This window comes from Lissotriton helveticus, chromosome 1_1 (assembly GCF_964261635.1).
Source record: "Lissotriton helveticus chromosome 1_1, aLisHel1.1, whole genome shotgun sequence".
Taxonomy (NCBI): Eukaryota; Metazoa; Chordata; class Amphibia; order Caudata; family Salamandridae; genus Lissotriton; species Lissotriton helveticus.
Genome location: NC_136057.1, coordinates 1,272,641,534 through 1,272,785,712, shown reverse-complemented (window position 1 = coordinate 1,272,785,712; position 144,179 = coordinate 1,272,641,534). Strand labels below are relative to the sequence as shown.

Here is a 144,179-nt window from a genome sequence, read left to right as displayed (position 1 = left end):
TCAGTGTGATCAGTGTCCTGCCCTCCTCTCTGTGGTGTCAGACCTCCCTCGTGTATGAAAGTGTCCTGTAGGAGTGTGTCAGGTCTCCCAGCTGTGTGTGGGGCACACCCACACACTTACACGAGACAACAATCAGTTTAACTCGGACACCTGGTGCCCGAGGAGGTGAAGCAAACTCATACATTGTGCATGGAGCTCTCTCAGCACATATTAACCGCATGCGCGCTAGCGGGTTTTCCCGCTGTGCGCTGATTTTTGAAAAACACGCGGTTTGTGACAAAGCCAGCTCGTCATGCGCCTAGAGCAGGTAACGCCCATGATGAGCTGGCTTTGTCATCCGCGTCGAAGGGGTTAATACTATCAGCAACGTGCTTTCTTATAGCGCTTCATACCGTGTTTCTGCAGATTCTAGGTGCTTTAACTAACAAGTGGTGGTACCTTTATTCCCTCACGGTACCACCTTGGTGAATTGTGCACAAATCTCAGCTATACAAATGATAACAGGAAGAAACGCTGTTAATATTGAAAGTCTCTTTATTGAGGTCTGTCATTGAACAAGTCAAATTTCCACAGATTGCAACAAGTCACTTAATAAAGAATAACAGTGAACAATGACAAGACACAATGTCACATCAAGGTGACAGCAGAGACAGAGAATAGCAAGCATTTGCAGTGCAATAGGTCTCGCATTTAAGCTAATTTAAGCTATTGGCATTGTAATGACAATACCTTTTATTTAGGTTTATAAAACGAAAACAAAAATAAAAGGCATTGTTGTTTGCAATGTCAATAGCTCAAACTTGCGTAAATGCGAGACCTATTGCATTGCAAATGCTTGTTTTAATATATTTTGGAAAACGAAGAGCTTAGTTCAAAAGTAAGTACAGTTTTTGTTCTCAATTTTTACAGGTTAGGAAACGTTTTTAAGTTGTGCGCCTTTACGCACAATGCAATCCTATGAAGAGAAAATACATATATTCATAACGGTAAGTACAGTTGGTTTCAGGGGTTCACCTTCTGGATTTCGGATTGTAGTCAGCCAAAGTCCAAAATACTATTGACAGTCCTGGACCCAAGCCTCAACATGAGTTCCCACATCAAATCCACTGCAAAAGGCGCCCTCTACAACCTAAAACTCCTCAACAAAATCAAACCCTTCATACCCCCCATTGACCTAAAAACTGCAACCCAATCTCTAGTTCTTTCCAGACTTGACTATGGTAATGTCACTCTAACCGGGACAGCAAGAACACAGCCCCCTTGAGAGCCACCCTAAACTCTGAAGCAAGAATGGTCTCAGGGACCAGGAAATTTGACCACATCACCCCTACTCTACAGGCCCCAAAATGGCTACCCATCGAAGCACGCTGCGCCTACAAAATGGCCTGCCTCACTCATAAAGCCTTGCACACAGGCAAACCGGATTACCTCGCTGCCAAACTCACAAAAACTGGCCAAACAAGAAACCTAAGAAGCTCCAACTCACCCCTCTTAATCCCTCCAAAAAGACATAAACAAAAAGCTCTCTCCTGCTCAAGAGACAACTAAAAGAATTTCTCCTCAACCGCCACCTGTATGCTTCCGGACAATGACTTTGTTACTCTTGGTACCCAATATCCTCGTGATTCTCACTGTACTTTATTGCTTATGTATGCTGTTAAGTGCTCTGATACCCCCGGGCCTTGTAAGCGCTATATGAAACTCCAAATAAATAAATAAATACATTTAGCCAGGAGCATGGTGCTGGTGAGGTTGGTAGTTACGTGTGCTACGGAGAAGTGGGCCCACCTGGAAACAGGCTGCAAAGGGGGTTTTTGACAGGTTCGAGAGCTCCCAAATGGGAGCTTAGGGTGCAAGGGTCCTTGGAGCAAGGGTGCCCAGCCAGTTTGTCGGTACCCACGCCGGGTGGCTTGGGTGCAGAGTGGTTAGGTCATCTGGGCTGGGTGCGCAAAGGTGCTCCTCGCAGTTAGGGGAAAACAGATAGCAGGGACAAAATCAGGACAGCTGGGCCACTCATGAAGTGGGTCTCAGTGATGCGGATATCCCTTGATGGCCGCCCGGTTGTGTTGGAGTGTGAATCCGGAATGGCCTCTCACTGTTGATGTTGTGTGCAGTGCGTCCGGTACCCCGGGTATTGGGGCTGCACTGTCCTGATTCGTCCTGGTGACTTCACAATGGGTGGGGAAGCAGATCTGACCCTCCAGAACACAGGTATCTTTTCCAGGTTACCTGCAGTGTCAGTCAGTCTGGGAAGCTGCAAGGCTGTGGACTGGACTCTGAAGATCAGTGCCTGTGGACTCCAAGGGAGACTGTAGGCGATTTTAGAAGTGCTTGCATACTACCCAAGGCTTTTGGTAGATATCCAGCTTGCCAGACCAGTGGCTTTGTCGTTATTGTCGGGAGACTTGTGAGCAGGTATGGTTTTGCGGTAAATGTTCACAGTTCTTCTGCAGTTCTCGCCAAACAGTGATTCTTTTCATTCTTTTTCTCTTGATCTGTCAAATCTAAGTTTATTGGTTCAGAGGTGCCTCCTAAATACTCAATTTAGGGGCATTAAGGGGTATGAGACGTAATTGAAAATGGGTTGTCTACCTTTATGGTGACTACACCACCCTCTATATGACCACATTCTGTGGGAAGTGGTCATAACCCTGACCCTACAATGCTAATTCCATCCAAAACAAGATGGAGGAATCTGAAAAGGTGGCATCCACATCAGCTAGTCCACCTCAGGGGTGGTGCTGGCTTGGTGTTGTACACACCTCCTATCTTACTAGTGTTACCGCCTCCGCCTGTCTTGCTGCCAAAAAGTGGGGTCAGAAGAGTGGTGCGGGTATCTCCGCTATCTGGAGATAATGGGTTTCCATAGCAAATGTGGTAGAGCCTTTGAAGCTTCCTGCCCTGGAATGCAGATCCTATGTGGTGGAGGTGTAACCACCCCTGCCCAGAGCAGGCTTTGTTCCTGACCTCTGAGAGCGAAAACTCTCATCTCATGTGGTCAGCAACTTGTCTGTGGTGGCTAGTTGGTGAAGACCAGTTATCCAACACACTAGTAGTCTGTAGGTTTTCAGCGGGCACCTCAAAGTTGCCCTCTGGGTGCATTTATTAATTAATCCATCACTGGCATCAATGTGGACTTATGAATATGAGAATTTTGGTACCAGACATCTGTGGGCACAGTGAAGCAAACACGTAGCTTGGGAACCCGTGATCACGAGTGTCCCGCCCATGTACTCATTATGGCTTTCCTGTGCACTTGGGATATCTAAAGATTGACTTGGATAGCACAGGGACACATCCACTCACGCAGATATGCCCACACACAGAGTACAGTGACTCTACCTTAGGGCTGTAATGCCTGCTGTGGGGTTGACTTACCTGTACCACATGCAGTGTTTTGCAGGCATGGCACACAGGAATGCGTGCCATGTTGACTCTTCACTTTTCTCGGCACTAAGACTCGCAGGCTACAATGGCAGTTTGCATGAGTTTGGCGAGGGTCCCTTAGAGTGAAACAATTCATGCTGCAGCCATTGGGGACCCTCTTTTCTTCCAATGACCTAGGTACCAGGAGTACCATTTACTAGGGAATTACATGGAGCCTAAAGAGGTGCCAATTGTGGAACAATTATACATTTTAGGGAAAGAACACTAATACTTGGGACCTGGTTAGCAGAAACCCTGTATGCTTTCAGTAAAAGTTGCATCAGATACTAGGCAAAAAGCATTCGGGAGGGGGTAACCATGTCATAAAGGGCACTTTACTACAGCCAGTATCACTGACCAGTAGGGTTTAATGATAGGACAACTCAATCAGATATTTTTTAAATCTCCAAGTAGCCCACAAAACCTCCAGCATAGCTCAAGTGTAGCTGTGTAAATCTTTTAAAGTTTTGTCTGCTATAAATACCAATCATAAACAACCTTCTCTCAGTCTTAGTGAGTGATTGGATCTAGAAATATCCCTCCAGATCTTATACAGCTGCTCTATAGTGATCATCATTCCAAGAGTTTGCTCCCTTAGAGCAATATAACGATGAATGGGTGTGCGAGCAGTGGCAATCAAGAGCGAGTACTGATAGGATATACAGTCCTGTGCCCCCTGTACAAATTTCTCTATTGGGTAGAGTTCCCTAGTGATTCTAGGTGGAGGACCCTGTGTTTTAGTTGGATGTAGTGGTATAGTTCCGAGATTGTTATATTAAAGTCGCCTTGACAGTTATCAAAAGTGAGAATGTTCTATCCGTGAAATAAACCAGATATATTAAGCCCCCCTCTCGCCATACATCAAAAGGACCTGGCAGTAGAGCCGGTGGGAAAGTCGCGTTGAAGTATATTGGAGTGTAGGGAGAAGGGAATGTCACCCAACCGGCAGATAGATTCACCTCATCCAAGACCTTAACTGTGGATTTGGCCAGGTGCTTAGATAAGCGGTGAGTGGCCTGTCTTACTTCAGTTTCCACAGCACATCCCAGGTGGATCTGCCAAATACTGCTCTAGCCATGTGTAGCTATTGTTCGCCCAATTCACTCACCGACCACTCTAACATTACTCTCACCAGGGCCGCTTTGTAGTATAGTGTTTTTAATGATATTAGTGTAAAATGATCATTTGCTTTTCAAACGTTTTGTACTTACCTTTATAAGTATGGGATAACAATATTATTGTAATCGATATTTTTGACACAATATTTTTGATCATGATATTGTTGGGTCTGATATTATGTCAGTGAACCAGTAGCCTCACCACTTAAAGGGTTAAATTGACTGTTTTTCACAATATTTACAAAATGGGGTGCTTGGCAAAGTCCCCTTTATAACAGTTATGACACATACTACTGTACACATGAACATTAAAGTGTCTCATTTCTCACATTTCCTCTTAATGCCACTGTAATATATAATTAAATAAAAAACCTTCCAGCCAATGTTATTGCCCAATGAGCTTTAAAATACATAATTTTCATTAAATTAAAAAAATCCTTGGGAGCATAGGGTGGAGGGGAGTCCATTCCTAATCTCCTATATCTCTACAACCTGCCTATTGTGTTTGCAGCAATGTACAGATAACATCTTCTCTTTGCTCTTTGAAAGTTGACAAGTATGGAGCCATCCCTGATGGTTGGCATGGCATCGAAAGCAGAGCAACCAAACAGCACAAGCACTTGGTTGTTCTGGTGCAAAAACTCCACCACGTGGCAGCAAACCACAAACTATCAGAATTAAGCTTGCAATTATGGACTGTGGGATATCAGCAGATACTAATTACAGGAAAAGGCATGTCCTCAAATAAACAGATGGTTGAAGTTTGATCAGTTGCTCGCAGCAATCACTCTGACTATTCCAGTAAGTTCTACTGTCCACTTAGCTATACCTGTGGTGATGGTGCACAAAACACTGCGTGAAGTTCGTGTTATGCGTTTCTTCACTGTCTCTTACTAACAATTGCGACTTTGTGCAAAAAATGAATTTGTTTTCACTTTCTATTACATTTCTTTATTGTTTCAGATAACCCCTGACAAAGGGACGAAGGTCCCGAAAAGCATTGGGTTGGATTATTTTAAAATTTGAAACATTTTTGTGAAATAATTACAATGTACAATGAAGTTTTTCAATGTCGCAATCAGATGTATGATTTAAAACATGTTCTTTGATTAGAAAACGTATGGTTTAATTACAAGTGTATGGAGTCTGTGATTTTGAATATAATTTTTGAAAATCAGTTCTGTCGTTGCGTGTTTGAGTCCTAGCCGCCTGGTTTGGGGCTAGGCCACTTACATTCATGTCATATACAGATGTCTGGTAGACATACTTCTAACACAGCACACATATCGACATAAAAGCAGCAATTAAGTTTTGATAGAGTGCGCTTCTCACCCACTTCAATCATTTGTTTCACTACCACAAACGTGGGAAGCAGCACCACGGATTAAAATGTCGTTTGACACAATGGCAAGCATTACAGAAAATAGAGCGTCCACCAAAGCATATACAGCTGATGAAGTTGATGAAATATACAAGCTCATTAAAGAGACAAAATCATTTGACGCACAAAGTGGTACAGTTACCCAAAAACTGAGACAACTAGAATATCTAACTCGCAGGGAGCTGAACTAACGGTTGCATGCTTTAACCTTAATACAATACCATTGGGTCAAAAGGATACGAGAGGATTACGACTGTCAATTCGTCCTATGCTCTTCAGATTACAGAGTAACCAAGACAGACACCAAGAACACAATTACTGGAAAAGAGGAAAAGAAAACCCAACACACGGGTCGTGTTTGTCTCTAAGTATTCTACCGCATCAAGAGATATGAAGCAAATCATTATGAAACGCTGGGACTTACTGGAAACTGAAGAAGATTTCCAGATTATTGAACAAGTGACCAAATCACCAGGGGCTGACAACTCGAAGAAACTTCTCCAGAGAGAAATCTTTTGGATTAAAAAATTACAAACCTTAAATCCATCCGGATTAAATGACAAATTGGAAATGTCGTGCTTTTTATAAACCACTCTCTGATATCCTATGACCACATTCAACAATGCAGTCCACCATCAACTGACGTATAACGGATCACGCAACACATTACACACTAGGCATCACTTCTTCTTCCACACAGTTTTCATATATCATAATTATTAAATGTTAGTATGATTCAGATAATTCACAAATGTCATTTAAAATGCATAGGTAGTCAATGTTTGTTCAAAATTGAATTTACTAACATTGGTTTACACTCATATGCACTATGCACAACCAGAATAGCCTAATTCTGTTCGGGCACCATCACAATGGTTCTATCTTTGGGCGCCATCTTTAATTTTCCACATTAGTATTTCTACTTGACATAGATTTGTTCTATTATGCTTGCACGCTGGTTATTGCTTTTAATTGTTCCGTGTATGCGGTACTTGAGGACAGCTTATCGTGGATCAGTTTTTTGTGTCCACCATTGATACCACTTTCGTCTGCTTGGGTCTCTGATCGGCAGCACTTTAGTCCGTCCTCGATTTCCATACTCTCTAATGACGCAAAACGGGTTTTCAGTATTTGTACCAGTCTCGGTTTCCGTAGACAACATGGCAACCGTCGAGTTTTGAAACTACTTGTTGGATTCTGTGGCGTTCTTGGTAAGTCCAGCTCGGTCATTAGTTTTCCCGAATTCCTTTCACGATTAGCTGGCTTCTGTCTACTTAGCCTTGTCTCCCTCTTATTTCATAGCTTCTCATTCGTGTTGAGCTCGGACATTGATCAATCACCCCTGTCAGCCTCGCAGTTGCCTACGCTGAGGTAAGCCTATACCCACGCTACTGTGTTCCAGTACAGATTAATTTCCTCTAGTCACCGCATTCTTATGCTATCGTTTGTTGTTGCAGCAGGGACACTGAATATCATCGTTTTTATACAACATAGAAGCAAGAATTATCATCTCCAAGGTGAGCACTCTACTTGAGTACTTGCAGTCTATCGTAAAACAGGGAGGGACTCTCGAAGCTCACATACTCGCTATTTTATCTCCTCAGAATTCTCCACGAGAGCGACCCCTAAAGGACAAAAAGTCTATTGTGATCATCCTGACTGGTATGTCACGTTTTACCGTATCGTTGCATCTTATGTACACACATATGGACGTACATTTTTGATGTTGTGTCTCTTATGCTTTACAGTTCTGTTTTTTCGTTTGATCAGTTGCTCGCAGCAATCACTCTGACCATTCCAGTAGGTTCTAGTGTCCACTTAGCTACACCTGTGGAGAAGGTGCACAAAACACTGCGTGAAGTTCGTGTTATGCGTTTCTTGACTGTCTCTTACTAACAATTGTGACTTTGTGCGAAAAATGAATTTGTTTTCACTTTCTATTACATTTCTTTATTGTTTCAGATAACCCCTGACGAAGGGACGAAGGTCCCGAAATGCATTGGCTTGGATTATTTTAAAATGTGAAACATTTTTGTGAAATAATTACAATGTACAAAGAAGGTTTTCAATGTAGCAATCAGATGTATGATTTGAAACCTGTTCTTTGATTAGAAAACGTATGGTTTATTTACAAGTGTATGGAGTCTGTGATTTTAAATATAATTTTTGAAAATCAGTTCTGTTGTTGCGTGTTAGAGTCCTAGCCACCTGGTTTGGGGCTAGGCCACTCACATTCATCTCAAATAAAGAGAGCCACATCAGAGTCGCACTAGGGTTTCAGCATGGTCTAACATAAATAATTTTCAAGTAAGTCTCGGAAAAGATGACTTTTAAAACTTTATAATTGTACTGCTATTTATCAAAATTAATAACTTTTAAACATAACTTATATTTAAGAAGAACTCTACTTAGGAATGCCTTAATTCAACTCTATTGTCATCACCATATTCAGTCTGTGATTTACAAAACAGAAAAACAACTGTCTTACCTTCGTTAACTCCTTTTCTGGGAGATACTCTAACCACAGATTCCTCACCTTCTGTCAATCAATCAATCAAGACATTTGTATAGCGCACTACTCACCCGGAGGGTCTCAAGGCGCTTGGGGGGGGGGGGTGCTGCTACTGCTCGAACAGCCAGGTCTTGAGCTTCTTCCTGAAGGAGAGGTGGTCTTGGGTCAGTCGCAGGTCGGTCGGGAGGGAGTTCCAGGTCTTGGCGGCCAGGTAGGAGAAGGACCTTCCTCCTGTTGTCGTTCTTCGGATGCGGGGGACGGCGGCGAGGGCGTGATTAACTGATCGGAGATGGCGTTTGGGAGCGTAGAAGTTGATGCGGTTGTTGAGGTAGCTCGGGCCTTGATCGTGTAGGGCTTTGTGTGCGTGGGTGAGGAGACGGAAGGTGATTCTTTTGTTGACGGGGAGCCAATGCAGGTTTCTTAGATGTCCGGAGATGTGGCTGTGTCGTGGGATGTCGAGGATGAGTCTGGCCGAGGTGTTCTGGATCCGCTGGAGTCTTTTCTGTAGCTTGGCGGTGGTTCCGGCGTAGAGGGAGTTGCCGTAGTCCAGTCGGCTGGTGACGAGGGCCTGGGTGACCGTCTTCCGGGTCTCGGTTGGGATCCACCGGAAGATCTTCCGTAGCATGCGCAGGATGTTGAAGCACACCTTCTGATTTTCCCCAGTCGCAAAACTGGATCAGGAGAGATTTGACAACAAATACCTTGTGTATTGAATGATGCTGTTGTACAGCTTTGCTTAGGATCAGTCCCGCAACGGATGTGATGTTAAAGCTGCTACATCTGAAACAACTCCATGCGCTGATGTCAGTTTCTTTCTAATCTCTGCCCATGCCGTCGGTTGCGGAGCCTGTAGATATCAGAATATAAGACAAAAGGTGGTGGCTGGGAGGATCGGCACACACACAATACTGGCACAAAGTAGTTTTCTGAAAAGAGTGAATATGTTATTGTCCATATATATTGATCGGTGCTCAGAAGGAGGGAGATCCACCCAATGTTCCTCGATTGGAATGAAAACCTTCTCCTCAATGTTAAATTGGAATCTCCAAGCACTCAATGAGTCAAATGATGCATTGTAATTAGAATATTCACTGTTCTTTATTCGAACATCCAAAAACTTCACATTGCTGTTAAGCTCCTTGCCAACTCATGTTTTGAATGATATTTGAATTTTAACAAGACTTCATCAGGGCTGAAACATAAAGATAACATCATCGTATGGAATGGGAAAAGATCAAGTAAATTGGAGGAAGGAGGGATATGATAATCTATCCAGTCCCACGACTGGGTCCATCACCCAGTTGTGCCATGAGCGTCCCTCACAAAATTTCAAGTACCAAAGTTGACTTGTGAGTTAAGAAACAAGTTAAAGAAGGTAATATAAACAAAAATAGATCAATGAGATGAGAGAATAGGAAAGTATATAGTGCCTGAATTTTCTCGATTTGCGTTAAATCAAGCATAAAGTCACCACTTGTGCCAAATCCCAAGATATGTCGTAAATACCTAGGTACTGAATGCTGCTAAGCCATGCATGGCTGCCTCATATTTATAAGAAAAGGAGGGAGCTTACCCTCAAAAGTAATCTCAGAGTGCCCATAAATTATTTTAGGTACTGTAACCAGTTAGTGAATAAGTAATCTGAAAGTTCAAAGAATTCTCTAATTATATACCTCTAATTTCATAGCTTCTCATTCGTGTTGAGCTCGGACATTGATCGATCACCCCTGTCAGCCTCGCAGTTGCCTACGCTGAGGTAAGCCTATACCCACGCTACTGTGTTCCAGTACAGATTAATTTCCTCTAGTCACCGGATTCTTATGCTATCGTTTGTTGTTGCAGCAGGGACACTGAATATCATCGTTTTTATACAACATAGAAGCAAGAATTATCATCTCCAAGGTGAGCACTCTACTTGAGTACTTGCAGTCTATCGTAAAACAGGGAGGGACTCTCGAAGCTCACATACTCGCTATTTTATTTCCTCAGAATTCTCCACGAGAGCGACCCCTAAAGGACAAAAAGTCTATTGTGATCATCCTGACTGGTATGTCACGTTTTACCATATCGTTGCATCTTATGTGCACACATATGGACGTACATTTTTGATGTTGTGTCTCTTATGTTTTACAGTTCTGTTTTTTCGTTTGATCAGTTGCTCGCAGCAATCACTCTGACCATTCCAGTAAGTTCTAGTGTCCACTTAGCTACACCTGTGGAGAAGGTGCACAAAACACTGCGTGAAGTTCGTGTTATGCGTTCTTGACTGTCTCTTACTAACAATTGTGACTTTGTGCGAAAAATGAATTTGTTTTCACTTTCTATTACATTTCTTTATTGTTTCAGATAACCCCTGACGAAGGGACGAAGGTCCCGAAATGCATTGGCTTGGATTATTTTAAAATGTGAAACATTTTAGTGAAATAATTACAATGTACAAAGAAGGTCTTCAATGTAGCAATCAGATGTATGATTTGAAACCTGTTCTTTGATTAGAAAACGTATGGTTTAATTACAAGTGTATGGAGTCTGTGATTTTAAATATAATTTTTGAAAATCAGTTCCTTTGTTGCGTGTTAGAGTCCTAGCCACCTGGTTTGGGGCTAGGCCACTTACATTCATGTCATATACAGATGTCTGGTAGACATACTTCTAACACACCACACATATCGACATAAAAGCAGCAATTAAGTTTTGATAGAGTGCGCTTCTCACCCACTTCAATCATTTGTTTCACTACCACAAACGTGGGAAGCAGCACCACGGATTAAAATGTCGTTTGACACAATCGCAAGCATTACAGAAAATAGAGCGTCCACCAAAGCATAGACAGCTGATGAAGCTGATGAAATATACAAGCTCATTAAAGAGACAAAATCATTTGACGCACAAAGTGGTACATTTTTGTTTATATTACCTTCTTTAACTCGTTTCTTAACTTACAAGTCAACTTCGGTACTTGAAATTTTGTGAGGGACGCTCATGGAAAAACTTGGGTGATGGATCCCGATGATGGGACTGGATATATTATCATATCCTTCCTTCCTCCAATTTACTTGATCTTTCCCCATTCCTTACGATGCTGTTTTTTTATTTATTTTTTATTTAAGAAGTTTTGTATAGCGCTAGCCAGACCGCAAGGTATCGGAGCGCTTCACATAATTACAAGGTGGTGCAAAAAGAAAGCAAACAGAGCATATCAAAGTACAATACAGTGCACAGAGACCATCAAGGTGCGAGTCACAGTAGGAGGAAGAGGGAGTCCCCGTTCGGGCGGGGAGCAGAATCTCTTATGACATTCCAGGGTGATCCTATCTGATAGTTGAGGAGCGATCAAGGAACAGGATTTTGAGCTGACTTTTAAATTTAGGGAAAGAAGGAATAGTTCTGATGTCAGGGGGATAGAGTTCCAAATTTTGGGTGCATTCCCGGCGAAGGACCGATCCTTGGTTTTTTGTTTTCAAGTTTTTAGTGGGATCAGGAGTAGGGTGTTAGAGCTTCTGAGGTTCCTGTTCTGACCCGCTTTTTTAAGTTTGGCCGCCAGATATTCAGGTTTGCCAGTGTGAAGGGCTTTGTGGGTGAGGCATGCTGTTTTAAAGTTCGCCCGCAATTCTATTGGTAACCATTTGAGTTCTGTTAGTGCCGGAGAGATGTGGTCAAATTTATTTATTCCAGTGACCATTCTGGCAGCCGCGTTGAGGGTTGTTTTCAGTGGAGCAAGATGAATTTTGGGTATTCCAGAGAGGATTGCATTCCCATAGTCAAGTCTTGATAACACCAATGCTTGGGTGGCTTGTTTGAGATCATTGGGTGGAATGAAAGGTTTTATTTTGCTTAGTAGCTCCAGATTAAGGAAGGCGCTCTTAGCCAAGATCTTGATGTGTTTGGTCAGATCTAGTTTAGAGTCAAGTGTGATGCCTAGTGATTTGACGGAGTCCGCTAGTGAGAAATTCTTATTGAGCGCGTCTATATCTTTTAGCCATTCGATCATTTGTGGGTTTTCTTCTTTGTTTGAGATGAGGAGTAATTCCGTTTTGTCAGGGTTCAGCTTTAGATGGTTGCTTGACAGCCAGTATTGGACTTCCTTTAGTGTTTCGTTGAGTCTGTGAATGTCATTAGCAGACGGGATTTCCAGATAGATTTGAGTATCGTCTGCGTAGAGGTGGAAGGGGATGTTAGCTTTCCTGAGTAGGGTGGAGAGGGGTTCCATGTAGATGTTGAAGAGTTGAGGGGAGAGCACTGAACCTTGTGGAACTCTTCTATTGACTGGATGAAGGTCGGATTCAAAGCTTCTCATTTTGATTCTTTGAGAGCGATTATGCAGGAAAGAAGAAAACCACTTGAGGACCACATCGTCTAGTCAGGCCCTTTCTTCGAGGGCTTTGAGGAGAAGAAAGTGGTCAACTGTGTCGAATGCTGCAGATAGGTCGAGGAGGATGAGGAGGCAGCATTGGTCTTGGTCCAGTGATTTGTGTATGTCATCAATTATGTTAAGGATTGCAGTTTCCGTGCTACACCCTTTCCTAAATTCTGACTGATGTGAGTCAAGGAGGTTGGTATTGTTCAAGTGCTGTGTTAGTTGTTGGAGAACACACCTTTCTAGTATTTTGGAAAGGAGAGGAAGATTGGAGACGGGTCTGAAGTTATTTAAGTCATTTGTATCAAGGCCTGGTTTCTTTAGCAATGGGGTGACTTGTTCCACTTTCAGGCAATCTGGGACGGTTCCGGTTTTTAAGGAGCTGTTAATGATCCTGCACCAAAGTGGGGCTAGGGAGAGTTTCAGTTTTTTGGCTAGACGAGCAGGAAGGGGGTCAAGGGTATGAGATGAAGGTTTCGCGGTGGAGATAAGTTTGACTATTTCCTCTTCTAGAATGGGCTGGAAGAGTGACCATGGTTTAGTATTTGGTGGTGGAGCGCAACCAAGCATCCCCCCCATGCTGCTATGGGGTCGGGGAGAGCAGTTGATGACCATTGAGCGCTCAATCTTGGAGACCTTGTCATTGAAGAAGTTAGCGAAGTTGTTGCAACGTTCTTTGGAGGCCTGTCCAAGCGAGGAATCCGGTTTGGAAGTTTGTTGTTTAATAATAATGAAGAGCTCCTTGGGTCTGTTTTTTGCGTTGTCGAGAGCAGATCTGAAATACATGGATTTCTTGTTCTTAATATGGTTGTTGTACTTCTTTCGGATGGATATCAGTTTGTCTCGGTGGGAGATAGTAGGCACACTTCTCCATTGTCTTTCTGCAGCTCTTAATTGTCTCCTTTCTTCATTAGTGTCTGAGTCGAACCAAGATCTGGACAGAATGGTTCGGTTCTTTCTTTGTTTCAATGGTGCTAGATGGTCGAGGAGGTTTAGCATATTGATGTTATAGAGTGAAGTAAGATCGGTTGTGGATAGATTTTTGTCGTTTGGGAGGAGCGACTTTAGCCTATCTTCCATGACTTCCAGGGGAATCTGGGAGAAATTTCTCGACCATTTGGGGGGATCCTGCACAGGAGGCAGGGATAGGACTCTTTGGTTAATGTGGAATAAGCTCATGTGGTGATCTGACCAGTCCACTGGGAGGATGTTGTCGATTGTAATTGTGTCTTGTTGAGCAATGATGGCATCCAAGGTCGCTCCTTTGTTATGAGTTTCTTCAGAGCAATGTTGGAAAAGGTTATTGTCACAAAGGAGAGTATTAAGCGATTGGATTAGGGCGTTATTGGATTCATTCCAACGTAGGTTGAGATCCCCCAAAATTATGTGGTTAATGTCTTTGAGTGCGCAATGGGCAATCAGGTCAGAAAGGTGTTTCCCAAAAGTAGTGTTGTTGCCGGGTGGGTGGTAGAGAAGGTGACCTACTAAAGGGCTGTTGTCCTTAAGCTTAACAGAGACCGATAAACATTCAAAGGAGCTATATTCGCAAGGGTCCATTACAGTGATGTCAATATCCTCTTTATGGATGATGGCTATCCCTCCACCGCGTTGGTCTATTCTGTCTTTATTGATGAGTTTGAAACCCGGGGGCACTAACATGTCAAAGCAAGGTGGAGAGCATTCCTTTAGCTAAGTCTCCGTGATGAACGCAATGTCTAAGTCCTGAGAGAGGATGGCTTCGGCAAGTTCCATTGCATGCTTGTGGGCAGATCTACAGTTAATGAGCATGCAGTTGGTAGGAATATTGTGTTTGGTCGGCTGCTTTTCTAAAGGGGCCCTCGGTATGAAGGTCTGGAGGTCTGGTAAGCGTCACAGGTGTGATATCTCTTCCGAAGCCTGTGATCACTTGAATCTTGGCGTTGGTGGCAATTGGGGGATGAGAACCATAGGTGGAGGCTAGTTCCATAGCTTCTTCATCTGACATTGCTGCAGTAGATCTGAGAGGTCTATTTGATTGGGTCTCCACATCTTTACTAGTGTATGTCTGAGCTTCAGATGCGGGGGCTAAGGTTCTTGAGGGAGAAAGAAGTGGGATCCCCGCGTCAGTTCTAGGGGGCCTATGTGGTCATTTCTCGGGTGAAGGTAAGTTTCCAGAACAGACATTGAGAGTAAAAGAGTCATTCGAATCAGCGGCCCTGTGTTGGACATGTCGGGGCTTACGAGTCTTAATAAGATTGGAAAGGATGTCTTCCAGACCACTGCATATCATTTCAAGCTGACTCTCTAGTAGGGACAATCGGTGCGCCATATTTTTCAGGGCTGGTGATGAGCAGTTATGGGTAGGGGCATCTCGAGGGAAGGGGGGCCAGATCCCCATTGGGGATTTAATGCTGGGAAGGTCAGCTGGGCTGTTGGTATTAGAAGCCCTTGGTCGGGGGTTAGGTCTTGAGCTCTTCCTCCGTGCGTGTCATGACTCTCCTAACTGTTTGTATGCCAATCTTGTGCCTAACTGACGGCATTCCAATCTTGTGGTAATGTCAGTTTTGTTTATTAAAATCCCGCCCCAATCCTGTGCACCTGCACGACCTGTGTTTATTAAGTGTTTTACTGTATACTGTTTAAATGCGCAGTATTCCAATTCGTGCATGAGGCAGTTTGAGCATGATTGTCAGAGTGAATTATGTCTTCGAATTCTGTGGTATTGGTAACTAGGGAAGTTGTTTTTGAGAGCTCCGAGCTGGTGCAGAGTCATCGGAAAAGCTCTTTGTGCAGACTGAAGTCTTTCACGCTAAGGCCGCTTAGAGCTTATCTGCTCGCAGCGGCTTAGCGTGATCGTGCGCACGTTCATTCCTGGGTGCGGTCCTCTATTTAAACCGCACCCAGGCTTCTGGAACATGCTTTGCCTACTGTGATCTTCCGGGGAGCATCGTGTCAGGAGTCTCCGTCTGAAAAACATACCGGTGAGAAGAGTTCCAGCTGGCTGAATTCTTCTTCAAGCGTTTCTTCAATCCTGAATCCTGCAAAAGACTAAGAATAGCAAAGTTAAGTATTTATTTTTTATTTTTTCCTGAACTGGCGCCCATCGCAAGAAAGACAAAGACAATCACAGAACTTAATTAGTTTTCCTGAAGGAAAGGAAAACTTCTGGGCAAAAGCACTTGACACTAAACAACCATTGGTTAATACAACTGTTTAAGAGCGAGGATTGAATTGTTAATATTGCAAGAGATTATTGTGATATTAGTTTTGATGAATCCAGCTGAATCTATAATAGCATTTGAGAATAATGCAAGATTGTTGGTTGTGAATTCTCTATGGCAAACAAGATATAAGGTTGGAAGTTAGTCATTAAACATTCCTAGAGTTTGCATAGGTAGTGTTTTCCTCTTTTAGCGTTTTTCAACAGGTTTGGACACTAAAGAATTCAGAATCCAGAAAGACAATTCTTGAAAGCATTTGCAAGTAAGTCAAAGATCTGAGTGGAGAGTCAGAGAAGGAATGTTTGGAAAGAATATAAAATAAGATATTTTATTCATTTTGATAATTAAAGGTAAATTTCCACAAAAGACTACAAGGACATCAGACAAGGATTCTAGACGACAACAATTCCATAACAAGACAAAGAAATACTGGACGAAGGACAACACTACACTGAACGCAGGTAGGAATCAGTTAGATCATTCTTGCTCCCGAAAGTATTAGAAAGTTGTAGGAAAGTTAAAGAATAAGGTTAGGTATTTTTAGTAAATCCTTGTTACTTGGTTGATTGCAGGTCGTCAGCAAGAACCCTCCCCTAATACAACGTCCAGTACCGGCCCTCCTCCTTAAAGTCTAGTTTTTACTTAGCTGTTAATTGAGGTCAGCTAGTTAATAGTTAGCCGTTTGGGAAGTTGGTCCCTTGCGTCTCTGCGAAATCTTCTACGTCTTCCAAGAGCTTCCACTTCTGACCCAGGTAAGGGACGACGTAGTTTGGTTTTGACAGAAGGCAAAGCCCACGATTATAATTTCGCCCAGACGCAATGGACCAAGTTACTCTACAGGACATAGCTTCAGTTCTAAAGGATTTAAGAGATGAAAACGCTTCTTTACGTAGAGACATGTCAGCTTTACAGATAGCAATTCAACAGAAACCACTTTTAAAACCGGCAACTTTCCTTGGATCATCCTCTGAGTCAGAATCCCAGACTCAAATTCAAGTGATCACTCCAGTACCTACTCCTTTAGCTCAACCGGAAAGGTTTTACGGAGATTGTAACAAGTTTTCTATATTTATGCAACAGTGTCATTTACATTTTCTAGCTAAAATATCAGCCTTTCCAGATGATTCTTCCAAAGTAGCTTTTATGTTATCTTACTTTGGCGGTGATGCAGCTCTCTGGTCAGTTCCGTTAGTGGAAAAAGATGATCCTATTTTATATAACTTCAAGAATTTTGAGCGAGCTTTAAAAAAAATCTTTGCTAAACATCTTTTTGTGCAGTCCGCAGATAATGACTTGCTTAATTTAAAGCAGGGATCTTCTGACCTGCTTCATTACATTTCTCAATTTAATCGTTTGGTTCTCGAAGCCAAGTGGCCATATGACAAAAGAGTCTCAATTTTCTATAGAGGGTTAAGAGAGGACTTAAAAGATATGGTAACTCAAATCCTGGAACCTCTAGATGACATTAATGAATTCATTGATTTGGTAGTAAAATTAAATCATCGCTTAAATGAGAGAAAATGAGAGAAAGGAAAAGGTGATCACAAATTTTTGTTTTTAAAAGAACAAAATGTACATCTTCGAGAGACAGGTCCTAAACTAGATCCAGTAGAACCCATGCAGATCGGTTCTATTAGGGGTCCTTTATCTAAGGATGAGAAGGACAAAAGACGAAAATTGAATCAATGCCTTTATTGTGGCAAGACGGGTCATTTTGTTAAAGATTGCCCTACACGACCTAATAAGGGCAAATCTAAAACCTCAGAAATAGCCTTAACTCAGGAACAATCGGAAAACTAGAATACTCGATGAAGGATGAGGTCAGTTTATCGAGTGCTATTTCAAGTTTGGCCTCTACTGTACCACCCATTGGATGTAAACATTTTTGTATCATAGTAGAATTAAGGAATTTACAGTTAACATCTCAAACTAAGAAAGTCGAAGCAATTATAGATTCTGGAGCTACTGGTAATTTTATAGACACCCACTTTTTTCCCAATTAGGTTTTAAATCTCTCCTTAAAGACCATCCAGAAATAGTAAGGGCAGTAGACGGAAAGGAACTGACTTCAGGACCAATCAATAGACAATCAGAAATTCTAGAAATGGACTGTTCACCTATTCACAGAGAAAAGATCCAATTTGACATAATTGACGCCCCTCAATTCAAATTGATTTTAGGAATTCCTTGGTTGATACAACATAACCCAAGTATTGACTGGGTTACCAAAACAATCACCTTTGCTTCCAATCTTTGCCAACATCAATGTTTTCTTTCAGAGAAAACACGAGATGTAATCCAAGGTTTTGATTTCAATTCAGAATCTACCTGTGTTTTGGCGGTTGAAGGAGTTCCTGCAGCTTACTCTGAACTTTGGACGTTTTCGATAAAAAATTATCCAACACCCTTCCTCCCCACAGGGATTTTGATTGCAGAATAGATTTGGTTCCCGGAGCCACCTTACCCTGCAGCAGAATATATGCCTTAACCGAAAATGAAAATTTACATCTCAGAGAATACCTTGATGAGTATCTTGCAAATGGTTTCATCCGTCATTCTAAATCACCTGTGTCATCTTCTCTTTTTTTTATTCCAAAAAAAGGTGGAGAATTACGCTCGTGCATCGATTATAGAGCTTTGAATAATGTGACCATTAAAAATAGATATCCTCTGCCACTGATTCCCACGTTATTAGATCAGGTAAAGAATGCAACCATTTATACAAAGTTGGATTTACGCGGAGCATACCATCTGGTAAGGGTCCGAAAAGGGGATGAATGGAAGACAGCATTCCGCACCAAATTTGGCCTTTTTGAATATCAAGTTATGCCTTTCGGACTGTGTAATGCTCCTGCCGCTTTTCAATTTTTTATAAATGAGGTACTACATGAATTCATCGATGTTTGTTGTGTTGTCTATATTGATGACATTCTTATTTTTTCAAACTCAGAAGAAGAACATGTACAGCAAGTTCGCGCCATTCTTAAAAAATTGCTTTCAAATTCTTTATTCGTAAAATTGGAAAAGAGTTTATTCCATGTTACAAGAGTCAAATTTTTAGGATATGTCATCAGTCCCAAAGGAATCGAAATGGATCCCAAGAAAGTAGAGGCAGTAGATTCTTGGCCCAGTCCCACTACTGTAAAACAGGTTCAAAGCTTTTTAGGCTTTGCGAATTTTTATCGCCGCTTTATTCAAGACTTTTCTAGAACTATCACCCCCATTACCAAGTTACTGCGAAAGGGAGTAAAATTTGTCTGGTCTGATCAAGCTGAAGAAGCCTTTCAGGAGTAAAAACATTTTTTGACTTCAGCTCCAATTTTAAGTCATCCAGATCCCAGTCAGCCTTTCATCGTTGAAGCAGATGCCTCACAATTTGCTTTAGGAGGCATTTTATCACAAAGAATTTTTTTTTATTTCAACATCTTTTTATTAAGTCTCAGTTTGAGACACACATAATAAAAGGGTCACATTGACACAGCGATAAGCCTACAACCCTCATGGGGCCGGCCGCGTGTAAGAACTCATGGTGTGAACTCTGTGTGGGTCGATACCTCCAATCACACATGCCGATCTGCACGGCAAGATCAGTCCAGATCCCATTAAGTCGCTCAAGAAGGGGGTCCAAAAATCGCTGTCCAGCACACCCCAGTGATACCCCGCCTTATATATCGTCCCGCAAGGCGGGCAGGTACAAACAGATCAAACAGAAACAAACAACCGGCCCTAGGGGCCCAACACTCAACCAGAGGCCTAGTAGAAGGCAGCCAAAAGAGTAGAGCAGAGGTTAGAGGGAGCAGAGAGGAAGAACAGAGGAAGCTAGGGGGGACAGTCGCAGCAGCGAGGGCGTCACAGGTTGCGAGGGGTAAAGGGGAGCACCGCATCTTTCACCAATTGCAATGCTCGCAGCGCTGGGGGCATATTCCTAGCATATTCGCTCTTGCAAAGATAAGCCACTAGTGGCCGCCAAACCTTTTCAAAGTGGGTCGTGCGAGACTGTAGCCTAGCCGAGAGCAATTCCATAGTGATGACCTGCCACAATCTGCCGAACCATACAGCTAGAGGGGGGGCCTCCACCTTCTTCCAATACAGAGCGATAAGTTGTCTGGCGGCACCCAACATTTGCATCGCTAAGGTCCAGTCACTGCGGGTCAGGGCCAGCAAGTCAACCGGTTTGAGTCCCAGCAGTATTGTGCTAGCAGCATCAGGCAGAGGAAATCCCAGCACCCCCCGAATGTGGCTCAACACCTCCTTCCAAAAGATAGCGATCACAGGGCAGGTCCACCAGATGTGCATGAAGTCACCAGGCACATGATGGCATCTCCAGCAACCGGGCGGTACAGAGGGGAACATCCTGTGCAGGCGTTGGGGCGTGTAGTACCACTGCGTCATTACTTTATACGCGTTTTCTTGTTGCGACACGCTGCGATACACCCTAGGAACATCCCTCCAGAGGCGGGTCCACTGCGCATGATCAATATCAGCACCCAGAGTCTCCTGCCAATGTCGCTGATACGGGTGAGCAGGGGGAGTAAGAGGATGCTGCAGAATCTGATACATTTTTTATATAAGGCCCTTCGTGCCCGCACCAGAGCGGGCCAGCCTCTCGAACGGGGTGAAGGCCCGAGTGGCCCCAGGGTATATCGCATCCGATAGGGCCCAGTGACGCAACTGCAGAAACTGCAATTCAGCCTCTGGGGGAAGATGGAACTCCTCCCGACAGTGGGCAAAGGACTTAATGGAGCTTCCGTCAAAGAGATCCGTAAGGACTTTGCAGTCTTCTCGTGTCCACCTGCGAAAGGCGGGAGTGTGGTTAGCCGGTGGGAACCATGGATTATCCTCTATGGGGGTGTGTGGTGAGGGGAAAGTCGTCAAGCCTTTCCGCACCGCCACCTTGTCCCACACGTCCAGGACCGTTCTTGTGGGAACCGCCAAATAAGCACTAGGGGACCGTCCCGCCCTATGGGTCCAAGCAAGGTTCCAGATCGTGCGACCCGTGACCGCCCGATCCAGGTGTAGCCACCCCTTCTCACTCCGTCTAATACCCCACTCTATTACAAACCGCAAGTGAGCGGCCCAATAATAGTCCACCAGATTCGGGCACCCCAGTCCTCCACAATCCCGCGGGGCCATAAGGAGTGACTGAGAGAAGCGGGGTCTCTTGCCCCCCAGATGAATTTAGTACAGTCCCTTTGCAAGGCTCTAATCTTCGGCAGAGGGATAGGTGTAGGAAGGCATTGGAACAGGTAGAGTATTTTAGGCAATATAGACATTTTGATCGCGTTCAATCTGCCCAGCCAAGAGGGGATAAGAGGCTTCCACCGTTGTAGATCAGTGAGAACGGATTTGCGACATTCCGCCCAGTTGAGCGCCGACCAGCCTCCTAAAGAGGGAGTCAGGGAGAGGCCGAGGTATCGGATATGTTGGTCCGTCCACCGGTAGGGGCACAGCACTTCCAGGGGAGGAACATCGGCCTGAGGGATCGTGAGGTTAAGCACCCACGACTTATCGTGATTAATTTTCAAGCCAGAGGTGCCTTCGAAGGAGCAGAGCACCTCATGAAGCGCCGGCAAGGACTGTCGCGGTTCCGTTAGAGTGAGGATGAGGTCGTCTGCGTATAACGCCACCTTATGAGTTTGCCCCCCCATCTGAACGCCGCAGATGTCTGGGTTTCGCCTGATCAGGTCCGCCAGCGGTTCAATCGTCAGGGCGAACAGCAATGGCGATAGAGGGCAGCCCTGCCTTGTCCCTCTGCCAATGGCGAACGGTTCTGTCAACCTCCCATTCACCCTGACCCTCGCCCGCGGCACCACGTAAGGTGCCATGATCCTGGCAATCATCCGTGGGCCGAGCCCCATCCTACAGAGGACCGCTTGGAGAAACCCCCAGTCCACGCGATCAAACGCTTTCTCAGCGTCTAACGACAGGAGGCACGCCGGAATGTGCCAGTGATGTACCTTCCCTACCAAATGTGCCAGTCTCCGCACATTATCTGCCCCTTGACGGCCCCGGATGAAGCCCACCTGGTCAGGGTCAACAAGGTCCGGCATGTGGGGATCAAGTCTCTTAGCCAGCACCTTCGTGTAAATTTTAAAGTCAGTATTAAGCAGCGCAATCGGGCGGTACGACGAGCAAAGCGCCGGATCTTTCCCGGGCTTAGGGACTAGAGCTATTTCCGCCATTCCCATGTCCGGAGAGGGACCCTGGCCACCATCGAAGGAAGCAAAGAGTCTGAGAAGATAAGGACCTAGCTGTTCCTGAAATAGGCGGTAAAAGGGAAGCGGTAAGCCGTCAGGGCCCGGTGACTTCCCCAAGTTCAGATCCTTGATGGCCTCAGTCACCTCGGCAAGCGAAAGTGGCTCCTCTAACCTTTCCGCCGCTTCGGGATGCAAGCGCGCCCCGCCATAGTGCTCCAGAACCTCCTCCGGCGGGGTAGCGCCCGGTGGAGCCGCCGTGTACAAGGAGGCGTAATAGTCTCGGAACGCCTTCATTTTAGCCTCCATCCCCGTTGCCCGAGACCCGTCTGGGAGCATCACATTCGCTATGTGGGATCTGGCCGCCTTGACCCTCAGTCACAAAGAAATTTTAACACAGGACAGATGCACCCTATAGCTTATTATTCCAGAAAACTGTCTGAAGCAGAATTACATTATGCTATTGCTGACAAAGAGCTTTTGGCCATAAAAGCAGTTTTTGAAGAATGGCGTCACTACTTGCTTGGAGCTCGACACCCTGTGACAATTTATACCGATCACAGGAATCTTCAAGCCTTAAGATCTGTGAAGGCTTTATCAGCTAGACAATTAAGATGGTCAATGTTTTTTAATGACTACAATTTTGTAATCACATATCGACCTGGGAAAGAAAACTTAAAAGCTGATGCTTTATCGAGAATTGGTGAAAGCTTAATGGAACCATCTTTAGAAGTTCATCCTGTTATTCCTACAGCTCGATTTCAAGCCAGTCTTTCGGTCTGTGATGTAATAACTGACATTAAAAAGGAATTAAAAAAAAAAAAGATATAGAAGAATGGAAGAAAGAACATCCTTATTCACAGGAAAGGGATGATTTGATTTTTGTGCATGATCTCATTTTAGTTCCTTCTGACTCAATTAGAAAAGACATACTTCATTTTCATCATGACACTACCTTGACAGGTCACCCAAGCATTGTCAAAACCTACGAATTATTCAAGAGGACTTTCTGGTGGCCTTCTATGTTTAAAGATGTGCAACAATTTGTAGAAACGTGCAGTGTTTGTATTCAAAACAAAACGTCTCATCAGGCTCCAAGTGGTCTATTAACGCCACTACCTATTCCACCTCACCCATGGCATACTATCTCTTTAGATTTTATTGTAGAACTACCAGTCACAAAAAAAGGTTATACTACCATTTTGACAATTGTGGACCAATTTTCTCGTATGGCTCATTTTGTTCCACTTAAAAAATTACCATCGGCTTTGGAACTAGCACATCTTGTAATGGAAAACGTCATACGTTTACATGGAATTCCCTCAGTAGTCATTTCCGACAGAGGATCTCAATTTATTTCTCGCGTTTGGCGCAATTTGAGTTCCCTTTTAAATATGGAAGTTAAACTATCTTCAAGTTCCTTGTTACTTGGTTGATTGCAGGTCGTCAGCAAGAACCCTCCCCTAATACAACGTCCAGTACAGGCCCTCCTCCTTAAAGTCTAGTTTTTACTTAGCTGTTAATTGAGGTCAGCTAGTTAATAGTTAGCCTTTTGGGAAGTTGGTCCCTTGCGTCTCTGCGAAATCTTCTACGTCTTCCAAGAGCTTCCACTTCTGACCCAGGTAAGGGACGACGTAGTTTGGTTTTGACAGTGGGTCGGTTGGGGTGATGCGGCGGTCCGTAGACCGGGCTCTAGGGAGGGTGTTATGTTGTTGGCGTGGGTAAGATTGCTGGGGCGGTGGAGCTTGGCCTTCTCTGGTAGGTTGCTGGGGGTCAGTGGGCTGATCTCGTGGGATGCTAGAGTGATGACGAGGAGGATAAGATAGCGGGGGGGAGCGGGCGTTGGTCGTCTTTAGAGACCTGAAGGATGTGGTTCACAGGGACAGCGTGTTGAGGGGAGTTTCTGAGGGGGGGACTGGGGTGTCTCGTCTGGAGGGGGGAGGAAGATATTTCTAACTCCTGCAGAGGGAGGTAGCTCGGGGCATTAGGATGGGGTGGAGAAGGAGGTCGTGACTGTAGGTGTGCTGAGCAAAGGGTGGGGAAGAGGGAGTCGAAGGCCTCTAGGTTCTCATTATTGGCCTGTACCAAAATTGTGCCATTTGAGTAAATGGTCACTGAAGTATTCCCTTTTCTATTTGCCTGGTTAGGTAGGGAGGTTGTCAATTTGCAGCTGCGTGAGGTGGTTGTCGTTTTGGATATGTGCAGTTGTCTTCTCAATACGGAGTTCCAGCTTTCCGGACTATCTGTGTGGAAGATGAGGTCCTTCTTAAACTGTCCTTTGGAGGAGCAGTGGTATGTGTCGGCAAATAGAGTTTCTGGGTGTTGTCTGATTAGATTGTGCTTGTGGTTTCTTCTCGCTTTTGGAGAGAGGTTAGGGGGGAAGCTAATCACGAAGGCGTTCACGCCGTGAGGTTTCATGTGGGACAAGGTAGGAGGTAGGACGGAGGGTGACGTGCCTGGTGGCATTGTTGCGGGCTGATGGGGGGAGGGTGAGCTGAGCAAGGGGACAAGAGGTCTAGCCTTGGAAAGGGGCCCGTGATTGAGGAGGTACCGAGTAGACAGGTGTAAGGTTGTAGGTGTTGTGAAGGAGGTAGTGGAGGGACAGGGCGTAGGCTGAGGTATGAGAGTGGATATTACAGGAGGGTGAGGGCGACGTGCGGATGATTGATACCTTAGAGCTTTCCTTAAGATGTTAACCTCATTGTGGTAGGCGGAGGGTAGACCTTATTGATTACCATCAATAAACAATCACTACCATCAATAAACTCTTGCTGTTTCGGCGTCTTAGGAGGCAGCCATCTTAGGGCCAGTCGTTGTCCATCAGTCTAGGCCTAGCTCCATACTGTTATTGAATTAATAGGCCAGGGGAGCCCACCGTGGACAGCAGGTGGGGGGAGCCTTTCCTCAGCCTGCACCGCAATCTGGCAATGCTGGGGGGCAGCCACTCGATCTTCCCTAAGTCACTTTCTGTCTAGAGTGGCGGACATCTTGAGGTCAGGCACCGTTAATCAGCCAATTTCTACTCACAGGAATGATGAATTGGGCTTGAGGGGCCCATCCTGTCAGAAGGATGGGGGGGGGGGCTTGCCCAAGCTCGTTGTTTGCAACGGTAAGGTGGAGGCAGCCTCTACGATCTACCCTTCAGATGGTGTAGGTCCTGGGCGTCGGCCATCTTGGGGCCAGGCGTCGCCGGATCAATATAATCCCCAGTTGTAGCGGTGAGGTAACAGGGTCCGTCCCACCATGAGGCGCGGGTGCGGGAATGATGAATTAGGCTTGAGGGGGGGGGGCGCCTTACCCCTGCTTGATGTGGCCTCCGTTGAGGAAGGACATATAGTGTATGTCCTGGGCGGCAGCCATCTCAGGGCCAGGCATCGCCGGATCGGTGTATTCCCCGGTTGTAGCGGTGAGGGGAGAGGCACGGTCCCACCATGGAGCGCGGGGGGGGCGCCTTACCCCTGCGTGTTGTGACTTCTGTTGTGGAAGGGGGCAGCCGCGCCGATCTTCAGCGGCCGCAAAGGACACGACACGAGATCGCTCATCTCCGGTGGGGGCCCCGGGAGTCTCTCCACTCCGATCTTCACTGCTGCCAGGACTCTTCCACGGCAGAGCGGCTATCGGACCAACAATATGCTCAAGCTGAGTCCCACCGGTGGCGCGAGATCAGCCCGACCAGCCTAGGAGACACAGAAGCAGCTTCTTGTTCCCGGGCGAGCCAGCAGATCAGACGTGCAGCACAGCAAACCAGCGGGGTAAGTCGGGACCGGGGGTTAGATGTATTGCGGCGAGGTGAACGGGTGGACGGGCTGGGTGGGATTTACACAAAAGTGATCCCAAACCCGAGAGCCCGTTTTCCCGACGCTACCTCTGCGGCCATCTTGCTTGAAATTATCTTTATGTTTCAGCCCAGATGAAGTCTTGTTAAAATTTAAATAGATGAAACATGTGTTGGCAAGACACTTAACAGAAATGTGAAGTATTTGGATGTTCGAATAAAGAACAGTGGATATTCTAATTGCAATGCATCATTTGACTCATTGAGTGCTTGAGATTCCAATTTAAGATATCAGAATAGGTCAGTGTGCAGATCTATAGATTGGGATCTTATTTATTTACTTTATGAGTACATTCAACAGAATGGGGAAGAGGATGCTTTAGTGAGAAATCTGCAGTTAGATACAGTTTTTACTAGAAAAGACGTTACCGAAGGTAAGTAACTAGTTCTTCCGATAGAGACTTCTGACTGCAGATTTATCACCTTGTGAATAGATACTAAAGCAGTCCCTCCCCAGGTGGTGGAATTACTCAGGCCAGGAAATCCTGCAGGAAAGCTCAAGTACCCATCCCGCTGGAGTCGTCGAGCCAGGCAGTTGTGCTTCTCAAAGGTGTGGATTGACACCCACAAAGCAGCTTGGCAAATGTCCACAGGGAACGGGACTCCGATATGAAGGTCTACCCAAGTTTGAAATGAACCGAGCAGGAGGGGTGACAACTAAGATTTTGACAGTCACTGGATCAAGTTGATATCACTAGATACCCTGATCGTACGGCTAACTGATATGTTCGCTTTCACCGCATTTCCGCAATTTTCCCTTGACGAAGGGACTTGAGTCCCGAAATGCATTGGGCTCACATGTGGATTGTGATTGTCGGAATTTTTGACTTTGTTACTTTAATTGAACACATTGAATATATAATGCGCAAAGCATGTATCTGATTGATGCTCAAAGATATAAAGAGCATATAAAGTAAAAAATATTAATCACTGTTTGAAATTAAAGTGATGTATTAAATAATCATGGGATGAAATAATGTCAAATCGCTGATATATTGTTTGAAAGTTGTGCACACCTTAGTCCAAAGTGCCTGTTGGTCCTTGGCCATCCTTCATAAATGTCCAGAACTGGCATAATGCACACCAGCCAAGTGGTAGAAGCCTTTGCTCTGGTGCAGTGAACACACAGGCATTCTTGGTGCTGCTTCTTGCCTAGAGCATGGAAGATTTTAATACATAAAACAATGGTAGATAGTTCTTTTCTGCACTGCTTTCACCTTTTTTATTCCAGCAAAGCTCATATAAAGTTGATCATCCACTCAATGGCCTCTGGGCCAATCATTTAAAACCTGAGGGCCATCTTAGTGTTAAGAAAGTGGAGCAGTTTCTCCTTCTTAGGGGGGTGAGGTGGAGTATAGGAAGTCGGCAAGGTTTTGGATTGCCGTATGTGGAAGGACGTGACTCCCTTTGGCAGAAAGGCCACTTTTGTCTGGAGAATCAACTTGTTTCGGAAGAACGATGTATATAGTTGTTGCCCAGACAAGGCCTTAAGTTCACTCACTCACCAGGTAGATGTTATGGTGATGATAAACACAATGTTCATTGTCAGCATGCATAGAGAGCAACAATGCATTGGTTCAAAAGTTGCGCACATCAGGTATTTGAGGACCAAATTAACGTCCCATCGTGGCATCATGAAAGATGTTGGCGGGAACATGTGGATAAACCAAGAAACACATAACAGCAGGAGATTTGAAAAGAGATAGCTGATCTGGCAAGTGTAAGATGGCTGGGAGTGGTAAAAAAATACTCTTAATTATTGCCATTCCAAGGCCATGCTGGGCTACAGAAAGACTAAACTTGGCTTCGAAAGGTTGAATATCACAGAAGGCACACTAAACAACAAACTTATTCCAGCATCACCCATATTCAGTTTTGGTGGAGGGACACCTGGCTGTTAGACACCAATTATTTTGGGAGGAATTAACTGTCCTCATTCAATCTCCATGCAGGGATATGTAGGTTGTGCAGACTTGGGTGCAAGACCAATGCCTGCAGTTGTGACAAGAGGTCCTCCCAAAAAGGGCTCATGGCCAGATGTTCCTGGTTCCACATTATCTTAGCCCTGTACAGGGCCACTAAGGTAACTCAGTGTCAGTCTTTTTTGATCTTTCTCAGTACTCTGGCAGGAGAGGTAGGGTTGGAAAGGAGAACAGGAGTCTCAAGCCTCAATCCAGGTGGAATACATCACTGAGGGAGGACTGCCTTGGGAACTCTAACGTGCAAAATTTTAGACACTGAGCATTCATTGCGGTGCCAAATAGATTGAGCCAGGGTTCTCCTCAGTTCTGGAAGATGTCTGGTGCTACCTGTGAGTGCAACTGCCATTTGTGATCCACTAGACAATGGCGGGTGAGTTTGTCTTTACCTGAGTGTTTAGCCCCTCCCAGAGATGTAACACCTCCCAGCACAGGACCCATGACCCCACTTTGCCCTGTTTGTTGCAGTACCACATGGAAGTTGTGCTGTCCATGAGAGCCTGTAAATGTTCACCCTTGATGGTCGGAAGGGACACCTTGTACAGTAATTGAATTGCTCGCAACTCCAGCAAATTGAAGTGGAGGCTTCGCTGGAGACTCGAGTCCTCTGAGCTCCACCACTCCCAGATGACCTCCATAAATCAGCAATGATGTTATCCATCACGACAGTCAGGTTTTATTGGGGTGGAGAGAGGAGTCTACTGCAGGTCCAATTATGATCAAGTGGCACTCAGTCTTCTCCAACACTTGGATGGACTATTCTGTGTCCCATTGGTGCTAAACCCATTAAGACCTCAGATCTCACTGCAGAGCCCGCAAGTGTCACCTAGTGTGGTCCACAAGTAGGATTCAGAAGGCCAAGAGGCCACACAGTCTCAGAGACTCTCACTGAGACCCAGGCCAAGGTTTGAAACATCGGCTCATAACCTGAATGTTCTGGACTCACAGCAAAGGGAAGGCTTGGAAGAGCACCATTTCCAGGATGGCTCCAATGAAGTGGAGCCATTGTGAAGGAGTCAGATGTGATTTCAGCATGTGAAGGAAAAACCCAACGCCGTCTAGAGGTCTCCAATTGTTTGTAGGTGTTCTATGGCTGTTTGAGGCAGGCCAGTACAATAGCAGCAGGTTGTCGAGGTATGGGAAGACTGGTATTCTTTACTTCCGCAGATGGGCTGCAGCTACCACCATCACGTTTGTGAACACCTAGGTACACTGGTAAAGCCAAAGGCGAGCAATGGGAACTGAAGGTGCTTGTGGCCTACTTGAAACTGCAGGTAGATCCTTTGGAATTGCAGGACAGTGATATGGAAGTAGGTGTCCTGCAAATCCAATGCTTCCAACCATTCTCCGTGATTTATGGCAGAAACAACTTGGGCCAGGGTGACCTTATTGAAACTAGTGGTTCCGGAGGAAACAGTTAAGAGGGCAAAGCTCTAGGATGGGGTGAAGGCCTCCGTCCTTTGGCACCAGTAAATAGCTGGGGTGATAGACGGCCCCCATTGGAACAGCTTGCAAGATGTCTGCCTATCTGTCCCAAAAGGGTATGTATGAGGAGGTTTACCCAAACATAGTCACTGGGACCTGGGTTCTGATAGTACTAGGAGAAAGGGGTTCCAGTGTGAGCTAGAATTAATAAACACAAATCACGAACAGAAACTCACAAAACAAATCATGTATCCACACTGTTTTAATTCACAATGGGATAAAGTATATTATATTGTGGGGTCACTGCAACATGGAGTCTCTTACTAAGGCTGAGAACAAACTTTTGAAGGATCTCCTAGCCCTCCCTTCGAGTACCCCGACAGTCCCGGTGCTCCTGGACGTTGGCTGTAAGAGTATCAAAGACCAGGCTCGCCTCCGACCACTGCTTCTTTGGTCCCGCATATGGAGGGTCCCGGAGCTAAAGTCCTATGCCGACGGCCTGGCAGAGATAATGAACATGGGAGGCTGGGCCAAGATCAAGTGGCTGAGGGACACTAAAAATCTTTTGGGGGAGTTGGGCCGGGGGGACTGTTGGACTTCAAAATCTGCTCCACCAAAGGCTGGCCTCAAAAAGCTATACTGGGACTGGGTCTCTGGTAAACTTATCAGGAACCAACACCATTGTAATCTGACTGCATCATTTTTGGAATTAAAGGATGTGGCTGTTTTTGAACCCTTTTTGGACTTAATCACCTTGCCAGCTGATAGGACCCTGTATTTCAATCTCAGGGTAGGCACCCTTCCGATCGGGGCCTTTGTATCAAAATGGAATGGTGCACATCGAACGCCTTTCTGTGCTTTTTGTCTATCTAGGCTAGAAACGGTAGCACACATATTTTTTGAGTGCCCAGACTACAATAAACCTAGGAGGCATTGGCTTAAACCTCTTTTTAAACTCCTGGGAACACGCAGGCATTTGGTTGCATTACGTATCCTAATAACTGATTCCGCCCCTCTAATAGTTTGTGGTGTCTCTAAATTTTTAAAACATTCATGGTTGATTCGCTGCAAGAGACTCTCAGTTTCAATTTAATTTATTTTTAGCTAATTTATCTTGGGTCATTCCCATTTTTTATCTGTCTTAGTATTTAAATGTTGACGTACATATCACTGTTTTAAAAATATGTTTTACGTGTATGTATGCTTTCAAGATACCTTGCTTATCGAATAAAAGCTTTTCAATCAAAAATATTCAATATACCAAGCAATTTTTTCATATAATATAGAACGGTTGCGTGGTGCCCAGGGTGGGAGGGGGGGTGATTGTCAAGTGAGGATGTGAGGATAGGAGGAATTAGTGACAATAAAATCGGACAATTGACATTATTATGTTTACGAATTGAATACGAAACAAAATTGACCAGAGGTTCAAGCAACTAAATGAGATGGCATACTTCACATAGTACAATTTTTGTTACAATGATGGCGTGAAGTTGACAAAAGGAAGGTAGCTGTCGACGTTTCGACCCTCTATTGGATGCAGGGATCGGTTGTGCCCTTGCTGTGGGGTCTTCTTCAGGACCAAAACGGGGGTAGGGGGCCGGCAACCTAATAAAAATAGATAAAGGGAACCTATATCATTCCGCGAGATGAAAATCTAACTAAAATCAGGGTGGGCACACAATGGGCAATTGGAAAATCAGCATAAATTAATTACTAGCAAGTAATTGCTCCACAGGAGCGGATCAGTCGTGCCGGGATTCTATTAGCACGCCTGTACCGTTACCGACTATAGCAATGACTAAACTCTAGTAAGCTAGTACTGATCGGACTGGTCACGCCGTTAATATGGGGAGAGTTGATAAAACCATGGGGCACCCAAACACTGGGAAGTTAATCGAGTCAAAATGTACCTGCGGATCTAGAGTCGCACGGTGATATGTAGTGGCATCACAAAGGGTTGTATTACTTCATCCGTGTCTGCAATGAAACACGTCACCATTACAATGGAACGATTAATGCATATAGTGACGTAAAAGGAGTTAAAAATGAAATGCGGATGCATCAGCTTACCGACGGCCTCAAGATGGTGGTGGCAATTCAGTTGTTAAGGAAATGATCATACCTAAAGAAAAAGGGGCCACAGGTCACTAACAAAACCCACAGACCAATTCTGTGTCCGTGCATTGCTAACATCATTGCCCAATAGGCCAACAAAGACTCACCGTCACCAAAGCGGTCCGGGTCAGAGCCGCCTGAGAACCTCGGGTTTTCTAACTCTGTGGTATCTGTTGGGGGAATTAGCCAGGGAGTTAAGAAATAACCGCCCATGAGAAAGCACCGCCAACAGTCGTTTAGATGGATGAGGAAGGGGGAGAGGTCAGACAGAGTACTTACATGCACCGAATGAATCGGGACAGAAGCCGCCAAACGAACTCGCCGTGATGGGGCTGGATTCCGGTTTGTGAAATCACCTAGGCAACGCAGCCATGTGACGCTAGTATAGAGCCAGAGGACAGACTTCCGAGAGTGGAAAATTTTTGACTCGTGCTGTGAGAGCCACAGTAGATGCGATAATTCAAAGGAAGGGTAATTGAAATACAGGGTCAATTACAAATACGGCACAGATGTCAGCCGGTAAAAATAAAATTAAAAATAAAGATAAATATTATTATAAATATAATGAAAATAACCTTAAGTATGTACATATAAAGCATCCCAGTCAGGGTAATACAGTCTGCGGACCTCGGTGTGAATCAACAATGCAATACTTATATACCATTGTCCCATACAAAAGGAGCTTAGATCTGGACTTGACATGGCAAAAATTGTAAAATCGTGCCACGATGTCTGTGAGTATATACAGTGGGATAGCGGGCGTACCTGCCAAGCATGGGGGTAAAAGCCCTCTTACTAATTAGAACATCGATACGAATTGAACATTCGATGTTAAGTAATCACTACTAGATATCAGCAAATGTAGAGACTAAAGCATGGGGGTAAAGACCATATCTCTAGTTGGGGCACTTGCTTACCAGGATGTATCTCTCGTGTGAGAATAAGTATAGCATTAGTTACACAGGACATAGTACTCCCAATCAGGTGAGACCTATCGGATTACTGAATTGCATAACTTTATCAATACTGACAGGGTTCACTAATTAGAACATCGATACGAATTGAACATTCGATTTTAAGTAATCACTACTAGATATCAATAAATGTAGAGACTATAGTGTCTGGCGTACCTCCCAAGCATGGGGGTAAAGACCATATCTCTAGTTGGGGCACTTGCTTACCAGGATGTATCTCTCGTGTGAGAATAAGTATAGCATTAGTTACACAGGACATAGTACTCCCAATCAGGTGAGACCTATCGGATTACTGAATTGCATAACTTTATCAATACTGACAGGGTTCACTAATTAGATCAATACTGACGGGGTTCAAGGTAGTATGGCCAATTGGGAAAACAAACTGTCCTGTTCGTTCAGACCAGTGTCAATCGAGTCAAAGAAGTACATCCACTTAAGTTCACGAGTATTGAGGACACTGGATATGTCACCACCACGGGGTCCCAGGATTGCCTTCTCAATTATTACCCATCTAAGGCTGTCTGGGGAATGAGAAGCCACCTTGCAGTGGTCCACTAATGGGGCTCCCTGTACCTCACATCTGATCCGACTCTTGTGCTGTAAAATCCTGGCTTTAGCTTTTTGTTGTGTCTGCCCAATGTAGATCATATTGCATGGGCAGATTATAGCATAGATAATGTTCGATGAGTTACAGTTGCTGAAGGCCTTTAGTTTGATTTTGTGATGGCGGAATTGAAATTCTTTGGTCTGGATGGTTGAATCACAAGCTTTGCATTGGCCACACTTGAAGTGTCCCACTATTGATGGCATATCCCACATAGATGTGATGGTGGGTTGATCAGGTGTCGGTAACAGTGATCGTACCACAAAGTCTTTAATGCTTTTGGCTTTCTTGAAAGCATGTAGAGGTGTGTCAAGTTGGTCAACATCATCTGATATCAAATGCCAATGGTGGTTGATTATACGTTTGATCTTGTTGCTTTTGGTATTGAACGTTGTTACACAGACAATCCGTTTTTCTTGTTGGTTGGTTTTGTCTCTAGGTGTAAGTAATTCTTCTCTGGGATAGAACCACGCACGTTTGCGTGCTTCCTTGACTAGACGTCTGGGGTATCCCCGTTGTTGGAGACGATTGGCCAAGTCCTCTGATTCAGAGAAGTAATGTTCCTTAATGGAGCAATTCCTCCGGATACGAAGGAATTGCCCAAAGGGCAAATTGTCACGAAGGGCTCGTGGATGGTGACTGTTGTAGACTAATAACGAGTTTCTTTCAGCCGGTTTGCGATACAGTCTGGTGAGTAATGTGCCTGATTCATAATAGATTGTGATGTCCAGAAAGTTGATGGTCTGATTGTCTGATTGAATGGTGAATTTCAAGTAGTTAGATTGTTGGTTGAGCCAGGTGAAGAAGGAGCACAATTCATCTTGATTTCCATTCCAGATTAAAAGAATATCGTCGATGTACCGCATCCAGAGACCGATCTGGTCTCTGAATGGGTTCACCTGATTGAGGACAGTGTCTTCCTCGAAGGCCGCCATATACAAGATGGCCACATCTGGAGCGAAGGGAGCTCCCATGGCTACCCCCGATGTCTGGAGATAGAATTTGTTGTTAAATAGGAAGACATTTTTTGTCATCGCTATTCTAAGTAAAGCCACGATGAATTCTGCCGGTACTTGTACAGGGGCCGGGCGTCGTTGCAGACATCGTGATATCACCGTGAGCGCCTCTTGTTGTGGGATAGATGTGTATAATGAAACCACATCACAGGTAGCTAACCATTGGTGATGAGGGTCAAAGGGTGCATTTTCGATGATGTTAATAGTATGCATGGTATCCCGTAGATAGGATGGAGTGGATTCAGCCAGAGGCTTCAGGAAAAAGTCGATGTATTTGCCTAGTGGCTCAAGGATGGAGCCACAGCCCGATACGATGGGGCGTCCGGGGGGGTCGACCATGCTTTTGTGAATTTTGGGTATTGTATATATTGTTGCCAGACGAGGGTGTTTCTTATTGAGGAATTGAAATTCATTATCAGATAAGAAACCTAGATCAAGGCCCGCTTGGGTTAGTTCCAAAATTTCAAGGGCAATGGCTTTAGAGGGGTCAGACCTTAGTAGTTGGTAGCTCGAATCATCGTTCAGTTGGCGGAGGATTTCCGATTCATAGGTGGACGTATCTTGGACAACGATAGCCCACCCTTGTCCGCAGGTTTGATCACTAATTTGGCGTTGAGGGCTAAAGACTGCAGTGCTGCTTTTTCGGTCTTACTGGTGTTATACCTAATGTACGATTTACCATGTAGAAGTTGTTGCACATCTCTCCAAACAACCGCTTCATAAGCCAAGATTTTGTGTTACATTGTGTTGGCATAGGGGACAAAGGTTGAAGGTGGTCTCAGTCCCGTAACTGAAGTGTTGGATTGTGGTTCAGAATTGGGAAAAAAATATTTGAGTCGAATCTTACGGAAGAACTTGCAAAGTTCCGTTCTTACAATGAAGTCGTCTGGTTGGTGTGTGGGGACATATGAAAGTCCTTTACTCAGTACTTTGAGTTCATCATTGTTGAGAGAGTGTTGGGATATGTTCACAACCGGGTTCACAATCTCCGGTGTGATTACCACCGGTAGGTTTTATTGCGAGTTGTCCTCTTGCCATGTTGTTCGGATTGGAATTGAACTTGTTTTGAGGTTTGACCGCGTCCTCCATCCCAGTTGTTCAGGTTGTGTTGGGGGCCACGTTGTTGGCCTCTTGGCCAGTTGGATCCTCTGCCGCGGGGGGGTCTCCATGGTCGATGGCGTTGTCCTAAAAAAGGATTAAATTGATGTTGATGGTAATCGTAGTCAGAATAGGGATAAAAATTACTGGGGCCTGCCTGCTCTTGCTCACCTTCAGAGCTGTATGATGAGTCTGAGAAGGTTTGAAAGTTGCGTCTGCCTCGATATGATCCACGTCCCCTATTCATGAAACGGCCCTGATTATCTTGGCGAAAGTAATCCTCCTGTAAATACGGGTATGTCTTCTTCTTGTCATATAGCCGTAAGTCACGGGCTAGTTTTTCAAGTTTTCGATTCTGGGCAGTTAAAGGAGTTAAAAATGAAATGCGGATGCATCGGCTTACCGACTGCCTCAAGATGGTGGTGGCAATTCATTTGTTAAGGAAATGATCATACCTACAGAAAAAGGGGCCACCGGTCACTAACAAAACCCACAGACCAATTCTACATTGGGCAGACACAACAAAAAGCTAAAGCCAGGATTTTACAGCACAAGAGTCGGATCAGATGTGAGGTACAGGGAGCCCCACTAGTGGACCACTGCAAGGTGGCTTCTCATTCCCCAGACAGCCTTAGATGGGTAATAATTGAGAAGGCAATCCTGGGACCCGACCCCGTGGTGGTGACATATCCAGTGTCCTCAATACTCGTGAACTTAAGTGGATGTACTTCTTTGACTCGATTGACACTGGTCTGAACGAACAGGACAGTTCGTTTTCCCAATTGGCCATACTACCTTGAACCCCGTCAGTATTGATCTAGTTATGCAATTCAGTAATCCGATAGGTCTCACCTGATTGGGAGTACTATGCCCCGTGTAACTAATGCTATACTTATTCTCACACGAGAGATACATCCTGGCAAGCAATTGCCCCAACTAGAGATATGGTCTTTACCCCCATGCTTGGGAGGTACGCCAGACACTTTAGTCTCTACATTTATTGATATCTAGTAGTGATTACTTAAAATCGAATGTTCAATTCGTATCAATGTTCTAATTAGTGAACCCTGTCACTATTGATAAAGTTATGCAATTCAGTAATCCGATAGGTCTCACCTGATTGGGAGTACTATGTCCTGTGTAACTAATGCTATACTTATTCTCATATGAGAGATACATCCTGGTAAGCAAGTGCCCCAACTAGAGATATGGTCTTTACGCCCATGCTTGGGAGGTACGCCAGACGCTTTAGTCTCTACATTTGCTGATATCTAGTAGTGATTACTTAACATCGAATGTTCAATTCGTATCGATGTTCTAATTAGTAAGAGGGCTTTTACTCCCATGCTTGGCAGGTACGCCCGCTATCCCACTGTATATACTCACAGACATCGTGGCACGATTTTACAATTTTTGCCATGTCAAGTCCAGATCTAAGCTCATTTTGTATGGGACAATGGTATATATGTATTGCATTGTTGATTCACACCGAGGTCCGCAGACTGTATTACCCTGACTGGGATGCTTTATATGTACATACTTAAGGTTATGTTCATTATATTTATAATGATATTTATCTTTATTTTTAATTTTATTTTTACCAGCTGACATCTGTGCCGTATTTGTAATTGACCCTGTATTTCAATTACCCTTCCTTTGAATTATCGCATCTACTGTGGCTCTCACAGCACGAGTCAAATTATTTCCACTTTCGGAAGTCTGTCCTATAGCTCTATACTAGCGTCACATGGCTGAGTTGCCCAAGTGATTTCACAAACCGGAATCCAGCCCCATCACGGCGAGTTCGTTTGGCGGCTTCTGTCCCGATTCTTTTGGTGCATGTAAGTACTCTGTCTGACCTCTCCCCCTTCCTCATCCATCTAAACGACTGTTGCCGGTGCTTTCTCATGGGCGGTTATTTCTTAACTCCCTGGCTAATTCCCCCAACAGATACTACGGAGTTAGAAAACCCGAGGTTCTCAGGCGGCTCTGACCCGGACCGCGTTGGTGACGGTGAGTCTTTGTTGGCCTATTGGGCAATGATGTTAGCAATGCACGGACACAGAATTGGTCTGTGGGTTTTGTTAGTGACCTGTGGCCCCTTTCTCTTTAGGTATGATCATTTCCTTAACAACTGAATTGCCTCCACCATCTTGAGGCAGTCGGTAAGCCGATGCATCCGCATTTCATTTTTAACTCCTTTTACGTCACTATATGCATTAATCGTTCCATTGTAATGGTGACGTGTTTCATTGCAGACACGGATGAAGTAATACAACCCTTAGTGATGCCACTACATATCACCGTGCGACTCTAGAGCCGCAGGTAGATTTTGACTCGATTAACTTCCCAGTGTTTGGGTGCCCCATGGTTTTATCAACTCTCCCCATGTTAACGGCGTGACCAGTCCGATCAGTACTAGCTTACTAGAGTTTAGTCATTGCTATAGTCGGTAACGGTATAGGCGTGCTAATAGAATCCCGGCACGACTGATCCGCTCCTGCGGAGCAATTACTTGCTAGTAATTAATTTATGCTGATTTTCCAATTGCCCATTGTGTGCCCATCCTGATTTTAGTTAGATTTTCATCTCGCAGAATGATATAGGTTCCCTTTATCTATTTTTATTAGGTTGATGGCCCCCCTACCCCCGTTTTGGTCCTGAAGAAGACCCCACAGCAAGGGCACAACCGATCCCTGCATCCAATAGAGGGTCGAAACGTCGACAGCTACCTTCCTTTTGTCAACTTCAGGCCATCATTGTAACAAAAATTGTACTATGTGAAGTATGCCATCTCTTTTAGTTGCTTGAACCTCTGGTCAATTTTGTTTCGTATTCAATTCGTAAACATAATAATGCCAATTGTCCGATTTTATTGTCACTAATTCCTCCTATCCTCACATCCTCACTTGACAATCACCCCCCTCCCACCCTGGGCACCACGCAACCGTTCTATATTATATGAAAAAATTGCTTGGTATATTGAATATACTTTATCCCATTGTGAATTAAAACAGTGTGGATACATGATTTGTTTTGTGAGTTTCTGTTCGTGATTTGTGTTTATTAATTCTAGCTCACACTGGGACCCCTTTCTCCTAGTACTATCTGTCCCAAAATGCATGAAAGTATCTACCAGGAGGCAACTGGTGTTGACTGAACTGAGTGCACAGCTAGCCGAGGAGAACATACGCTTGGTGAATGTTTTCATGTGCTTTGACTTTCTATCTAACAGAGAGGTCAGAAATGTTTTGGAATGAACCAACTAATGGACAGTTTTCCCAGCAGGCTCACAGAAGTGGAGCGTTGTAGGAGAAAATCCAGATCTCCAGGTAATGGCCTATGCCACCTTGCCGCTTGCCAAATTACTTGGAGCAAGATCCTGGCTTTGCTCAGGTGTGCATGAACACATCAGAAAGAGGCTCAATAAATGGGAGTATAGGTTCTTGACTCGTCCAACCTGGGTTTAGGACCTTCGTCAGGGTATTTGTTTTAGCCTGTATTTTAGGCAGATAGAGTTCCAAGACAACTGCCGTTCTTTTGATCAGAGTCGCGAAAAAGGATGATGCCTCCGAGACCTTGGCAGGGTTTAGGGGAGGAAAGGCCAATTCTGGAGACGTGTCCAGACCATTGCCATCTTGTAAGATCTGGAAAAGGTTCTCATCATAGGTGTCATCGTTGACATTATCGCCAGCATATTGGTGGGATATTTCTGGTTTGTAAAGTGAGTACAGGTGTGGTGTGAATATATGACATTACAACGCAAACAATTACAACGCATGCCTTAACAACATGGTTTTTAGATCACAGCTACCATTAGGTTGCATGATTTTACAACACAGGCCATTACGACGCATTTTTAAAAAGTACCATTACAACGCATTCCATTACAACGCATACCTTTACAATGCATACCATTACAACGCATAATACTTTTAGGGCAACAGTAGGGTAAGTGTTGGATAGTGTAGGGGTAAAATTACTATTCCCACTCCAGTCAGTGCAACAGTTGGGTAATTGTTGGATAGAGTAGGGGTAACAATTACTATTCCCACTCCAGTGAGTGCAGCAGGAGGGAAAGTGTTGGATTGTGTGGGGGTAAAAATTACTATTCCCAACTACCCCAAAACACATACTGACACTAAAACTAAAAAATCTCCATTACTTACCTTTTAATTTGTTGTAATGGCATGTGCTGTAATGGTATGCGTTGTAATGGCATGTGTTGTAGTGACATGCTTTGTAATGGCATGCGTTGTAATGGCACGTGATGTAAAAGCAGTGCGATGTAATGACTGCGTTGTAATGGGTGTTTCCCGTGTGGTGTTTGCAACCTCAGAGGGTTGGGCGACACAAGCTGAGTTTTGGAGTCTGACAGATTTATCGGCTCCACTTCCAGCACCAGTGATGTCTATGGCGGCATTGAGGCTTGGGCTGATGGCTTTGGTTGTGGCACATTTGGTATCGCTTTGTTTGTCCTAAGTTGGCAGGGTATGCCCAGACATGGGTTCCTCGCTCATTTTGCCACTGGATTCAAGATAGCCTGGCTGATGAGGGTTATGAACCCAATACCAGTCCCAGGATGCTTGTTTCAGGTCCAGGGAAGACACGGCTTGGCAGTTCGGGCTGGACTGTTCCCATGAGGCACATGGTCAGACTGATTTGCATATGGCCATGTCTGAACCGGGGTGGTGAAGTGAGCTAAACAATGATGAAGGATTAAACCCAGATCATTTGACTGGGGGTGAGTGTTTGATTTGCTCAAACGCTCCGTCCATCATCCCCTTTGGTATCGCTTTGTTCGCCCTAAGTTGGCAGGGTATGCCCAGACGTGGGTCCCTCGCTCACTTTGCCATTGGATTCAAGATAGCCTGGCTGATGAGGGTTATGAACCCGAAACCGATCCCAGGATGCTTGCTTCCGGTCCAGGGAAGACGTGGCTTAGCAGTTCGGGCTGGACTGTTCCCATGAGGCCCAGGGTCAGACTTATTTGCATATGGCCATGTCTGAACTGGGGTGGAGGAGTGAGCTAAAGAATGATGATGGATTAAACCCAGAGCAGTTGACTGGGGGTGAGTGTTTGATTTGCTCAAATGCTCCATCCATTATCCCCTTTGGTATCGCTGTGGCACCAAGAGTGGCATTGGATGTAGAACTGAAGTCAGAGGCAGCACAGTTGAGCGTGACGAGGGTGGTGACCTTGTCGAGTGGCACAGTTGTGATCAATCTGTTGACTGCAGCCTGACTGGAGGTCACCTTAGATCTTTATGGCGCAAAGGCGCTCCAGCGGGATCCTGTAGAGTACCAAATATCTTGCCCGTGGCCAATCTCAGGTTTATGGAGCGGTGAGGAGTCACCATTTCCAAGTGACACATTGAGAGCAGATTGAGAATCAGTTCTGAAATTGGAGACTGACTCCGTAGTCTGGAGCAAACAGGGGCGTCGCTCAACTCTCAACCATGGGAATGGCAGGATGAAGGAGAGACATGTCTTGACTTCTTGTGTTTTTAATTTTTTAGAATTACTGAATCTGTCACTTTGACGATGATTGATTGTGAGATTGGCCTTGGGAGTGAGTGATGGCACAACCTTCTTTGACTTCCTTTGGAGTTCTGCAACAGCAAGTTTGGCTTTGCGGTCACAGATGAGCTTTTGGTTCATCATTGTCTAACAGTCACATGACGCTGAGTATTTTTTGTAAAACACACTGCAAATCACTGACTCACTACTAGGTGCTTCCAAATTTTGGAGTTTGGGAAAGTGATAGCAAAGGGATTTTCCACAATCACACAATTTGACTAAGTGGGGAAGCCAGGATTTGAGTCAGTAATTCTCCCACTTTATATTTTCTTCTCTTGTATCCACGTTTACGCCACAGAGCCTTTATATGTGCGTGGCTGTCTTTTAGGAAATTAATTTTCACAATCTTTGCAGGGCCGGACTGGGACCAAAAGCAGATTTTGTCATATTAGACCCCATATTGCATTTGTGAGTGAAGGCCTGACCACTGCAAGGAGGCTTTGGTGGCATGTCAGCATTAGGGCACCAAGCTTGAGGGTGCACCCTTTGCTTCACAGGTTGCTGCTAGCTAAGAACAGCTTGCAGAGAAGATCTTTGTCTGCCTGGCATTTTTCAGACGATAATAATGGGTGATAACTCTGGTGGTTAATGCACTTGATGGAGAGATCTGTGATTTGTCTAGTCACTGTTTTCATAAAGTAGCACAGATGATTAATATTCAAAGTGCAAAGTGCAACGTGTAACATGTAGGTATCAGATGTGTGTTTTATGTATATAGCTCAGTGGGTTACTGCTTTTAGCACAAAAATAATTTTGATACTTGGCGTTCAAAAGTTACTATTCGTCGACTATAGCACAATGAGCTATGAACTGACATCAAAGCGCTGCACGCAAATTGCAAGATATACTCATAGAAACCTAATTTTTTTTGTCCCCAATATTTTGTTATACTAAGGTTGCTAAAAATGGTTAATTTGGGAAGTAATAAAATGTTATTAGTATGACACTCGAATCCCTGTGTTTCGCCTATATCCTGAGTTGATGGGCAGAATAATTAACACTTTGATCCTGGTTGCATCACAGAAGTGACTCAGATCTGGTTAAAAATGTTGTTTTGGGATTTACTTTCCAGCACAAATCCTGAAGTGTGCAACTTTACATCAAGGAGGTGCACCATGGCTGGTACATGGAATATCCCATGCACATACCAATGAATTTAGAGAGGCAGGTGAGAAGTTCGAGAACAGACTTATTTTCTCCAAATCTTTTCAACTTACAACACACATACAAAGTGGTAAAGTGCTAAACTTTGTCTAAGCATAGAAATGTCTGCTTGAAGGGTACTCTTTGAAAATAAAACCTATGCTTTACATCACGTTCACACCCTTGCACTCTGGTGCAAGAGTGTTTGTATTGTCACAAGGCTGCCTATGTCAATCCAGCGCTAGAGGAGACAGCCAAAGAGCCATACCTTATTGGGTATGTTGCTGCTGTGCTCTCTCGTTTTCAAGCAGTGCAGCAACATTGGTTAATGCGCTGTGGAACAATGTAGTAAATCTGCCCTTCATTTCTCAAGACCAAGCACTCTTAGCATATGACACCTACTAGTATGGATCATATGTGACTACTATACCTTGTAGTGCTCATTGACTTAAGTAACATTTATTATACAATGATATACACAATTTTATGACTCATTGTCTCTGTGTAATATGCTTGTGATGTAAAGTGCTATGACACCCTTCATTCAGATGAGTAGCGCTATTAAATAAATAATTAATAAAGAAATGTGAGAGCGGGGCTCAGGTAAGATGAGGGGCACCATTGGCGGGTAGAAGTAAGCGAATCCGTAAAGGAGGAGGTCAAGGGTTGGCTACAAAGATTGTTGCACCGGATGACACAAATGCTAAAGCCAGCCCTGTTTGGAGGGGTTTCTCCCCCTGGGAAATTTTGGAAAACATTGAAAATATGGTGTGTTTTACAGCACATTTTTCTTTATAGATCCTTGACCAATCATTGACCTGATGGATAGAGATAGGAGACAGGGCTGCATGTCTGGATGAACAATTATTTGGATGGTGAGGAGTGGGCGGGTGAGTAAATTCAACAATGGGTGACAATGAATACAGACTTTTAGCTGCGGTGAGCAAATGGTCTCAATGCAATGACCAAGGGTGGGCTCTCTGGTTTCATTTTAGCTTCCTCACTAAAACCTCACCCTCTCCAAACACTGCCACCACCACTCTTTATGAAACATGCCTGGATGTATGTAAAATAGTGCACTGGCTCAGTGCTTCAAAGAACTCAACACCAAATATTAAGCTTTGATGTGAAATGCGGGAAAGAAAGAGATAACAAGTAGTGGCTGAACTGCACAGCGTGAAGCCGGGAAACCTGGCATCAATCCTGGCTGCCACTCGACCACATCGCCAGGGCAGTGCCAGCGCGTGCAAGAATGTTTCCATGCTCATGATCATAATATATCACTTTTAACACATGCCGCTCAGCGCAATGGTATAATTTAGTATACTAAATTGACTTGTGTTGCACTGTTCACATTATAAAGAAATGCACAGTTTTAAAAATTGAAGAGTCTTCATCATATATGTACTGGGCTAACTGAGCCAAGCAACAGCAGACTCCTTGCCAAACCTCGCCCTGAAGGTGAGCCCTGCTCGTGGTGACCCTGCAGGAGACCGGAACCACACGAATGCAAAAACTACTGGTTTTGAAGCGATCATGGTCTGACTGGGGACGCTTTAAAAAATGTGGTTTGTGTTGTTTATTTAAAGCACAGATGCAGTGCAGGCAGGAAACGTGATCATCCCATCAACAAAATCGACCCTCACCCGCAGTGAAACCTGTCCCCACCCTGCCATCCCACTGGGAAAATGCCTGGCGCCTCGTAGCACCAGTCGGCACCTGGTTCTCTGATGAAATTACTGAGGGAAAGGAGATGGAGCAGTGCCCAGGAAGCTGAGTTCAGCTCCACTCTGCCGACCAAGCTGTGCCAGGGGATCAGGACCAAATAGGAAACAAGCCCCTGGCTCAAGTCTGCAGTGCCCCCCCCCCCTCCTTGCCCACCAATACAAATTAAGCACCCTATTTCTCATACAGAGCATTGCTACAGCTGTTTTTTTAAATAAAGAGAACGCTGTTAGTCAACCCTGTATGACTCTGCACGTTCCCCTTTCACACCCACACTGCCTCTTTGATTTATTTATCTTTCCATGTATTTCTCACTTAGTCATAGGTGACTATAGGTTGATAAGCTTCTCAGGAAGAAACCTTGACCCTTGCTGCCCCTCCTCGCCTACACACTGGGTTCTCTGCGGATCACTCTTTTGTCATTTTCCTCAGAATCGGAGGTCACGCCTTCTATATGAGTCACTTACCAGCTATATAAGGTGGTACCCTCCTGAGCAACACCAGCCTGAGCAGCAGAGATCGAAGATCCAGCCTGAGCAGCAGAGATCGAAGATCGAAGATTCAGCCTGAGCAGCAGAGATCGAAGATCTGTCTTGTGCAGTAGAGACAGAAGATCCAGTCTGAGCAGCAGAGCAAGGAGGAGCAATGGCACAGGTGAGTGGGAGGGGGGCAGTGGGTGAGATGTGTGAGAGTCAGACAATGGAACAAGTGAGTGTGAGTGGGACAGTGGAGGAGGTGAGAGGTACAGTGGGAGAGGTAAGTGGGACAGTGGAAGAGGTGAGTGGGATTGGATCAATGAAAGAAATGAGTAAGGGTGGGAAATGGAAGAGATGTGTGAGTCTCACAATGGAAGAAGTGAGTGTAAGTGGGACAGTGGAAGAGGTGAGTGGGACAATGACAGAGGTGAGTATGAATGGGTCAATGAAAGAAGTGCGTGTAAGTGGGACAGTGGAAGAGGTGAGTGGGACAATGACAGAGGCGAGTATGAATGGGTCAATGAAAGAAGTGCGTGTAAGTGGGACAGTGGAAGAGGTGAGTGGGACAATGACAGAGGTGAGTATGAATGGGTCAATGAAAGAAGTGCGTGTAAGTGGGACAGTGGAAGAGGTGAGTGGGACAATGACAGAGGCGAGTATGAATGGGTCAATGAAAGAAGTGAGTGTAAATGGGACAGCGGAAGAGGTGAGTGGGACAATGACATAGGTGAGTATGAATGGGTCAATGAAAGAAGTGAGTGTGAGTTAGGCAGAGGTGAGTGGGACAATGACAGTGGCGAGTATGAATGGGTCAATGAAAGAAGTGAGTGTGAGTGGGACAGTGGAAGGGGTGAGTGGGACAATGACAGAGGTGAGTATGAATGGGTCAATGAAAGAAGTGAGTGTAAGTGGGACAGTGGAAGAGGTGAGTGGGACAATGACAGAGGTGAGTATGAATGGGTCAATGAAAGAAGTGAGTGTGAGTTGGACAGTGGAAGAGGTGAGTGGGACAATGACAGAGGCAAGTATGAATGGGTCAATGAAAGGAGTGAGTGTAAGTGGGACAGTTGAAGAGGTGAGTGGGACAATGACAGAGGTGAGTATGAATGGGTCAATGAAAGAAGTGAGTGTGAGTTGGACAGTGGAAGAGGTGAGTGGGACAATGACAGATGCGAGTAGGAATGGGTCAATGAAAGGAGTGAGTGTAAGTGGGACAGTGGAAGAGGTGAGTGGGACAATGACAAATGTGAGTATGAATGGGTCAATGAAAGAAGTGAGTGTAAGTGGGACAGTGGAAGAGGTGAGTGGGACAATGACAGAGGTGAGTATGAATGGGTCAATGAAAGAAGTGAGTGTGAGTTGGACAGTGGAAGAGGTGAGTGGGACAATGACAGAGGCAAGTATGAATGGGTCAATGAAAGAAGTGAGTGTGAGTTGGACAGTGGAAGAGGTGAGTGGGACAATGACAGAGGTGAGTTTGAATGGGTCAATGAAAGAAGTGAGTGTGAGTTGGACAGTGGAAGAGGTGAGTGGGACAATGACAGAGTTAAGTATGAATGGGTCAGTGAAAGAAGTGAGTGGGACAGTGGAAGAGGTGAGTGGGACAATGACAGAGGTGAGTATGAATGGGTCAATGAAAGAAGTGAGTGTGAGTGAGACAGTTGAAGAGGTGAGTCTCACAATGACAGAGGTGAGTAGGAATGGGTCAATGAAAGAAATAAGTGTGAGTGGGACAGTTGAAGAGGTGAGTGAGACAATGACAGAGGCGAGTATGAATGGGTCAATGAAAGAAGTGAGTGTAAGTGGGACAGTGGAAGAGGTGAGTGGGAAAATGACAGATGCGAGTAGAAATGGGTCAATAAAAGGAGTGAGTGTAAGTGGGACAGTGGAAGAGGTAAGTGGGACAATGACAGATGCGAGTATGAATGGGTCAATGAAAGAAGTGAGTGTAAGTGGGACAGTGGAAGAGGTGAGTGGGACAATGACAGAGGCGAGTATGAATGGGTCAATGAAAGGAGTGAGTGTAAGTGGGACAGTGGAAGAGGTGAGTGGGACAATGACAAATGTGAGTATGAATGGGTCAATGAAAGAAGTGAGTGTAAGTGGGACAGTGGAAGAGGTGAGTGGGACAATGACAGAGGTGAGTATGAATGGGTCAATGAAAGAAGTGAGTGTGAGTTGGACAGTGGAAGAGGTGAGTGGGACAATGACAGAGGCAAGTATGAATGGGTCAATGAAAGAAGTGAGTGTGAGTGGGACAGTGGAAGGGGTGAGTGGGACAATGACAGAGGTGAGTATGAATGGGTCAATGAAAGAAGTGAGTGTAAGTGGGACAGTGGAAGAGGTGAGTGGGACAATGACAGAGGTGAGTATGAATGGGTCAATGAAAGAAGTGAGTGTGAGTTGGACAGTGGAAGAGGTGAGTGGGACAATGACAGAGGCAAGTATGAATGGGTCAATGAAAGAAGTGAGTGTGAGTGGGACAGTGGAAGGGGTGAGTGGGACAATGACAGAGGTGAGTATGAATGGGTCAATGAAAGAAGTGAGTGTAAGTGGGACAGTGGAAGAGGTGAGTGGGACAATGACAGAGGTGAGTATGAATGGGTCAATGAAAGAAGTGAGTGTGAGTTGGACAGTGGAAGAGGTGAGTGGGACAATGACAGAGGTGAGTTTGAATGGGTCAATGAAAGAAGTGAGTGTGAGTTGGACAGTGGAAGAGGTGAGTGGGACAATGACAGAGGCAAGTATGAATGGGTCAATGAAAGAAGTGAGTGTGAGTGGGACAGTGGAAGGGGTGAGTGGGACAATGACAGAGGTGAGTATGAATGGGTCAATGAAAGAAGTGAGTGTAAGTGGGACAGTGGAAGAGGTGAGTGGGACAATGACAGAGGTGAGTATGAATGGGTCAATGAAAGAAGTGAGTGTGAGTGAGACAGTTGAAGAGGTGAGTCTCACAATGACAGAGGTGAGTAGGAATGGGTCAATGAAAGAAATAAGTGTGAGTGGGACAGTTGAAGAGGTGAGTGAGACAATGACAGAGGCGAGTATGAATGGGTCAATGAAAGAAGTGAATGTAAGTGGGACAGTGGAAGAGGTGAGTGGGAAAATGACAGATGCGAGTAGAAATGGGTCAATGAAAGGAGTGAGTGTAAGTGGGACAGTGGAAGAGGTGAGTGGGACAATGACAGATGCGAGTATGAATGGGTCAATGAAAGAAGTGAGTGTAAGTGGGACAGTGGAAGAGGTGAGTGGAACAATGACAGAGGCGAGTATGAATGGGTCAATGAAAGGAGTGAGTGTAAGTGGGACAGTTGAAGAGGTGAGTGGGACAATGACAGAGGTGAGTATGAATGGGTCAATGAAAGAAGTGATTGTGAGTTGGACAGTGGAAGAGGTGAGTGGGACAATGACAGAGGTGGGTAGGAATGGGTCAATGAAAGAAGTGAGTGTGAGTGGGACAGTTGAAGAGGTGAGTGAGACAATGACAGAGGTGAGTAGGAATGGATCAATGAAAGAAGTGAGTGTGAGTGGGACAATGGAAGAGATGTGTGATTCACACAATGGAAGAGGTGAGGTGTGAGTGCTATAGTGGAAGAGGTGAGTGGGAGTGGGTCAATGAAAGAAATGAGTAAGGGTGAGGCAGTGGAAGAGGAGACTGTGAGTGGGACACTGAAAGAGATGAGTGATTCTCAAAAATCGAAGAAGTGAGGGTGAGTGGATTAGTGAAAAAGGTGAGTGGAACAATGACAGAGGTGAGTACAAATGGTTCGAGGCAAGAAGTGAGTGGCAGTGGGACAGTGGAAGAGGTGAGTGGGACAATGAAAGAGGTGAGTGGAGCAGTGGAAGAGATGGTTGGGGCAGTGGTAGAGGTGAGTAGGAATGGGTCAATGAAAGAAGTGAGTGTGAGTGGGACAATGGAAGAGATGTGTGATTCACACAATGGAAGAGGTGAGGTGTGAGTGCTATAGTGGAAGAGGTGAGTGGGAGTGGGTCAATGAAAGAAATGAGTAAGGGTGAGGCAGTGGAAGAGGAGACTGTGAGTGGGACACTGAAAGAGATGAGTGATTCTCAAAAATCGAAGAAGTGAGGGTGAGTGGATTAGTGAAAAAGGTGAGTGGAACAATGACAGAGGTGAGTTTGAATGGGTCAATGAAAGAAGTGAGTGTGAGTGGGACAGTGGAAGAGGTGAGTGGGACAATGACAGAGGCGAGTATGAATGGGTCAATGAAAGAAGTGAGTGTGAGTGGGACAGTGGAAGGGGTGAGTGGGACAATGACAGAGGTGAGTATGAATGGGTCAATGAAAGAAGTGAGTGTAAGTGGGACAGTGGAAGAGGTGAGTGGGACAATGACAGAGGTGAGTATGAATGGGTCAATGAAAGAAGTGAGTGTGAGTTGGACAGTGGAAGAGGTGAGTGGGACAATGACAGAGGTGAGTTTGAATGGGTCAATGAAAGAAGTGAGTGTGAGTTGGACAGTGGAAGAGGTGAGTGGGACAATGACAGAGGCAAGTATGAATGGGTCAATGAAAGAAGTGAGTGTGAGTGGGACAGTGGAAGGGGTGAGTGGGACAATGACAGAGGTGAGTATGAATGGGTCAATGAAAGAAGTGAGTGTAAGTGGGACAGTGGAAGAGGTGAGTGGGACAATGACAGAGGTGAGTATGAATGGGTCAATGAAAGAAGTGAGTGTGAGTGAGACAGTTGAAGAGGTGAGTCTCACAATGACAGAGGTGAGTAGGAATGGGTCAATGAAAGAAATAAGTGTGAGTGGGACAGTTGAAGAGGTGAGTGAGACAATGACAGAGGCGAGTATGAATGGGTCAATGAAAGAAGTGAGTGTAAGTGGGACAGTGGAAGAGGTGAGTGGGAAAATGACAGATGCGAGTAGAAATGGGTCAATAAAAGGAGTGAGTGTAAGTGGGACAGTGGAAGAGGTAAGTGGGACAATGACAGATGCGAGTATGAATGGGTCAATGAAAGAAGTGAGTGTAAGTGGGACAGTGGAAGAGGTGAGTGGGACAATGACAGAGGCGAGTATGAATGGGTCAATGAAAGGAGTGAGTGTAAGTGGGACAGTGGAAGAGGTGAGTGGGACAATGACAAATGTGAGTATGAATGGGTCAATGAAAGAAGTGAGTGTAAGTGGGACAGTGGAAGAGGTGAGTGGGACAATGACAGAGGTGAGTATGAATGGGTCAATGAAAGAAGTGAGTGTGAGTTGGACAGTGGAAGAGGTGAGTGGGACAATGACAGAGGCAAGTATGAATGGGTCAATGAAAGAAGTGAGTGTGAGTGGGACAGTGGAAGGGGTGAGTGGGACAATGACAGAGGTGAGTATGAATGGGTCAATGAAAGAAGTGAGTGTAAGTGGGACAGTGGAAGAGGTGAGTGGGACAATGACAGAGGTGAGTATGAATGGGTCAATGAAAGAAGTGAGTGTGAGTTGGACAGTGGAAGAGGTGAGTGGGACAATGACAGAGGCAAGTATGAATGGGTCAATGAAAGAAGTGAGTGTGAGTGGGACAGTGGAAGGGGTGAGTGGGACAATGACAGAGGTGAGTATGAATGGGTCAATGAAAGAAGTGAGTGTAAGTGGGACAGTGGAAGAGGTGAGTGGGACAATGACAGAGGTGAGTATGAATGGGTCAATGAAAGAAGTGAGTGTGAGTTGGACAGTGGAAGAGGTGAGTGGGACAATGACAGAGGTGAGTTTGAATGGGTCAATGAAAGAAGTGAGTGTGAGTTGGACAGTGGAAGAGGTGAGTGGGACAATGACAGAGGCAAGTATGAATGGGTCAATGAAAGAAGTGAGTGTGAGTGGGACAGTGGAAGGGGTGAGTGGGACAATGACAGAGGTGAGTATGAATGGGTCAATGAAAGAAGTGAGTGTAAGTGGGACAGTGGAAGAGGTGAGTGGGACAATGACAGAGGTGAGTATGAATGGGTCAATGAAAGAAGTGAGTGTGAGTGAGACAGTTGAAGAGGTGAGTCTCACAATGACAGAGGTGAGTAGGAATGGGTCAATGAAAGAAATAAGTGTGAGTGGGACAGTTGAAGAGGTGAGTGAGACAATGACAGAGGCGAGTATGAATGGGTCAATGAAAGAAGTGAGTGTAAGTGGGACAGTGGAAGAGGTGAGTGGGAAAATGACAGATGCGAGTAGAAATGGGTCAATGAAAGGAGTGAGTGTAAGTGGGACAGTGGAAGAGGTGAGTGGGACAATGACAGATGCGAGTATGAATGGGTCAATGAAAGAAGTGAGTGTAAGTGGGACAGTGGAAGAGGTGAGTGGAACAATGACAGAGGCGAGTATGAATGGGTCAATGAAAGGAGTGAGTGTAAGTGGGACAGTTGAAGAGGTGAGTGGGACAATGACAGAGGTGAGTATGAATGGGTCAATGAAAGAAGTGATTGTGAGTTGGACAGTGGAAGAGGTGAGTGGGACAATGACAGAGGTGGGTAGGAATGGGTCAATGAAAGAAGTGAGTGTGAGTGGGACAGTTGAAGAGGTGAGTGAGACAATGACAGAGGTGAGTAGGAATGGATCAATGAAAGAAGTGAGTGTGAGTGGGACAATGGAAGAGATGTGTGATTCACACAATGGAAGAGGTGAGGTGTGAGTGCTATAGTGGAAGAGGTGAGTGGGAGTGGGTCAATGAAAGAAATGAGTAAGGGTGAGGCAGTGGAAGAGGAGACTGTGAGTGGGACACTGAAAGAGATGAGTGATTCTCAAAAATCGAAGAAGTGAGGGTGAGTGGATTAGTGAAAAAGGTGAGTGGAACAATGACAGAGGTGAGTACAAATGGTTCGAGGCAAGAAGTGAGTGGCAGTGGGACAGTGGAAGAGGTGAGTGGGACAATGAAAGAGGTGAGTGGAGCAGTGGAAGAGATGGTTGGGGCAGTGGTAGAGGTGAGTAGGAATGGGTCAATGAAAGAAGTGAGTGTGAGTGGGACAATGGAAGAGATGTGTGATTCACACAATGGAAGAGGTGAGGTGTGAGTGCTATAGTGGAAGAGGTGAGTGGGAGTGGGTCAATGAAAGAAATGAGTAAGGGTGAGGCAGTGGAAGAGGAGACTGTGAGTGGGACACTGAAAGAGATGAGTGATTCTCAAAAATCGAAGAAGTGAGGGTGAGTGGATTAGTGAAAAAGGTGAGTGGAACAATGACAGAGGCAAGTATGAATGGGTCAATGAAAGAAGTGAGTGTGAGTGGGACAGTGGAAGAGGTGAGTGGGACAGTGCAAGAGGTGAGTGGAGCAGTGGATGAGATGATTGGGGCAGTGGTAGAGGTGAGTGGGAGTGGGTCAATGAAAGAAATTAGTTTATGTGGGGCAGTGGAAGAGATGAGTGGGACAGTGGAAGAGGTGAGTGGGTCGTTAAAATAAATGAGTGAGAGTGGGACAGTGGGAGAGGGGAGCGGCACAGCAAGCGTCAGGCTTTTCTCAGAGTTTTGAAGTTGTAGAAACAGGTAGACGTCAGCCTGGCAATTTGAGAAATAAATAAAAGGTTGTCAAATATGATTCCTAGCTGCGAGGCCTGATAAACTAGAAGTGTAGAACCCGTCCCCCCCCCACCCCCACTCCCTCCCACCGTCGCAGGACACATTTGGAGATTGGACCAGCCTTAGCCCTTGTGGCCAAAGATGATCAGTACAGTCCTCTGTGTGTATAACATGAGTTAGCCTATAGAGCGAGATGCATATAAAATTACGTACAAAAACGGAAGTAAAACATGGGTGGGTGAGAAGGAACGAAGAAGGGGAGTGGGGGTGTCTGGAGATGGGGAGTGGAAGAGGATGGTGTGAGGAAGGACAACTGAATAGCTGGGAACGGATATAGAGATGAGTGCGAGGTGGGGAGGAAAGGGCCAATGACAGAAGCGAGTGGGGGCGTGACGATGGAGGTGAGTATGAATGGCCGAAGATGAACATGACGAAATGAGTTGGGATGTTAGAAGGGATCATAGATGACAGGAAACTAAGGCAGGGCACAAGTCGGGGTGCACGGGGGTGGGCAGCATCCACCCACTGTTTTCACTGGGTGGACCCTTCCTCCCTGCCGAACTGGACCATAGTGAAACAGGCTGAACGTGTCCCTGTGTAATTTTCCGGGGCGCACTCAGCAGCTCCTACATGTTGTCTGCTTTCCTTTCAGAGCAGCAACGTGCAGGCGGCGAGGCTTTTGCATTTTATATTCTAGCTGGGTGACTGGCTGCAAACAAAGGGCGGCGTTAATGGGCCATCAGCCCTCCTTTAGTTCCAGTAAGACCCTGGCTAGGAGCTATCTGAGCCCCACACATAGATGCCAATGCAATGGCCGGAAACAAAGGGGCACAGCTTGTTATCACTTCATCACTTTACAGGTACTTAAGAGAAACTGATCTGTAGGCAAGCTTTGGACGTTGCTCAATCCCTGCATATAAGAGATATGCATGCGCTGTAAGAATGTCAGTTGTATTGGTCTGTATTAGTACTTTCTTTATTTCCTTTGTTGTGCTACTCATCGCAGTGTAGGGTGTCAAAGCACTTTACATCATTCACACACATTATACATAGCGCAGATATCGGCGACCCTCCCCGACGCACCTGGTTAATAGCGAGTTAGCACAGAAGAAATGAAATAAATCAGACAACACATGATTTGATGGAACAACAGTTTGCTGCAGGTTTATTTAATTTATTTCATAAGCGAAATATGCCAACATGGTGGGTTAATTTACGGGCGATCCAAGGGCAGGCAGGGGTCAGTAACCTAAGTTGCCCACCCGCCTGATGAGCCAAACAGCTCCTTGGGCCGACTAATTCAGCGCTACCATCTTAAACCCATGACTGCCAGTCTCCGATTGTTACTCACACCTTTTTAGGGGTGGACCCGTTCCTCAGGTTTTTTCAACCGCCCGAAGGACTAACCATTGCTTACATCCCAGGGTCCTGCCGTAAAGACTCGTGGGCTTTGGCATTGAGCTCCCTCAGATGATACCCCTATGGGCCAAAATGCCACCGGACCGCCCTGTAAGTCCGCCAATGCCCTGGATGTGGCCACCTTGTTATCACTTCATCACTTCACAGGTACTTAAGAGAAACTGTGATTTGGAGGCAAGCTTTTGACTTTGCTCAATCCCTGCTTATAAGAGATATGCATGCGCTGTAAGAATGTCAGATGTATCGGTCTGTATGAGTAATTTTTTTATTTCCTTTGTGGTGCTACTCATTGCAGTGTAGGGTGTCAAAGCACTTTACACGTATGGTTCGAGGTAACAGTGGGGACAGAGAGAGCATTTTGTGTTTGACTGGGGAACTGAGTATTGGAGGCATCAGTGTTTTCATAGCTTCATGGAAGGTTTTGTATTTCGTACTCTTTGAGTGGGGAGTATGCCCAATTAGGTCTGGGCGAATGATTATCCCAAGGAAATGGGATTGGGGAGAGGCTCTTGACCTGCGCTGGATGAGGTGGATCGCACTTGCTAGAGGTAACTGAGTTGCTGAAACGAGTGAAGGCATGTGTAAGGATGTCTATTTTCTTTGTGAGATAAGAAGTAGAGTACAGGAGGTCAGAGAGAGGGCTCCAGTGGTGTACAGGGGAGGACTGAGGCTTATCATGTTCTTTTGGGGTAGGTGTTGGGGAAGGCTTGCTGATCCGGGGAGTCATGTACATGTGGGATGAAGGGGGCAGAAATGGAGATTTAAGGCGGGAAGGTTTCGGAAGTTGATTGTTCCTATTGGATAAGATGGTGAGCCAGGAAGGGTTAATGGCCCGGGGAGTTGTCGGTGAGCAAATTATGGGAGGTGTGGAGAGGAAGTTGAAGGAGGGAGGGTGGATTTTGTTTGATAGGTGGGAGGGTATGTGAACTCTGGTTAAAGGTACTGTGTGTGGGGGTAGGTGTCTGGAACCTGCTGGAGAGTTTTGTGTGTGGATGATTGTAGCTGGGGAGAAGGAGGATACATTAGGGGGTGTTGCAAGGTGTGAGGAGTGGAGGAGAAGACAGAGGTGTGAAGTGTAGATTATTGGGGCAGATGAGAAAGGAGGAGTAGGGTGAACGACCAGAAGGGCTGGCGATGGATGAATGTGCATCGAGTGGAGGAGAAATCAGAGGTGTTAAGTGTTGAAAGTTGGGAGAAGAAGAGCAAGGGGCAATAGGGTTGGAGGGTGAGCAATCCAAAGGGTTGAAATGTGAATTTGCTGTGAGTGGTTTGAGAGCAGGAAAGATATTGCCAACACGACTAGGATCTCATTGTTCACTTAGATCATTATTTTCCTATTGAATATGGAAATTGGAAGGTTACCAGGTACTGATTTGGGGAAAGTCGTGGATTGAACCTGTAAAACACAAAACCAAGTTAGCTTCTGAACGGTGCCTGAGTTGCAAGCAAGATCCTGAAAGCTACGTTGTTTTGTGATGCATGTCTTAGATCTGCTGGTGGACTTAGTGACTTTAAAACATTTTTTATTTACCAGTTTACAAGCATATCACTGGCTCCAATAAGGGCCATATAGTAATACAATACAGTATCAATCATACGGAGATAGAAAAAATTAAATCACCACCATCTGGAGAATGTTAACAACGAAATGCACTTGTGATCAATAAAAAGTTTAAACATAGTTCTTATCCGACCATCTTTCCCACCTGAACCGACCAAATACATATATTACATTGGTATATCCATGACTGCGACAATCTCAGATTTGTTATTACATTTATTTGATGTAACTACACCTTATAAATTGGATTGCCCGATTAACCCACTCACGTGGGGACAATCACATGTTCGTGTTGTGATGCGTATTGTGTGTGTGATGCAGCGACATAGCTTTTTAGGGGGCCCCAGATATCTTTTGGACGTGACGACCATGGCAAGATGCTAATGTATAGATTGCAGTTTGTGTTGCAATATGCTAAACTGTTTAACCAGCTCTTTAGTGCCGGAGCAGTTTTTTGTCCCCATATAATTGCAATTTCTCTCTTAGCCAACAGTATCCCCATGGAAATAAACTTCCGAATTCCCTTTGGGAAGTTGACCACATAACCCAATAGTGCGACCTCAGGAGTGGGTACAATGTCCATCTCGACCATTTCCCCCAGTGTTCGAAAGATTTCTGCCCAGTAAGTTTTAGTCTTTACACAGGTCCAAGTAAGGTAAGCAAAGTCTGTGTGCGGAGTTCTGCACTTTAAGCAGCTATGGGGTCCACTCAGGTCTATCTATGTGTTTGCTCTGGGGTTATATATAGTCTCAGAAAAAACTTGAAATGAATCAGTTTATGATGTCTTCTGAAGGTGTCCAAGCTCTGTCTCCCATGACGCCCGGATTATGGTGTCGTCAATAGGGATAGTGTCCGCACATGCCCTGTACATTTTGGAGATGAGATGTTCCCCCCCAGTGCAATCGGTTACTATGGCGAGTGTAGCAAAAGGCTCGGGTTTCAGGGGGAATCCTGGTAGCAGCGGCCTGAATGCAGAGCGAACCCAATTAAGAATGAATCGGTCTATGAATTTCTCCTCCTCTGAAATAGAGACTGTCTGCCCCCCAGTAAACACGTCACCAAGGCTTTTTATGCCATATTTGAAGAGCGTTTTTTGTACTAGGTTTTCATCAGTGGTTGAGATCCATGGGGGGTTAACAATCAGTAGCCCAGGGGAGTATAACATAGGGGCGCCCAGGAGTCTGATCAGTTTCTTCCAAGCTTAAACACCCAAATGACAACAACTTCTTGGAGCGCACAGCAAATTGAGGACAGTTTAAACCAACAAAGTAAGTTCGGTGCTGTCCTCAATTTGCTGTGCGCTCCAAGAAGTTGTTGTCATTTGGGTGTTTTTGTTTAAAACTTAGGAGCAGCCGCAGAGGAAGATGAATAGAGATAAGGAAGCAGAGCAACTCTTTGAGAATCTAGTCTCAGGCAGATCTATAGGTAATGCCGTGAGACCATCCAATCAGACTAGTAAAGCAGGCCTTAGAGCTAAGTTTGTAAAATTAGAGTCACTTAAACGAACTGAACTCAATAAATGGTGGGATGCCGCTACTCTTAAACAGTACCTAAAACTAAATAGAATCCCTCGAGGACTGAGATCGCAAGTGATACCGACATACGAAGATCTAGAACCTGACCTCTATATAGCTTGGGAGAAAGAACTTAATTCTAATGCAAGAAACTTGATTGCGATTTTGGTTGAGAATGCGGAGAGAAAAATTACAAAGTTGCTTGTTGAGATCTCTAAAATAGAAGAGGAGATCAAAGAGTTAAACCTCCCAGAAGCAACCATTAAAAACTATACTATCCTAGATGAGAAATTGAGTGAGTTGCAGAATGATATTAAACAGAGGAAAGCTAGAAAGCTTAAACGCGACGAGAAAGATTATACATCTGGTCGCATTTACACGTTTGCCAAAAGGTTTGATTACCTAGTGAAGAGTGCATCCACTACCAAACGAAGGAACGGCACCCCATCATCTAGTGAGACAGAACCAGAGTCCAGTAATGTGTCAAGTAGCGAGAATGAGGACAATGTAGAGGCAGCTACCCCCTCTACACCAGAGACAACTTTTTTAGACGAGGTTCAGAGATTAAGACGAGGAAACAGGGACTTGGAGAGGAACAGGGATACAAATGTAAGAAAACCAGGAGAGGTGGGAGGGGCGGTAGGAGATCAGGCAGAAAGAGTAGGGATGAGGACAAGATCTTGGAAACCATGATTCAAACTGATGTTAAAGAAATTGGAGATATTGAGATTGTTAATCTGTCGTCAATGGAGCTGTCTGTTGATATGATTTGTTTACTTAGTAAAGGTATGAGTTTCTGTCCTATGGCTAACTCTGATTGGTATATGACAAAAATAGACCTGTTCAGATTTGTAAGAAAATTAAAACTTAAGAAGTATTTTGCTTATGTACAAGAAAAACCTAAAGATGTAAGAATAAAACCTTTGAGCAATATTACAATTCAAGAACTAAAAGAGACTCAGTTACTACTCTCCATCACTGAGAAAGAGGATGATCCTGTCACCATGATTAAATTGCTAGAAGACTTAGATGTAGATAGGTTTCTAAGTGAGAAGAGTGGACTGAAAGAAAAATCGAAGTGGACACCATCTATTACATCTGGGAGCACTATAGAGGCTTTCTATAGAGCGGTTAACTTAGATATTGATAAAGAGATTGTACGTAAACGTCAGGCAAAATACAAGGACAACTTGACAAAAGGGGAAAGGTCTGCACTTAAGGAACTATCATGTAACCCGGAGATAACCATACGTAGAGCCGACAAGGGAGGAAACGTAGTCATACTTAATACTGTTGATTACAAGAGGGGAATAATGTCACAATTAAATGATGTGAAATACTATGAAAAGATACCTAGTAATCCCCTAGTACCTTTGACAAATGCAATCAATGATCAGCTTAAAATCTGGTACGATCTAACACTACTTGATCATGATGAGTATACATACCTGAGGGTCACTGCACCTAGGGCCCTGTGTATGTATACTCTACCTAAAATCCACAAATGCAGAGATAACCCCCCGGGAAGGCCTATTATTTCAGGGATTGGGGGGCCTACAGAGCGATTATCCCAATATGTGGATACATTTTTACAAATGTATGTCCGCAACTTGCCATCCTTTATTGAGGATACGAAGCATGTACTGAACCTACTACAAGATCTAGTATGGGATGAAAGAATGATTTTAGTTACATTAGACGTGGTGTCTTTATACTCGAACATTGACCATGATCAGGGATTAAAAGCATTAGAACATTTCTTGAGTAGACGACCAGCGGAACTATATGATCATACACAGATGGTCCTGAAAATGACAGAGATTGTATTGCATAATAATGTTTTTTTATTTGATGGACAATGGTTCAGACAGCGTCTTGGTACTGCAATGGGTTCCAGGCTCGCTCCTTCCTTTGCGAACCTCTTCATGGGGAGGTTCGAGGCGGAGAGAATCTGGGGCCCATCAGGTGAAGAATGGATACAGTATATCCATTACTGGGGGAGGTATATAGACGACTGTCTGTTAATATGGACAGGCTCTGAAAACAAGCTAAAAGAATTCTTTATGTATATTAATGACAACAGTTTGAATCTTGAATTTACAACTGCGTATAGTGCTACTAATATTACATTTCTAGATATTGAACTGTTTACTAGTGATGGTAAACTGTGTAGTCGTATGTACAGGAAGCCTATGAGCTGTAATGCCGTACTGCATGCGAAAAGTTGCCACCCCAACAGTCAAAAGAATGCCATCCCCTACGGGGAGATGGTAAGAGCAAGACGCAATTGCACAAATGAAACTGATTTTGAAGACAATTTGGTTGATCTCTCGAATAGATTTTTGAAACGTGGTTATCAGGATAAGGTTATAACAAAATCTATTGAGAGAGCAAGGACACTGACAAGGAATAAAACACTAGGTGTAAAACCTAGTACTGAAATATCGAAACATACTAAAATAAGAATGATTACCAATTACAGCTCTGAGAGTGCACAACTGTTCAGTATATTGAAGAGACACTGGCACTTATTGAGCATGGATAAAGACCTTATACATCATGTGGGAGAGACGCCAGGAATAACATTCAGAAAAGGACGTACAATTTCTAATTATGTCAGCCCGAGCTATCCTATTAGTACTACAGAACCTGATTGGCTGACCACCAGCAGAAATGGATTTCACAAATGTGGAAAATGTAGTTCCTGTAGATGGGCTGTTAAGAAAATCAAGTCATTTAATTATAATGATACTGGCGAATACACCATTGATCACTTTATCAACTGCGACACAACATTTGTTGTGTATGTAATTGTGTGCACCTGCAAAATGATCTATGTAGGTAGCACAATTAGAAGACTGAAAGATAGAATGGTTGAGCACTTCAGGGCACTAAAAACAGGAGATACACGCTACCCAGTAGCGTCGCATATGGTTAGAAATCATGGTGATAAAGAGAAACACACATTTAGTTACCATGGTATTGATCATGTAAAAAGAGATCCTAGAGGTGGCAATAGAACGATTCAGTTGCGACGAAGAGAAGTTATGTGGCTTATGAAACTTAAAGCGGTAGAACTAGGTTTAAATGTAGACAATGAATTTGAGTATTATCTAGGTCAGGACTGAAGTCCCTACATATAAACTGCCTGAACCTAACTCCCTGCCCACAGGTGAACTATGATGGATATGATATTTATACTAAACTGTTATTTTGACTATACTTGAATCTATCTACAATTTACTGTGAATCTAGATAACTTACATGTAAAACGCATGATCATGTCACGCGCTGCAATCCTATGATTACAGAGGTATATAAGATTTATCTGAGGTAAAGGGGCTAACGTAAATATAACCGCTAATTAGGCTCTCTTATATCCCTTTATTCAAATTTAATATTAAGTACCTTAATTCTTGTAATTAGAACTGCGGAGAATACAGACTAGGCAAAGATGGCGCCAGAAGTTGGCAAAAAAAGTATACTATTCTGTAGGGATTTACAACCCTAATTTTCATATTATGTCGAATTAATAACTCTGAATTTACCATAGTAAAGTAAATACGGTACAATTTAGGGTACAATTTGCCCAAGTTGTATGTGATACAAAACGGACTAGACTAAGATGGCGCCCACATCTCACTCGTATTCGCAGTGATATAGACCGTTCTAAGATGGCGCCCAAGTTTTACGCGATGGAAATCGGAACCGATAATTTAAATTATGGTGAGCATTACAGTTAGCATACCGCTACAGTAATAACGTTGTCCGTAAATTGGGAATGAAAACAAATATAAGAAATAAAGACGTAATGAGGGATTTGACTAAGCCAAGATGGCGCCCACACTTGGTTGGCACTCTGTCTATTTAAAGCCACTACAAGATGGCGCCCGCGTAGTACGCGAGTAAAGACGGAGATGGAAGCAGCAGAAATGGTGAGTGTGATGGGCAAATTTAGAATATCTTTTGAAAAGACTAACAGGGGTATTGAGTTCCTTACCAAGGATGAATACTATTTATACTGGGATAAAGAATTCCTGGAATGGGGATGGAGGTTCGAATATTATAGCGGTACAAGTAAGCGGACCTTACATGTATGGACATTATGTAGCAGTTATTAATTGGAAGCTACTAAGCACTGCAATTATAAAAAGTACGATAAATAGTCACCCCTTTACCACTATTGAACTGAATCTTAGAAATGGGTAATTACCTGTCTAATATCTGTTTACTTTAGAAGAGTAACAGAATTAAAATAGAGAAACTGACGATTCACATTATTACTATAGCAGATTGGATACTGAGAGAAACCCACGTGCTACAAGAATACCATTCCTGTTACGAAGAGAAGTAATAGAGGTGAGCAATCGACTTAAGTACGAAGTGGGGGCTTTGATGACTCTGATAATGAGTAACCATATACTGTGCAACTATTACAACTATTAATATTATTACTATTGTAGCGGACGAATTAAGAAGATTAAGAGGGAAAAGGGCAACCTACATATAATAATGAGTACTGAATAATGATACCGAGTTACAACTATTGAAGTCGAAGTGAACCTGATAAGGTGAGCTTTGGAGAATGTGGTGAAAATTTGATAATTACAATAAGCATAGGAGGTGGCTCGTGACATGAAAATTGTTGTTTGTATGTTTACAGCGTCAAAGCTAGACTGAACTGGTGGATAGATTTCATTAAGATAACTGATATTGGAACTGGTACGTTTGACTATGATAATAGATCATTTTTCTGGTTTACTTTGGTTATTACTGATTATGTTCATTCTGCACTGGGTGATTTCTGTTTTATGCTTGGCATTAGGGTCTATGTGAGATGTCTTTCCTATACTTCACTTTTACTTGGTGGTTTTCTCTTTAAATGAGAATAACGTACCCTGTATATGGAAATGACTATTTCTAAGATGTAAATATTGTAACCCTACAGCCCTGAAGAAGTCTCTTGTCCAAGACGGACTAAAGACGAAACACGTGTAGGCTGGCTGTTGTTGGAATTTATTGAAGAAGAAATAAAGACAAAGACTGAAGAAAAAGGAAAATACTATTTGTGGACTGAATTGATCTAAGAGTGCTCGGTGGTTTATTTGTTCTTCCAAGCTTAGCTGGTATTTGAAACTGTTTGAATGTCGCAGGGGTCACGCTGCTACCCCCAAGGCAGGACTGTGTTGAGGGCGTCGGGCAGGGCAAGGTCTGCCTCTGGCTTTACGTACGGGATTCTGGCATCTGGATGGAGCCAGGCGTGTGTGTAGCTGCATTGTGCGACTAGGTAATATAGCGGTAGGTTTGAAACCCAGAATTCACCTCAGCTGTAAAGTAATGTCAGCACCTCCCAACGGACCCTAAGCCTTTTGCCTCCCCAGGTAAGTCTAATGAGATGAGTGCGCAGTGTCAGGAAGAAACTGTTAGGGAGCGGAATGGGGATGTTAGCAAACAAGTACACAAATTTGGGAAGGATGATCATTTTAATCAAAGCAACTCAGCCAGCAAATCGAGAGAGGGAGCTTAAGCCATTTTTCCACCTGCCACTCAAGCTTGTGTACAGCCTGGCCATAGTTTAGTCGGAGTATTTGGGCAGTGTCTAAGTGAATGTGTAGTCCCAGATATTTAGTCGAATCCTCACACCACTCTAGGGGGAACTCTGAGTTCCATGTTTTAGTGTTAGTGGTGAGGGGCAACAACACTGATTTGTGCCAATTGATCCCCAAGCCCGAAAAGCAACCAAATCGGATTGTTTCCCTAATCAGTGGTTCAAGGTTTTCCTGAGGCTCCCTGTCATACAGAATGACATTGTCAGCTTATAAAGACACAACAGGGGTCCAGTGCAGAACTGGAGCCCTCTCTGCAGATGCCGCTCCTGGAAATGTCCGACGAGTGTGTCCATAGCTAGTATAAATAATAGTGGCAATAAGAGGCAGCCCAGTCTAATGCCCCGGGAAAGAGCGAAGGAGCGAGACAGAGTGCCGTTTAGGTGTATCCTAGCGTTCGGGCCACGGTGCAGGAGTGCTGTGGCATCGATGAATCCCTTGGGGATTCCCATTCTGCGCATAACAGATAGCAAGAAAGGACACTCAAGGGAATCAACGGCCTTCTCTGTGTCCAAGAGAAATGCTGCAGCTGGGGTTTCCGGATTCATTCTGTGTAACACCACAAAAAGGGTTCTTAAATTTAGAGAGGTGGATCTGTGGGGGACGAAACCGGATTGGACGGGAGAAATTAGTTTGTCAGGTAATAAAGAGAGCCGCAGCTCGATCATTTTTGTGAGGATTTTGTAATCTAAGTTTAATAAGGAAAGCGGCCTGTAGGAACCGCAGACCAATGGGTCCTTCCCTGGTTAGGGTAATAATACTATCACTGCTTCTCTAAGGGATGGAGGTAACTCCCTCCGTTCTAGTGCCTCATTATACACCTTGAGCAGTCGGGGAGCCAGAAGGTCCTTGTATGATTTGTAAAAGTCTCCAGTGAAGCCATCAAGGCCTGGTGCGGTGGAGCCGTTCAGCGCTTCAATCACGCTGTTAATCTCGCCTGAAGAGAAAGGTTCTGCTAGAAAGTCTTGCCTACATTTTTTTAGATATACTAAAGCTATCTATTTCGGCCATGTAAACTTCTTGTTCAGTGGGATTATATGTGATTTTAGATGTGTAAAGCTCGCTAAGTATGCTAAAAATTCATCACGGATTTGTGGAGACGTCCCAACGTGGCTCTGAGTTCAGTGTCTGATACAGTCAGGGGTATATGCTGCACTAGTGAGGGTGCTCTTCAGTCCTCAGTGTATGACACAGTCAGGGGTATATGCTGCACTAGTGAGGGTGCTCTTCAGTCCTCAGTGTATGACACAGTCAGGGGTATATGCTGCACCGGTGAGGGTGCTCTTCAGTCCTCAGTGTATGACACAGTCAGGGGTATATGCTGCACTAGAGAGGGTGCTCTTCAGTCCTCAGTGTGTGACACAGTCAGGGGTATATGCTGCACTAATGAGGGTGCTCTCCAGACCTCAGTGTGTGACACAGTCAGGGGTATATGCTGCACTAATGAGGGTGCTCTCCAGACCTCAGTGTGTGACACAGTCAGGGGTATATGCTGCACTAGTGAGGGTGCTCTCCAGACTTCAGTGTATGACACAGTCAGGGGTATATGCTGCACTGGTGAGGGTGCTCTCCAGACTTCAGTGTATGACACAGTCAGGGGTATATGCTGCACTAGTGAGGGTCCTCTCTAGACTTCAGTGTGTGATACAGTCAGGGGTATATGCTGCACACATGAGGGTGCTCTTCAGTCCTCAGTGTATGACACAGTCAGGGGTATATGCTGCACTAATGAGGGTGCTCTCCAGACCTCAGTGTGTGACACAGTCAGGGGTATATGCTGCACTGGTGAGGGTGCTCTCCAGACTTCAGTGTATGACACAGTCAGGGGTATATGCTGCACTAGTGAGGGTGCTCTCTAGACTTCAGTGTGTGATACAGTCAGGGGTATATGCTGCACACATGAGGGTGCTCTCCAGACTTCAGTGTGTGACACAGTCAGGGGTATATGCTGCACTAGTGAGGGTGCTCTTCAGTCCTCAGTGTGTGACGCAGTCAGGGGTATATGCTGCACTAATGAGGCTGCTCTTCAGTCCTCAGTGTGTGACAGAGTCAGGGGTATATGCTGCACTAATGAGGGTGCTCTTCTGAGTCCTCAGTGTGTGACGCAGTCAGGGGTATATGCTGCACTAATGAGGGTGCTCTTCTGAGTCCTCAGTGTGTGACACAGTCAGGGGTATATGCTGCACTGGTGAGGGTGCTCTCCAGACTTCAGTGTATGACACAGTCAGGGGTATATGCTGCACTGGTGAGGGTGCTCTTCAGTCCTCAGTGTGTGACGCAGTCAGGGGTATATGCTGCACTGGTGAGGGTGCTCTCCAGACTTCAGTGTATGACACTGTCAGGGGTATATGCTGCACTAATGAGGCTGCTCTTCAGTCCTCAGTGTGTGACAGAGTCAGGGGTATATGCTGCACTAATGAGGGTGCTCTTCTGAGTCCTCAGTGTGTGACGCAGTCAGGGGTATATGCTGCACTAATGAGGGTGCTCTTCTGAGTCCTCAGTGTGTGACACAGTCTGGGGTATATGCTGCACTGGTGAGGGTGCTCTTCAGTCCTCAGTGTGTGACACAGTCAGGGGTATATGCTGCACTAGTGAGGGTGCTCTTCAGTCCTTAGTGTGTGACACAGTCAGGGGTATATGCTGCACTGGTGAGGGTGCTCCCCAGACTTCAGTGCGTGACACAGTCAGGGGTATATGCTGCACTAGTGAGGGTGCTCTTCAGTCCTCATCGTTTGACACAGTCAGGGGTATATGCTGCACTGGTGAGGGTGCTCCCCAGACTTCAGTGCGTGACACAGTCAGGGGTATATGCTGCACTAGTGAGGGTGCTCTTCAGTCCTCATCGTTTGACACAGTCAGGGGTATATGCTGCACTGGTGAGGGTGCTCTCCAGACTTCAGTGTGTGACACAGTCAGGGGTATATGCTGCACTGGTGAGGGTGCTCTCTAGACTTCAGTGTATGACACAGTCAGGGGTATATGCTGCACTAGTGAGGGTGCTCCTCAGCCCTTAGTGTAGGACACAGTCAGGGGTATATGCTGCACTAGTGAGGGTGCTCTCCCAACTTCAGTGTATAAAACAGTCAGGGGTATATGCTGCACTAGTGAGGGTGCTCTCCAGACCTCAGTGTGTGCACAGTCTGGGGTATATGCTGCACTGGAGAGGGTGCTCTTCAGTCCTCAGCGTGTGACACAGTCTGGGGTATATGCTGCACTAGTGAGGGTGCTCTCCCGACTTCAGTGTCTGATACAGTCTGGGGTATATGCTGCAATAGTGAGGGTGCTCTTCAGTCCTCAGTGTGTGACACAGTCAGGGGTATATGCTGCACTGGTGAGGGTGCTCTCCAGACGTCAGTGTATGACACGGTGAGGGGTATATGCTGCACTGGTGAGGGTGCTCTTCAGTCCTCAGTGTATGACACAGTCAGGGGTATATGCTGCACTAGTGAGGGTGCTCTCCAGACTTCAGTGCATGACACAGTCAGGGGTATATGCTGCACTGGTGAGGGTGCTCTTCAGTCCTCAGTGTATGACACTGTCAGGGGTATATGCTGCACTGGTGAGGGTGCTCTCCAGACTTCAGTGTATGACACAGTCAGGGGTATATGCTGCACTGGTGAGGGTGCTCTTCAGTCCTCAGTGTGTGACACAGTCAGGGGTATATGCTGCACTGGTGAGGGTGCTCTTCAGTCCTCAGTGTATGACACGGTCAGGGGTATATGCTGCACTGGTGAGGGTGCTCTTCAGTCCTCAGTGTATGACACTGTCAGGGGTATATGCTGCACTAGAGAGGGTGCTCTCCAGACTTCAGTGGATGACACAGTCAGGGGTATATGCTCCACCAGCGAGGGTGCTCTTCAGTCCTCAGTGTGTGCACAGTTTGGTGTATATATTGCACTAGTGACGGTGCTCTCCAGACTTCAGTGTGTGACACAGTCTGAGTTATATGCTGCACTAGTGAGGGTGCTCTCCCAACTTTAGTGTATGACACAGTCTGGCGTATATGCTGCACTAGTGAGGGTGCTCTCCAGACTTCAGTGTGTGACACAGTCAGGGGTATATGCTGCGCTAGTGAGGGTGCTCTCCAGACCTCAGTGTGTGCACAGTCTGGGGTATATGCTGCACTAGTGAGGGTGCTCCCCAGACCTCAGTGTGTGCACAGTCTGGGGTATATGCTGCACTATTGAGGGTGCTCTCCAGACCTCAGTGTGTGCACAGTCTGGGGTATATGCTGCACTATTGAGGGTGCTCTTCAGTCCTCAGCGTGTGACACAGTCAGGGGTATATGCTGCACTAGTGAGGGTGCTTTCCAGACTTCAGTGTGTGACACAGTCAGGCGTATATGCTCACTAGTGAGGGTGCTTTCCAGACTTCAGTGTGTGACACAGTCAGGCGTATATGCTCACTAGTGAGGGTGCTCTCTAGACTTCAGTGTGTGACAGAGTCAGGGGTATATGCTCCACCAGCGAGGGTGCTCTTCAGTCCTCAGTGTGTGCACAGTATGGGGTATATGCTGCACTAGTGAGGGTGCTCTCCAGACTTCAGTGTGTGACACAGTCAGGGGTATGTGCTGTACTAGTGAGGGTGCTCTCTAGACTTCAGTGTGTGACAGAGTCAGGGGTATATGCTGCACTAGTGAGGGTGCTCTCCATACTTCAGTGGATGACACCGTCAGGGGTATATGCTCCACCAGCGAGGGTGCTCTTTAGTCCTCAGTGTGTGCCACAGTCAGGGGTATATGCTCACTAGTGAGGGTGCTCTCCCGACTTCAGTGTATGATACAGTCAGGGATATATGCTGCACTAGTGAGGGCGCTCTCCAGACTTCAGTGTGACACAGACAGGGGTATATGCTGCACTACTGAGGGTGCTCTCCCAACTTCAGTGCATGACACATTCAGTGGTATATGCTGCACTAGTGAGGGTGCTCTCCAGTCCTCAGTGTGTGAAACAGTCAGGGGTATATGCTGCACTAGTGAGGGTGCTCTCCAGACTTCAGTATATGACACGGTCAGGGGTATATGCTGCACTAGTGAGGGTGCTCCTCAGCCCTTAGTGTAGGACACAGTCAGGGGTATATGCTGCACTAGTGAGGGTGCTCTCCAGACTTCAGTGTATGACACAGTCAGGGGTATATGCTGCACTAGTGAGGGTGCTCTCCAGTCCTCAGTGTGTGAAACAGTCAGGGGTATATGCTGCACTCCCGAGGGTGCTCTCCAGACTTCAGTGTATGACACAGTCAGGGGTATATGCTGCACTAGTGAGGGTGCTCTCCCAACTTCAGTGTATAAAACAGTCAGGGGTATATGCTGGACTAGTGAGGGTGCTCTCCAGTCTTCAGTGTGTGACACAGGCAGGGGTATATGCTGCACTAGTGAGGGTGCTCTTCAGACTTCAGTGTATGACACAGTCCTAGTGTGTGCCAGGAAGTCACCATGGTGCAGCCTGCGCTACAATATTAAGGTGACTCTTCAATCCTCAGGGGTGCATAACCCCCGCACAGGGCCCACTCTCGGATGGCCTGCCAACATCCTTACAGACATATTACCAAAAATACAGTCAGCATGAGTTGTAGTTTGTTGTGGTCTTTGTTGGCCGCAGATATATTACCATTATATACCAACTAATTTTTCCGTCCCCTGGGCATAACTTTTTATGGCCAGGGTCATAAATCATTATCATGGCATATCATAAATCATGTGTCTTACATCATCGGTATGTCATAAATCATTGGTGTCATGATAAATCGAACGTCATAAATGATTAGCAACGTTTGTCATAAATCATTTGTCATAAATCATTTTGTTGGTCATAAATCGTTTTGACGGTCATCATTCATTTATTTGTCATCACTTATTTGCATATCAGCGAATCATACATCATGTCTACCATAAATCATTTGTGCCATGGACCGCCATAACTTGGACATCATAAATCATTTGCGTTACATTGTCGTAACTCATTTGTCATCCATCATTCTTGGTCATAAATCATTTGCTTGTCATGCCTCCTCTGCATATCATAGAATCATGAATCACCAAGAAAGTTCGCTATACCACTCCCAGATAGGCGTATCTCTTTTCATGGCATTTTTGGAGTCCGGCTTGTTCTGTTGGTTTCCACGCCCCTTTGTCTGTGGGGGATAGCCTCTCCCCAGAGTCAGGCCCCCAACTCGCTACCTTGCTAGTCTCTTTTTGTGCCCTGCCGTCCGGCTGGGTCTGGTCTGCGAGCGCCATCTCCGTTTGCTACCCCTTTTGTCAGGCCTACTCCCCCTGCCGTTCGGCATCCCAGAGTGAGTTGCCCTCCTTCAACACACCGCCCTGTTGGTGTGCCTCCATACCCATCCGGTGTACCTCTCTTATCCGCCACGTCGCCAGGGAGGCTTACGTCTTCCTGCCGCTCCCCCCTCTCTGTGACGCTCGTAATTCCACTTCTGCTGCTCTTTTTATGCAGCCTGCTGTCAGCGGCGTGCTCTGCTCCCTTCTTGCCGTTATCTAGCGTTACGCTTGATCACCATTCGGCTCATCTCAGCTCGCAGGGGCCATACACTCGCCATGGGCCATCCATGAAAAATACAATTGGGGACAGTCAGCTGCAGCTTATGGAGGCCTGATAGAACACCCAATGCCAGATAAACTCATCCACTTTACCACTGCCCCTTACGGGCTCCCCGTACTGATTTACTGGATATGAACTGGCAGCAGAAAGCTGGCCTGCTCCCTTGTGATGTGCAATTGATTACCAACAATAAAAACTTGGACTTCAGCCATGGACTTCAGCGAGTGGCTTATGGGCTCTGGTATCTCCCCAGCTGCCTGTCCCTGTGTGCTTCCCCATCTCCACAGCTGGCTACCCATACTCTTAGTGATATGGACCACCGTTCCCTGTTGCTCCACCATAATTGGTGTCCTTAAAATTATGACATAGATAGTGTGCATACCCCCTGAGAAAAGGACGTTGTGACCTGACGGGTTATGCAAGCAGTGGTAATGCTTAATGACTCTGTGCCCCACTTATGCGCAATTACTGTCACTTCAGCTCAAAAAGGATGTTGTCGCTTGTAAGGTTCCTGCAAGAAACCTCACCGCGTGCTTGACGTTGTGGTCCATACCTTGAGGAATATATACATGTCTGTATGTCTGCCAGTTCTCAAGGCAGAGTTAGCCACTTACTGAGGTCCACTTATTCAGCCACGGCTTACAGGCCAGGCTGCACGTGACTTGACACTCATCGGAAAATTACAAGGGCGCTTTTCTTGTACGCTTCTTTATTTTTTTTTCCCCGGATCCTTGGCCTGGCTAAATCCTTCTGCGCCACTCCCCAGCTCCATGATGTAGTGACGAGCTGTAGTATGGGGAGCGGCGTCTTATACTCCCCCCACAATTTTCCCCCCATGAACGGGCGGTTGCTGCCATTTGGGGGAGGGTCAAACCTCACCTGCCCCCCTATTGGACAGGTGACTAGGCGCCATCCTGGCACGAGTTTTGTCACGATGAAAGTGCCCCTTCGGCATCGGGGCGCTTCCCGGAGGCTTGAACCGGATCCTTCCCAGGCTCTGGCGTCCGTTATGCGCCGGCCCTCGAGGCCCCCTTCGGGTGCAGCCTCTGCAATAACGTGCTGCTAGATTAAGGATGATCTACAATCCTCAGTGTCTTCCATGGGGGGTCTCAGTGGTTCCAGGGTGTGGCCTTGCAGTGAAAGTGTTTTTCAATCTTCTAAGTGTGGTAGGACTCCTGAGGAGTGCACATGACATACTGCCCTGGAGAGAGTGCATTTCTTGCCGTGGAAATCGGGGTGCAGGAAATGTGCTGCACTTGTGAGGGTTCTCTACAGTAGTACGTGTCCCCCGATTTGCATACAATATCCTCCACTAATGAAGGTGTTGTTCAGTCCTCAGTGAGTGGATGTCAGATGTGGACATGTTTTGCTGCTTCATGGAGGGTCTCTTCACACAGCATCACGTGGCAGGGATCCAACTCAACTTCTCTGCAAGGCTAGAGTTGTCAGGAAGTCCCTGAAACCCCTGCAGTGTCCCATGGTGCACGCCTTCGAGCCGCTGCTGGAAATACTGATTCACATTTCGTAATCCACCTGATTCAGGAGTCATGTGGACCCTTTTCTGTGATCCGGATCACATCACATGTAATGCTCCTTTTTGTCATGTTGCCACTGGTCCTCATTTTGTGTAATGTCCCAATATGGTTTTAAAACATGGAAAATCCTTCCTCTTCCTGGTCGCAGAATGTTGACAATTATGGTATTGAATCAATGACTTGAAGCATATAGGAGCTTTGGGGCCGATAACGAGTCTGGCGGCCTTTGACTGCCGGAATCACCATGGCAGTTTTCCAAGGCCGCCATTTGGACCATCCACAGTGGCGCAAAGGAAGTCCTGTTCCCTGACGGTGGCGCAGTGAGCAGGGGCATGGGCATCCGCATGGGGTGGCAAGGAGGGGCACATGCACCCCCTGGAGCGCCCCTCGTTGACCCTCCTGTGGATCCCCATGCTTAGTGTCTGTCAGTCACTGCCTTAGTTTGCTTCTCATCTTTTTATTCACTCTCAGGTGTGCATTGAAGGGAGATTTATATATTTATAGAGTTCTAGTGTGTGGTACTTGCATCAGGAATTGCCTTTTGTTAAAGGTGTAAGTTGTACTTCCAGGTTTCGGTGGCAGTCGTCTGTCTCTGTCCTTTGTTGTTTTCATGACGCCGCTGGTTTCTCCGGTGGCTGCTGTTTGTTTGCGATGGGTCAGGTTCTTGGCTTTAGTGAAAGGCGCCCTTCGGCTGCTTTGTTGTGCTAGGAAGTTTGCGTGTCTTCATTTTACACCAGGCTCCCTGCGGAGCGTCTGCCTATTGCTCTGGTGTTGTTTTTGTCCCCAGTCTGCTCCCCGCCCCTTCTCACCTCTTTGAGAGCCAGTGCCCACTTTGACCCTCTACCTGCCGCCCACCCCCTCCCCGTCTCTTCTCCCGGTTCACACCTTGGTGCTTTTACACTTAACGTCGCCTCCAGCTCGCATTTTCAGAGAGGGCCCGGGCTCCCTATCACCGACATGAGGAGGAGGAAGAGAGAGGGGGGACAGAGGAAGACTTGGTGGGGTTGGTGGGACGGATACGGTGGGGGGGTGAGGGTGAACGAAGAAGGGGGAGAGAAAGAGAGAGAGAAGCAGTGGGGAAAGAGCGACCGAGAAGTAGGGAGGAAGTAAGATGAGAGAGCAAGTGGAGGGGGGGTCTGAGTGAGGGAGAGCAGCTTCAGAGAAGTGAGACCTGTGTCCTAACTCCCCCAGTGAAGACAGCAGGTACAAAGGACAAAGAACCAGGCCAGACAGAGTAGGTCCAGGCAGCGTGCACGGAGCCAGGCTCGGTGGGTCCGGAAGAGGGACAGGGCAGGCAGAACAGCTCCAGAGAAGGGCGAGCAGAACCGGACCAGGGCGAGCAGATCCGAACCAGCAGATCCTCCTGAGCAGGGAGATGACGCGATACACAATCAGAATGTAGTGTTCAGCTTTTGGGGTGCCAGGGGGTAACTTTAGGGTTTAGGGTGGGTATGGGTTTTAGGGCCCAGGGAGTAATTTTAAGCTTCAGGGTGGGTTAGGGATTGGGGTGCCAGGGGGATAATTTTAGGGTGCAGGGTGGGTATGGGTTTTTGGGTACCATGTGGGTTAATTTAGGGTTCAGGGTGGGTATGGGTTTTGGGGTGCAACAGGGGAAATTTTAGGGGTCATGGTGGGTATGGGTTATGGGTTTTGGGGTACCAGGGGGTAATTTTAGGGTTCAGGGTGGGTATGGGTTTTGGGGTGCCAGGGGGACAATTTTAGGGATCAGGGCGGGTATGGGTTATGGGTGCCAGGAGGGTAATTTTAGGGTTCAAGGCTGGTATGAGTTTTTGGAGGGCAGGGGTAATTATAGGGTTCAGGGTGGGTATGGGTTTTGGGGTGCTAGGGGGTAATTTTAGGGTTCAGGGTGGGTATGGGTTTTGGGGTGCCAGGGGCATACTTTTAGGGCTCAGGGCGGGTATGAGTTTTTTGGGGGGGGGCAGGGGTAATGTTAGGGTTCAGGGTGAGTTTGGGTTTTGGGGTGCTAGGGGGTAATTTTAGGGACCAGGGTGGGTATGGATTTTGGGGTGCCACAAAAGAAAGAGATGGCTGTGGCACAACAACCCTATGGTGTATGAGATCATATGCGGCCTGCTTCCTGCCCCCCATGGCTCCTCCTGCGCCCAAGTGTTTCTTGTGCCCCACCTGGCACACATCATGCTGGAGGATAGTGATGACGTTAACATTTTGCCCCCCCCTCCCTGGAAAAATTTCTGCGGACGCCCATGAACAGGGGTATCCAATATGTAAGGCAAGACCGTCGCGTTCTGCTGAGCATAGAGTTTCCCCATCATCAACATTTTCATAGTGGTGAGCCCTCCATGAAAAGGCTAGTGGTGGGGGAACATAGGGGGCCCTGGGGGGCCCCAAAGCCCTTGCCACCATGAGAATGCATTCAGGGTGGCACAACACGTGCCCCTCTGTCTGCATGCACCCCAAGTTCCAGCACGGCATGGACTTCACAGTCCATGCAGTAGTTCTGGAATTTCTTTTGCGTTCCACGGCAAAAGAAAAGCCCACCAGACACAAGTTGTACTCGCAATCTGACGGGTGAGACCATGCACAGCTTCGGTGGTGCTGTGCAAGAGCAAAGCTGCCGCAGCATCACCAAAGTCGTGACCAGGCCCTTTGTTTTCAGCCACTGATATGGTGACATTGCGTAATCCACCGACCATAGTGTAATAGAGGGGGGTCAGAACCATATAGCAACCCCCTCCCCTCCAATATCTCAGTTTGTTTTCTCTTCTTTCACAGGGACTGGTGACCGGCACACTTGGTCTGAAACCTGCCACAACTCTAATCATCGAGGGCATTGTACATCCTCAGACCGAACGGTAAGAGTTGGGGTATCTGGGGTGAAGGGGTGGAGGGCTGGCGCCTGTTGGTGGGAGGGGGTGGAAGCAGGGAGCAGAAAGGACACTTGGAGGAGGAGAGCACGGATCTGCGTCCAGAGAGGAAAGCTATCGAGGTGCATGGGATAGGCATTTCAGTGCATCGGGAGGGGCAGTGGGGAAAGACTGGGCTATTTAGAAGCAGGAGGTGTGAACTGCGGGTAAAAGAGTCTTTAACATTTCGAGACAAAATGTAAGCAAAGTCTCTTTTCCCCTTTAGCTTTAACATCAGCATTGGGCAGGACCTCAACACCCTTGCTTTGCACGTCGACGCTCGCTTCCACTATGGCGCCGCCACCAATACCATCGTCCTCAACTCCCGTTACATGGGCGTCTGGGGGGAGGAGGTCCGCTCCCATGACTTCCCCTTCCATCAAGGACAGAAAATGGGGGTAAGTGTTACGGCAGGGTTGTGGCAGAGGCTAGAAACCGAACCAGACTGCCAAATATGCCCTGACTTCCCGCATTCCACATGTTCCCAGACACAGGCCCTTCTCTCTCTCTCTTAGCCCTCTTGTTCAAGTTAACCATATGTTGTTCATAAAATGTGTTAACCTATCTTTTGTTTCTGCTGCACTGCATTTAAAGATTGCCCTTATCTCTCTTCATTCGCAATTCAATTGTTAACATTCAGGCGGCGCTTCCATTGTAGAGAGTTTTTTAAAGAATTTTAGAACTTTGACTCCTAGTGATTAATTTGGACTAACATCTGTTTGGCCAAATAAATTGGTTTGTGATAACTTTATTAGAGGTTATATTTAGGTGTGTTTTTTACAATTTCATTTGGTTTCAATGACTAATGCACAAGTCCATAATGGTATTGGCAGAGAGCATATGCAGAGGTATGTTCACAGACACATAGTAGAAAAGCAGAATTTGCAGAAAGAGAAGCCACGTGCAAGTCAGATTGTTTAAAGCAGGAAAGGCATTGGATCAACTTCATTAGGATGTCATTTTCGTCATGTGCATTGCCCAGGCACAATGCTGTAGATCACAGCTTTCCAAACTTTTCATGTTGGTGACACACTTTTTGGAGTTGCATCATTTTGTGACACAGTAAGGCAGTGTAGCGAGCAAGCGAGCCCGAACCACCTAAACGGGGTTCGGGGTGGGGTAGAGGGCGGGTGTTGTCCCCCCGGAAGAAAATTCTGAAATAAAAATGGGCACATGGTCTCCTTCTGTCTGTCTCTATCCCTCTGTCACCCTCCTCCCTCTGTCTGTCTCTCTCTGTCTTCTTCCCTCTGTCTCCCTCTATCTGTCTCCCTCTGTCTGTCTCCCTCTATCTGTCTCCCTCTGTCTGTCTCCCTCTGTCTGTCTCCCTCTGTCTGTTGCCCTCTGTCTCCCTCTCTCTGTCTCCCTCCCCTGTCTCCCTCCCTCTGTCCCCCTCCCTCTGTCGCCCTCCTTCTGTCACCCTCCCTCTGTCACCCTTCTCCCTCTGTCGCCCTCCTCCCTCTGTCTCCCTCCCTCTGTCTGTCTCCCTCTGTCTGTCGCCCTCTGGCTCCGTCTGTCTCTCTCTCTGTTTCCCTCCCTCTGTCTCCCTCCCCCTGTCTCCCACTGTCTGTCAACCTCTGTCACCTTTTTATTTATTTACTTCATGTAATTTTATATAGCGTGAACATTACCCAAAGTTGTCAGAGCGCTTTACAAAAGAACCAGTTGAGAATGTCCATGCCCCCCCACCCCGATCCGTGGCAGGACAGGCCCCTCCGATGAAGAGTGTACTCCGAGGTCCCGGGGTGGGTGGGGGGCTCCATCTGCTGCCTATCTGCTGCCCAGTGCCCCTCCTTCACGAGGGTGGCAAAATCACTGCACTTGCCTTTATGAGATGATACTACCAGCGTCATTATTACAGGAACGAGGAAGGCATTTCCTTTTTGTTTTGACAAGCATGTACGAAGCTTACTTTGTGTTTCTTCTATCTCATATTTCTCATAACAGGCAATTTTCATTAACAAATGTTCTACCTTTGAGCGAATACAGGTGGGTATATACTCGAGTCAGCAGTGGCATTTTTTCATCATAATTACAATCCACAACTTTTTACCTTTATCACGATTTCTACTGTAGACAGTATGAAAGTGGAAATGGTGTCTCTTGAATGTATTGATGACGAGCAAAAAGTAATGACAGACATGGATCGTGCCAATTACATACGACCTAGATGGCCCATGTAACGATAACAAAAAATACATTTCCTCTACTGTATGTTTCACATTAGCAGCGTTTCATTTGGTGGGATACAGGTGTGATCTCGATCTATCTTTATCTTGGTGAGTCTCATCAGGGCTGTTAGTGTCCCATCGAAAGTACGCCATCTCAGCGGAACTAGGATTTTTTTTCTCATCCGGTGGTAAAACATGATCCTGCACAGCAAGTCTACCTCAAACATTACATACTGTACGTAAATGAGTAAAGTCCCGCACTTTACTTCCTCGATTTTATCTGCACCTCACCCCAGCTTCCCGAGCACACACACAGCCGCACTCGGGCACTTCACAGGTCTTTAAAAGACCATAGAGCAGAATGTCAGGAATGCTTCTCTTAATTAGCAGCAATTTTACGCTAATTGACCGCGACACACCCACCGTTCGCATGCGACACAGTACTGTGTCGGAACACACAGTTTGGAAAGCTCTGCTGTAGATGAATTCAGGCGCAGTGGCTACGGCCAATGCTGCAGTCGATTGCTTCAGGAGTAGCAACACAGGTCTTTGCCAGTTTAACATTTTGGATTAGACCTGAGTAATCTGCATAATTTGGGGAATTTCGTGTCATGCTTGTTATGCAAAATTCCTTATATTATGCCATTACACCACATTGCATATTTACATGCCTTTTATAGTAAAAAGGTACTGTGAACACGCCTTATGAAAACAGCAGAATGCGAGTGGCTGTTACAAGCTGTGCTTTCTTTTGTTTTACATTATTAGGTCTAGGCCTGATCCAGCGCATGCGCTGGTCTGGCCAAGACATTTAGTAGCTGCTTTTAAAAGTGCTATCTTGCCGGCGACCAGCTTGCTAGAACGCGCACAAGTGCGCAAACGCATGCGCGTAATAGCAAGCTGGTGGCCGGCAAGGTAGCACTTGCGGTGATGCACGTGCGCACCACTTGCGGTTTTTTGTTGTTTTTGCGATCGTGCTAGGCGCATTTGCAGCGCACGCACACAACTCTCACTTCTCCCCCTCCACCACCTCACGCGCGGCCAGTAAGATGTGATTGCAAATGTGTGTACTTTAATAGTTTTTGTCAACTCGTTTCAAGGCCGTGATATTTTACGCACATATTAGCAGTTTGTTGTGTTTGATGCAGAAGGGTGTTTTGTGAACTGTCCTTCCCAAAGGTGGCCCGAATGGAGTGCGCCATCTCCTCTGCTGCACACATGCTGCTGTTCCCGCCTCTAAACGTAAAGGAAGGTACAGCCAAGAACCGATTAAATAAAGACGTACCTACCCCCTCCCCTCTTGCGATCAACACCTTTTATTCTTTTACAGTATACCCCTTTTAATAGTTTCAGTTGTTTTCTTAACCCCACCCGCTTTTCAACCCCTCCTCCTCCGTGGCCTAGCCGAACCTGCATTTATTTTCATTACAAAAAATGAAATGACACGCCACGGATGGGCTTGATGTATTAATTTTTTTCGCAAATTATTTTGCATCGCGTTTCAAGCAACCCCCTACAATAATCGGAGTTTATTTTTCGTTGTGACCGCAAACAAAAAACAAGCCCTCGATCCGCGCTCTAAAAAAACGCACCGTTGTTTCAATTGGTCTGTTTTAGTTTTCTTTCTCAAGATTGTTTGAATTAAACAGAAAATCAGTTTAGTGGTTACCCCAAACCTCGAGAGGGGGAGGGGCATTTTGGATGGACCCATATTATCTCTATACAAACACGAATTTGAAGTAAAAATACATTTTACAAAGAACAAGATGCTGTGCGTTCCACACGTACGGTGGATCTAGAATACTATGCCTAGATTCATTTTCTAGTCCTCTTGTTTAGTTACAAGCAGTATTTGTCAAAGCAAGTATGTAATTTCATCGTATTGTGATAGTTCAAGCTAGCTCAGCTGGAACACATAAGGCCCTCATCTCTGCCTCAGGGGTCGTTGCAGTAGCTGTCGTACACCCATTGTGTCATGGCGGACTTCTTCCGGATTTCAGCGAGACTGGTGGTGTGATTGTGCACCAGAGTGGCACTTCCCGTTTCTGCTATGCTAGATTTTGTCTCGCTGGGTTGTGCGTTTTAACCGCGTCATTGTCTCCGAGTTAAAATGTCCATTTAGTCACATTTAAAACGGTGCTTTTCAAACCACCTTAACAACTGTGTTAATTATTTTAAACAAGACTAATTTGAGGATTAAAATAGCTCACAATGATTTATCGTGTTTTAGGATTTTTTTTTTTTTGCATGATGCCTCACTATAAAAGCATAATTTCGTCAAGTGGCCAACTGTTTCTGCCAGTAGCAAATTAGCACTTTTAGCAATTAACGGAGATTTATTTATTATGTTATTTGAGAGTAGTGCTCTAGCACCCCGTACTTGAATACGTGATAATGTAGAAAGCGAAACTGCAACCAACGGCAGGCCCTTGGAGGGCGACTAGAATTTTTAAAACCAAAACCGAGGACTTCTCAGAAACATAGAAATAGGACTACTATTTGCATCCATGGGCGACACGGAAATGCTTAGCAGAGCAATCAACATTGAATATACAAGCAATGAGGCACTAAGGGGCCATTATATGTTCACAGCATGATCTGTGCTAATTAAATAGTTTTCGGTTGAGGGCAGCTAACCAATTAAGTAAGTATCGGAACACATGTAAACTTGCCTCCTGTGTTCAGTCGTCTGAAAACTGGACGTGTTAAATATTCTGAAATCTGCTAGGACACATGAAGAAGAAAAACGGGCATGACCAACAAATCATGGTCGCCTGGTCACCTTTACACTTTGGTACGCTGAGCATTTGAAAAACAAATGGTTGTGAAAGTAAGTGGCATGAAAAAGAATGTGTGCTAAAAGCTGGCATTCGTAACCCGTTCAGAAAAGCCTATGTCCTTTAGTTATACCTAGGGCCACTGGAATTATGTGACAGGGAAGGAACACCTTATGTGGCATGGTTTACTAAATTATGCTGCAATAAAAAAAAAATAGGTCTCGCTTTTGGTATCTTATAAGTTTTTAGTTATGCAGCACAATATCCTTGGTGCAACAACATCAACTGTTGCATGGCTAAACACTTATAAGGTCCCAAAGCCAGCTGGCTAAGCCCTCCTTCAGGATGTTTCATTTCCATATTGTACCTCCCCCTTACATCTGCTCATTCCTTCCTTAATGCGTACATCTGCCTGGGTTCAAAGAGTAAGGGTGTAAATGAAACTGGCCACTTCTAGCTGTCTCCTCTTTTTATTTAAGATTATAGTTTACGACCACCCCTCCCCCTGCTCTGTCCTTAGCCCTTCATCAAAGCAACCTGGCCAATTCACTTAACTCTGGCCTTCAGGTCTGAACACTGGAAGGCTAAATGTTGGCTTACAGACGAGAAAGTTTTACAACTTCCTGTCTGTACATTTTAGGATACATTCAAAAATAGCCTATTGTTGTATTTATCAATACCATTCTAGGACGTTTTTAAACTATATTTGTATGCCCCCCCCCCCTTAACATTAGTTATTATGAAATAACTTCTTGCCATTTTAACTTTTGTGGCTGGGAATTTGCAATGGGGAAAATTAACCTGTCTGATTCTCCAACACCAGGACTTTTAAAACACCTTTTATAAGGACCCTGGCTATATCTACAGCCCCCCCCACCCCCAATAACATCTAAGGGAGACTTTAGGGGTTCTGAATATGTCAAAACATTGTAGGACATCACTTAACAGTTCTCCTAGCACAAAAGTCGATTTTGGGAAGCAATCTGGGGGGTGAAATGTACAATTGCACTAACCCCAGGGCATATAAAAACCAATTTTTAAAGACCCTCTTTAAAAATACCTGACCCCCCCCCCCACCACCACCACCACCACCACTGGGACACCTAGGGGAGACCCTGGGAGTACCTAATATGCCAAAACATTGTACTTTAATAATTATTAAGTCCCTTAACACCAAAGTCAAAATTTGGGCACAATTTGCAATTTTAAAAGTAGTCCTGAAACACCAGGCTGCTTTAAAACGGACCCCAGGCTACTGTAGTGCACACATGCAAATGCAGAAAGGCTGCCTCTAAACTGCCATGCCCTATTATATACTAGGGACTTAAAGGTAGCTTCAATTCACCTGTCCTATTATGTACTAGGGCCTTATAGGGGAGTTAATGGCAATCATTGGGGTACCCTAACCCATAGTGTACCCTAGTGTATGTAAGTATTTTCACTGTATTCTACGTGTGTTTTCAGCATTGGGCTGGACCTGTTTAAGCAGATCACAGGGTCAGTCAGAGTCAGTTACCACCAGTACCAGTCAGCAAAAAAGTTGGGGTTGGCCAGGGTACAGGATGACTGTGCAACACTGACTAAAAGCAATGATATACAAATAAAAGGTGAAATTCGACAAAGTATCCATGCCTACTGTTCCCACATTGAAGGAACGAATCAAACCTAAACATTAAGGAAACATTAGTGTCAGTCCTTTTCTCATGAATCATACAATGTAAGATTTTCCAACACCGTGGTGTTCAGAAATACCGCACAAGTGGGGATTCTTCTCCACTGCCTTCCCTCATGAACAGGTGCAAAGGTTTACTGATCAGCTTATTAAAATATAATGTTGTGGCCTTTGAGCACAATCTAACCATAACATTACAGCTAATACGACTATTCTCAAGACTTGGCTTTCTGAACCGAGAAAAAAATATTATGCACAGCAAGAAAGAACACAGCATTTCATTTAACATAGAGCTTCCAAATCAAGGACTACTGTGACTATGGCTACCTTTACATGAACACACTCTAACATTTATTAACTTTTAATGTGAAAATTACTCATTATGGTCACTCAAAATGTAAAATCACATTGAATTGCGATGAAGCAAAGATTACATGTAATACGCAATTACGTGTAGTCAAATAAAAAATAAAAGATAAAAAATGGTTACAATGTGCCACTGCCCATTTTTGGGAAGCTATCTGGTAAACTTCAGAGCATTCCCTTCTGTGATCTTTAGGAACTTGTAACTGGAACAACAAGTGGGTCTGTGGACCGTTCTTCAATACAAAACCTACAGGACATGTGTATCCACTGTCTGCACAATCAGAACCGGATTGCGTTTGCACTCCATTCAAGTGTCTTTTTGATGCTCTCCAGACACAGCCTTTACATAGAGTGATGCTTGTCAGAGCAGGGTAGATCCAGCCTGAGGCTCCAAAACAGATGCACAAAAGGTGTGAGCCATCTGCACCTGGCTGTCATCAGCCACACTGAAATGCGACCAAGGGAAAGACAAAAGACTGGCCTCACCTAAGAGGACCCTTTTCCTTGAACAAAAGAGGTTACAGTTGCACCTTGACCCCCACCTCACCAAACGGTAGTGCTTCAAAGAGACTTATCAGCAGCTCCTCTCAGCCAAAGGCTTGGTCGAATTTCTAAAGGATCCCTGCCTCTTCTTTACCGACTTCATTGTCTAGTTCGTCTCTCCGGCTTCAGGATTGTCAGCAAAACACTTTCACTGTCTGGGAAAACAACCTGACTTTAATCTTGTGCAAGAGGCAAAAGCAGGGGCTTCAAAAATGGATCCCACAGGCCTCCATTATTCTGGTTCACTTTCACACACACAATCCATGTACGATGCAGACCACATGTGCAACTACTTATCTCATGAAGCGGCGGCTCCACCACTAAGGCGGAGGAACGACGCCTCATTGCATTTTGCGCAGGGAATAAAAGAAAAATATAATGATAATAACATTATGTTATTATCATTTTATTATTTCGGTTTCTAGGGCGGGCGGGGCTTGGTTGCGTCACAGTCAGCAAGGTGAGGAGTGGTGGACACTTAAGTGGGCATGACTGCTTGGCCGGCCGTCTTGGCACGGCCAAATAGTTATGCGCACTTTGCATGTTCCCCACCAGGCTGTAGTGCACAGCCTGGTGAGAAACATGCACTGGCTCCCACTGCTTGTCTGAGCGCCGAACCATGGTACTCAGACCAATCACAATGCTGCATTGCAGTGTTGTGATTGGCTGAGGGAGCCTGTTTCTGCTTCATGCTTCAAACAGGAGCAGAAGAGGACAACATAAGGCGAGACAGCAGTCCCTGAGCAAGGTAACTATTTTTTTTTATTTAATGTTTTCCTTCCCACCTATCCCCCACCCCCGCCCATGTTTCTTGGTGGCAGCTGCCACTGATCTCATGCACTTGGGATTTTAGCACCAAGAAGTGGCACTTTACACTAGTATGCCAGTAGGCCTCCACTCCAGTGATGCAGATCAAAATTTCTGGTCAAAACAAGCATAGATTCACAAACATTGAATGCTGCCTCCAACACATTATATGTACTATACCTGTGACAGGGATTGTAGTCCAATTTCTCACAATGAGAGCACACTTGGTGTGCCCGTCCAGGTTATAGGACAGCTCCAGGACCTCACTCATGTCATGTCATCTGGTGTGGCCCCTGACACACTAGATTAGTGTGTGGCTACTGCCAACACAAAAAAATATATGTGATACTAGGTAAATGCAGTAAATGCAGTCAAGAATTCCAGGCAGAGTAACAAGACTGTTCAGCGGTTAGGGGATATTCTCGTTCCAACACTGTGTATAGTATTACGCTGTTAAAACAAGGCAGAATTAGCACAAAAATGAGGGCCTATGTCTCCTCATATTCACCGGTTAATTGCCCTTATAGTTCTTATTTCATGTTATAGTCCTATCTAACATCTGTCAGTACAATAGATGTAGCTTCTTGCAGTCGGCCTATGCACATACATCTCTCTCACATCTTTCACCCTTTCATCTGTACATCCATGGATCCTACCTTTAGAAAGCGCCCGTGAAGAAGATGCAATATGTCTCCAGGGCAAGTTGAGTGTGGTGATAATGTCAATTAGATACACTAAGGGCCTGATTGTGACCTTGGCAGTCGAACTGCAGCGTCAGCAGTTGGGAGAATGCTGCCAAGCCGAAGGCATCCCGGAAAGCTGGATTTTGACTATACCACCAGGCTGGCGATGTGCCAGCGGCAGTCTTGCGGTGGTGGCATGCTTCGTCTCCTATACAGAGCCTGAAGGCAATGCTGCCGCACTGCAGCACCTCCACAGTAGTGTGTACACTGTTGCCATGCACCATGTCATGCTTGGCGCACCGTGCACTCACGACAGTGGAAGCATAGGGGACAGTATGTGCCCCTGGCCACTACCCACACTGGGCAGAATCACCCTGGAGCCCTGTTTGGGCCCCACGCCTTCCTTTCCACCAACCTGTTCGTGGCGGGATTTCCGCCATGAAAAGGTCAGTGGAAAGGAAGGCCATGATCTGCATGGCAGTGCCACCAGAGATCACGCCTTTCCCCACCGCCACACCTGCTGGATCCTAGATCCTGGCGGCAGTCGGACCACCGAGGAAGAGGCGGTCAGCTTGCCACCCCGAGTACACCGGTCTTGGAACTGCCATACTCGTAATCAGGCCCTAAGTCTTTCACTGAGTGCTTTATAGCTGCCACTGAGCCCTGTCCTCAACAAATAGCCACTCATAGACGGCATGAGTGCCACGGCTGAGACACAGCTCATTGAGGCTGCTACACTCCTAACAAAAAGCTCAGCACAGCCAACAGGTGCGACAGAGCAACAGGTTTATCAATCATGTCTGAGAGCATAAAGACTGACACTAGTAGTCTAGGAACATGGTGCAAGCCCATGGTAGGTGTACGAAGTCCTCTTCCGATTGTTGAACCGTGCCCATCTCTAAACCAAAGTTTTCTATTCTCCATGTGGTATAATACAACTCGAGCAGATGTTTACAGCATAGCAAGCTATGTGTGTTATTCACAAAAATATCCATAGTCTGCCAGCAAAAGTGTTGCCACTGCTCACTTGCGCATGAAATCCACAAGCCTTTGGCATCTCTGTCTTGCTGCTAGCTGCAGTAATGTGTCGACTGAGCTTGCATGTTGCAAAATTAGGTGCAAGAGTATGTCCTATGTCTGTTGCTCTATTGACAGTGAGGGTATGACAGTACTCAAAGATATGTTGGACTATAAAGTAGAGAAGGGTTTCTAATAAAGTCATCGGGGTGCTTTTATTGAACAACATCTGAATTTCACATGGATATTATGTTAGTTAGGAAATATTACATTGTTCCTGTGATATACAGATTTCATCCTTTAGGAGCCCTAGTCTGACTTTGTTCACTCTAGCTGATTATTCTCAAATTATGATACAGCCTATATATAACAACAGTTCCAAACTATTCTCAAACCTTCACATTTTGCTCTTTATTTAAGAAACATACTCTGGCTAAAAGCAAGCAGAACCCGAACACAATAATTGCAATCAGAGCCAATAGGTAGCCAATTTTTCAGGCAGCATCTTCATAAATCTCCGATTTGTAAAGAGGATGTATACTGATCAGACACTTAAAAAGTAAACTAATGGTGATTGTAGGTGACAGTACGGCGTGAATGCTCAGAAAGATTTGTCATTGTAAATTATTATAAACATGTTTTAAAAGCTCAAAAACATTTGAGAAGAAAATAAAGTGGTAAAAAACGAGCAGACCCCCTCATCAAATTGGAATAATTTGATAATCTGCCTTCCTTGTGAATATTAAGCTCCATGGGCCGTATTAGACATGACTGCACCGGCGCCAATTGTCGCTGTGTGCCGGAGTATGCATCTGTTGGCATTATGGAGGATCAGTTTGTAATATGCTGCGATGTTGGCGTAGACTTTGCGCTCTGTGTTTATGTGCGTTTGCGTCAGTGCGCATATGGTATTAGCGCTGGTGTAAATGCATTTTTGGCTGTAACAGTGCAGTGCGTGTGGGTGCACAAACAGTTTCCTATTTAGGGGATCGATTAGGATGGTGGACGGATGGCCGCCGCTTGTGCGCATATGGTATTAGCGCTGGTGTAAATGCATTTTTGGCTGTAAATTTTGCAGTGCGTGTGGGTGCACAAACGGGTTCCTATTTAGGGGGTCCATTAGGATGGTGGACGGATGACTGCCACCGGGCCAGCGGCGGCCATCCGCCCACGATCGAAACCCGGAAAACCGCCGGTCCGATTAGCATTGCGGTCATGGCCTCGGCGGTGTGAATTTTTGCCCGCCATTTTTCCGCCGGTAGCAGTCCACCCACCTGCTTGATGGGCGGAGCTGGACCACTACAATTGTGCCGGATCAGGGCCAGGCACCGCCGGCACAATTATGACGCCGGCGGTAGCCAGCCTTTCCTCTGCATAGAAAACCATGGAAAGGGTGGCGGAGACAGGTTCCAGGGGGCCATTGTGGGTGTACTGGGGGTGTACCCATGGTACCCCCCTACATTTCCCTGTACCAGGTGGCATGCACTGTGCAGTGCCTGCCACACTGTGCACGGAGATGCAGGACATGCTCCTTTTCACATCGCGGCAGTAATGCTGGCAGCAGCGACCGCCACAATGTTAAAGGCCAAAATCCGACTGCTGCAGTCATATTTCAACTGCCGAGCTTTCTAAATGAACCGGCGGTTATGCCGCGGTCCTTGCGTGCGGTGGTTTCCCGCTACCGTGGCGGTTGGGGAGATTTTCTGACCGCCATTCTAATGACGCCATGGATAGGTTTTGCGCCACAGCAACATTATAAGGCGCATAAATAAATATTCAAAGGGACGCAGTGCAAATGACACAGCGCACATTTGTATGCGCCAGGCGCAAACCATTCCGTACTACGGCCCCATGTCCTCATATATTTGTTCTTGATTTTGACTATTGCTATTCATATTTGGGGAGTCTATCACTAGGAAGTACTTTCAGGGGGTCTGGATATAGTTGGTTGCCTTGAGTATGACCCACATAGGTTGGAACGCGTGGAAATTCAGCTATATTTTCAAATAACATGAATACATAAAGGAATGTATAGTTTTACGTGTAAAGTGCTGGTGTTAGGAAACTGTGTAATTGTGAATAATACTCTGCTTTAAAAAAATATATATATATTTTTATAATTTTTGTGCTATTTGATGAATTTTTAATTTTAATTCCCATTGTAAGTTTAGCAAAAATGCTTCAGTGCAGTTACAACAAACATGGCATGAAAGTAGGCCTATGCTTTTTGAGGTGTTCATATTAAAAAAATGTGGTTATTTGCAACTTCACTGAAACGTGCTCCTCTTGTATTAGCGTTTGGCTCACTCATTCTCACTCAACCCAAGAAGTTCCTGCTTTAGGGAAAGGTCTTAGAAGAGCTACTGCCTTCTCCTCATTACTCGTCTTCGGCATGGAAGGTGTCAACTCAAAAGTTGCCAGCCGTGACAAAACAATCTGAGTGCTCAGTATTGTTTGGAACTATCTGTGAAAATTAGGACATAAGTGATAAGAACAGCATACAGAGGAATTACATTGAGTACAATAGTGACCCTGGCTGCCAGAAGTTCAGTAGGTCACATCTGATCCACCATCCTCCTCCTGTACCTATTCTGTAGTTGTTTCACTTCCAAGTTTCTTCTTTTTCTTGAACTAATCTCTCTCATTCTCTCTCTCTTTTTCTCTCAAACATGACCTTCTCATGTAAGTATTGGATCCTGAGCTTCTCTTACACACGTACACAAACACCTCCTTTTGTTTGTCATCTGAAGCTCCTTTCTCATGAGTCCCTGGAAGTCAGATGAAGTCAGAGAAGGACGCACTAGGACAGTGAGACTAGATGTTATTATGTCCTTAAGGGGCAAATCTGAGTGGGGAAGGACAATTTGAGAGGCTACAAATTCTACTTTGAGTCAATAGTATCAGAACTACCTTTGGTCCCTGTGTCAGGGCTCCACTTTCCCATTGAACTAGCAGGCCAGGATGTTGACAATGAAGTGACCTCTTTTAGTGGCTGCAGGGTTAACCTTTTTCAAACACAGAGTTCACCTTCAGCTCTTCAAGTTCCTTAGTACAGACCCCCTCAAATATCCTTGTACCCAACTCCATGAGAAAATAAATGACCCAAGAAACTAATTACCTCAACATCACCGACAAGGTCCTGATGTTATCCATGATCATGTATCATCTTTCTCCCCTCTGATAATCTACTCAGCATCAAAATGTCTTATTATTTTTGTCACCAATTCTCCTTTTACTTCAGAGAAAGACACCCCTTAACCCTTTTATCAATCCACAAGCCTCTGCAGAGCACGCCTGTGTCATAACCCAAGCCATCCACTAGTCATAGATATCATTGCCATCATATTTTATTCAAGATCATGAATTACTTTGTTACAGGTTAATGATTCTGGCATCATGCATTGTATCTGCCATTTCAAGTGGCCACTTGCAATTAATGTACATACTTTATTAAGTGGTATTTAGTGTATTGTAGCGTAAATGTGCTGAACCTTATAAATGTTTATATTGAGCTTGTTAATCTAAACCACAAAATAACCTCAGCTACCATACTATATCTCTTAGGTCCTCCAATGGATCTTGTTCTGTGGATTCTTAGGGGATGAACAATTATCATATGAGGACCTGGAATAAGATCATTGTTAACTTTAATTTATTACTGATGACATTTTCCAGGTAATTCTATCTCTAGGTCAGTTAATTATAAGGCAGATTAATTTGGCCACAGCCAAATAATGAAATAGAACCAGGAAAGTATTTTACTTCAACTTGTATTTTTATCAACATTCAAATGATTAGCATACCAATCTAATTTTAGAAATTGAACAGATTTAATAAGAATTAACAAGCCTGTGAAACCCAATTTTAAGGAGAGCTATCTTCCTCAGCCTAGGGAGATTTTATCATAAGAGAAAATATTTTAGGAAATCAGTTATCTCTCACACAAAGCCAATTTATTAAAGTTCCATAAGTCGCGAAATGACCAGTTCCAGTTCATGGACAGGTTGTCTGCCCCTGTCCATACTGCAGCATAAATGCCACAGCTGTTTGTAGGAACCCTTCCAGCTGGAAAGATTCCACCATGCACACATACCACCCAGCAGCAAACTCAGTATATTGCAGTTTTCGCCTTGTTTCTGGAAGTCCAAATCATCAGTCTCTGTACCACAAGATGGGTAGAGAAAAGATGGACAAGATAGGAACCACCCCTGCCTACGGTTTAGGCAATTATGCTCCATCGATTTCTGTCTTACACCCTTTGACATCACCAACATTTTCAGACCAGTCTATCCAATTGGTCAGTTTCGATAGGATGAGATGATGTAGTAATTTAAAGTATACAAATCAGTAAGAACTAAGTAATCCATTACTTTGCATTTTCCTTAAGACCACTATACTTTAGTCATACGATTGGTTGTGACATTTCAGTAGTAGACAAGTTCATGTTCTCATCCTTTAACAGTTCATTCCCAAACATGTGCTCTAGGAAGTAACAATATTGTTGCAAGTCTAGTCAAGTAAGCTACAAACGTAAAAAGAATCATTCAGTGTTACCACACAAGTAGAAACTTTACAAAAGGTTCCCATAGGCTTCAGACTATTCAGTTCCTACTAGGAAAGAAAAGCAAATTTTTGAGACCTGCATGAAACACAGCTTGGGCACGATGAATTTGTGCCGAAATATGAATCCCACATTATTTAAAACAGTGCATTAGTTCTTCAATTAGGCAGATTAGTGATTTGCAATTATATCATTTGAGTATAAGGTGCCCATAAAATAAATATTAACACTTCACTATAATTTTGCATATAATTTGTAAATCTCTCAACACATTATAGATTAATACATCATTTAGGATTTGATAGGCACATTTAAAATAAACCTTTACGAAGCACAAATTATAACATCACCTTGTGTAGCATCTATTTTTTCTGTCAATGTCAGTGCTCACATCACACATTCTAGTGTTATTAACCATTTTCCACACAAAATGGCTTTATTCTTATATAGAAATGTCTATGTTATCATTTGTTTACATTCTTCTATGCATAAAGAAAACATATGTTAATCTTTTTGTTAAACTTCACATTAGTTTATCAACGAGTAAATGTCATAAGAGTCCCACACCAATCTTTCTGAATGCTTTTACGATGCAGTATCTAAATCAAGCTTAATTTGTGCATTTTTATTAAACTTGGCAACCTAACACACATTTGTCATTATCATATATTAATGTCACAAATCATTTTTCCAAGGTGAATTCATAGAGACAGACAAAATAGAATGTCTATGCTCTATAAAGTGTCTTCTAAAGTCTTACATCTAGTAACCCCACCACGTATCCATCAATGATAGTCTTTTGATAGGGGCCTGGGTCAATGTGCTGTAACTTCACTATCCTAAGTGTATACAGTCATTAAACAGTGGCGTTTCCTTGCCAGTTATTCTGGTTGCACTTATATTGCGTAATCAAGTTACTCTTGTTCTGCACTTCTCCCTAGGGGCAGTGAAGTTAAGCAGTTTCAAGACTCCCATCAAATTACTCCTTTTCAGCACATTTTTCAGGGGCAGTGGAGGTTTAGGGCCTAATTTAAGGTTCGGCAGACTATACTCAATCTGTCAGAGTGGTGGAGGGCATTACGACTGCCATCGTAATGGACTATACGTCACCACATTTAGAAATGATTGCCAGCCAGCCGTCATCTCTATACCTTGAAAGGAACCGCTGTTAAAGTGGTTATTTTAATGTTTAAAAGGTTTGGTGGACAGCCACCGTCAGTTTTGATGTCTAGTTACCTTTCCTTTTCAAAGTTTTTGTTATTCAGTAACAAACTCCCCAAGTGGAAGGTTGTTTCTGTAAAGCAAAGAACTAATGACTCTCACACTCTGGCAGTTTTCTCCTAAATATGGAATTTGCTACTGCTTTTTTTCTGTTCCTCACCACCAGGTTTATCTGGCAGTGGTGGGCAGAAAGAAAAGACATTACACTGTCCACCCAAATAGCAAGGGTGGTACATTGTCCTTCCTCTGACATCCTCTATTCCATTGAGCCATCAGAGGAAGCTGTGCTAACTTTAAATGAGGTGCATGGACCAGGGGTTTGGGTTCAAGTTGCTCCGTTGCATTTGCGATGCTACACTTTAAAAAAAGGTCATTAGTCTACAAGGGGTTAGAAACGAAAATACAGCACCAATTACAGAATGACACCCAAACTCAATATTCAGTCACTGCTATGAGGTAAATGGCACAAATATTAAAGTAAAAATATCATGTCACATGAATATCATGTAAAAAATATTGTGAATACCAATATATTGCATAATAGAATATCTAAGGTAATAGATATACCATCATTTTGTTGGTATATAATGTGGTAAATATTGTTGCATTTAATATCATTTACTTCAATATAGCTGTAATATATATAGTGTGTTAAATTAATTTAATATATATTAGTATATTACTTTAAGATATTAGTATTTTATTCATATTTTTTAATTATTAATGTATAATGTAGTAGTTGGTCTGTAGGGTAATAGGATGGGAAGGTCAATAAATTGTAATTGATTTATTGAATTTTGTTAACTTATATTAATAGTTTATATTTTAGTAATGAATTGTTATATTAAATAATAGTTTTCTAATTAATTGTTAATCAGGTCTTTTGTAACTGATAATTAACTGTGTATATTTTATTTTCATTTATTATTTAAATTATTTGTTTTATTTGGATTAATTCATTGCTACATGTTTGTCTAATTATTATTTGTAAAAAAGTGCTTTTAATTTTGGAATTTTTTTATTTAAGTAATTTTTTCATGTAAATGTTAATTTATTTTATGTTTGGGTGTTTGTGATTTTTCTGGGTCACAGGGAAAGAAGTGACTTTAATTTAATATTAATTAACTAATTTTTTAGATGATTGTATTTTTATTGCTTTGGTGTATGTTGTATGCAGCTTTTGTTTTTATAAAATATGATTTAAGATTTTATTGTTGTTTGGAATTTAAATGTTTTCTAGAAAATATTTATGTGTTCAACACTTTCCTTACAGTTGCATACATTGGAGGAGGAATAGTAATTGGACTTTCCCTAATGTTGCTTAGATTGGAGTGGGAATAGCAAATATAACCTCTCTGAAGTCGAACTCTTTGCAGACTGTTGAGTAGACTGGAATGGGAATAGTAAATGTAACCCCTCTGAAGACCAACATTTTCTTACTGTTAATTTGATTGAAGTGAGAATAGTGAATTTAACCACTCCGAAGTCCATTGCTTTCCATTACGTGGCATAGATTTGAGTGGAAATAGTAAATCTAACCCCTCAAAACAGTTTCCCTAATGTTGGTTAGAGTGGTATTATATTCATTTCTATTTTGTTGTTTAATTTTATTTTTCCAAATGTTTTTATATTTAGTTTTTTATGTGTATATTATGTTTTAATTTTTGTATTTAGTATATTAATTTACGCATTTTTTTGTTTCTGTTATTACTATTTTTGTAAATGTATTTGTGTTCTTTTAAAAATATATATATATAGTTGTATATTATTTGTATTTTAGTGTAAAGTATTGAATAAAACTATATTTATGCATATTGATGTTGGTTGAACATGTTTACGAATTTTCACTTCATTTTAATGTTAATATTTGAATTAAATCAATGTAAAATGTTTAGTTATTGTTATATATTTAATGTATATATCTATTAATATATATATTTAAATTAAATGAATGATTTCAACTATTTAACATTATATTATCTTGAACAAATTAACTATTTTAAATTAATTACTTTGAAGTCAATGTTTATTAATAAAAACAATATTGTTACCTTTTTTGACTGATATTCTCTTCTACGATATTTTTGACGCACTATTTTTGTCATTTCTATTATAAATACATAAAAGCAATATTTTGGTACACTATATTTTGACACAATATTCATGTCACATGATATTTTTGTTTCACAATATTGTGTCATACAACATTCTAATACTTAAATTAAAATAAGAATATATGAACAGATAAGCAGAAAAGGACCAATAGAAATAGGATAGATATAAAAACTCACAATAAATTCCTGACACAGTGCTGGCACCTTCAAAAGCTGAGATAGAACCAAAAATATGGTTGTAGGTTTGACAAGCTAGAGAGTACATTTTCAGATATCATTCAGCACTAGCCTAGTGTTATTTTATGAGGCACTGTGCAGACAATCACAAAAAGGGTCAGGCATTCTCAGTTTACTATTGTGCTTGTAAATAGTTAAAATGTTGTGCTTGATAGAAAGATAGTAAGTATACATTTTGGATGTACTCTGTGTTCCCTCTGATATAATGACTCTTATGGCAGCCTGGGCTACTCAGTGGATTAAAACTCTAATGTTAAGATATCAGTCAAAGCAATTCTAAAACTTCATGTCCTAAAAAACTACCACAAAACAAAGGTCTCACACATGGATTGTTCAGACTGCCAACAGATTCTCAGTATCCTGTTAACATGGCCTTCAAAGAATCCCTTACCTACCTTGATGACCCTTGGAGAGACCACATTTCATAAGTCTATATCTCAAAATGTAGTAATCTCAGTCAAATGTCTTTCCATACCAGGGGCTCCAATGAAACAGCGAATGGATGGTGGATGCCAAAGGCTAGCTCGACTGAGTTCAAAACTGGGATTTATGTCTTTGGTCTAATCACAGCTTTAGTATTAAATCTTTTTATTGAAAGATTGCAGCACATAGAAAAAAATATCAACAATCACCATCAACGCAGCGTCTCTATTATGACTAGAAAGGATGGCTAGTGGAGTCAAGCGGATTAACTGTGCCACTGCGGTCTGGTCTGCATCGCAAAAGTAGTGCCGACAACAAAGTTTGGACAGAAGTGAAAGATGCAAGAAAATTTAACAAAAAGAAAAACCCTCCCCAACCCTTCCCCCACCCCCCACCCGTGTTCCAAGACTACCACTCACACCATTCATTCTTTACAATTCTCAGTCCGCCTTCGGATGCTCAATGTCAGAAAGGCGAAGCAGCCGGAGATATCGGGGACACGTGACCTCATGGAATTCTGAGGTCATCAGGGACAAGAAAGGCTGCCACAACTCTGCGTATTTAGATCCCTCCACGGCTAGGGTCAAGGAAAGCTTTTCCATCCCAAGTACATACCACAGTCGATGAAGCTAGCCAGTAAATGTAGGGATATTGGTAGTGCGCCAGTGTGCGAGGATGTTTTGCATGGCTGAGCCCAGCGCTATAGCAATAAGTCGGCCTCTACGAGAACGAAGAGGATATGTTAAGGGATTTGGGAGACCCAGAAGAACATATGAGGGGAGGCGCTGGATCTCGGTCTCAAAATGCGCATCCACCTCATCCAACACCTGCTTCCAGTAAGCTTGCAGGTGCATACAATCCCTTAAGATGTGGACCAGCGTGCCCACCTGCCCGCAGCCTCGCCAGCAGGTCACTTCTTTGGTATTATCCATTGCGTTGAGACGCCCCGGCGTGTAATACCAGTAAGTTGCAATTTTTGTGAGGGTGTCAGTGAGCCCCATGTGGTATGCGGAATGTCGCGCTCTGTAAAAAATCCCCTCCCATTCCCTATGACTAAGTGTCCTGCCTAACTCTCTTTCCCACCGCACCTTACCAGCACTATATGTGTGTGTATGCCATGCCATTAGCATTTTATATATATCGGAGATTCGTTTTTTATCCGACGTGCGGGTAATCAGCCAGCGCTCATTGGGAAAGTGGAGTCTATCTGTCACTGGGCGCACCTGGTCACTAAGTGCCCAGTGTCGCACCTGGAGGTACCGCAGCCTCTCTATCTCTGGTAGTCCGTATGTTTGCCGAAACTGCGTGAAAGTAATTACTCCCTCCGGTGATTACATATGAAATAGGGAGCGACAAACATCCAGTCGCCACCTCGCGTAAGCCTAGCCGTCTGTACCCGGCGTAAAGTCAGGGTTGTCCATCAAGGGAGTGAGTGGGGACGGGAAAGAGGTAAAACCGTGCGTGACATTAGTTTAGTCCTAGATTTCTAGAGGAGCTCGCGTAATATATGGCGCGTAAAGGTTGGGAGGGCGGTGCTGTTTCCTGAGAAACTGAATTTCCTGCAGGGGTCGGCCGGCCACAGCCTGGTCTTGAAACAACCAGTGCTTCTCCGACTCCCACCTGCTCCACTCCATTAAGAGAGGCAATTGTGCAGCCTGGAAGTAGAGCCTAAGGTCCGGTAGCCCAAGCCCCCCGCTCTCCGCCGGTAGCATAGCCAGTCTCAGCTTGAGTCGTTGTAGTAATGGCCATAAAAGTACGTAACACCTTGAAGATTGAAACTCTTGGACTTTATTAAGTTAATTGGCAACCCTGCGAACTCAGCCACAGCCTCCTCGCAAACAGCTTGTTTCCCTTTACCCCCGGCGCTCGCCTTGGAACGCTGGTCGCGGTGACATTCTAAGTGATGTCACCGCGAGCAGCTCCATTACATGCGGAGTCGCCGGGGGGAAATGCAGGCGGAAGATACCACACATCCCCCTCCCCTGCGGAATGAACACAAAAGATATAACAACACAACAAATACCGTCAAATGTTACATCATGACGTATTGATCAAAGTGTCTGGGGGGTCTGGTCACTCTCCTGCTGGGCCTGACTCTGGGGTGAGGGGATGGCAACAGAATCTTAGTGTTGGGCCCTTTGCTCCCCTCCGCATCACTCTCCCCCTCACCCTCACTATTTGAGTCTTGCCCGGGTGGGTGAAATCTCACTACTCTCCCCAGATTCCAGATCTTCCCCTCCTGTGTCTTCACAGCGTTTCTGAACAATTTTGTTATCTTGGTTGGACTACTGTACTCTGACCAGCTCGCTCTACCAGTTGGGGTTCTGATCTTGATGCTGTACCCTACTTTGAATCCGGCCTCTCGTGTAGATTTCAACTGGTCGTATCTCTCCTTCCTTTTTGCCATAGTTCCCTCTTGTTTCTCTAGGCTTTCCGCTTCTTTCGAGTGGTCTGACCATCCCTTGTGCCACCCCATCCACCCCGGGGATAGCTTGGTGTTGGGTATCCTTGCGCGGAGCAACTCGAATGGCGTGACTCCCGTCGTTTGGTGTGGTGTGAACCTGTACGCTTCTACCCGCCTCCATGCTTCTTCTTTCCAGCTTATGCCACTGGCCTTGGCCAACTGTATGCTCTCCTTGAGGGTTTTGTTAAAACGCTCGACCATGCCATTCGTTTCGGGGTGATACAGAGCACAACGTTTGTGTCTGATGCTCCTCTCTCCCAGGAAGTCTTCCATTTCTTTAGAACACAATTGCACCCCATTATCCGTGAGAATGCTGCTGGGTAGCCCTTCCCTGACGAACACCTCTTCCAAAAATCCAATGACTGTCTTCGTAGTGACTTCACTTACTAACTTTATTTCAGGCCACCTAGAATGCATGTCCATGAGTACTAGGATGTACGGCGTGCGCAGCTCTCCAGACAAAGGACCCACGATGTCCAATGCTAACTCTTCCCAGGGTCTTGTCGGTGGCGGCCTGCATACCATCGGGGGTGTAAGTTGCTTCAAGACCTTGTCACTGCTGCTGCAGGGAATACAGTCTCTAATCTTTCTTTCTGTTGCAAGGTCCATGCTTGGCCACCAGTAGCTCTCTCTGAGTCTCTGTTTAGTCTTGGTGATGCCCATATGTCCTTCGTGGGCTATCTCGACCAGGTTGTCTCTGACCGTCGCGGGTGGCACTAGTCTCGCCCCCCTGAACAGGCATTCGTCTACTATGGACAGTTCATCCTTGACAACCCAGTATGGTCGCAGATTTTCCTCCTGTTTATCTCCGTGTTTCCACCTGTTTTTTACTCTTTTGCACACCTCTTCCAAGACCTCATCTTCCTTCAATGCATTTTTCCATGTTTCCTCTCCTAGTGCCCTCTGGATGGCACAGACATTTTCCATCTGAAGTTCATCCGCTTCATCATCTTCCTTCTCGTGACTCTCCCTCACTTCATTCTCATTTACCAGTCTTGACAGACAGTCTGCTGCGAAATTTCGCGCTCCCGGGACGTACTCGACACTGAAGGTGTACTCTTGGAGTCCGACCACCCATCGCCTGATCCTACTGGAGATGGCGTCTAGGCCTTTTTTGCTGAATACTTCCACCAGTGGCTTGTGGTCAGTACGAAGAGTGAATTGTGTGCCCCACAGGAAGTCTCTGAATTTCCCTAATGCCCATGATACTGCCAGGGCCTCCTTTTCAATCACCGAGTAGTTGTTTTCGGACTTTTGGAGTGACCTTGAGGCGAAGGCTATCGTTTCCTCTCCGTCCTTGCCTACTTGGGTGAGGACTGCTCCCAACCCCTTGGCGCTAGCGTCGGTGGTGACCACAGTCGCCCGGTTGGGTATGTATGACTTTAGGCTGGGGGCCTCTGCAAGTGCCCTCTTTACGTCTTCAAATTCCCTCTGACACTCCTGACTCCAGTTGAACTCTGTCTCTTTCTTTAGCAGCCGTCTGATGGCGTAAGTCCTTCCTGCCAGGTTCTTTATGAAGTTTCCGTAGAACTCTAACATTCCCATCATTGACTTGATTTCGTCCTTGCTCATCGGAGGCGCCAGATTGATGATGGTGTTTTGTAGTTCAATCTTGGGACGTATACCTTCAGCAGTCACCTTGTGTCCCAAGAAATCCAGTTTAGCGCAGCCAAACACACACTTATCCTTTTTTACCGTTAGACCTTGTGCCCTGAACCTTCCCAGTACTCGCCTCAGCCTCTCATCATGCTCCTCATGGTTCTTTGCAAAAATGAGTACATCGTCCTGGTAGCACATGACACCTGGGATGCCTTTCAAAATGTTCCCCATGAGTCTCTGAAATACTGCGGCCGCCGAGACTAACCCAAAAGGCATCCTCTTGAACTTGTACTCGCCCATAGGTGTCACAAATGCTGTGAGCTCTTGCGACTCTTCGTGCAGCTTTATCTGGAAGTAGGCCGAGGTGAGGTCGAGGGTGGAAAACACCTTGGCTCCCTCAAGCATGCTCATCATTTGGGTGATGTTGGGAAGGGGGTATCGATCAACCACGACCTCCTTGTTCAATGCCCTCAGATCGATGCAGAGCCGAACCGAACCATCCTTCTTCTTCGCGGCCACGATGGGTGCTAGCCATTCTGTCGCCTCCACAGGTTCGATGACCCCAGCCTTGCACAATTTCTCTAGTTCAGATTTGACCTCTTCTTGGATGGCTATGGGAAGCTTCCTGACTTTGGCCACGACTGGCTTTGCGTCCTTTCTCAGTATAATCTTGTGACAGTAGTTTTTCAAGCATCCCAGCTCCTCTCTGAACACTTCTTTGAACTCAGTCACTACGTTAGTCTTTTGCTCCTGTATCTCCTGTATCAGGATCTGGGGATTGCTATTGGGATTGAGGTAGACCCCTAACTCCTTCTGTGCTTGCCACCCCAAGATGTTATCCCCGACAGTGGACACATATACTTTGGACACAGTTGTCCTGTCTTTGTATTCGATTTTCCCTAGGAAGTAACCTTTCATAGAGATGGGGCGACCAGCATACCCCCCAGGTCTCAGGTCCATACTTTTCAATACAATCTTCCCCTTGGACACACGAGTGAATTCTTTCGCATTGATAATGGTTATCCTAGAACAGGAATCAAACAATGCATCTAACTCAGTGCTCCCCACTTTTACTGTATCTTTGGGGCTGCTGACCTGACCCTCATCAACTTGTACTCCTATTTCCTCGCATGTAGCGTCCACAAGGCTTTGGATCTGTAACTCTTTTACCTGCACTACAATTTCGTCACATACTTCGTTCGTCCTGTCTCTACTCTGTCTTCCAACCCCTTGTCCACTCTTGCAATACTGCTTGAAATGACCTTTCTTGCCGCATTTATTACATGTAAACCTGAGGGCGGGGCACTCTTTGTCGTTGGCAAGATGTCCCTGCTTGCCACACCTGTAGCAGGTGCCCTTGAATGTTCCTCCCAACTTGCTCACCCTCTGCTCTCTACCCGCTACTTTCTGGCCTTTGACCACAGACACAGCCTCACACCCGGTCACTACTTCACTGACATTGGGTTTATCTTCGCTTCTTTTCTCCCCGGAGTCTTGCTTTATTTCCTTAACACACTGTAACATGTGCTCAACTTGTTTAGCTATAATGAGAAACTCCCTCAAGGGTGGGTCATCCTTCAGCCACAACTCTTCCCGCACACGCTCCATCCTGCAAGCCAATACAAACTGATCCCTGATCCTCTCCTCACTTGCCCCACCAAACTTGCACGTAGCTGCTAGTTTCCTCAATTCAGAGACAAAATCTTCAATAGATTCCCCCTCCTTCTGTGTCCTCCTCCCGAAGTGGTACCTCTCCATAATTGTGCTTGTCTTGGGGAGATAATGTAAGTCCAATTTCTTTAAACTCACTTCTAACTCATTTAGACCCCTTGCTTCTTGTGTCCCCAACTCTGGGAGGTGGTCTAGAACCTCTTCTCCTTCCGCACCTAAGTAATACGCTAACAATGCTACCTTCCTTTCCAGGCCAAGGTTAGGCCCACATACAGTGGCGTAATTCAAAAACACTTTTTTCCACTTTTTCCATTGTATAGTGGGATCACCTGGGTTAGTCAGGAAAAAGGGTGGAGGGGTCACACTCTGCATAGTGCAAGGTCACTGTGCGATGTGCACCCAGGGAACCCAAAAACAGTGTTATATTCTGTCACTCACAGTGTAGGTTTTGAGCAGGGTGCTATTTTCAGGCAGTGAATGGATTAAAATCACATATACCACTTTTGCATACAATTCTACTTTTGCATTCTGGGAGCATATAACACCTTAGTGGGGACATTGGTGGGTACGCCTGTCAAAGCTGATCTCAGGTTCGTGTACCCGAGGCTAACATTCCACATAAATCGCATAGCACAGTCCACCCCCGGACTGCAGGGAACCCAAGGAACAAAGTCCACAGTTATGTCTCCTGGTCTTGTAAATACGGCCAGTACCACTTAATTCAGACTGCTACCGGCTAGATTCAGATTGTGCGAGGAATGAGGATAAGGAAAACATTCGCCTATGCCCAACTCAAATGCGGGGTGAAACCAATGTATTCCCTTCTAAAGCGGGGGGCACCTGAAAATAAAGGAGCAGGGTTAACTTCTCTTATACACCTAAATGCATGGTGTTGTGAAGATGAAAATGTCAGCCGCTGCACGGTTGGAGGTTGTGGCAAATGCTTTACTGCCACATCCACTGAATCAACCAGAACCCCCACTGCAGACCTTCAGGCCATCCTACGCGTGCTCTCTTTATGCCACGTGCTGAGTGAAATGACAAAACGTTTTAAACCACAATGCGCACGACGTGCTTCCGTGACAGACTGACACGGGCCTGCACCAGTCTTCAATGTGGGTGAAGCCCCTATGCGTCGGACTCTGTTTAGTTCCAGATGCAGGCACAGGCTGGCTGGAGAGAAAGGGAAAGTTAGTCAGCCACTAACAGCAGCAGGCCTCGCTCGTTCCCCTGGTCAGTCAGGATACACCAGGCTTAAAGTAAAACGCGCGGTCTCCACAGCGCGACTAAAAGCGGCTTAGTCAGGGAGGGACGGACAGTTAGATTTCTTCTGTCTCGCAGTCGCACTTTTAAATGCTCCTCACACACACCGATCACAACCCGCCAAAGGATATTTAGCACTCGTAATTCTTTCCTCCCTTGGCAGACAGACCAAAGCGGTCACTGTTTGATGAGCACTACGCCCCTCGAAGCAGCTGACGGAGGTACTTTTCACACATGGGCAGAGCCAGGCACCAACGAACACAAAGAGTTGGAGGGTCTATTGGCAAACAGAGCTGAGTCTAAAAGGTCTTGTATAGGAGACCACTCCTTTGCATTGCACTAACCCAGACCTAGTGGTCACATGACACAAGCCTCTGGTCGATATCCTATCAGCCCACCCATTTGGCGGAGCCTCGTCATGTAGGACGTCTAACCAGAGTGGTGAGTCAAAGCCCAGATGAATTGGCCAGACAACACACACTACTGGTTCAGATTGTTAAAGTGTCCATGCCACAGAGTGGTGCTGAAAAAGTGCAGTGCAAAAATAAGGAATGAAATAAGTGATGTTAAATTGACGGTCGAGGCAAAAGAAACATTTTTATTGATATTCACCAGGACGCCAGGTTAAAAAAGAAGTGTAAAACAGTGTGAAAGAATCACTGTGATGCTTTGCTGTGTTTATGGATTAGGCCAACATGTTTCTGCCTAAGGTGAAACTACACCGGCATTCTTCAGGGCCAGATACAAAAGATGTTGCTACTGCAAAGATACACTCAAATGTTAATGTGTAAAAATTTGAAAAGAAAAGGACAGACCAAAACATTTGTTTGAACGAACTGTCCCATCTGGTGAAGTGGTCATGTAGACCATCCTACCGTATCCATCCGAATCAGTAGTTGGATAGAGGATGTGATCCTGTAAATGGAAACAAAAACCACAACTACTGTTTGTTCTAAAACTTAACAAACTTGTCACATGTACAAAACATTTTATAGACTCAGCTAGGCCAATTCGTACTAGAACCGCCAGACAAAGTAAAGGTGACTCAGGACTTACATGCTCTATTTTTTTCTGTGCATAGAGCGGGGCCTCATTCTCCGAGCCGTTGCCGGGTGAGGTGAGGTTTGACTCCCACATACTGCTGGGTAAGTCTTATACACTTTTGGAAAATAATGTTCAGCAATGACTGCTGGTTTACTCTAAATGTAACCTTTACTTTGTCTGGCGGTTCTAGTACGAATTGGCCTAGCTGAGTCTATAAAATGTTTTGTACATGTGACAAGTTTGTTAAGTTTTAGAACAAACAGTAGTTGTGGTTTTTGTTTCCATTTACAGGATCACATCCTCTATCCAACTACTGATTCGGATGGATACGGTAGGATGGTCTACATGACCACTTCACCAGATGGGACAGTTCGTTCAAACAAATGTTTTGGTCTGTCCTTTTCTTTTCAAATTTTTACACATTAACATTTGAGTGTATCTTTGCAGTAGCAACATCTTTTGTATCTGGCCCTGAAGAATGCCGGTGTAGTTTCACCTTAGGCAGAAACATGTTGGCCTAATCCATAAACACAGCAAAGCATCACAGTGATTCTTTCACACTGTTTTACACTTCTTTTTTAACCTGGCGTCCTGGTGAATATCAATAAAAATGTTTCTTTTGCCTCGACCGTCATTTTAACATCATTTATTTCATTCCTTATTTTTGCACTGCACTTTTTCAGCACCACTCTGTGGCATGGACACTTTAACAATCTGAACCAGTAGTGTGTGTTGTCTGGCCAATTCATCTGGGCTTTGACTCACCACTCTGGTTAGACGTCCTACATGACGAGGCTCCGCCAAATGGGTGGGCTGATAGGATATCGACCAGAGGCTTGTGTCATGTGACCACTAGGTCTGGGTTAGTGCAATGCAAAGGATTGGTCTCCTATACAAGACCTTTTAGACTCAGCTCTGTTTGCCAATAGACCCTCCAACTCTTTGTGTTCGTTGTAGTTTGATTAGGGGTATTGAGTTTGGATGGTCTATAAACATAGTCCCCTTGACCCTCCTTCAACCATTGTTTTTCAGTTCAGAGCCAGGCACCTCCAGAGGACGAAAACACAGCTGTTCCTTCAGCGACTTAAGCACTTAAAATCAGCACGGGATCGAAAAGGCACCCCTACAAAGTTCTCTTAATCATGTTAGTTCATTCATGCATGAGAGTGTAGAATTCTCTCTTTCCCATACTTCTTCTCCCGGTCTCGGTACCTTGCTTCACCGATCACTTCTGACAGGGAATATTCTTCCGTCCGACCAGCACTTACTTCACAGGATGTAAGGCTGCTACCCTTTATTTTCTTCTCCACACGACTCCGCTCCTTACTTCTGAAGGTGATTCCTTCACAGCGCCGTCTGCTTCTGGAGCGCGGAATTCTTCTTACTTCTATGCTCAGCTGGAGTTCCGGTACCTGTCAGCGTGTTGAGGTCGCAGGCGTCAGTTTTCCTCGTCGCCAGTGTAGTAATGGCCATAAAAGTACGTAACACCTTGAAGATTGAAACTCTTGGACTTTATTAAGTTAATTGGCAACCCTGCGAACTCAGCCACAGCCTCCTCGCAAACAGCTTGTTTCCCTTTACCCCCGGCGCTCGCCTTGGAACGCTGGTCGCGGTGACATTCTAAGTGATGTCACCACGAGCAGCTCCATTACATGCGGAGTCGCCGGGGGGAAATGCAGGCGGAAGATACCACAGTCGTCCTTTATGTCCATTCCAGATGAATTGGGCCAGTTCCGCTTGTGCCCGCTTTATCCAGCCTGGCAGGGGTCTGAGTGGAATCGTGCGGAACAAGTACAGAATTTGGGGCAGAATGGTCATTTTGATCGCAGCTACTTTGCCCAACCATGACAGCGGATAGTGTTTCCACCGCCCCAACTCCTGCCGTATCTTCTGTTGCAGCGTGCTATAATTAATGATAACCGTATCGGCAAGATACCGGATAGCCCCTGTTGCCCAGTGTATGGGGAAGGAGAGCTGTAGATGTTCCCGGGTGGAAGCACCCAAAGATATGTCTAGGGCCTCCGACTTGCTCATAATAATTTTGAAGCCAGAGCATCGCGCAAGATTACGTGGCTACATGTAATATGAAGATTGTACTATTGAGAAGGATATAAAGGATTTATCCAATGAAGACGATAATTGGAATGATCTGAGAATAAAACTTTTTGTTTTTGCAAGATATAACAGGACTAAGCATTTGATTGGACTTTGAGTGCTCGATAAAATCTTATTCTGTTTGTTTAAGCTCCTGTGAGCTTATCTCCAGGTCGTGGTAACCGACCTATTTTTGTCTGGAGCACCTAATCTACTGTGGACTTTACTATTGCCCTTACCCGCTGTGCGCTTTTTGCTATAACAGTTACCAAACTACTAGCATCGCGCAAAGAGATCCAGAACTGCAAAACAGGCCGGCATGGAGTCCCGCGGGTTAGACAATGAGAGCAAGACATCGTCAGCATAAAGACTGATTGTGTGGACATAGCCCCCAAATTTAATCCCCGCCACTTGCGGGTTAAGCCGCAGTTTGTGTGCCAGGGGCTCCATATACAGGGCGAAAAGGAGGGGGGACAGAGGGCCCCCTGCCGGGTGCCCCTCTCAATTGGGAAGCGAGGGGATGTGTGTCCATTAACACGCACCACCGTGGTCGGGAACCTGTAGCAATTCAGCACATACGTGCAGAACTTTACGCCTAAGCCCGCCTTCTCTAAAACTCTCTCCAGGTAGGGCCAATGCACCCTATTGAACGCTTTTTCAGCGTCGATAGCCAGCATTAAAAATTCTCCACTCTTACGAGTCGCTTTCTCAATTAGGTGTAGAGCCCGTTTAGTGTTGTCGGACGTTTGCCGTTCCGGAATAACTCCTGCCTGGTCCGGGTCAACCAGGCCACCCATATGAGGCGCCAGTCGGGCTGCTAATATCCCTGTATATAGTTTAAGATCCACATTAAGGAGCGATATGGGGCGATAGGCGCCACATTGCGACTTATCCTTCCCTGGTTTGGGAATTACCTCTATAGATGCCTGCAGTAGATCTCCCGGTATCGCCCCCGGCTCTGAGAAGGTGTTAAAAAGGCACGTTAGGAGAGGAGCAACCTGCGCGCAGAAAGTCTTGTAGAATATAGCCGGAAACCCATCCGGGCCCGGTGCCTTGGCCACCTTAAGGCGTGATATGGCCGCAATGACCTCTTCCGGTTGGATGTCACGCTCAAGATGCTCAGCCTGCTCTGCCGTAAGGGCAGGTAGCTGAACAGAGGCAAGGAAAGCCTCCGTGTCAGAGTCACTCAAAGTGGAGCCAGCGTCGAGATCAGTATAGAAGTCGCTAAATGCCGCCGCAATGCCAGGGTCATCAGACACGCGGCTGCCATCCGGACGGAGTATCTCTCGATCCATTTGGTGCTGGCGAGCCTCACGCAATTTACATGCTAACAGTCTCCCACACTGGTCCCCACCAGTGTAGTAGGCATGTCGGAGTCTCTATGCTGCAAATTCCGCCCTATCCTGATCAATGGCTGCCAACTGCAGCCTCACTGTCTTAAGTTGCCTCCAGATGCGTGGGCCCCCGTGCGCTGGTGCATTTGCTCCAGTTCCCTCGTACGCTGGCTGAGTTTCTCCCTTTTGCGACTACGCTCAACATTATCTGCCGCCGAGATTGCAATAAACTCTCCTCTCAAGACCGCTTTCAATGCTGCCCATTGTGTGGCGAGTGTGGTGTCATAAGTGCTATTATGAGAGAGATAATCTACTATGGCCTGCTGTATTCTCTTGACTACGTCTGCCCTGTGTAATAGAGTCTCTCTAAGCCGCCATTTTAGTTGTGCTCTTTTAGTGGGGGGGAAGGCCAGCACTATGGTCACTGAGGCGTGGTCTGAGAGGGAAGCAACCCCAATCTCCACCTCCGTTGCCAGTGCCCGAAGGGAAGTCAACGATATAAAATAATCCAGTTGGGCGTATGTTTTGTGTGCATTGGAGTAATAAGAGAAGGAGCGTCCTTGGGGGTGGAAGCTGCGCCATAGGTCACCGAGGCCAAGGGTACCAAGACGGGCTTGTCCCTCTGCTGAGAGCGCACCAGTCTGTGAAGTGCGCTGACATGATCTATCTAAAATGTTGTCAAACACTAAATTCAGGTCCCCTCCTAGCAATATGTGACGGTCCGGAGTGGCAGTGGCTTCGCTAAGGGCTGAATGTAAGAACCTCTCTTGACCTTCGTTAGGGGCATATATAGAGCCAACAGTGAACGTGTGGTCCCCCAATGCAAACCTGTATGTCAACAACCTGCCCTTCATCTCAGCCTCTTTCTGTATGATCTTTTCCTTAAATCTCTGGGCTACCAGAATGGCTACTCCTGCTATCTTGTTAGCTGCTGAAGAAAAAAACTGGTGTGGAAACTTTCGAGACCTGAGGCGGGAACAGTCCTTTTGCAAAAGGTGCATTTCCTGTAGGAGACAGATATCTGCCTGTGAGTGCTCTAGGTAAGAGAGGACCCCCTTGCGTTTCACTGGGTTGTTAAATCCCCGCACATTCAATGTGAGGACCTTCAGATCCGTGGACAACATCTATTCAACCCAATGAACAAAATGCGAAAAGCCCATCCTGGTCCAACGACCCCACAGAAAAACAAGTATTGCAGTAGTTCTAAAAGGACCAAGAACTGAGTGCCAAGCGAGAGCCCCAAGCATACGGTGGACAAGGAACACAACAACCCTCCCCCTACCCCCCACCCCCAAAAGAAACACACTCCCCCCCCAACGTGAAGCAAAACCCCCCTCCCACCCCTTCCTGCCCCCTCCCCCCAGGAAACCTGAAGATCAAGAGTCCATAGTCCATCACCTTCATAGGTAATCAGAAACGTATTAGCACTAGGGTATTACGATCAGTTCAGAACACTCCACCTCCCGCCAACAACCGGCAAGAAAATAAACAGCCCGCAATTGCCAACGACTAAACCCGCAAAATCAACTGGGGTGAGATAAGGCCAGGTCCGAAGCAACCGCCTCCACCGCTGCCCATTGGCCATCTTTGATCTCTGTCGCAGGTTTTTTTTGACACGGCGTCTCCTGCCTTGTTGACGCCATTGGGAGCCTGGAACCTCAGCCCCTCCAGGCCGGATCGTCGGGCCGTCCTCCTCCATAGGCCGTTCTATCCCAAGCAGACGACAGGCCTCCTGCAGCGACCGGAGCTGATAGAGCTTGTCGTCGAGTTTAAATACTATGCAAAAAGGGTGGCCCCAGCTGTAGGGGATCCGGAGCTGCTGTAGGTGCGCTGTGACAGGCTTGAAGATCCGTCTCTTCTGCAATGTAAGCGCCGACAGGTTCTGGTACAGGACTGGTGAGTGATTCCTGAAAGATATGGGGGGTAGCTGCCGGGCTTTCTGTAGAATGTCTTCCTTCGTGCGGAAGTCCTGCACACATAACAAGATATCCTGTGGCGGAGCTGACATGGCCCTCGGAGGACCCACTCTGTGTGCTCTGTCTAGTCTAAGTTCTGACTCTAGCGGGCGTCCCAGGATGTGATTAAAAAGTTCCCTGGCAAAGCCAAACAAATCCTTGGTGTCCTCGGTCGATGCTACTCCCCGGATTCGCACGTTATGGCGGCGAGACCGGGTTTCTAAGTCCTCCATATGGGATTGCAAATCCTCCTGCTGATCGTGGAGACGCAGAATCTCCTGCTGTTTGATGTCAGTGTTATGTCCATCGCTCTTGGTCTCTAGAGCCATCACTCGTTCACCTATCCCGTCGACGTCTCTACATACCTCCTTGAGCTCCTCAGTGAATTCTTTCTTAAAAGTGGTGATGTCATCTCTCAGTGCCGTGAAAAGTGATTCCAGGAAGCTCTTCGTAATGGGCTCTGAGCCCTCCACCGAGCCTGCAGACGTACGGGCTGCAGCTGTAGCCATGTCTTTGGGTGATTGGGTTATCTGGGCCTTAGCAAACAGGTCTTTAACAGTTTTGTCTTTACGCACCCTCGCACCGGACATGGTACCTATACAGCTCACAGGAATCACTCCTTCAGAGTTGTTAACTTGGCTCTATGTGTCCGTACAGCCAACACCCCCCCAATGCAGCATTGCTCAATTAGCTTTGTATGTCGCCGTCTGGGCTTCCGGCAATGAAGAATGAATGTGTTATGTCAGGTAAGGCAATCTCCCTGCCCTTCGCTCCGTTCCTGTTCAGGCCTTCACCTCACCTGGTCCGTTCACCAAGCCCTCTCGCAACAGACCCCCAGCAGTGAGTCCGGTCAGCCACGCACCCAATCTTTTCTCCGCTCCACTGACCAGTGTCCCCAACTACACGATTCCCCCTGCGACGTCAGCTGTACAATTCTCAAGTCTTCTGCACACCAACAGTATCGCCTGTCTCGCTCCACTGGCCCCAGTCATCTGGCTGTGAGTCTTTGCACAAGATGGCGGGCCCTCTGCTCCCATCACTGCCCTCACCGCTAGGCCACTCTCCCCCAGGGGCGCTGGGGTATGAGATCTGTAGCTCGAGGCGTCCCACAGTAGGGAGCTCCACCTTCAGGCTCACCTAGTGCTTCCACACTTCTCCAGAGGGTCCTGCCTTGTCCCCTCGCTCTCGCCAGCGGCATCGTCGGGTACCGCAATGGTAGCTCTCCGAGCCTGCACCGCTCTCCTCCGCCAGCTGCAATCAGCACCCCGCTGGTATGTTCCCGGGCCCGTCCTCCGGCACGACAACCTCCGCTAGGCCCCTACAGGCCCACGCTTGCTCCCGCTGACTCGGACGTAGCTCAGGGCATCCGGCCCCGCTCCAGACCACTCACCGTTGTCACCGCCAAGCTTCCTCAGGCCGCGGTCTCCCCGGAACCCGGGCCCCGCCAGCCAGTCTGTGCCACGGGCCTCCGGGGGGCACCACCTCCAACTTCGCCTGCGGCGGACACCACCCACGCAGGGGCCGACCGCCCCTCAGGCACAGCAAGTTCCGCTTGGTCGCCTGGCGACGGTCCCGCCAGGCCCGCACTTGACTCCGCCGCCGGCCAGGCCCCGCAGGCCCGTCCGAAGATGGCGGTCTTCACCACACGGTGCCGGCGTCCGCCGTCCGTGCTCCACCTCACCCCTCAGCACCGCGGGGAAAGATGCAGGGACACCGCCCCAGGCGCGGCACTCTGCCGATTCTCTCCAGGGGGCCTCCTCCCAGTATCCCGGCCTCACTGCTCCAGGGCCCTCTCAAGATGGCGGCTGTGCCCGACCCCAACGGGGATCGTCAGTCTTGCAGAGCCGGCGGGGTCACCCATAATCCCCACCGGGGAGCATCGCTGTCCGGTCCACCGCTCCGCTCGCGGTGCACCAACCTTCCGGCCCAGCGGGTTCTCAGTAGCCCGGTCGGGCCCACAGTCGCCCGCGGTAAATCCGGCTTCACAGGCCTCCCAGGTCGCCGATCGCCCCGCGGCGAGGATTCTCCGCTTCAGAAGCCGCTTTTCAAGTTCCAGCCGCCTCTCTCGGTTCTGGCACCAGTTCTGCACCGGGATTGTGACCGATGGTAGCTATGACGGCCCGTGAGCCGTTGCTGAAGAAGGCCGTCGGCCGGAGCTCCGGTGCAGCACGTCTGCTCACGCCGCCATCTTGGCCACGCCCCCCTAATCACAGCTTTAAAGGATATTATCTACATATTCTTAAGGGCTGAAGAGATAAACTGCTCTGAAACCAAAACAATTGGCCACATGTAATGAAGTACAGCTTTAAGTGGTAGGCTTGAAGAGGAAGTAGCAAAGGGACCGGATGGAGGTTGTAGTACCAGGAAGGTTGGTCATGGTTTATGCTCAAAATTAATTTTGGTGGGGAAACAGTAGAAGCAACTGCTGTACTACAGGCCTTGCTTTGTCTTCAGTTTTTATTCTGTCTAGCTGGGCTGCAGGGATATTGTGGATTCTGGACATCTAACTCAATTAAATTAGCCTCAAGGCAGATATTATCAACTACACCTTGAATAGGCCTTTTTGACAGTGAGAGGACTAGAGCTGAGCTAAATTTAAATTAGCTGGTGTAATTTCAGGAACTTCATGACACAGTTATTAAGCAAACCTCGTCAAAATTTGCTACAAATGTAACAGAACTTGAGCGGCTGTTATTTGGGGTGCTTTCGTTTTTGCACACCGGAACATCTGAATGTGAGTGGCTGTTTGTGGTGCTTTTCTATTTGTGGTGCATTTCATGCTAAAGTATATCACTAAATGATGACCTTGCATTTTGCATAATTAAGTGTATTTGCACATGTTTTGTCTACATTTTGCGTAACTAGACAAAAGCAAATTACGTAAATTTCGCATACTCCTAGAAAGGACACGTCACTTTTTATATGGAAGGTCATCGAGAGGATCCCTGAGGGCAATGTGACATGGATAATTTTTGGCCTCCTTCCTTAATTGTATTGTTGCAATTGGTCTAAACTTTTTCCTCTTCTAAAATAGTTGTGTCTGCCTTACTTGTGCTGGGGATGTCAGAATAAAAATGTAATGTGTCTTCAGTGAGAAGGCCTGTCTGTTGTGCAACTTACAATGCAGAGGGATGAAAATATGGAGTGAAAAAGATATAATCTGTACCTTAGACCTAGGTTGCAGATCCCAATGGTTGCACCATAGTTCATGCAAATTGCAATATGTTTCTAAAAAGTATGGACAAGCTTTACAAGTCCCCCACCATCAATGGCTTGTATGTACATGCTTCCACAATCTACCTCCACCAGAGACATGCAGTTCAACAGCTTCCACAGTCACCCTCCCCTATGAACATGTATTTAAACTCTTGTACAATCCTCCTTCACAATGCATGCATTTTCTTTTAAATTTCCAACAGAGACATGAATATACGAACTTCCTCAATGATTATTAATCATGGTTATGTATTTACAAGCTAATAGATATGCATGCATGATACAAGATTCCACAGTCCTCCTCTTCTTTGGAGATGTATTTACAAGCTTCCTATTAGCTCTGTCACTAAGTATTTGCAAAGAGTCATGGTCCTTATCAATAAGGGAGATTTATTAAGAAGCATCCCATATCTTCCACCACCAGCGAAATGTATTTAAAGGCAGCCATAGCTCTCTTCCAAATGGGAGATGCATTGACAATCTGCTGATGTCCTTTTTCACTAGGGACAAGCATTTGAAAACATCAATGATCATTCCCCGTGAGGGTCACATATTTACAAGCTTCCCATATCTTCCTTCACCAGCGATGTGTGTTTCTGGGCTTCCCATGTGCTCCTCTACCAGGACATGTATTTACAAGATTCCAATCCTCTTCTAGAAGGGTCCTGCATTTGCAACTCCTACTGCCTTATGCAAGGGGTTTTAGAAGTAAAATTGGGGCAGATTACAAGATAATTCTAGTGAAAACTGGTAACTGGTGGAAATGATAGAGCCCTGGTTGAACTTAAGAGTCAAAGAAAGTTAGAGGAGCACTTAGTAGAGGTTTTGGGGTGGAGTGGAAGAGGAGGGAGGGGCTGGAGGAAGAGACTGATGCAAGCAGTGGGGTTCGAGAGGCTGGCAACATCCTGGTTGGCAGAAACCGAAGCATGACATGTTACCCTAATAGTGAACTTTACTTTTTTATATTCATTACAGGTAACCATACGATATGGCATGGATCACATGAGGATCACTTTGCAGGATACTGTAAGGATTGAGTTTCCAAACCGGCTGGACCTGGATGTGGTCAACTGTCTGTTTGTTGAAGGATTTGACTTGCATTCTCACAATGTGGCTAAAACGCTTATGGAAGAATCCTAATGCCTCTATTGACAGCCTAGAGTACACGCCACAGAAACTCCCTGACTGTGGGAAGTCAGCCCGATTATCTAGAGAGTATGTGGAGTTTGAGCTTATCCCATGGGGTGTCATCTCTTTTCAATAAGGTCCTCTGTATACGAATATGTATTCTGAATAAAGTGTTTTTTTCTTTATTAAATTGTTGCTTCTAGAGTTATTTATTCCTCTACATCTATTTCTGTAACCATTAAAAGGGCAACACCTTCAAAAATATATCTCTGCTCGTACGACTATCCATGCAAATGTGCTGCCTGGCCATGGTTGAAAAATCTATTTTTGGGATACCATATTCACTTTATAAAATGGATTCTAGTCTGGCAAAAGGTCTCTATGACAAAAAACTGACCAATGTAATTTCGCATCTGCAAATGGCAGAAAGACAGAAAAGCTTTTTTATAGCGCTTTGTTCTGATTGTCCCAACTTTTAAGTTTAATAACAAGTGACAATATTATTCAATTATTCATTTACTCACTAAACATTACCTTAGCCAAATGTGATTCCTGCAGAAATTACTGTCACATGAAGTGTCATTACAGGAAGTGTCCTCCCATGATGTCTCACTCAGTGAGGACGTCAGTGACACAGAGGAGAAGGAGCCTGGGTTGTGATGTAGTTAGTACCTTGTTTGTGAGTTCTTACAACATGTATACTCAGCAATTCACAGATGCTTCATGTCAGAGAAGGAGGGCACGTGACTTAGGCAAGTTGCATCAGAGTTCTTAACACTCTGTGAACAAAAAGCGCAGGATTTTTCAGGTTTCAGAAAAATAATTTGCATTGTGATTAAGGGCCTGATTACAATGCCGGTCAGACTTACATCTGATCAGTACTGTGGTAGAAGCAAGACGGCCCAACTAGAAGTCGGCGGTCCCACTGCCCGCATTACAATGAGACCGCCTTAATGGCTATCGCAATGTGTATACTTTGTATTGCAGCGTGTGCTGCGGGCTGCAGTCCACGCCGCATTACAAAATATGCACACCTAACATATCCCTGCGCAATGTGGTAGGCTCCAGTTGGTGCCAGCCACATGGTGCGGTGACATGTAGGGTTAACCATAGGCGCGCCCAGGGCCCATAGCGGAGGCCCAGGGGGAAGGGGGCCCTGCTAGGGGCCCCCAAGTCACTTTCTGCCTGCCTTTTCATGGCGGGTTAACCGCCATGAAATGACTGCCACAAAGGGACATCCAAATCCCTGCTCAGGCCCGCCCATTGTAGGGAGTAGCAGTCCAACCACCGCACTGATGGGATCCTTGATCCTGTCGGACACAGTGGTCTTTCCCCCCCACCAGTCATGATCCAACCGCCTGCAGCATAATGCGACGGTCAGATCAGATGGGCTGGATGGCAGTGGGACAGCCACCGGCAACCTGACGGTGGCTGTCCTACCGCCATCGTAATCAGGCCCTAAATCACTAGAAACTGTATTACTTGACCTTTGGCCTGACAGTGGCATCACCAAAAAATCATATGGGAAGAAATGGGACTCGAAAAGTGAGTGGAAAAGATAAGGTGGCTTCTGACCCAGATGACAGCAAGAGAAATGAATGGTATGAGAGTGCCCTTTGAGCAAGGATAAGCGAGGGGCCCACATGAACGTCGTTACAAAAAACATTATGGGACAATGCAGTGTTGTTTATTGGTAGCTAGTGATATCTGAAATTGGTGTGGTGTAAATGCCATCTGGACACCAAGCAGTGACTAAACCTGACTTACTTGAAGGGTGCTTTCTGTGGGGTACTCCTAAAAGAAGCTCTTGAAAAACTGGATCCCAAAGGTGCTTTTTAGAACAGTATTTTCTGTTACATAAATATGCAGCAAATTGATTGGTTCCTAAGTGTCACCTATGAGAACTTCCAATACTTACAAGATGTGGTAAGTAAAGTTGACAGTCCGCATGGGTGTTGAATGTCCACCTGCCTCCAGAAAACTGTAGCAAAAACTGCCTTTACAGGACTGATTGACCTAAGAAATGTATACAAAACCATAGGCAACTACACTGACAATAATTACCACCAATGTGCCTGGTCAAGCATTAATCCAGGACTGTGCACCGTCACAACATGGCAGCTAAGAGCATGCTAAGAATTACCACCATAGTTGCTAGGGCTGATTTTATTTCTTTATTGGGCACAACTATTTGTATTTGTATTTTGTGAAGCGCAACATTCATCCCAAGGGACATCACAGTGCTAGGATAGACGGAGAACCTGCTTGGAGTGAAAATAAGGTAAATGCTAAAGACATCAGGTCTGGAGCCATAATCCATCAGTATCACTACTTGAGTCCTGAAAAAAACATGTCTTCAGCTTCTTTCGAAAACTCATGTGATCCTCAGTGAGAGGAAGCTCTAACAGGAGGTTGTTCCAGTGGGTATCTGCCAGATAGATAAAGGAGAGACCCCCTGCTCTAACTCTTTTGATGTGTGGGGTTTTGGCTAGAGCATGACTGCATGACCTAAGGTCCCAAGAGGGGACATAGAATTCCAATTTCTAGTGTGGTATTCTGAGGCTACGTTTATACAGTGCTTTGTGAGCATTGCTTATACTCAGCTCTTTGTCTGATAGGCAGCCAGTGTAGTTCTTTTAGGCAGACCGAGGCCGAACTATACCACGGGATACCTACAATATGCAAGGACTTCCAACCATTATGATGGGGCAATAGGTTTCCTGCTATGGATTCCCACAATACCGTGAATTACTGTAATTATGGAAGGGCCAGGAGTATCTGAGGGGTGGTCTGGTCACCATTGCACCAGGGATACCTACAATATAAGAAGAATTGCCACCATTATGCCAAAGCCAGCAGTAAACATGGTGTGGGTGTCATAATCGGTATAAAAGTGAATCAAGCAGCAAAGTTGCCTGAGATAACTGTGTGCACTACTTGAACAATGTTTTAACTCTTTTATCTCAATATTAGCTGTAATTATCACGATGATAAACAATGTTCATACAGAAAAACAGCGTAGTCAAAAATGTATGTTCAAGAATATTTTCATTGTTTCACAGGAACAAAACAAATTTCAAAACAATTTCAATCGATTTACACCATATATTCTATTACACTTGATACATGGTACAAAAACATAGAAATAAAGTACAGTCTTCTTATTTCATGTTCCACTTAATTGTGTGATGCCATATGCATTTCGGGACCTATCGTCCCTTCTTCAGGGGGCACTGTGAAATAAACAGATATTAAGCACTTGATTACCACATTGTCAAGTAACCATTATTTCTAACTACCAAATAAATGACACCCCCTCTCGGTATGGTCAACAAGATCATGGTCTAGGATGCAGGAACTGCAGAACTCCCGCATCTATACTAAATTTCCAAGACGATAAAGTGGGTGTCATAATGCCATGGATTTTCCTCACATACTGGCAAGAATTACCACAATTATACCAGTACCAGTAATATGTGCCAGTAGTATGCCAAGTGTGAGTGCCAATGTGATTGGAGGCCACAAGAAAGCCTGCACTCTCTGCCCTGCTGCCTCAATAGCATCTACTTCCACTTTCCTTATCACTTGTGCTTCTACCCGACTTCAGGTGGATTCTAAAATGATCCCATTTAACTCCTAGGTCCCTATGAGCATGTTATTTGCAAGACGGTGGTAAATGCTAAGCCATATACTTATCGAGCAGGAGATGTCGCCAATGCTCAACGCACCACTATGAGGGTGTCCCTCTGGAAGGAGGCACAGGCTGCCCTATCAGTGCCACAGAGGTGTCACATTTTCATATTCAGTGCTTGAGTAGTTCATGCAGTCCAGGTTTTCCCCTGAATTCCGAACTTGTAGTTCTAAATGTATAATAGTTTAAACTAACCTGCAAATATATGTAGGAAAAAGAAAGAGATTAACTGAATAGCCTCTCACTCATGTAATTAGGAAGCCCATGAGAACTGCCTCCTCCCCTGCAATTGAGAGCCAGGATCCCACATGGTACAAATTGGGCTGTCAAGATAGTTTTCTCTGGAGCCACTTTCCCAAAGAAAAGGCAGACTGAGAAAAACACATCCCATAGGAGGATACTTATGGGGATAGAGCGATTGGATTTCCTATTGCAGACCTGACAACTCACATGATGCCACTGTATGACTCACGATATCTGCTCCTTTCCTACGGTCTCCTGGTGAAGAGCCGATATCACACTGCATCACAGGGTAGAACAAAAGATGATCTGGAAACCCCTTCACAGTGTAGGTTTCCAGCTTGTGTTCAGAGGTCCTGCATAGCAGATGAAGGGGAGTGAAACCTAACCAGGACATCAGCAGCAGCCTTAGAAGCATTTTGTTGGTGTGGAAAGGTGGGGAGAAGTCCCTCACAATGTGCTCAGCACTATGCCTCACCCATTCATGGCCCTTCACCACTCCTCACATAGGGTGACATTTTGTTACAAGTCAGCAAGTCTAGTATTGCAATCAAGTAACAACAGTGAAAGGATCAGCAACAGGGCACGGAGTACCTGACGCCAACCGTCCACAAACAACTTTATACAGGAGGGGCCTAATGCATCACAACATTCGGAGCTTAATGTTCCCATTATAAGTAAAGTTACATTATGACCCAACCCATTTTCTTATGAAACACTCAGGAGGCACTAGAAATGTTAACATATTATACATAAACAATTAGAAATAAATAGGATGCAGTTACAAAATGTCAACAAGTTGTTCAAACTAATGCATGGTGCATAACTACATAGCATAATTACATAAAAATAATGGGAGAAAGCTTGGAAATCAACTGGAGACAGACTCACAAAGTCTACCAGTAACCTGAACATGTTTCCACTACGGGTGAAACTTGGTTCATATATATCTGCCCTAGCTTGACAACATCGAACACACCTACACCACCTCCTTCTACTTCTTCACAAATGCCAGAACTTACACAACCACTCTACCCTTGCTCGCTTACCTACATATCATCAATGAAATCATAATTTCCTAATTCTGAAATGGAGTTGTTATTACAAGCCAAACTAGCTGTCACTTTATGAACTGTTAGCTTTCCTTCATCCTCCATCTTTCAACCCTACAGAATTTGTTCCTACTTTAGACCCTTTGAATGGCCTCGGAAACCAGCTAACATTTACATATTTTAATCCTGGTTACATCTTTAGGATTTAATATCAAGTAGAACAATACCAGGTTTGTATCCCGGTGTCCTTTAGGCTTTTCCTGACTCAGTGTTTCTGTTTTGGACCAAACTACTCATTTGTCATCATCTTCATGCATCTTATAAAACTTCGGTATCCATGATGGACATAATAAAGATTGAGAATATCTACCTCTCATAAATAAAATAAGAGAAAGAATGTGAAGTGTTCCTATGAATGAATGTCATTAATCTCAATACTTTAGTAATCTCCATTTTGTTGGTCATTGACCACTGTATACATTGCTTTAAAATATGATTTAGTCTTTCAACCATGCCATTAGCTTAAGGACTCTAAAATTCAGTTTGCCTGTGATGAATCCCATATCCCTTAAGAAATGCTTTTATGGTGGATGACGTAAATTGGGCATCATTATCGCTTTTGATAATGGAGGATCAACCATCGCTGACAAATCACCTTCCAAACTTTCAGTCAGTATTGGCCTATTCTACAAACTTCCAATCAAACCACTTTATGTGATAGCCAAATTCTGCAATGTTAGTCTTGTTTCTGGCTTAACTCTTGTGAAAGGACCTAAAAAATCAATACTCAAGAAAGCCATGGTAATATGGGAAATTCTACAGACAGTAGCGGAGCTTCATGAGACTTAAAGGTCTTATCAGCAGATGTGCAATTATTCTAACCTAGTACAAAACTATTGACTTCTGAATGTATTGTATGCCCCAAAACATTTCCCACCTTCTCTCCTTAGTTAATGGTCTCCCAATATGTCCTTCATGGTCAAGATCCAAAAGTTTGCATCTTAAACCCGTAGGAAGTACTAGCTTAATATTAGGACGCACTACATCATCTTCCATAGATAATACCTTTCTTATTTTTCAAAACGGTTGCACAGAAGAGAACACACTATTTTCTTTGGCCTAAACTTGTTTAATTAGATTCAACACCTCTTGCACTATCTGTTCAAGCACTCAATCCACTCACCTTCACTAATGCTCCCTTCTGTGCACTCACACACTCGTGATCATAGTCTTCAATATCATCTCCAACCTTATTATCTCTACGTCCTTTAGTCCCCGTCTCATTCATTACTCATGAGGTCAACCCATATTCCAAAGACAGAAAAAACAACAGAAAATGCTGAAAAGGTGTCCCTCCCCCATAGGCAATAGCCTAGCAACTTTAACCAGCATTCCTCCTGTTCTTTTTTCTGTCTTTCTTGAGACAGGGACTAAGGACATACTACTCCTGTCAGGCAGAAGTCAGTTTTAGGAAAATGTTACTCACCCGACAGTAGCCTCTTCCAGGATTAGGCTCCTCGGGTGGATATTGATCATGTGGATTTAGAAGGGTATAGCAGCCTCGCTGCTAGTGCATTATGGATTACAAATCGTCTGTTTGAAGTTGGAATTATGGAAGGAGCTGGGCTTCTTCCAGAGCGGAGAGAGTACTTAAAGCTGCGGAATACAGTAAGTCTGCATAGCGGTTTGGGTGATTTGTGTTTGTGGATTGCTACCAAAGATTTCTTGATTCTTCATGGAGTGCTGTGTTTTGCTGCAATGGGGAAGCATTAAAGAAAAAGAAGTCATGCCGAGTCCTTCTCTTCCAGTGACCTTTCAGCCTCCCCTCCTGCAAAGCGTCCTGTCAGAGAGGGGGATGATGACCGTCTCAGGAGATTTATAAAGGAGACACTGCTGGAGCTTACTTTGGTAAAAGTGCCTCTAAAATAGGTATTTGGCAATGGTTCAGCTGATGTATCCTCTTTGTCTGATGAGGAGCAAACTGCAGTCCTGGTGAGCAAAAGGGCAAGTACATTGGTAAAGACTTGGGGCCATATATAGGAAGACTAATTGCGCTCGCAAATGCTGAAATTCGCAGAATTTCAGCATTTGCGATCGCAATTAGGCCAGTGTGCTATGTAGCACACAAAAACCCACATGCAAAATAAGGAATCGCAAAATTTGTGATTCCTTATTTTGCTATTGCATTTAAGGAATCGCAAATTTCGATTCCTTAAATGCAATGTAGGAAGCACCCAAGTTGTGCGAATTTTGGCTTAAGGAATCGCAAAATACCACCAACTTCAGGTTGGTGGTATTTTGCGAATTCTTTGAAAATGCACTTTTTGGTATTTTTCAAAGAGCCATGTGGGTCACATACATGCCCTTAGGGCATGTATGTGGGCCACATGTGCACACATGTTAATTTCAGTGGTGCAAAAGGGTGTCCTATTTACACCCTTATAACCCTGAAATTGCATTCTCAGTTTGCGATTCTCTAATTGAGTGTCGCAAATTGAGACTGTCTTCCCATTCATTCCTATGGGCCTTCTAGCCCATAGGAATGAATGAGAAGGTATTCCTTAATTGCGAATCTCAATTTGCGATTCGCAAATAAGGAATAAGTGGGATTTGCAAAAATATTTGCTAATCCTACCTACATTTTGTTTTGCGATTCTCTAATTGTGATTCCCTAAAAATCGCAATTTGAGAATCGCACAACGAAAATTAGCTACATATGCCCCTTACTTCTTTACCTTCTGGCGCATGTGAAGCAGAATATGGGGATTCAGAATGTGGAATCTCCCAAATCCTATGAACTTTCTTCCTAAGGTGTTGGTCTTTTGTATCAGTTCCAGCAGTCAGCACAAATGGATTTCCCTGTACATCCTGATATCATGGGGTGGTGCACAGGCAGGTGCAGCCCGTGCATCTAAGAGTGGTGGGTGGGGTGGATGGGGTGGGTGAGAATTCAACATACGACGATGAGGGAAACTTAAATAAAAAATAAGAAAACCATGGTTTTCTTTTTTTAAAATGTAAGTTTCCCTTGTCGTCGTATGCCGAAACCGCCCCGCCCCCTGCTCTTACCTGCACAGGTCGCGCCTTTGCGCAGAGAACAGAAATACCCAGATAAGATTCTAATGCTTAGGTTCATGGCTAAATTGTATCCAATTACAGATATGCAGAAGGTTTTGCCAAATTCAATTCCAATTGATTCTTTTGTCGCCAGTTCGGTAGGCCGTACATCTTAATTCATTCATTCCCATCTCCTACGCCCGGGTCATGACGGTTCTCAGTCAGACAAGATCAGGATCACCCTGGGACCCATGCCCCCCTGAAGTTCTCCACTTGGCCCCTGAGGTCTTAGCCAAGTAGCTTAACGATATCTTCAACTGCATGATGTCCGATAGGTATTTCCCATTACAATGGAAGAGGGCATCTATTTTCCTGCTGCTGAAAAAAACAACTTTGGACAATAAAGATCCGAACAGCTACAGGCCAATCTCCCGACTTCCTTTTCCATCTAAGATCGTGGAGAAGGCCATGAATGTAGAGCTAACCCCTTTTATTAATAAACTTCTAGACAGCTCTCAATATGGCTTTAGAAGTCAAGACAGCACTGAGCTGGAATTGATCAACTTGTCGGAGGAAATTAGAAAGGTCCTGGACAAAGGAGGCAAGACAGCGTTGATCCTGTTGGACCTCTTGGCAACCTTCAACACGGTTGATCACAGTCTTATTATAAGTTGCCTCTTTTCTGTGGGTATCAGGGGCAGAGCTATGGACCTACTGAAGTCCTTTCTTAGTGATAGGGATCAATTGGCGGAGCTTGGTGGTCACAGGTCTCCTCTGTTCACTTTCCCTTGTGGGGTGCCGCTGAGCTCCTCGCTGAGTCTGACCCTTTTCAATCTTTATCTCACTCCCCTATGAGCACTCATAATGTCCTTTGGCTTTAAGAGGGTGTTGTATGCCGATGACACGCAAATTGTGGCATCCTTTGCAGGAGAGCCGACCGATACCGCATCGAGATTCCATGACTGCATGAGTGAGGTTGGATACTGGATGTCCCAAAACTGCCTGAAGCTAAACAGGAAAAACTAAGGTGCTTCTTTTTGGTCATGACACCTCCTTTGGGCAACCAAGCTGGTGGCCACAGGAATTGGGAGAAAGCCCACCTCCAGTCTCCAAGGCAAAAAACGTAGGGGTTTACTTTGACACTAAACTATCCTCCGAGGGGCAAATTAATGAGGCCACTTCCTCCTGTTTTTTACATGATTAAGACTGTCAGGAAAATCCTACCCTACATTCCAATGGAGCTTCAAAAAGCGGTGGTTGCAGCACTTATGCTGTCTAAAATTGATTATTGCAGCGGGCTTTTCATTAATATGCAATCATGATTCCTTAATAAAATGCAGATCCTCCAAAATGCAGCAGCCCGGCTGCTGCTTGGCATCCCGAAACATCAATCAGTGGCTCATGCACTACCGTTGCTGCACTGGTTACCAGTCAAAAGACTAATCGAATTTGAGGCCCTCTGCATCATGTTTAAAGCACTGCATGGTCTTGGCCTGATTATTTTACACGCAGTCTCAGGTGGTATGTCCCAGAGAGGCAGCTCCGCTCAGCGGCCTCCTTAAACTTGGTAATCCTTAGGGTCAACACTGCCTGATGGGGGGGATAAGTTTTGTCGCAGGTACATCTAGACTGTGGAAGTCACTCCCATGGCATTCAAGATGGAAAGCAATCTCTTGGTGTTCCTCAAGCTCCTTAAAACCAGATTCTTTAATTACTAGCCCGATTGCAACAATCCATCATCCTCTCCGGTTTTAGCCATCACTTCAGAGCCGCCACGCCTAAACACCCTCGGGTATTAGCGCGTGTTAGAAATTTAAATTTCTTTCATCTTTGACAGAGAACTCTGTAATTAGGGATCAGCCTCATAAGAAAGATGATTCTTCCTTGAAGAAGGTGTACTCTGGAGCACATCTTGATTTTCAAGCTGGTATCTATGGCACTTATGTTTTGCAATCATTGATCTGTGATTTCAAACAACTTTTTAAGGCTATGGAAGAAGGGACCAAATTCTCTTCCTTGCTGGTGGGTACTGAAAGCCAGGTCGAATGCATGTTTGATATTTCTTTTAATGAGGTCCGGGCCACTGCCCTGTCTGCTGGGACATCTAGTGCTGCCTGCCTCAACTTGGTTTTAAAAGATTGCCACACTGATTCTTGACAAAGGACTTCTGTGCTGTGTCTGCCTTTTGAAGGTTCGATCCCTTTGGAGCTCAGCTGGAGTCAAAGTTGCACACATTTTTAAGGAGAAAAAGCACTCTTCTTGCTTCAAACAGTCATCCTTCCCTCCTCCGGCTAAGGCTTTCTCAGTTTATCAGCCCTCTTGGCACCAGAATTCAGGCCAACAGGTCATGTTTCACCCCAGGAAGAAGCAGGAGAAGAACCAAAAATCTTCAAAGATACAGCGCTCCTGACTGTATAGAGGATGACCTGCCCCATGTGGTTGGAGGCAGGCTTAGGTTCTTTCTGACTTCCTGGAGCAAGTCTACTTCAGACTCTTGGGTGCACCAGATCATCAGGATGGATTATAGGATAAGTTTGTAACTCCTACCACAGATTCCAGTATAAGACAAACCCCTTGGCCATCCCGCAAGGAGAAGAGGCTTGGTGCTTTAGAAGGAAGTGATTTCAGAAGTTCCCCTGTTGTCCAGAGATTGGGGCTTCTATTCTATCACATTTCAGGTTCACAAAGCTAGGATTCCAAATGGCGCTGTATCTCAAACATCTGAACAAATTTGTGCAGTCCATTCTGTTCAAAATGGAAACACTTCAGAAGATCATTCTGATGGTGTGCAGGGGTCATTTGAAGGTCACTAATAAACAACAAACTTAGGGGTCTATTTTAGAAATCCAATAGTGATTCTATACTTTTGTACCCATTTCAATTGTACATCAGGATAAGCACCGTTGATCTACCAGACCATATCACCAAAAGTGAAGCACCAGTAAGCGTAAGTCACCCCTAGTTAAGGATTCCCATCAAAAGTCTTGTATGGATCAATATTCTCATTTGGTAATCCTTATCGGGTATTGTATCTCTTGATCATTGAGACCAGCATACCCTGATAGCCAGTTCGGGGCAGCGACCCACAATCACTCGGTACTACCACATGATGTTGATATGATGGGAAAGTGCAGTGCAAAAACAAATAGGTGGTGATTAAAAAAGGATAGGGAACTTAACAAAAACCGATTTTAATAGGAGTTAGCCCCTTCCTCTTTAAAAACAAGAACAGTGTAACATCGTCATCGCAGTCCACACAAATAGCTGCGAGGAGACCTTCATCTGTGTAAACTCCTCTCTTCGGTACCTGGTTGACTTAATACCTGAGTTCCCGGGGAGTGGACCTCACCTCTTCCTGGACCTGGCTCAGGATATGTGAGACCCCGCTCTGTCCGTCGTTGTCTCCGACTGTTACTGACTCAGTAACAGTCCAGAAACCACCATCCCTCCAGGAAGGACAGCCAGCCCACCAGCACCACTTAGACCCTGGTCACCACAGATGATACCACCATGACCATGAAGAGCACCCATTCAGGAGACCCCACGGACCCCTGCCCACCACACATCTTCAACAGAGCCGCCGCCATAGCACCAACGCGCCGCCACTCCATCAACACCAGCTTCTCATCTGGCATTTTCCCTGATGACTGGAAACAGGCAGATGTCGCACCCCTCCTCAAGAAACCCACTGCTGACCCTACGGACCTGAAGAATTACCGCCCCATCTTTCTCTTACCCTTCGCAGACAAGGCCACCGAGAAAATCGTCAGCACCCAGCTAACCACCTTCATCAAAGAGAACGACATCCTCGACTCTTCCCAGCAACCACTGCACCGAGACCGCCCTCCTTGCCACCACCGACGACATCTACACGCTTCTCAACCAGGGTCACACCACAGTCCTCATCCTGCTAGACCTCTCCGCAGCCTTCGACATCGTCTTCCACCGTACTCTCCCAGTCAGACTACCTGACGCCAGCATGCGGAGAACCGCCCTCGACTGGATGCGCTCCTTTCTTGCCGGCAGAACCCAAAGGACCAGACTCCCACCCTTCCTCTCCAAACCCACAGAAATCAACTGCAGAGTACCTCAAGGATCATTGCTCAGCCCCACAATCTCCAACATCTACATGGCCCCCCTTGCCACTATCGTCAGACAGCATGGACTCAGCATAGGATCCTATGCCGACGAAACCCAGCTCATCCTCTGCCTTACGAAGAACCCCAAAGCCACTAGACTCAGCCTTCCAGAAGGAACTAAAGACATTGCAGCCTGGAACAGCAGCAGCTGCCTGAAGCTAAACTCAGAGAAGACAGAGCTCCTCGTCCTTGGACCCTTCCCCACCACTTGGGACAACACATAGTGGCCCCCAGCCCTCGGAAGCCCACCCACTCCTACTGACCACAGCTGGAGTCTGCACATCATCCTCGACTTCTCCCTCACCATGACTCGCCTGATCAATACCGTTGCCGCCACCTGCTTCAAATCCCTCTGCATCCTCCGCAAGACCTTTAAGTGGATCCCACCCGAAGCCAGAAAAACCATCACCCACACTCTCATAACCAGCAGACTGGACTAGGGTAATGCCCTCTATGCTGGAATCAACAAATCCCTGCAACACAAACTCCAGATCATCCAGAACAGAGCGGCCAGACTTGTCCTCGGCACCCTCCGACATGAGCATATCACCCAACACCTGCGAGACCTCCACTGGCTCCCCATCGAGAAGGGAGTAACCTTCAAGCTACTCACCCATGCCTACAAATCACTCCACAACATTGGACCCAAATACCTTAAAGAAAGAGTCTCCTTCCACGTACCCAAAAGAAACCTCTGCTTAGCCGTCCTCGCCCTGGCAGAAATCCTACACATGGGAAGAACCAGCGCATGTGGAAAAGCCTTCTACATCACTGCCAAGGCCTGGAACGAGCTCCCAGTCATCATCAGATGCTCACCTACTCTGCACACCTTCAGGAAGAAGATCAAGACCTGGCTTTTCGGATAACCCAGAGCTGACCCCCCAGCGCCTTAAAACCATCACAGGTAAGTAGTGTGCTTTACAATTCCCTGATTGATAGATTGAACAAAAAAAATGTTGGCCTAGGGCAAACGCACTCACTGGCCAGACAAAGAAAGCATGCTGACACTGAAGAAAACACTACCAGTGCTCCCACCATGGGGGGAAGATCCTTCTCCTACTTAGCGGCCAAGACCTGGAATTCTCTCCCCACCCATCTCCGCTTACACAGAACAACCTCTTCTTCAGAAAACAACTAAAAACTTGGATATTCGATAAGTAACGTACCCCCCCTCCCTCAAGCGCCTTGAGACCCTCTGGGTGAGTAGTGCGCTATACAAATCTTAACTTGACTTGACTTGACTACCAGTGCCAAAAATGAAAATTAACTGAGCTATAAAAGTTTTACAACACACGTCCTCCCAAGTCATCAAATGTTTCCCCACCTATACACTTTATTCAGTAAAAAAAGGCGTGAAATATCCACCCCAAAAAACACATTTTTAACTTAAACCAATACCATCCTGACCCTAAATGAAGGTTTAAAACAACATATGCCAAAGAAACAGTTGTGTCATGCACCCATCACTAATTCTGGGCCTCGTGGTTGGATGGCCCATTGGAAGACTAGTCAACATAGTGAAATAAATGAATATATTGCAAATGTATTGAAAATATGGAGAAAATGTACTGACCTGTGCAATATTTTTCTTTTACAAAAGGTTAAAAAAGAAATGCAAAAAATAGCTAGATCCCTACTGAAACTGCAGACCACCCACCCAATAATTATAAGTTTCTTAACTTACCTGTGATAGCAGAAAAACAAAGGGGCATATTTACAAGGCCCTGCATCACCAGAGAGTCACTTTTTTTGACACTCCGGTGGCGCACAATGCTGAGCCATATTTACAAGGCCATGCAAAGCTACCTTGCGCCTTGTAAATACGGCCCCCTTTCACGCATTACTCTGCGTGAAAGGGGCTTTACATGGGTGTTGCTGTGGGTTTTCCCATGCAACGCCCATGGATTCTGACGCATTCCCAGGTTTACAAGGTTTCGTAAACCTGGGAAGGCCTCAGATTCTAACGCCTCCCCAGGGGAGGCATTAAAGTGGCGTAACAAGGAGAAATATTGTTATTTCTCCTTGTTTTTAGCTCTTTCTTTGTGTGCTGGAGGAAAACACCATCAATCATTGTTTTTGTGCAAGAAAGTGTTCCCTTCTTGCACTAAAACAATAATTCCTGCAACGCAGGCACCCTTTCGCCATAAGGGTATCTGCATTGGCGCTAGGCAGCCAATTGTATGCCACCACAGAGGAAGGTACAGGGATGCATCATATTTCTGTAAATACGAAGCATCCCTGCACTTTCCTAATGACGCCGCTTGGTGCAGCAAGGTGGCTTCCAGCACTGCGCTGCATCATTTTTTAGTAAATATGCCCAAAAGTCCTTAAATCCAATTGTTTATATGTAGCGGGTAAAGAGAGTGATCCTTCCAGCTCCAAATTCAAATGAAAAGTGACCAAGAGATGGACAAAGTAGTATAATATTAACTCAAAAATATATTTTCAAATAGATTTAGCTGCTTTTCGAGTAGAGACTCTGCTCCAGGTTCAGCCGAGGTCACTCGCGCTCACCAGCGTCATGAAAAAGGAGCATTTGTGGCTGGAAGCTCTACAACAGGCACCAAATCTTGTGTGTGTTAACCGGCAACCAGCAAGTCGTGTGGTGCCTACCAGCATGGGCTAAAACACGTCTTGCACACACTAATTGATGGCAGAATTTAGTGGACCTGCATGTCACATGCAAAACACTGAGTTCCCAAATTCAGCAAACTCTGTGAATGGAGTGAATTTTACCACCCACACCTAGACCCTGTTATTCTGTGGTACCAAATCCAGCCACCATACCTATTCGGATTCCGTGTACGCAGAATAGTTCACTGTTGTGGAAGTATGCCAGGCTTTGTTCTCTGTACCATTGCATATTCTTATTATAGCCAGTGCTTATTTTCTTTTGAGTTTCGACAGAGGTTTTTGGCATGATGCTGAGTTACACAAGAGTATAGAAAGAGCCTGTCTATTTTTAATCAAATCAGGTCAAATGTTGAAAAAGAATCTTGAATCACTACAGACGCCTTACAACTCAGTTATCATGCAGGACACGAGAAGCTGGTAAACAGGATACAATTGCATTGATGAATCACCTGGCTGGGAACGGACACAAAGGGTTCATTTACAAGCCCCGTGCGCCACCGGTACGTCACTTTTAATGATGATCCTACAGTGCACCCTTCAGACCGTATCTATGAGGCCATGTAAAGCTGCCATGAGTGGAGGTGATTCTCCAAGTTAATCCACCTCAAACACAGAGAGAAGTCAGGATGTTTTTGGGAATGGCTGGCTACTGTAGACTGCCTTTACTGAGGCTGACACACAAAGATGTGCCTGATTCCATGGGACAACAAGTGGTTGAAAGCTTTCCTAGAGCTGAGAGAAAGTCTCTGTTGTTTCCCGTAACTATGAATGCTTGACTACATAAGATGTTCACATTGTTTTGCACCGAAAGGGAGGCTGCACTCTCTCGGTGGTTACTCAAATGCATGAAGGTGCACAAGGACCTCTGGCTTATTTTTTGGCTAAACTTGACCCCGTAGCCGCAGGACTGCCCGACTGCCTTAAAGGGGTTACGGACGTTAGTGTAATTATTGAGAGGTGTGAGACCATAGTGATGGGGCAGCCATTAACTGTTATGATCCCCCACTCTATTGAAATATTGCTTACCAAAATGAAGATCCAATACATGACCAACAGTGTATATGTGAGGTTACAATGTGATCATTTAGACCGTGGTACGTTACGTCGCAGTTATTACAACGACTTGCGATGGAGGGCGCTGGACTTTGGAATAGAATGAATTACTATTCCAACTCCAGCCTACGTAACAGTAGGGAAGGTGTTGAAAAGTAAATCACACTATTCCTTAGTGTACAGCGCCATCCAGCGCAAGTTGTTGTAACAACTTGCTTTGTAATGACCTCGATGTAAAAGTATTGTGGTGTAACAACCGCGTTGTAAAGGTCGTTTCTCCCAACAGTAGGCTCACTAAGGATGAGCGGCAAATTTTGACGGCTGACAATGTTGTTTTAAAGAGCTGCCAAGTTTTAAATCAAACTTCCCTGTTACCAATAACTGAAAGGGTGAAGCACCTTCACCCCGCATCCGTGAGTCTGCATGCTGTCACAACGCGGTTGTTACAACGACCACATTGTGACAACGCATACCATTACTCCGCAAGTCGTTACAACCACTTGCAGAGGGGGTAGGGAGGTGTTGGATTTAAAATCCAACACCTTCCCTAAAGTCCGCACAGACTGGAGTTGGAATAGTAAATTTTACTATTCCAACATCCAGCGCCCCCCTCTGCAAGTCGTAATGACTTGCGGAGTAATGGTATGCATTGCGACAACACGTTCGTTGTTACGACCACGTGTTGACAGCATGCGGCTTCATTACATACGGAGTGAAGAGGCATATTCAACTGAAAGTGCTACTGGTGATGAAGTTGAACATAATTGTCTAGATGTCATGGGCTTATGCACCAAGCCAAGGCCAGACATTAAAGATGAACCCCTGAGTGAGCCTGATTATGTAATCTGTGTCAAGGTCGAATGTTTAAGAAACAAAGAAGGTACTTTGAGAGCAGCTTACACTGTCTGTACAATTCATGATGTGGTAGAAGCTACATAGCTTTGAGGTATCACCTCAGCACAAGTTGCAGAATTGATTGCACTGACCAGAGCTTGCAGTTTGACAGCCCAATTGAGACTGACTATATTTACAGATAGTCAGTATGGCTTTTGGTGTTGTCTATGATTTTTGACAGCTATGGCCCCTAAGTGTTTTTTTTTACCTTATCTGGAACCCCCACAAGAAATGGGGAACATGTAAGAAATGTACTCAAAGCATTGTAGTTACCAACAGAGGCTGCAGTGGTTAAATGTGCAGTTCACAGAAGTGGTAATAGTTACATTGCAGTGGGAAATAGATATGCTGATAGAGTTGCCTGGTATTCTGCACGTGTGGTGTGCACATTTAATGTGGTTTACACAAATTAATCTGAAGAAGATGCAGTCTTTTCAATGTTGTTGTCAGTAACTGACACATGGAAAGAGCTCTAAAGGTTGCAGGAAAATGTTTCCGAAGCCAAACAGCAGGTTTGGGTCAGAGCAGTAGTGAGAAAAATGCAAATGACATTTGTATGTCAGCTGATGAAAGACCAGTATTGCCTGACAGTTTGTTGTTTGCTATGACACACACACATCTAGGGAGAGATGCAATGGAGAGGCTATTCAGGCAGAATTGGTTTAATCCCAGATTCAGGATGCTTGCAGAGGAATAGTGATTCAGAAAAGGGGGTGGTGAAGAATAGTGCCATTGTTGTGTGACATGTCAACAAATGAACTTTAGGAAAAGAGACCCTGTAACACTGAGTGACTTAGGAAGGTCAGCTGGCCCCTTCAACAGGATGCAAATGGACTTCATTGAGATGCCTGTTTGTAACAGGTTGAGATATGTCCTGATTATAGTGTGCATTTCCTCTCAATGGGTGGAATCCTACCCAACAAGGAGAAATGACAATCTGACTGTAGCTAAACTGCTGTTGAGGGAGTTAATACCAATGTACGGAATGCCAGTTTCTCTGGAGTCAGATCGTGGTACTCATTTCATTAATGAGGTCCTGAGGATGCTTTGTGCAGCACTACAGATCATGCAGATCTTGCACTGTAATTTTCGAGCAGAAGCCATTGGCATTGTCTAACAGCTCAGCGGAACCATAGAGTCCAGAGATGCAAAAGTGTGTGTCTCTATGTCACTGAAATGGCCTGGTGCTTTACCTTTGGTATTAATGAGTCTCCAAAGGATCCCTGGCAAAAAGACTGGGTTATCCACTCACAATTTCTTGATGGGGTGCGCGATGAGACTGCATGCTGTATTAGCAAATGCACTTGTGAGCATCACAGATGACATGATACTCAATGACTGCCAAGGATTGGCTGATGCAGTGTGTTCTATTCCTCACCAGGTTTAAGCTGCTACACCAGATCCTCATTGAGAACAGTGCCACAACCTCAGTCCTAAGCGGTACAAAAGGGGGTGGTGATGGACGGAGCATCTGAACCAATCAAACACTCACACCCAGTCAACAGATCTGGGTTTAATCCATCAACGTTTTTTAGCCCACTCTGCCACCCCAGTTCAGACATGGCCATATGCAAATCAGTCTGACCCTGTGCCTCATGGGAACAGTCTAGCCCGAACTGCCAAGCCATGCCTTCCCTGGACCGGAAGCAAGCTTCCTAGGACCGGTTTCTGGCATTTCAGCCGTCTTCAGCCAGGCTTGCTTGAATCCAGTGGCACAGTGAGCAAGGGACTCACATCTGAGCATACCCTGCCAACTTATGGCGAACAAAGCGGTACAAAAGGAGGTGGTGATTGACTCATCGAGAACAGTGCCACAACCTCAGTCCTGGCAACTGGGTGTTGGTCAAGAAGCATGTTTGGAAGACTTGTCTGGAACCTAGATGGAAAGGCCCCCTATCAGGTGATTTTAATCATGAACACTGCCGTTAATTGTGCAGGAATACAAAACTGGGTACATGCTATGCACACCCGAAGACTAAAGAATCCATACGAAGAAATAGTGCTTTATGAACCTGAATGGAGAGCACTGGTGGCTGTGTCACTGCAAACTAATTGACAAAAAGGAGCAGTATCACAAGAATCACGAAAGCAAGAAGAAGAACGGGCTGAAGACCTGCAGACAGTCGCACCAATCCAAGTTCCTGTGATTTCACAAAGTGGCATTGAAGTCTCTGACACCAAAGAAGAAGAGGAGACCAGTTTCAACCTGCGAAAATAGTTGAGACAGCACCAGAACCAACAGAGGATCTTGGTAAAGGAGCAACTCCCAAAATATGAACAGTCACCCATAATGCTGCATGGCCACAAAACTATGGTCAAAGGAGTCCGAGAACGTGTGTCACAGTTGATCACATACCACAGACTATCACTGAAAAAAGTGGTGTAAACGACATAGAGGAAGATCAACAAAGACTGAGAAGATTAAAAAGATTGAGAGTGCCTTGTCAAAGGTATTCTGCACCTGAATGGACATACCATGTAAATCAAGTACTAAATGTATCAGTGGATAAATTATGTGATCTGAGATCTGGACTGTTTAAGCCCTCTTGACATCACTCTAGGAACAAAAACTAGATTAAACTGTTTGACAAAGATTTCTGAAAAGAAGAGACATATAAGTCAAATATTGATTGAAAAAGTGCAAAAGATTGTAAAAAATATTCCTTTTTTGTTTTAAAAAGATTTCCCTAGGCCCAAAGTTGCTGTTGAAAAGTAGGGATCACATTTTAGAGGAAGGTTGACTATAGGAGATTTCTGGAAATAAAAAAAAATGTGTAATAAGAAAGTGCTTTAAGAAAATTATCTATTTAAAAGAAAAACGAGAGACTGAAGAAAATCTAAACTGAACGGCTGAATTATTGCTGCATATTTTCATTTAAATGATCTGACTACAGACAAACGTGATGCTTTAGAAATAAATATACGATTATTATAGGTGTTACATTTACATTAGCAGTATTAGTGATTAGAATAGTGTTAGTAGGATTTTATTGCACACCTGATAAAGAAATTAGGTCTATACATTCACCTACGACATCTCCAGGCACAACAGATGAGGAGCAAAACACTCAGGCCATGGATGCAAAGGACAGTTATGTTTGCACCCACTTACATTCATCATCTGTAGAAGAAGTGACTTACCACCACATAACGTTGTTGTACTAAAATCACATGTAGTATACTGCTTAGTTTAGTTTACAGGCAAGAACACTTGGAATATTTGTATTACAATTATGATTTTGTACTTTCTAGAGTATTGTTACAGCAAAGCATGAATTTACACCCACAGGCAAAAGAAATGGACTCAGCTTGGTATTATTTTAAACCATCCACACATATATATAGTGGGATCACTGACATAATATCGACAGACAGAATATCGACTAGCAAAAATATCGATGCCAAAATATCGACAGACAGAATATTGAGTTTGTATCTACAAACAGGTAAGTACAAAAATATTGAGTCCAAAATATCGTTTACAAAAATATAGTTTATAAAAATATCGACTTTATTAAAAACAGTGTTAAATTAAATTAATAGTTAAAATTAATTACTAAAATATGCTTAAAAATACTTAAATTAACTTATAATAATTAAATAATTAATGAAAGTTCTAAAAAAACATTTTACTATCATATTTGTTAAAACATATATATATAGTAACATAATATAATTAAATAATATCCAATATTATTACCGTACGATAGCAGAAGTGTAAAAAATACTGTTCCCATTCCAGAGAGTGCAACAGTAGGGAAAGCGTTGGATAGCGTAGGGGTTAAAATTACTATTCCCACTCCAGTGAGTGCAACAGTAGGGAAAGCGTTGGATAGCGTAGGGGTAAAAATTACTATTCCCACTCCAAATAGTGCAACAGTAGGGAAAGCGTTGGATAGCGTAGGGGTTAAAATTACTATTCCCACTCCAAAGAGTGCAACAGCAGAGAAAGCGTTGGATAGCGTAGGGGTAAAAATTACTGTTCCCACTCCAGTGGGTGCAACAGTAGGGAAAGCGTTGGATAGTGTAGGGGTTAAAATTACTAATCCCACTCCAGTGGGTGCAACATTAGGGAAAGCGTTGGATAGCGTAGGGGTTAAAATTCCTATTCCCACTCCAGTGGGTGCAACAGTAGGGAAAGCGTTGGATAGCGTAGGGGTAAGAATTACTATTCCCACTCCAGTGGGTGCAACAGTAGGGAAAGTGTTGGATAGCGTAGGGGTAAAAATTAATATTCCCACTCCAGTGGGTGCAACAGTAGGGAAGGCGTTGGATAGCATAAGGGTAAAAATTACTATTCCCACTCCAGAGAGTACAACAGTAGGGAAAGCGTTGGATAGCGTAGGGGTAAAAATTACTATTCCCACTCCAGAGAGTGCAACAGTAGGGAAAGCGTTGGATAGTGTAGGGGTAAAAATTACTATTCCCACTCCAGTGAGTGCAACATTAGGGAAAGCGTTGGATAGCGTAGGGGTAAAAATTACTATTCCCACTCCAGAGTGTGCAACAGTAGGGAAAGCGTTGGATAGCGTAGGGGTAAAAATTACTATTCCCACTCCAGTGAGTGCAACAGTAGGGAAAGCGTTGGATAGCGTAGGGGTAAAAATTACTATTCCCACTCCAGAGAGTGCAACAGTAGGGAAAGGGTTGGCTAGCATATGGGTAAATTTTACTATCCCCACTCTAGTTAAAATAAATTAAAATAAATCACATAATTATAAATTAATCAATTAATAAATTTTTATTAGCAATTAAGAATTAATTAATTACCAATTAAAAATTAATTAACAATTTATTCTAAATAAATACCAATTAATTAATTAACATGTTTAATTAATTATAATTAAATTACTTTCCACCCTATTCCCCTATAAACCCACAACCCGCTACAAAAAATAAAATATTATTATTCACATAATTATCAATTAATCTATTAATAAAAAATAATTATCAATTAACAATTAATTAATTATCAATTAAAAATTAATTATCAATTTATTCAAAATAAATACCAATTAATTAATTAACATATTTAATTAATTATAATTAAATTACTTCCCACCCTATAAACCCACAACCCGCTACAGAATTAAATTACGCAAAAATTAAATAACATAAAATTAATTACTTACAATAAATTACAAATAAATATACAGTTTTTACACATATACTAACATACAAAACACTTTAAAAAATAGGATATTATTAAAAAGTCGATATTTTTAATAACCTATATTATATACTTCGATATTTTGACTGTCTATATTTTTAAATTCGATATTACATTACTTACCTTCAAAACAATATTTTGGATGTCTATATTCTGTCCAGTCGATATTTTGTCCATTCTATATTTTGGACTCAATATTTTGGAATCGATATTTAGACCATTTACCATTCTATAGATGATAGGTAGTCCCGGAAGGGAGCCCAGAAGTATTTGGGGCGTGAGTTCAGGGTGGCATCTGTGCATAATCCTCACCTGCTTTCTCGCAACAACACATACTCTCTAGCCATCTAGAGACAGAGGTAGGGCAAGCACCACCCCATTGGAGTGCTACCTCTCTTTTAGCCAGTAGCAGCGCCATGGACACTAACCTACGGGTGCTGCATGGCATCTTGAGGGTATAGCCCAATAATGCCATTAGTGGTCAAGGTGCAAGTTCCGCACCTATCATTGCTGAGATATGTTCAAACACTGTTATGCAGTAAGAATGTACTACTGAACAAGTCCAGGCAATGTGTCTAAAGTCACCTTCCGTATCACGGCACTTAACATAGGCATCAAGTCTGATATGGTCAAACGTAGCAATATCCAATGGGGATAGATAATATCGATGTATACATTTAAAGTGTAGCAATTTGTGGCATTGACGGATAGAAATGCGATGCCTCTTTGTGCAGCAATATGCCTATGTTTTGTCTGTGATTTCTACCCTGAGTTCTGTTGCCTAAACCTCTCGCACTCTTGTGGTAGCGTCAGGTTTTTAGTCGAGACAGGATCGATACAGTCTAGAAATCATGCGTCCTCCCTCAGCAGTCGAGTTTGTCAAAGCCAGTGGAGCAAAATCGTGAGGAGGTAGGAGATAGGAAAAGAGGAGCGATCGTAACATGTGGCACAGCCTCCTGAAAATAAATTGGTCCATGCATGGAATATCCCTGTCCCATAGTCCCTCCAAAAGAGGTGTAACATGCCCATCCGGGAACAAGTCCCCCATAGTGCAGAGGTCATATCTATGAAGGGTGCGTTGGACTAGTTTCTCCCTGGCGAGTGGGAGCCAAGGGTTGTCATGCAGAGGGATGGCATTAGAATAGAGGGGCCTACCTCCCAATGTGCAGCGCATATGGTACCACGCCCAACAGGTATTGGAAACCATTTGTATGTCAGTATCGTCGAGTGCGATTCCCTTGGGTAGGATCTGGATGTGTGTGAGTCCATTGAGAATCGTTCATTCAGGGTGTAAATAGGGTATTCGAGCGTCAGGATAGTACCAACGGTATGTGTAATGCATTGAGTCACCAAATAATATAAATGTAGGTCGGGACACCTAGGTCTACCTAGACACTACAGATGTACTCTTGTAATCAGGCAGGCAGAAATGATGTATTCATTGGACTATGCAGGCACTACCTATACATTAATCTGATCAACCATCCAATAACAATTTTCTATGCAATTAACAAGGCTGTAATTATGCAATTACTTGAGAACTTGCACATAACCTATGTAGTCATCTAAACACCCACTTACAACCCAAACACTCAAGCACTACTGATGCACTCATCTAATTAAGTAGAGAGTAGCATTGTAATACACCTATCATCCATCCAGTACCTATGCATTCATTTAATTACTAAGGCAATACTCTTGCACTAATACAATCACCCTGCAGTACACTTACTTTCATCCAATCTCTCAAGCTTTAGCAATGGAGTTGTGCAATCACTCAGACACTAGTCAGGCTCCTGCGCATGTGCAGTTTCCAAAGATGAAGCCGCGATTGGGAAGATTGTGGCGCAGTAAGGTAAGTTTGCTTTTAAGTTATATTTAGCCTTTTAATTTAATGTAATAAGGCGGGCGGGAGGCGGGAGGCAGGCGGGCGGGAAGCAGGAGGCGGACGGGCGGCCAACTTCCGTTCCGCCTGCGAATGGGCGGAAATTTGGCCCGTTTTTCTGCCTTCTTTGCGGACGGCGGAAAGTGCAAATTTCCGCCCATTCCGTGGGAGCAACGGAAAGATCCACCCACCCCTATTAGTGATGAGGTGCAGTTTTGTTTCTTTGGTCCAGAACAAGACTGTAGGGAAATTGAAGAGTTGATAACAGGTGGAGTTGTAGAACAGGACACAGGTACTTCAGGTGATCATTTTGAACAAGAGATTACAAAATTTAAAACAGTATGTGCTGAAAAACCAGAGTATGTTTGTATATGTTGTTGACACACTCACTGCACGAATCAAAAGCGGACTGTTGACTTATATTTAAAAATTGAAAAAGAGAAAAATGATAACTGGCAAAATTGCGCTGCAGTTATTTGTAGAAGAACTTTTTGACGTGCCCACACGACACGTTATATGTAAGTACTGCTACAATAAATTAGAGGATAATAAAATGCCTACTAGAGCTGTGCATAACATGTTAGAATTGGTTCCCATTCTAGACTTACTTCAAGGTTTAAATATTTATGCGTCCATTCTTATCCAAACTATACATCCATTTCAGGCTATAGTACGTATGGAGCCAAAGACAGGCAAGTTACCCTCAACAGACCTGCATAAAGGTCAGAAAGGCAGAGTAGTGTGTTTGCCAATAGATGTGAAGAAAACATTGAAATTGGAGAGGTAGATAGAGATTTAGAGGAAGGACTAATAATTCTTGTAAATGGTGTGCCTACCAAGAACAAGAAGATACGGCAGGTGCTAGTAGTTGTTACTAAATTTAAAAAAGCAACTTTATATCTGGTACAAAACAATGTATACTATAGAAATGTGTAAATCTTGTAAGATATCACACATTTGGTGGAGCAGAATTTCCCATCAACAGGTCAGATTGAGAAGGTGGGTCAGTCCAAAACAGAAGACATGTATGGAAATTACAGCATCCACCCATTGCATTCTGAAGAGGTTATTGTGATGCCATTGAGCTGTTTCAAATGAAGGAGACAAAAGGAGCTCAATTAAGTGTGTGGGAAAAAAGTTTAGAAGCTCGTTGTTTCCCACATCTTTTTCATTCTGCAGTAGGTAGCAGATGTGACAACCGGCCTGTGCAAATACCTGCAGCTGAGTATAGATGTAGTAGACTTTATTCAGATGATCCTAGATGTAGTCAGTCTATTCCATATATATTCCCACAATTATTTGAGAGTGACTTGTCTGGCTTTTCATATGCCACGAATCATATTTTAAAAACATGAGTTAATTTGCTTAATATATCAGCAAGAGACCTTTTGGAGAAAGGTTAATGAAAAGATGAGCACTTGGAATACAATTTAATAAACCTAACAGCATGTCAGTGTGGGACTAATGAATAATGGTATCAGCATCATGGTGAACTCAAGTGCATGTTCTGGAACCTTGGAGCACCCACTTGGTTTCCTTATGCTGAGTTGTGCTGAATATGCATGGGATGACCTGCTAGAAATCTTGCAGTAGGCAAATTCAAATATAAAAGACATTCATCTGCACACGCCAGAAGAACCTATGCTCGCTAGACCCTGGAAAGGTTTGCAGATATTTTAATCACAGATTTCAAGCAATGATGTATTTAATCTTCAACAAAACAAAACCTCCTCTTGGCAAAGTGATTGATTTCTTTTCATGTAAAGAGTACCAAGCCAGGGGGGCGTGGCCACGGAGCCGCCGAGCATGGATGCCTGAGCCCTGAGCTCCAGGCCGATCTCGGGGATTATCCTGATCGCGGGACCCCCCCGGCGGCGCTAACACCCGGGCTCGACAGCTGAGAGCCACGGGTTACCCTAGCGCCGAGAGGGACTGTGCGGGGTCCTGCAGCGGCGGAGACTCGCGCCCTTTGGCGAGCCCCACGAGAGCGCCGGCCAGCTGTCTTGCCTGGGCCTGTGAGTGGCGGCCGATCTCCGGCCTGGATTTCCGAGGGCCGCCGGAGCTTTCCGGACGTGGGTGGCTGGCGGGCGGAGCTGACGGGCTCCTGATCCCTGTGACCGGACAGCGACGCCTTGAGGCCCTGCAGATCGGCCCTGACACACCGGGCATCGGCGGTGCGGACGCCTGGACACCGGCGCAACAGCAGGTTGGAAGCGGCTGCTGGGGGCGGAGGTGCCCGACGTCGGGGGACGGTGCGGCAGCCGCCTGGCGCCTTGCTCCTGTGGCTGCATTTGTGGAGCGCTGCCGGCCTAGTGCCCGGGGGCACTGATTTGGAGGCGGGACTGTCGGACTTTGGCAGAGCTTGCCGGCCTAGGGACCACAATCGTTGGGGGGGGCCCTGGGACCGCCAGAAGGAGCCCCCTTGTGTCCTGCGGAGACCGGTGGCCCTGCCCCTGCGACCTCCCTGGGAAGACCGGCTGGTGCCGAGGAGGACCTGGGCCCGTCCTACCCCCTTCACGGACCTTGTGCGGCAGGCGGACGGCGGGGACGATTTGGACGCAGTGCAGGATCCCTGGCGGCCTGCGCTGTTGGCGCCAGGGGCCTGGGGCGCAGGGCACCACTGTGGAGATAGTGGGGCCGGGTCCTGGCTGTGCTGGCTGGTTGCCCTCTCTTCCTTCCTTTTTTTGTCACTGAGCTGGGACATACTGCCCCGATTGGTTTAGTGGCGGACTACCACATTTGGCCTTGCTGCGGATCCAGGTTGGGTGATCCTGCGGGTTTGGTGGCGCCTTGATCACCGAGTCGCCGCCATGGGGAAGCCACGGAAGGGAGCGGGCGTTGCGCAGCAGGACCAGGTGGAGGATTCTTCGGACCCCCTGGATCAGCAGCAAACTGCGGGTGATCGGACGGCGGGGTTACAGCAGCAGCAGCTGGACCAGATTCTTCAGGCTATTGGGGACACGAGGGAGGCGCTGCGCCAGGACATCGCCCAGGTATCCACGAGCCTTGGCCTTCTGAAGGCAGACCATGGAAAGCTTGCGGACCGGGTCAAAGTCACAGAACTGGCGATAGCAACGCTGGAACCGGCCCAGAAGGCGTCGGACGTTGCCCTGGAGGACCTAACCCGTAGGGTGCAGCTGTTGGAACGGAGGGCGGCCGACGCGGAAGGGCGCAACAGACGCAACAACATCCGCGTGGTGGGATTGCCCGAAAATATCGAGGGGGGCGATATGGTTGCGTACCTGGAGAGCTGGCTGCGGGACGTGGTGGTCACTGAGGGCTTGACACCCTTCTACACCTTGGAGAGAGCTCATAGGGTCCCGGCGCGCCCACTTGCCCCGGGCCGACCCCCGAGGCCGGTGATAGCCCGGCTGCTCCACTTCAGGGACCGGGACCTTATATTGCGACAGGCCAGACTGGCTGGCCCCTATAAGGTGGACAATGCCTCTGTATCGATCTTCCCAGACTACTCCCAGGAGGTCCAACGCAGCCGCTATTCCTTTCTCGCTGTCAAGAGAGCCCTCCGTGATGAAGGGGTTCAATACTCTCTGTTGTTTCCTGCCCGCTTGAAGGTGCTGGTGGACGGAGTAGCGACGTTCTGTGATTCCCCGGACGACGCCTGGCAGTGGTTGGAGCGCTACAGAGCGGGCAAGGATGGCTCGAGTACTTGGACGGAGAGTGCAGAGACCCGGCCGAGACCGCGCAGGAGCAGGCGCAATCGGAGGAGAGAGCAGGGCAGGAGATCACCTTCAGCTTCTCAAACTGCGCAGGAGAGGAGAGACGCCCTGCAAGCGGTGTCGGACATTTCTGGAGTGGTGCGTCAGGCTCAGGTGGCAGACCCGGGATCGGGACAGGGTTCGGATGAGGCGGAACCAGGGGGCTCGGATGAAGCGTCGGACAAGGACCTAGGGGAGCAGCTCCGGGTCACGCCGCAAACGGCGGATGGCCTACTGGATGAGTGACTGCGAGCTGCTGAGTACCAGACAGTAAGGGGATCTGTGGGCCTGGTGGGGTGAACATACTGAGGGCTCCTGAGGTCCTGTGCTCTGGACGTCCAGAGGGGCAACTGTGCTCCGCATCTTATAGAGGGTGATGGGCCTTGGGCCTGATTGTTGTTGTGGGGTGGTGCTGCCGGGGGTGGGATGGGGGAGGACTGTTAATAGCCGAGATCGGCACCTCTGGTGGGATGGGTTTTGGCTGTCCGGCGGGCTGGTGAGTGGACACCTCCTCGACCTCACGTATTTCGTGAGTCTCTGGTACTTCCCAGAGTTTCCCTCGTCTTCGGGGGTGGGGTTTGGATGGGTGACAACTGTTTGATGCCTGTTCTGGGGGTGGGTGGGAGGGGCGTTGGTTGGGAAAGTTATGGGGCTGTTGAGTTGCTGGGTATTGTCAGTGTGCCGGTGAAACTGTGGGGGTTTGGACTACGCTATGTGCCCATTGATGGCGGCTAGATTGGGACTGAAGTGCATTTCCTGGAATGTGCGGGGGCTTAACTCCATGAGGAAGAGGTATAAAGTACATGCATATTTAGTCCGGAGGGGGGTCCAGGTGGCTTTCTTGCAAGAGACGCATTTAACTTTGGCGGAGGGTCAAGCGCTGCAGCGGCGTTGGAGGGGGCAACTCTTCTATACTACTTATTCTGCGCATGCTAGGGGGGTACTCATTTGGGTGAGGGCGGGTGTCCCCTTTCAACCGTTGATCACTAGAGTGGATCAGGACGGGAGATTTGTGGCAGTGTTGGGGAGGCTGGATGGCCGGGATGTGGCGTTCTGTAGCGTATATGCCCCCAACTTTGATCAGGCAGCGTTCTTCTCCGTCTTGTCGAGTCGACTTTCGGATGTGCTCGTGAGTACGGTGTACATGGGTGGGGATTTTAACTCGGTGACAGATGTTGAGTTGGACCGTTCTCATCCGCCGCTGGCTCGATCGGTGGTGCGTAGAGTGGCTGCGGTCAGGAGAGACTGGCAGGACCGCTGGGGATTGCGGGACGCGTGGCGGACGTGCCACCCCACGGATAGGGATTATTCGTTCTATTCGGTACCGCATGATTTACATGTGCGTCTTGATACGTTTCTCTGCTCAAGTGGGGCTCAGGAGCTCACGCATGATTGCGAGTACCTGGCGCGGACCATATCGGACCATAACCCTTGCCTGCTTACGGTCAATTGGACCAGGCAGCGACAGCCGGTGCCTTCTTGGCGGCTGGATCCGTTGACGCTGGAGGACCCAGTCTTTCACGCTGACTTGCAGAACTGCATTGAGCGCTATTTCCTCGAGAACGCGGGGACGGCATCCACTCGAGCAATTGAATGGGACGCCTTCAAGGTGGTGGTGCGAGGCGCGAGCCTCTCGTCCACGTCGGGGGTTCGCAGGACGCTGTTAGCCGATATCGCGCGGGAGGAGAATGCACTGCGCCTGGCGGAGAGGAATAGCCACCCAGCGGGTAGTAATAGGGACGATGTGCTGGAGGCTCGGGAACGGGTGGCCACCCAGGTGGAGAGGCTCCGCTGTCATGACTACCGGGAATACATGGTCCGGGCGCATGCGGAGCGAGACCGGGTCGGCGCGCTGCTGGCCTGGCTGGCGACCCCTGCGACCAGGGGCACACCGATTCTGTCGTTAGCTACGTCGACCGGGGTCGTGATCCACTCGCAACTGGAGATTAACACTCAGTTCCGGGAGTATTATGCGGAACTCTATCGGAGTCGGATGACGGCTTGCCCTGCGGAGCTGGATGCCTTCCTTGAGGAGGCCCGGCTGCCAAGGCTAGAACTAGAACAGGGTACTTCGCTTGGGGCGGCTATTACACAAGGGGAGATTAGGACGGCGATTAAACATATGGCCAGGAAGAAGACACCGGGGGGGGATGGTCTCCCTGTGGAGTTTTACGCGGCGTATGTGGATTTACTGGCACCTCACCTCCACCAGGTGTATGGGGAGGCCTGGGATCGGGGTAAGCTACCGAAGTCGGCACGAGAGGCGATTGTCGTCCCGCTGTTGAAAAAGGGCGGTGTCCCTACGGCTCGAACGGCGTATCGGCCGTTGTCGATGCTCACAGTAGACTATAAGGTGTTGAGCAGGATATTGGCGACGAGGCTCTCAACTCATATGTGCTCATTGGTCCATCCAGACCAGTCGGGATTTATCCCCACTAGGAACACCTCGACGTGCATACGGCGTCTGATACGAATTATGGATGTCGAGGGGGAGGGCCCTGCGGGGGCGGCGGCGCTGTCGGTGGACATTGAAAAGGCCTTCGACAGCGTGGAATGGCCTTATTTGTACCGCGTGCTCCTTCGGTTCGGGCTGGGTGAGGGCTTTGTCCGCTGGACGAGGCTGCTATATGAGTCGGCCACTGCTAGGGTCCGGACGGGCCGCTCCATATCGGCGGCGTGCGTGGTCGGGCGGGGCACTAGACAGGGTTGCTCCTTGTCCCCGCTCCTTTTCGCTTTGGCGATCGAGCCGCTGGCGGCTCGGGCCCGACAGGGTCGGTCCTTTGCTGGAGTACTATCCCGAGGCGACATGCATTATATCTCCCTGTATGCGGACGACCTTTTGTTGTTCCTGGCAGATGTAGATTCGTCCGTGACGGGAGCACGTGCCTTGCTTCGTGAATTCGGGGACCTATCGGGCCTTCGGGTTAATTGGTCCAAGACCTGCCTCTTCCCCTTAGCCGTTCGCTGTGTTCAACCGGCGGTGCTGGACGGTCTGCGCTGGGAACCGGATTGCCTGCAGTATCTCGGAGTTCATATATATCACACCCATTCGCTACTGTACGAGGGGAATGTGGGAAGGGCCGTGAGGGGCATTAGAGGTAGTATGAGGTTTTGGCAGGTCCTCCCATTATCTGTCGCGGGGCGGATAGCCTTGTTAAAAATGGTGGTCCTACCGAGACTCCTTTATTTCTTCCGGACGTTGCCAGTGTGGATCCCATCTTCTTTCTTCCGCACTCTGAGGACCCTGGTGATCGGCTTTATTTGGGGCACTGGCAGGCGACGGGTGGCCCTGAATACTTTACTCAGGTCCCGGGATGAGGGTGGTATGGCCGTACCAGATTTCGAATGGTATTACTTGGCTGCTCAACTTCAATGGCTCACGCAGGCGGTGGCGCGAGAATTCAGAGGACCGGACGGCCCACAGGGTCGGCTTGTGCAGCGCCATGTTCTGTCCTTTATTGTGCTCCAACAGGAATTACGGCTGGAGCAGCTGACCCTCGAGGAGCGTACTCTTCGCAAGTGCTGGTTGCGCTGCCACAGACGGGGGGGGTGCCGAACGCCCTATGCCCCGGAGATACCACTTGGGATGTTTACTGCCATCCCGCACGGCGGTGATTGGTCGGCGCTAGCAGGCTGGGAGGACCTTGGGGTCCACATGCTGGGTGATTTGTATCGGGACGGTGCCTTGCTGCCGTTCGGTGCACTACAGGAGACATTCGGACTCCCGCGGGGTGACTTCCTGTTGCACGCGGCTCTGGTTGCTGGGATTCAGAGGCGTTGGAAGATGGGGCTGGTGGAGCCGCCCACGTCATTGGGCTGCCAGTACGTAGTGATGGCGGCTGGCACACATAAGGCCATCACTTGCTTATATAGGAGACTGGCGCTGGCTGAACCCCCTCCCCTTGATGGGCTGCGGGAGCGCTGGGAGGCTGACCTTGGACGGCAGATTCCGGAGACGACTTGGCCCCAACTAGTGCGTAGGGCCTGGAAGGGCACCAGAAATGTCCGGTTCCAGCTGGTTCAATATTATACACTCCATAGGGCGTATTGGACGCCTGCCAGGATTCACCGAATCTTTGGGGGTGCGCAGTCGACCTGTCCACGTTGCGCTGTGGAGGACGCTGATTTTGCACATATGTTCTGGTCATGCCCGGGGCTCGGCTCGTACTGGATGGATGTTTTCGCTTGCCTGAACGCGATCACGGGTCGGCAGGTTGATGCAGACGCGGGTGCATGCCTGCTACTTTGGTTTCCCCATACTCCTGCCACTAAGATCACTAGTAAATTTTATGATTTGGGGTTCATAATGGCCAAAAGGGAACTTACCCTACACTGGAAATCTAGAGGGGGACCCAACTTCCTGAGGTGGCGGAGGTGTTTCCTGCAATGGGCCTCATCTGAGAGCACTCTCCGATTGCAATTGGCTAGGCGCGCAGCTAATGATAAAGCGATGGAGACAGCCAGGGCGTGGAGCGCACTAGTGATTTAGTTGCAGTCGCTAATGGAGGCTGATGATGGTGGAGAGACAGGCGAGCCGGCGAATAGGGCAGGGGATGTGGGACAGGGCGGGGTGGAAGCCGCAGGGTTGGAGGGAAGGAGTTAAACTGAGAGCCGGAGGCAAGGAGGGGGCGGATTGAGGGGGTTACCGGGTCCCGGGGTTGTGATGCTGGTCTTTGACAATGTTGGATTATACCGGGAGCTTTACGTGAGCGGTGAATAAAGGGGAGTGCCGCCCGCTGTGGCAATGTTTGACCAATCGGGCCGTACTAGGGGATGTGGGGCACACTGACAAGGGGGGGGTGGGGGTAGAGAGGGAGGTGGGATGTCATGTTTAGGAGTTGTTGAGGGGGTATGTGTGTGCAAGGCGGGGAAAATTGGTATTTGAGTGGGATGCTCTGAGAATTTAATTTGTCTGTTCTGTGTACAAAATTAATAAAAACAGTTTAAAAAAAAAAAAAAAAAAAAAAAGAGTACCAAGCCAGAGGTGCTCTCCATATTCACATGCTGTTGTGGGTAAAAGAGGCCCCAAAGTTTTGAACAGACAGACAGTGATGAGTCTGTGTTGACTTTTATTGAGTAGTATGTAACTTGCTCCATTCCAAAGGAGAGTAGTTACAACATATTAAGACAACACGTTCTACGATTCCAAAATCATAGATGAGGAAAATACTGTCAAAGAAAATAAAGATCAAAAGGTAAATTTTATACAAGATGTAATTTCGGATTTCCACTACCTGTCAACTCACAAGGAAGAGTCAACATCGTTTTGTCTGCAGTCAGACATACACTTACAAGGAAATCACCGAAACATGCGTGAAACCTAACAGAGGCCTTCAAGTGCATTAATGACTGCAACCCTGTGATTCTGAAGATGTGGAATGTAAAAATGGATGTACAGTTTGTTGCAGACAACTCAATTGCTGTTGCTCGGAATTTTACATCTTATATAACGAAGTCTGAGAAAACCGAGATGAAGGAGATGTGGGAGAAGATGTCAGCAGAAAAGAGTCTTATGAAGAAATTGGATCACTGACATAATATCGACGTCACAAATATCGAGATAGACAAATATCGAGTCAAAAATATCGATTGACAAAATATCGACTCCCTATCTTCAAACAGGTAAGTACCAAAATATCGACTCCAAAATATCGACTTACAAAAATATAGACTGTCAAAATATCGATTTTTTTAAATGTCTTAAAATTAAGTTAAAACTAATATAGTAGTAAATATATTTAATATAAACTTAGAAATAATTAATAAAAAAATGTAATTTTAATAAATAATTTATATAATTAAAAAAATTATATCACCACAAATTACACACATATATATATATATATATATATATATATATATATATATATATATATATATATATATATATATGTATAAAAACATATTATTAAATAAACATATATAACATTTTTAGCGTAGCATAGAAAATGGTTAAAATTTATTGTTACAACTATAGTGAGTTCAACATTAGCAAAAGTGTTGGATAGCGTAGAGGTAAAATTTACTATTCCCACTCCAGTGGGTGCAACAGTAGGGAAAGCGCTGGATAGCGTAGGGGTTAAAATTACTATTCCCACTCCAGGGATGTATGACGTTACAACGCATACTTTTACAACGCCTACCATTACAACAAAACTTTTACAACGCAAAAACTTTTACAACGCATACCTTTACAACGCATACCATTACAACGTAAGTATTGGTAAGTATATAATAATTTTTTGAATATAAATTAATAAAAAATATTATAATATAATTTAATTTTATTTAATTTTATTAAATAAATTTAATTTAAATGTAATTTTACTTTATTTTTGCAAAGTACCCCTGTACCCCAAAAACCCAAAACTGACCCTGAACCCTAAAAATACCCCTTTACCCAAAAACTGAAAACTGACCCTGAACCCTAAAAATACCCCTTTACCCGAAAACTGACCCTGAACCCTAAAAATACCCCTTTACCCCAAAAACTGAAAACTGACCCTGAACCCTAAAAATACCCCTTTACCCAAAAACTGAAAACTGACCCTGAACCCTAAAAATACCCCTTTACCCCAAAAACTGAAAACTGACCCTGAACCCTAAAAATACCCCTTTACCCCAAAAACTGAAAACTGACCCTGATCCCTAAAAATACCCCTTTACCCCAAAAACTGAAAACTGACCCTGAACCCTAAAAATACCCCTTTACCCAAAAACTGAAAACTGACCCTGAACCCTAAGAATACCCCTTTACCCAAAAACTGAAAACTGACCCTGAACCCTAAAAATACCCCTTTACCCCAAAAAACTGAAAACTGACCCTGAACCCTAAAAATACCCCTTTACCCAAAAACTGAAAACTGACCCTGAACCCTAAAAATACCCCTATACCCAAAAACTGAAAACTGACCCTGAACCCTAAAAATACCCCTTTACCCCAAAAACTGAAAACTGACCCTGAACCCTAAAAATACCCCTTTACCCCAAAAACTGAAAACTGGCCCTGATCCCTAAAAATACTCCTTTACCCCAAAAACTGAAAACTGACCCTGAACCCTAAAAATACCCCTTTACCCAAAAACTGAAAACTGACCCTGAACCCTAAAAATACCCCTTTACCCAAAAACTGAAAACTGACCCTGAACCCTAAAAATACCCCTTTACCCCAGAAACTGAAAACTGACCCTGAACCCTAAAAATACCCCTTTACCCAAAAACTGAAAACTGACCCTGAACCCTAAAAATACCCCTTTACCCAAAATCCCAAACATATAAACCCTTTTAAAAATATTTATATACTTACATTGTAATGGTATGCGTTGTAAAGGTATCTGCGTTGTAAAAACATGCTTTGTAAATGTATGCGTTGTAAAAGTTTTTGCGTTTTAAAAGTTTCGTTGTAATGGTAGTGCATAGTAAAAGTTGCGTTGTAAACGTTGCATACCCACTCCAGTGGGTGCAACAGTAGGGAAAGTGTTGGATAGCGTAGGGGTTAAAATTACTATTCCAACTTCAGAGAGTGCAAAAGTAGGGAAAGTAAATACTT

At 45.4% G+C, this 144,179-nt stretch overlaps 1 protein-coding gene across 1 annotated transcript; it reads left to right on the top strand.

Annotated features, from left to right (window-relative positions):
• Positions 1-44,181: 44,181 nt before the first annotated feature.
• On the top strand, positions 44,182-109,289 carry LOC144772601 (16 kDa beta-galactoside-binding lectin-like). The gene is made up of 4 exons (XM_078657037.1): positions 44,182-44,342; positions 72,612-72,691; positions 72,969-73,140; positions 108,947-109,289. Exons 1-4 carry the CDS (start codon positions 44,334-44,336, stop codon positions 109,109-109,111), a joined length of 426 nt encoding a protein of 141 aa, XP_078513163.1. The 5' UTR covers positions 44,182-44,333; the 3' UTR covers positions 109,112-109,289.
• The last annotated feature ends 34,890 nt before the right edge of the window (positions 109,290-144,179 follow it).

What these genes read in the sequence shown, in the direction of transcription:
- LOC144772601 (XM_078657037.1), top strand. An exon ending in GTACATCCTCAGACCGAACG is followed by an intron (nt 72,692 to 72,968) that starts GTAAGAGTTGGG and finishes TTTCCCCTTTAG; the next exon opens with CTTTAACATCAGCATTGGGC. An exon ending in ATCAAGGACAGAAAATGGGG is followed by an intron (nt 73,141 to 108,946) that starts GTAAGTGTTACG and finishes TATTCATTACAG; the next exon opens with GTAACCATACGATATGGCAT.